We start from the raw sequence: 144,179 nt of genomic DNA on the forward strand, positions 1-144,179 counted from the left end.
AACTGCCTAGTGGCGAACTGCTTGGTGGCAAACTTCCTGGTGGCGAACTGCCTGGTGGCGAGCTCCCTGGTGGTGAACTGCCTGGTGGCAAACTGCCTGGTGGCGAGCTCCCTGGTGGAGAGCTACTTGGTGACGAATTGCTTGGTGGCGAACTCCCTCGTGGAGAACTACTTAGTGGCGAACTGCCTGGTGGCGAGCTCCCTGGTGGCGAACTGCCTGGTGGCGAGCTCCCTGGTGGACTCGTCATTTGACTTGCTCCTAGGCGGCCTGCAACTCAGAGGATGGTGGAGCTCCCTGGTGCAGCGCAACCCGACTACCCTCTGCATGAGGTGATTTCCTCTCCTTTGTAGGCGGCGGGAGCTAAGGGACCTGCGAGAACTGAATCATAGGACTCGGGGGTATTTTCCCGGCGGGGACTCTCCAATGCCTAAGTTAGCATTCTAATTACAGAGAGCTTGGAGAGAAATGAGAGAGCTAGAGAGCAGGGGTTACCACCGGGGGTATTTTCTCGGCGGGGACTCACAGATGCCTAAGTTAGCATTCTGATTACAGAGAGCTTGGAGAGAAATGAGAGAGCTAGAGAGCAGGGGTTACCATCCTTTTTTCCCTTCCTCTTGGCTTTGGGGGTCGGAGTCCTTATATAGTGGTGTCCTTGCGGGTTAGGTGGGTGAAAAGCCTTCAAACGGTAAGACTCGTCTTATCCCGTCAGAATCGGGGTACGGTGGTGAACTCCTCGAGGTTGTCAGGCTGGCGCTTGTGTCAGGCGGCCAGGTCGGCGCCTAGGCCAGGTTGTCAGGTCGGCGCCTAGGCCAGGTTGTCAGGTCGGCGCTTGTGTCAGTCGGCAGGTCGGTGTCTGGGCCTGGTTGTCAGGTCGGCGCCTGTGTGAGTCGGCGGGTCGGTGTCTGGGCCAGGTTGTCAGGTCGGCGCCTGTGTCAGTCTGCGGGTCGGTGTCTGGGCCAGGTTGTTAGGTCGGCACCTGTGTCAGTTGGCGAGTTGGTGTCTGGGCCAAGTTGTTAGGCAGGAGATCTTCCTACGATACGACAAACTACTCTTCTGTTCCGAGCTACCCTACAAGTGGCGAGCTGCCCGGGGGAGCTATGCCGAGCTTCTTGGCTATGTCGAGCTGCTTGTGGCGAGCTTTGCTGAGCTGCCTGGCTCCTTGGTGGCGAGCTCCTTGGAGAGCTGCCTAGCTCCTTGGCGAGCTCTTTGGTGAGCTACCGAGCTCCTTAGCGAGCTCCTTGGTGAGCTACCGAGCTCCTTAGCGAGCTCCTTGGTGAGCTACCGAGCTCGCGGGGTATGCCGTTATGGTTCATCGGTGGGCGTCTTATGGGTTGCCAGGTCAGCCAGGTCGCGCAGGTTGTGCGCCAGGCCGGCCAGGTCGGTGCCCCGGCGGGACACCAACTTGGTAAGTTGTTGCCTTGGTGTCGCCTAATTATCATGAGGTGCCACATGTCGCAATTTCACTAGAGGGCCAAATCTGCCCTCATCAATAATAATAATAATAATAATAATAATAATAATAATAATAACAATAACAATAATAATAATAATAATAATAATAATAATAATAATAATAATAATAATAGTAGTAGTAGTAGTAGTAGTAGTAGTAGTATAGTAGTAGTAGTAATAATATTTTAATATTACTGATTTTAAAATCAATACACACATAATAAGAATATATTATTAGTTAATAGTAATAATAATAATAATACACTTATTGTTATTACTGATTTCATAATTTTTAATATATTATTAATCTATTAATAATACAGATTATTATTAAAAAAAGTTAATAGCAAAATTTAATTAATTTTCAGCTATTAATTACTAATAATAGTTACTCACTGATAATAATTATTTACTGATAATAATTTCTTATAATAATTACCGTAAATACTTAATTACTGATATTAACTAATTACTAATAACTTATTACTGATAATATTTCTCATTATTAATTTGGAATGATAATTAATAATGATTTTCATAATGGTAATTAATAATTTGAAAATAATCATTTATATTTATATTAACTCATATTAATTATTTTGAAAATAAATATTTAATGTTAATTATTTATATAAGAATTATTATCATAAATTATAATTCATACATTTATATGAAATAATTCATTATATTATTATTATTATTATTTTTATTAATTATAATTAATACTTATATTAATTAATATACTTATATATTTATATTATTATTATTATTATCAATAATATAATTAATTATTACTAATAATAATGATTTTTGATAAAATTTATTTATTGATTATAATTACTTACTGATAATTAGTTCCTTAATTATAACAATGATAATTATTACATCAGAATGTTAATTAATTAATGATAGTTAATAAGTATTTTAATAATGTTAATTATTAATCGGGATTAAATAATTTTGTACTTATATTAATTCATATTAATTATTTTATAAATATATAATTAATGTTACTTATTTACATTATTATTATTATAAATAATTATAATTAACACTATTATTATTCTCCAATAAATATTTATTTGGTTAAAGTTAAATTATAAACTTTCAATTATCCACTATTGTTAAACTAAAAGAATTATAAAAGCAATTATTATTTTAGGAAATAACTAAAAATCATAATTATAACAAATTAGTTATTTCATATATACTAATACTAATACTAATACTAATACTAATACTAATACTAATACTAATACTAATACTAATACTAATACTAATACTAATACTAATACTAATACTAATAATAATAATAATAATAATAATAATAATAATAATAATAATAATAATAATAATTTAATATTACTGATTTCAAAATCAACACACACTTAATAAGAATATATTATTAGTAAATAATAGTAATAATATTATACTTATTATTATTATTGATTTCATAATTATTAATATATTATTAATCTATATTATGCAATAAAGACATGGAATAAAAAAAATATTCAAATTGCTACTAAATGAATGAACTAAAAAACTATGAGTATTCTAATTGACTTGAATTTGACACATCAACATGCCCAAAATTATAATTTCAACCTACGTTTAGACATACCATTATGTAGGTTTCCCTACCTTTTTCCTAAAGATAAATTCTAGCAAGTCTACGTGCACTGTGGGGACCTTAGACCTAAAATCCGTAATCATGATCGACCAAAAGAAGCGTTGCCACCTAACTCGGAGGTGACTTCCATACTTAAGTTGGTCCCGTTATTCTTCTTTCTTTCATGTTTTCTCTGTTGGATGGGCTTTGGAGTCCTGATTATATTATCAGTTGATTGTAGCCATACATGATTTAATTGTAGTCATATATTTTTCATCTCTTACTTTGAAGGATTGATGCATCTGCCATTGTTGTTTGGCATGGATTGTTTTTCTTAGCAACTTATTGAATGATTTTCTCCTTCTTTGCCTCTTTGAATGGATTTCATTTAAATGCTTTTTATCCATTCATATGTCCCTAAATATTAAGCAGTATTGGTGATATTGTTGTAAACATCCATTTAATTTTACTATTTTATAAATAGATTAACGATTTCAAAGTTATTGATACTTTTTTGGGGGTGGGTTGCTCAACAAGGCATTGATTTTTTATTGTTAAATAGTAAATTTCAAATTAAATGATGCTGTAATTGCCCCTTACTTAGTATGGGGTCATTGTCTAGATAAAACATGGTAAGTCTCTTAAATCAAATAAATAGACTACCCTAAATGTCTATTATAAATAATTAAAAAATGGAAAAATTCAAATTAAATCAAATAATTACTTGCTGAAAATTACTGAATTAAGTAGATAATAACAATCGATTATTTATAGAAATAATTAATAATAATAACAATCATCAAGTACTTAATTAAGTAAATAATAAAAAATAAAATAGCAATCATCAATTATCATTAATGTTTATTCAAAGCATGCCCCATAATAATTTCCGAATACAGTAATTAAACCTTAAGTAAGAATCAATTTTTATTAACAGTCATTAAAGTTATTAAGCCAAATCATTAATGTTTTTTCTTAAATGCAAAATATGAACTATTAATTAATAATTGTAGTCGGTTGAAAAAATTATTTTAAGTAAATATTTAAATAATTACAAATTTAGTTAATATTATTACTATATAACAAAAAATTAAATTAAATAATAAAATAAATTAATAATAATAATAATGATTTACTTTAAATAATAAATGGTTCAAGTTGAATTTAATGACCCATAGTTTGACATGTAAGGGTCGATTTATATGGCCACCCATAGACTGTATGAATGTCTTAAAAAATAACAGTTTATATGAATGTCTTAAAAAATAACAGTTTATAAACAATAATAATAAATGGTAATAAAAATCATTAATATATATATATATAATTAACTTCTCCGTAGTCATTCACTAATTCTATAAGGATGTTGATTGATCAAGAATTAAACACGTGTCCTTTTGTTGTTATGCCGACAGTCGTTGTCCTTGTGAGTGTCTTTTGCTTTTTGTTAGATTTGGTGACAGCGATTATGACCCGAGCCCGAACGCCCAGATCTGTTGGTAAGTGAAGTAAAAAGTGGGAAATTTGAACGTGGGTCAAAGTCTGACTGACATAAAGGAATTCGGTAGGTGAAAAAGCTTTTCCTGCCTTCTTATCCAAACCCATACGGCCCGACTTACCGATAAGTGAGAGCTGCTGCTTCTTCTTCACATGGGAAATCAAATCAGTCCCCCCACAAGATTGTCCCCTCGTCCCATACCACATTTTCGCCGTATATTTAACATCCCCATCAATATCATTATTTTTGATATTATCATCAAGAGATATAGTTGTGGGAGAATTCTTACATTTACATAGGTGGCTTAAATATAATCCATGATCCATACATTTTAATTTTCACCAGTGAGTATATTTTAGTTTTCAATCATCTTGTATTAAAATTTGATATATTACATGTATAACTTTGTAAGTATATATATGTATGGTTTATTAAAAAAATTATACATATACACATGTAAATATGTGTTTATATATGTATATAAATATATAAATAATTAGGTTATGCTTGAATTGGGATAAGGTCGAGTTAAGTTTAGGTTATCTAAGTACTAGGGCCCGAGCCCAATCTGAAAAGTTAAAAAGCCCAAGTTTTTGAGCCTAGGTCTAATTCGAGGACCAATAATCCAAGCTTAACCTAATAAAATTGAAGACTAAATCAATTCGGACTCTTATTGGGCCAACCCAAGTTGTTGTATCCCGATTGATTGCACCTATTGTCCCTAGTAGGGGTGGATTCGAGCCGAGCTGAGCTGAATAGTATCAGGCTCGAGCTCGGCTCGAGTCAAGATTTCATAAGCTTGAGTTCGGCTCGTTTTATATTTTATTATAAAAATATTTAGAAAAAATGTTTTATAAAAATAAAAATTATATATATATATATATATAGAGAGAGAGAGAGAGAGAGAGAGTGAGTGAGAGAGAGAACTCGGCTCGTTTAACAATCGAGCCACTGAATTAGGCTCGAGTTCGACTGAAACCGAGTTGAGCTCGAGCAGCTCGTGAAAAGCTCGGCTCATTGCCACCCCTAGTCTCTAGTATTTATTTGTCACTATGTGTTAAGGTGGAGAAAAATGTTTAGATGAATAAGCTTTAGGATTGAGTTTTGTAGTTGGTGAAGATAGTGATGATACCCAAGCTTTTGAATAATTCTTGGTATGGATTGCCAAAGGAAGAGTGTAGAGAGGCCAGATGTTGCTAGTTCAAGTGGATTTGAGCGGATGTGATGAGGATGCTGGTGAGGTATATCTATCAATTAGGAAACATTCCCCGCTATATAAAAAGCTTAAGGGGCATTCGATTGTTGCCGGTTTCAAAAACAAATAAAAACAATCTAATCTCTCAAAATAAAAATACAGAAACATGTTATGTTTTCAAAATTGAAACCAAAAACATATTCTTGAATTTGGTTTCAAAAACATGTTTTCATCTTATTATTCAACTTCATGTTCTATAAATCATATAATTTCTATACTAAAAATTTGTTTTTATTTTAAAAACCAATATTTTGTTGATTCTAAAAACATGTATTATTTTTTGAAACAAAACCAATAAAACAGAGTTTAAGAACATATTTTTTATTTTTTTTGTTGATGTAAAGGTTCCAAAAATATTCATGTTGTGAAACGCCCCTCTAAGAAACTGTGGGATTTTTTTTAATGTTTGTTTAGGGTCTGGTAAAAAGGGGCTTAAGAGTAAAAGCAATTTTTTGATAAATTATAATAAATCTATACTTCGCCTTGAATTCCGTGTATGTCAATATTTGTCCAAGTATATCACATATGGCTAATCTTAGAATAATATATAGTAATGCTAAAACTGAATTGACATTTGACTCTTGAGGCTAAGAATTGATAACATGTGGCAAGAGGAAGGAGAGGAATTGGGCCAACCCGAACCTAACCTCATGCGAGTTAGTGTTATAGTAAGGGTAATTAGGGGTTTAAGAGATCGGGTTGGGTTAGGGTTAACCACAATTCGACCTAACCCGGCATTCAATTGTCGCACCCTGACAACATTGATACAATACTTATAAAGAAAAAACGACAATGATATAATGTGCTATACTAAAATGCTTAAATTGAATAGAAAAGTATGGACAGGTTCATTGCAGATTTCTAAATCCCGGCTATTGTAAATCTATAGATATTTAAATTGTCAAATACCCATATTTTATGCATTAACGGCTGCTCGTAAATTAACATCAATTCCGAATTAACACCTACCCCAATAATACTTTAGGTCTAGAATCCTGTTCCTGGGCTGAACCATCATTCTCCGTAAATTGAAAGAAAGTTGCTCGTCTCTTATAAAATTGTTTTTTTTTTTTTTTTTTGTTCTGTCAAAATTAATAGTACAAGTAGTTTTGGAGGAAGAGGTTCAGAACAATCTAATCTATACCCGGGACCTTCTCGATATGGACACACTTGCATTCAATCTATGGACTGTTATAAGGCGCTCTCTATCTTTTTTTTTTTTTCCGCTCTCTATCATAACACAAAACATATAACTAAATTAAGCATTAGTTAATAATTTAGCATTCAGTGTATGGGTCCTACCAAAAGGCTTCCAAGATCAATGATGTATATAATTTTTGGACTTTTTCCTGATATTCTAAAGGGAATACTTCTATTGCTTAAATTAGTTTCTTTTTTAATTATAATTTTTTGGGTAGCAATGAATAGAGAAACTCTGAATGCTGCGATCATCCGATTCAATTATTATTTTTCCCATGTAAATATATATAAATCTCCAAAATGCCGTTTTTCTAATTACATTTTTTGTATTTCTTGTAGTTCGTCTTGGTAGGAAATCCAACACTTTTTTCTTATTTCAAAGAGCTTGGATTCTCCCAAGCCCATGTTTGGAATTATTTATTGGATAAGTTATCGGGTTGAACAGTCTGAATTGATCAGGGGTTCAGTTATCGGGTCGAACAGTCTGATCGTTCGAGCCGAATGATTGGCCCGTTCTAACAAAAAAATTAAAAAAAATAAAAAATGGTCAAAATCATTCAAACGGTTCGGATGATTCAAATGGTTAACCACCCGGGTCAGCGATTTACTGACCAAAATCAACAGTTTTGGGCAAATTTCTGGTTTTGGGAAAAACCGAAACTAGTCACCTGACCAGTTTCCGGTTTTTCCGGTCTGACCATCCGATCCGATCTGGTTTTGAAAACCATGTTATTTAAACAAGAATTGCTGGTGTTTGGTGGAAAATTATTTCTTTTAAATGGAACATTGGGACAATATAGATATTTTAAAAATTATATGGCAGGCCAAAAGATGTCAGAAAACAATACGTTGTTAAAAATAAGCCCAAAGGATTTATTTCCATGAATAAACACTTATTGAGGCATATTTACCAAACACCAATAAAAACTTATTGGTATAAATCCAGTCTGAAATATGTGCTTGTTCCAATAAGCACTCCCAAACATTGGAGAGGGAATTTGGTTATACATTCAATTTATATATATATATATATATATCGATTTTGTAATTCTAGTGGCTCTTTTTTTCTTTTTTCTTTTTCTTTTTAGATTGGGTGTTTTCTGGTTGCACTTGGCAACTTTGTATGACAAGTAGGTCGTGACAATGGCAGAACAAAGAGGGGAGAGGGAGCCTGACCTGGCTCAGTTTGAAAGGAGTAGAAATACAAATAAATAGAATGCAAATAAAACCTTAGCTTATAATTTGTATTATTTTATATATAAGCGTTTAATTTGGGGCCATTTAGTTTAATATTGCATTGGAGAATGCAAGAATTGAGAAAGTTGGAAAATTGCATCATCCTTTGAAACTGTGGCAATTGTCGCACTGGAATTCATATCATTGTCTGAAATTTGGTGGTTGTGTGTAGAGTACGGGAAAAATAGACCCCAATAATTCTATGCAAGGATATAGAGAGTACAGGCAATTCCAGCCAAGCTTCTCGATCACTATGTACAATAGAGTTAAACTTGGGGGTGGGTTGTTGTCTAATTCATTGTTAGTTTCTTTGAGATAGCATTGCACTCATTTTTGTCCAATTCTACTTTCTTTCTCTGGTTTGGAAATTCAACTGAAGAAATGAGCCCAAGTTCAAGCATCATCATCATGACACCAACTACATTGTGGGTTCTCTTAAGGGCGGTATGAATCCATTTCTTCTACAATTCTGCTATCTGGGTCCAATTGAAATTCTGAAATTCAGAAACAAGTGAATGTTAAGCCTAGAGTGCCATGTTTTGGCAGATTTTGAATTTCTTTGGAGGGAGGTATTATTTCAAATCTAGAGAAATAAGCCAGGAGCAGAAATCAATTCCATTTCCACTTTCTCTGGTCACCCAACAAATTAAAGTAGTATAGCTTTTCCACTTAGGGTTTTGATACATTAATTAAGTATAATTGTTGAATAATTAAGGAACTTTTTGGGTGTTTGGCCAAGCATATAATGATCATTTCCATTTAGGTATATGTAATTTATAATGGTGGCGAATCATAAGGCTCAGTTTGGGAAGAGTGCAAATATAAAAATGTACCTTGCAAAGAAAAGGAGGAAAAATGGGAGAGGTGATGCTTTTTTTTTCATTCTTTAAAGTATAAGCCCCCTTATTTTAATGCACAATTTGTCCTACATTTCTAATCATTTGAGAGAATTCCAGCTTTTTAATAGGTTTGAAACTTTGCACAATTCGTTGCATGCTCTCCTCTTTGAATTGAGAGAGAGAGAGAGATTTTGCACAGCTGATAGGCTGTATTTAGACCAATATCTGGCCATCCTCAGAAAATCATACAACTGTGGTTAGGTATAAAGAATTTAGTAGATTGGCAGATGTTAAATGTAAGGCGAAGTGGCAAAGAAAGAAAAACGATCTACTAGCTAGCTAGAGAGAGAGAGAGAGAGAGAGAGAGCGAGAAAAGTGGTAGGAGTGGAATTCTGCGTTGGCACTTTATAAACAATGGGCCCTAAGGGGGAGAAAAGTGAGTGCTTGGTACAAGGTTGTTACATCAGAAACAGATTCAAGGTTGAGTTGTGAGGGTGACATTCATCTCCCAATCACAATCGAAATTCCTGTCTGGAGCAGCCAATCAAAGTAATTAAGTGGTTAGGTATAAGATATAATAAATTCTGTGAAGAAAAAGAGACACTGTTACCTGCTGCGCTACTACCTATGCTGATGATCACCACCAATTATTAATACTTTGTGATTGCATGCTTGTTGCTTTAATTAATTTAATATAATCTGTGACTTGGTTCGTTCTCTTGGACTTGGTTTGAGATTATTTGAATTTTGAATTATGATGAGCCCCGGCCACCCACGTTATAAGGTTGCCCTGCCACTAAGAAATACATATAATGGTGCTGATGAATAAGCTGCTTTGGTCAGCTGTGTATGTATGAAGTATGGTTAGAAAACGAGGACGTAAGGGGTTGGCCTGGTTCAGTACAGTTCATTCTGGTTCATCCACGGTCCAACCCATGGATCAAACCTTATGATGTAAGGGTGTTCATTATTGCTGAATTGGCATCTGACATGGAGGTTCATATACTATATTCTCTTTTAATTTCTCTCATCTGATTGGATAAGCTCTCTCTATATTAATTGATATATAGGGCATGTACGTACGGGTTATGGGCTTTTTTTTTTTTTTTTATTATTTTATCAACTCTTAAGTTTTCTTCCTTTTTTTGTTTTTTGATTTTGCTTAGAGTCGTCTCTTTAGTTTTACGCAAACTTGAATTATGCAAATGGCCATTAATAGGAGTATATTTTGTAAGGCACCTTCCTTGCAAAACTGAAAACTGGAGTAATGAAGCTACGTGCTTGATTGCATTGTTGGTGTCGTGCTTTTTGATTATTTAATTTAGGATTGCGACCACACAGTAGTGTTCTTATTTTACACTAACGTAAGTTTTGCTCCACATCTCACCCCGATGCAAGTCTGCATGCTTACATTAATTTTGATCCATATTTTGGAACAAGGAAATTAAGTTGTTTAATTTCGCTCAAGCTTGTTGGAAAACCCAACAATTTGTGATAATCTAACCCCCTTAACATGTGTTACGTGGATGTGTTTGGTAAGCATGCAACGAATAAGCAAATTTGCACTCTGGTTCAATTATGTAGGTATTTGGGAGGAGGGTTTGATTATGATATCCGAAAAACCACTAAATGTACATAATAATCAATCTGGTGAAATTTATAAAAAAAATTACAGAAATAGAAATAGGTACATCTTCATTGCATTGGTCAAACCTCTTTCAATACCATATATTTCTGCCTGTATCATAGATTTTTCATGCCTTTTCTAATGAGAATTAAAACAAATTTGTTTTTTCAACATTGAATTGGTCAGTGTAAAGTAAAGTAAGTTGGTTCAGATTCCAGCCTTGAGAGATTCATGTTTACAATCATTACAATCAAACAACACTATAAAATTTACTGATGCAAATTTGCAAAACCAAATTAGGTTTCAATACTTCTATTTAAATAAATTGCATCTATGTCAGCACTTGCGTTTTGCACTCTTACTAAAAATAAAAATTGCTGCAGAGGTTATTTTGCTCCTTTGTGGAAGTAGGTATTCCCTATTTCTACCGTTCGACTTTTTCATGATGGATGTTAAGTCACCTCATCTAATATTCATTTTTGTTTTTTCAAAAAAAAAAAAAAAAAAAAACGCGTGGCCTGTTCATCCACCGTGAAAAAGCAAAGCAGAAATACCTACTTCATGGAAGGAGCGGAATTAATTCTTTTTCCATTTTAGACAATATGCTTGTGTTGCAGCAAGTTTATTTAATGACCAAAACACCCCTGTCACGAACTTATTGATTCAACGAAAAATGAGGGTTAACATGCACCCTTGGTATATTTCTTTTTTTTTAGTTCATTTGCTGGTATATAGAGCAATTTTTGCTTCTGATGTACTTTTTTGAGGGTTAGATCGAGATCTCTTGCCCACCCTTTTAATTATTTACATCAATAAAACTTTATTTTTCATCATAAAAAAATATCTGCTGCCCGGATCATTCAAGTTTTAGGTTCCCCTACATGAACAATTCAATTGTAAATGGATGTAGGGTTCATGTCCGATGACTAACTCTTCCATTTATCACAGTCTCTGTAATTAATCCAAGTTTTCTTATTTTTAACCAACTTCTGTCCTTTTCTCATTCTTCATAAAAACACGTTTTCCTTAACATCAAACAAATAGGAAAAAAAAAAAAGAGGAAGAAAAGACTTCAATGGTCAGCTTTCGACTTGTATTCCCTTGAATGCTTCGGATCAAGTGTCTTATTCTATAGAAAATATATAGATGTTGAGAATCCCCAGAGCTTAGAGAAACTTAAAAAGATACTATTAGAGTCTTAGTTTTTAATAGATTTTAATCCATCCAAGTTGATAATCAATTTAAGGGAGATCACGCCTAAAGAAATATAATTTCAACATTATGCTTGGTCATGCAAGAAATAGAATTTCTACACATTGTTTATTTCCATTCACATTGAAGGAGAGTGACACTTCTTCTATCCATCTGTTTCCAGACATGATTGATGAAAATAGGAACGGACCACATTCTGCCTTACACTAACCCTTTTTAGGGTTTAAGGTTTAGGGTTTAGGGTTAGGTTTATTTAAGTATAGGTAAATTTAGGATTTTGATTCTTCAACCAGAGTAGTTAGGTTAGAGTTTCATTATCCCATATATATTTTTGTAATTTGGTATGACTTCTAACCCAATAACTTTAAAATAGAGGACGCATAACACCTTGGAAACATAAACCAAAATCCAATTTAAATTTATGGCTCTTGGGTTTTCAAAATGTGTTATAAAAATACAATCTGTGAGTCAGGTTGGATATGTACTGGGTTCAACCTTATAAAGTCCGTCAGGTTTAGAAATTACACATGTTATTAATAAATTGGGTCGATCTGGATTCGAGTGGAAGCATTAGAGGGTCAGGTTGGATAGGTTTTATTTTTTCAAGAAAAGAATATTTGCATAATTTCCTAGTCTCTAGAAAAAGAAAAAAAGAAAGAAAGAAAGAATGCATCATATACTAGTTGGCAAACAAAAGTACAAAAAAGCATTACAATTAATGTCGTATTTAAGATGGAAATTCCCTCTTTTTTTATTATGGCTCAGTTTGGAAGAGGTACAAATACAAATTTATAGAGTATAAAACTTTATATTTTATATTATTTTGTATGTATATATCTGTATTTGTACTCCTTCCAAACTGAGCCTATTTTGCAAATTTTGTACTCCATAAGAACTTTTGTTTTGTATCAGTATTGCAAAATACACATTGGTGCTATAACGTTGCACCCTGTGTAGTAGTGTACAACATGAAGTGTTTCTCATGGTGCAATATTTACAACTCAAGATGCATTTCATGGTATTCGCAGTACCCAGAAAAAAAAAAAAAAAAAAAAAACATGAATAAACAATTAAAAATCCACATAGAGCAGTGAACATTTGGCTGGTATACAAGCAGTATTGTGCAGGGAATTGTTTGGTTCCAATCTCTGTGCAGGTCAAAACCAATTTTTTGATGACATCTACTGGCTATAGGGGCATGGGAGCTTAATTTCATTTAGAAATTAGAATTAGAAAGAGTCAGAGAGACATAGGTGGTGTTTGTCAAACACAAACACTACCATAGTTACGCGCTCTTTGCACTTGTAAAAATCAAACTTCAACGAAGAAACATTCAACACTTGTGTATGTTCACACAATAAGCTAAGTCAGAACTTCCTGAAGCCACAACTTCGTTGAAAGAGAATTTATATATTCTTAGAAAAATGCGTCAAGAGTCATAAATAAAGCTTTTGATTCAGTGCTTACGTTCATATCAAGTCGTGTGCATGAACATGGTCCATGGCATCATCATCAATGTATATATCGATCACTCCATTATTATCATCATCAACAATGTTTTTAATATCATTGACAGAAGAGAAAACAATGGTAATGGTTCCTTTGTTGATTGATCTCAGGATCATCAACCATCACAGCCATCCAATCAACAACATTCTTTCGAGGAATTTTAACAAAAGCTACGTACTGTACTACTGATGAAGAGTAGTTAAACCGAACGTTTTAAAAACGATTCAGAAATGGAACCGTTTTGGTTATTGGGTTTTGGGTTTGATGGTCTGATCGTTCGGTTCGAATGGATGGCTCATTTTAACAGTAAAATTTAAAAAAAATAAAAAAATAGTAAAAAATTATTGAACGAATTGACGGTTCGACTGTCCAAATCAATGGTTTATTGACTTTTTTAACGATTTTTGACCAGATTCTAGAATTCAAATAAAACGGAATCAATTATCTGAACAATTCATGGGCCAAACGGTCTGACCATCCGGATCAATGACAATTTAAAAATGTTGGTTAAAGCATATATTAAGAGGTAATAAAGAGCTCAAGTGTCAACGTGTTGATAAGACATATAACCTACTGGATGCCAAACAAAACGGTTCAGGGACATTTTATTAATATTACAAAACTAGAGGCCTTGATTCAACCTATAGTGATGAATTGGCAAAATAAAGTCTACTGTTGATTTAAAAAATTATTTACTAATAAAATAATGTTCTCTATATCAAAAGTAAAAGTAAAACTAAAGAGGTATTGGATATAGACGCGTTGTGTTGTCATTGCATTTTGGGTTGATTAATACAATTTTGCAAGTGAGAGATTTTTCTGCTAGAAATATTTTGAAAACGATTTGAGCTGATCAATATAAATTATTATTTTTAATTTATCTAAAATATCAAATTTAATGTTTCTCGCACACATGCATTTGATGTGATCAGATATATATATTTCTCACAAATTTGTATTAACCAACCCAAAATACAATGGCGTGCAATTTGTATAACCAATCCATGTAATTGGAATAAGGATTTGTTGAGTGGAATTGGTGAGTTTTGAAAAAAGAATATTTTACAGTCCTAAATTGGAATAAGGCTTAAGAAACTTCAACTGATTTCTTCTTCTCTTTGCAATCCTTAATTTGTTTATTTGGTGAAAAACTAGAGGAGGTTTACAGCCTTTGAGACAAAATGGAGCTTTTTCTTTTATTTTTTTTCTAGGGATGGAGTATATATTAAATAGTACTTGACTTTTTAAAGCTGATACATTATTTAAAGAAAACAGAAAAAAAAAGTCTAAAATTCAAGGTAGAGCACAAAGTTCTTTTCCATTAATCATCTCTCAAATGAGATCACCATAATACAGGTTATACAATAATTCTAATTCTATATATTGACATTCATATATAATAAAGTAGCTAGTTAAATCTGTTGAATCAATAATGAGAATAAAATAGAAAAATACTAATTAGATTCCACCAACATCTTCTATACCGCAACCTCAAATCAAAATATTCAAACTGAAGATCCCAATGGGTATTTTCTATTTCATTTACATTCATAACCAAACTGAAGATTCCACCAACATCCTCCAATACTGCAGGTTCTTGGTGGTATAATCTGTGAGTCTGTTCGGCAGTTTCCATCCTGTGCCCCTACTAACATCTGACCTATTAATCTGACAATTATATATATTTTAAAAAAAATCAAGAAAACTAGATTGAATGAGGAACTAGTATGGGACCGTTCATTGTTTGGTCAATCACTATAGTTCAATCAGTTTAGCTGCTTACATTATGAATACGTTTTTTTTTTTTTTTTTTTTTAATTTAACTATATAAATAGAAATTTTCGAAGATTCCCATTTCAATCCATTCAACTGTTTTAAAACTAGCCAACCAGAGTTTGATCAAAATCAACTGTTTCTGACAATAGTCCACCCGGTTCATATTGGGGGTTTGAACTGGTCACAAAGGGAAAAGATAGTATGCAATGGATGAGGTGTATGCATAGTCAGAAGAGAGTTGGATGTGAGAAGAAATTTTTTTGTTCCTTAATTAGAGTGGGGAAGCAAATCTTGTAAATGCTTTAAGCTGAGTTTGGAAGGAGTACAAATACAATGTATATAGAATATAAAATCTTGTATTTTGTATCTATTTGTATTTACACTCCTTTCAAATTGAACCGCAATGGTGTGGTGTTTAAGGTAACAAATTTTAAACTTAGTTATGATCAGGACGTATCTTTCTCAAAATATCGCAATGTACGTATCAGTGTGTGTGATACAATATGGATAGGTCGTATTCAATATATTCATGGAAAAATTATTTCCTGCAACTGTTGTGACATGAACATGGGACCCCAACGATTATATAAACATGATGACGTTTTAAACCAAACACGAATTGATGTGATATTTTGTCATTTTTCTTTTGAACATGGGCATGGGCATTGGCATGTTTGCGTTTTATAAAGGGGGTCTCTCCATTATTGTCCTTGAATATGATGACTATGCATCTCATGCTCTAAACAAACGTGAAATATTTTGATTCAATGTATGTAAATTCTTTTCCCTAAGCACACATACATACAAAAAAAATAAAAAAACACTTTCTTTTTACTTTTCTGGGACACCCCATGTACATAAACCAAATATAGAAAATGCGGTATTAGGTTAAACACCAAAAAAATGTGTTTAACTCAAACCACCCATTTGACATTTATCTGTTAAAATAGCTTATTTAATGCATCCAAACACAGCCCAACAAACTCTCGAATTAGTGCTAAAACAATTAAACAAGATGTAACTTATGGAAATAACTTCATTAATAGCAAATTAACAATTACAAAAAACATATAAGTTTGATAGTTTTCCTATCTGGATTTGATTTTCTATTTTAAAGAAGACAGAGGGAAACTAAAGTCGTTAATGGAGTAGGTCAATGGGTAACCCACCCACCCCTACTATTGAGAAATCTCATTTAATTTCAAGTTGCAGAAAGCAATTTTCCCAGTTGCCTGAACCTATACAGCTTACTAGCTAGCTACAACCGGTTAGCCAAAACAGCTTTTTATTTATTTATTTTTTCTATTGTTAATTTGTTTGTTGGGTTCTTAGAAATGTTGATCAGATTCATGACATGTGTTAACATGTATTATATATACTTTCCGATATATTTACTATTTTAAGTTTATTTTGATATAAAATAAACTTTTATTTTCTTTTTTTTCATATATTTATATATTGTCTGAACCTGACAAACATTGGTGGAAATCCAACCATGGCCGGTTCATCAGGTATACCATTATTAAAAATATAATTTCATTTGTAATTATCTCACCCACCTTGCCTCATGGCTCTCATGATGCTGAGCTTCACTGAAAGCAATTATTTTGAATGGAAAAACAATGTTTGAGTTATTGGATGAACTTCTAAAATACAAGGATTAAGAAACTGATACATCCGATATCCAGAATTGGGTATTGATGCATATCAACATCATTAATTTATACCCTCATTTTTCTTTTTTTTTTTTAATTTTTTTTCCATTATAATCATTAATGGATTGATACCCATATCTCTAAAAGTTCAAATCTTATGAAAAAATCATTTATATCGATGCATCCAAACATATCTAGGTACCTCAATATGAATATTTTCATCGTTTTCAAGAATAAGAAAATTTTAATTTATCATGACTCCGTTGATAAGTTCAGAATGGTAATGTGAATTGAACAAGCATGATGAGACGATGCAAATGTTATCAATACATAGAGTGACTCACTTTTCAGAAAAACTTCCCAACTGTTGAATTGTCCGTCATGCATCATATTCTGAAAACTCAACTAGTGCCAACAGCGGTTAATTCAAATAACTTAGTACTAATAAATTAATTTCAATTGAGGCCACATATAGCAACTGGTGTTCACAAAGTCTTTTAATAAGGTTGTAAGACCCCCACCCGAACCCACAGAACTAATAAGATATGACATTAATACAAGCTCCAGTCTACTGATATATCATTGTAGGGGATAAAGCTTGGAAGAGGCTAATAAATCCTTTAAATAGACAACAAGTTGTCGCCATTGGGTCCTATATATTGAGAATTGAGATTTTAGATATATATGTGTAATGCCTCAGTTCTTCAGTGATATGTAAACCCAACTAAGGTGTGCCCTTGAATTGATTGTTGTGGTTAGCTAGGACTAGGAGCCCAGGAATTCACTGAAATGCTCACAGTTTGCAAATATCGGCCTAACAGATAAAACAAATCGAACTTGGAAGATAAATGCACAACAGTCTGGTGTTTGTATTGCAGCAAACAAAGACAACAAGTTAGCTGTTTAGATAGTTTAGCTTTAATTATTTTGAGGGAAAGAGAAGGTGGCAGCATTGATTACTAGGGTATCTAGCATAGAGACTTGGGACTGAAGGTAAGATTTTAGATAATATCATAAACTACTAAATTTTGATGAACATATATTTTCACAAGTTTGATATGATTCTGCCACTTGGTGCCTCAATGTACACACATAATTTGTAAAGGAGAAAACTACTGCAAGAGTTTGAATGTGATCATTTAAGGGTTGCCCCACTGCCCATTGTGTACTAGAATGGGGCAAATGACAATTAATGAACCTTGAAAACAATGGAGAAGTCCTAATTCCTTCAGAATTGTTCAAATTATGATGAACCATCAAAATCACTTTCTATCTTTTTGTCTAGTCCACCACAAGGGGACCATGGAATGCTACATAGAGCCAAGCACTAAAGACGTGTCAAAGCCACTCGGGAGGGAGGGAAGAGAAATCCCTTCAAGATATGGAAATGTCCTTCCTCCCCATTAAAACACTTGTTACTTTGTCTCTTACATTATTAGAGTCCTTTTTTTCTAGTTACTTGGTATTAGAGTTTAATCATCCCAACCACCTCGCTTACTATATAGCGCATATGTGCATAGGAAAAGGAAAAAGGAAAAGTTTTAGGCTATCTTCTGTTAGTTGCATTGTGACCAAGGTTTTTAAATCGAACAGGACGATGAATCAGTTAGGGGTTCGATTTTCGAGTTGAATGATCCAATCGTTCGAACTGAACGGATGGTCCATTCTAACAAAAAATAAAAAACAGTCAAAATCGTTGGATGGTTCGACCACCCAGGCCAGTAGTTTGCTGACCAAATCTACAGTTTTTGGCGAAATAACGGTTCTGGGGTAAAATGAAACCGGACACTTGAACGGTTCCTGGTTTTTCTGGTCCGACCATCCGGTAGTGTCCAGTTTTGAAAACCATGGTTCTAACAGTCAAAAGACGCATTAAACTTTTGCATTAAGATCTGATCAGCTTGAAGCCCATTTGGTTAAGGCGTGTCTTTCCCACGTTTTTCCACACAAAGACAAATAGAAAAAAAAAACACAAATACTCCATTTGGAGCATCCCAAAAATTGGCCGATTTGGGATTCTCGCGTCTTTTTAGCACACCGACTTTTGCCAACTAGATCTGACGCAAACCAAACAGGAAAAGACATGCCAAACGGGGCCAAATGATCATGTAGTTGGGCTTAGAGGGGAGCATGTAACTTCATTTTCAAAGCTAAGGAGTAAAATTCTCTAATCACTAGCTTATAATTGAAAATAAAGATTTTCAGGAAGAGCAGTTGGGGTGAAAAGGTTTGTTTGTTTTTGAGCTTATTTCCACTGTCATCCTTTTTTTTTTTTTTTTTTTTGCTTTGGATTCTTAACAATTCTCTTGTTTGGATGTACCGTCCTCGACAAGTTTCTCGTCAATGTGATTGACTTTTCTTACAAGAGTAACCACACAATCAGAATCCATTGTTTGTTTCATACCAATCACACACGTTGTATTATATAATTTAATGAGATTTGCTAGTCTATATTAAAAAAAAAAGGAAGTTTAGAAATTTTCTCCTTTTTTGAAATTTTTAATTTTTTAATCCGTCATTTTCAAAACTACCAATTAATAACTCTACTTTTTCCCAAAAAAATCTTCCTAAAATATCTCTCTCTCCCCCACACATGTTCCAAAAACCTAAATAATCTAATATCCTAAAATTTCTCCTAAAGAACCTTCTCCATTATCCCCAACTTTCTCGTAAGTTATCTCTAATTTAGTAGAGAGTTTCCCTCCTAAATTATCTCTAATTCTTAATTATCTTCTCCCCCACTTTTTATCTACATCTATCCAAATAAAGTTTGAATTAAAAAAATTTAATAATTATTTAAATATTTTAATAAAATTATATAATAACTTTACAATATTTATTTAAAAGACAAAAAATAATTAGAATCGATTTAATAATATTTATATTATTAATAATTATATATTTTTACAAAATTCATCACAAAATTATGTATAAACAATATGATTTTCTGGATTATCCAATCTAAATGTTACTCAAATAATAAAAATCTAACATTAAAATGAAATATTATTTAAATATTTCAATAACTAAATATCTTAAATAACAAAATATTAAAAATAATATTTTAAGCCAGTTAATAATATATTTTAAATAGTTACTAAATAACTTTCAATTATAATAAATATATTAAGATTTTAAATATTTAGTTAAATAACAAAATATTTTAAATAATGAAATATTTATCATAACTAGATTTTAAATAGTTAAAATAACAAAATTATGTATAAATAGTACTATAATTTTATGGATTATTAAATTCAACAAGTAATTAATATTTTAAAATTTAAATGATTATATTATTTCAATAAATAAATAATATTGTAAATAACTAATTTCATTTATGCCAATTAATAATTCTAGAAAAATAACTTTTAAAAAAATTATTGTTTATTAATAATTATTTTAAAAACTTAATATTTATTTATTATATATTTATCTATACTAAAATTAATATTTATTGTATTTTAGTAATTATTTATTGTTTTTTGTGATAAATATATTTTCAATAATTATGTATAAATCTATTTTTGTTTTATTAATTAATAGAAAATTTTCAATAATTATTGGAGTTTAAGATATTGTTACTTAGCTTTTTAAATTTAATTTATTGTTCATTTTGTGCTATAAATTTTAATAATTATTGAAGATTGAACTATTCTTCACGGGTTGGTTTGGTTTAGTTGTAGGTTGTTTGGTCAACCAAATCAACCTGGTCATGTTGGGGAGTTGGTCACTCAAGTTATATCAATTTGGGTCAATTTTCGGTTTGGTCAATTGGTTCAAAAGATTTAAACTTAAAAAATTAAATTGAAAAATTAAGTTTAATTTTTTAAAAAAATTACAATGGCATTATTAAAAAATAAATTTATGAAATAAGCTATTTTAGCCTAAGAAATATTGAAAATTTCCCACTTTCCTGCATTAAAAATTTATATTTAAAATATAAAATATTAATATATACCTATTGGTGAGTCTTTCGATTTTAGTCAATTCACAAATGGCCAAAGTGAAACTGATCCAACCCAGTCGGGTTGAAAAATTGTTGAACCAAATTCGACTGGAAATACTAGAAATCAGGTTGGTTAGTTTCATTAGTTTGATTTGGAATGGCAATGGGGTGGGGCAGGGACGGGGAGCCTCTCCCCATCCCTGTCCCCATCCCTGCTAAGAGGGACAAAGTTATCCCCATCCCTGTCTCCATAGGGATCCCCACTCCCCGTGATTCTTTATAATGTCAATCATTATGTTTTTATTTTTTATTTTATTTAAAAATAAAAGTAAAATAATAAAAATTTACTGTCCTATTAGAAAAGATTCAAATATCTTCAACCATATTTTTAAAAATATTTACATAAAGACGTATGTATACATATATACATATATAAACGTATGCATATATACATATATATTAGCGGGGATCGGGGTCCACGTGGGGTAGGGAGTACTCTCCCTGTCCCTGCGCCGTCCCCACCAATAGGAATGAAAATTTCCCCATCTCCGTCCCTGTGGGAAAAATTATCCCCATCCCCGCCCTATTTGGGGCAGATCCCCACGGGGATCGGAGAAATGGGGAAAATTGCCATCCCTAAGTTTGATAAACAACCTTATCTAAAATTAATTATTATTATTTTTGTATTGTAAAAAAATTATTAAAAGTATTATATAAAATATATGATTATTAATTATTATATAAAACAATTGTATACTCTTACATGTTTCTATTGTTCTATTGTTTATCTTAACTTAAGAAATCATGTGCATCGCACGGGTCCCTCCCCTGGTAGTGAACCTTTGAAAAGGTTCTTTAACTCCGATCACCATAGCATCCCAGTAGATAACTAGTTCAATTTCCCATTGAAAAGTTTGTATTTTCATTTCACAATTAAAAGTTGTAGCGATCGCCTTATTTATTTATACAGTAAGCCAAATGATTGGGTTGTGGGAACACCTTCAATTTATCATTAATGGGTTCTATTTGGATAAGTTTTGTTTTTCAACTTTGGGCTGTAAAAAAACAAAATTGAGCCGAAAAGAAGCTGTCTTGAGCATTTGGTAAAAGCCCAAAGCTCCTTTCGGATAAGTTTTTGCTTTTTAGCTTTTGGGTTGTGGAAACGAACTTGATGAACTGAAAAGTGTTTTCAGCGCATGCATTTGATAAAAAATGCTGTAAAATATATTTCAATCTAATAAGAAAACACCTTTTAAGCCACAAAGTGCAAGCATAAAGACCCGTATGGGAGGATTGGACTCAAGATTCAATTAAGCTGGTTCAGCTACTTTGAAGTACCCTTAGAGAAGCTATTCAAAGAGGTTGAGGTGGACAGCCCTTCAAATGACCAACTCACAGCTGATTTGGGTTTTTGGGAACTGCAATTTTCACCAAACATATAACTTACAGGATGTTCATGTAGAGCCCCAGTCGCCCACTTTAAAAAGCCAGAAGCTACTAAGCTTCATCAGTCCCACTAATTTGGGGCTTTATGCTTTTCCACTTTGAAAGCATAAATCTGGAAAGCCCGAAGCTTATCCAAACGCTAACCTTAGTTTGGGGTTTTGCGTTTTGGGCATGTGAATCTCTGCGCAGAAGATGAGTTCTACTACTATTACTTATTCCCATTCCCTAGTTCCACAATCCACACGTGCAGCAGACTCAGACTAATCAACGCTGTAACAGTAATTAATAAATTAAGTTAAATTAAATAAACGGCATCTGTTTGATGGGCTTTCCCATACTTTGTTTATTTCCACTTCGGAAGAGTGATTTCCTCTGATTAAGCTGCGATAGCTGCAGGGTCGATTGGAAAACATGCTGCGTGGCAGACGGACGCAGATTCTAGCACGTGCTCAATAGTTTGGAATCGGAGATAATCTAAATTAAATACTAAATATTTTCTTAATCCCACTTGTGTATTTTAATTATGGAAAATGAATCTGTGGGAATGATTAGTTGATTGATTTGACGTGTTTTTTATTTTGTGTCATGATTTCAGAGGAAGCTGTTTTTATATTCTATAAAAAAATCTCATCTGTCTCTCAAAATAAGAGATCTGATCTGCACTTATGACGAGATTAATCTTTCACTAATTACGTGATCAACGTCCTTAGTCCTTAATTATAAATTGTAGAAACAGAACACGATCTCCCATTAGTCCTTAATAAACTAATAAGACATTATTTTTATGGGCCCAGTGACCCACCAAGTTTAGTGTAGACTAAATATAGATTTATAGGATGACCCGCCATGTTTCGCTAATCTCTATGTGAAGTTGACCTCATTAGTTTCTGATTTCTCTTGGGGTGTATTTGGTTGCAACTATATTTTTTATTAGAAAATGGTTTTGAATGGAGACATGAATTATTATATTTCTAAATTTTAAAATGACTTTAGAAGATTAGACGTTTACTCTAAAAATGGCTTTAGAAGAAATATCGGTTTTCTGCACTTAATTAATGCTTATTTCATTTCAAATTTTCGTTTTCTATTAAAATTTTAGATTCAACCAATTTCTAAGGCAATAAATAAAGAATTTGTAGGCTCAACTTTTTTATTTTCTTATTCCTTTTTGTGTATTACATATATAATACACATCATAGGGATACGGGGTGTGGACATGGGAGGGTACACATGATGTTCATTTAGGGATGGCAATTTTTCCCGTCCCCATTGGGTTATCTAGCTTTTCTCTGGCAGGGTCGGGGGTAAAGATTGACTTGGTAGGGACGGGGACAGGGATGGGGATTGATAGTGATACCCGATCCGGGATGGGGATGGACAGTGAATTCCCTGCCCTACTTCAACCTCAATTATATATATTAAATATATAATATTATTTTAAATAATTCTATTTTTTTAAATTTTGGCGATTCAAATCCTTTACAAAATTGGGGATGCAGGGCCATTCTTATCCTAGAAAAGGATTAAAATCAGAAATGAAGAATTGTTTCAAAATTGAGATCGGAGATGAGAAGTATGATCCTAGCCCCAAACCTTGCCTTGAGTGCCTTGTTGTCATGCATTACCAAGGTCCGTTGACGACGCTACCGTGATGGTCTGCAGTTTGATCCAGAGTGGGACGCCCGGTGCAATGAGCCAATGACCATCTCAGCTATTATTAGTCCAAGCTAAGGAAAGGTTTCCGTGTCTTTTATCATTTATTCACAAGCTCTGCGTACTTTAATTAAGACGCTATGAGACTCTATCATTCATATGCTTCAACTTCAACCACATTGTGATAACAATGGACGAGATAATTTTCAACTCTGTTAGAAAATAATTTTCTATGATGTAATGTTTATATTCTTTTTATATTTATTCCTTCTTTCTAGTGGGACATTGGTTTATTACTGCTGAAATATCATTTTCCTGTTTGAAGGAATGGAATCTGACTATGACTATTTGGTTGAACAGAATCGGAACTCTATTTTTATTTCTGCTGAAATGGCATTCCGGTGTTTGAGGGAATGGCCATTTCCCCTCTTTCGCCTCTTCCCTTGGGAATAAAGTCTCATTCCAGCTTGTTTCCGTTTCAATTTCAATTCCTGTGTCAACTCTGAACCAAACAAATTATAAGAATAAACCATTCCCATTCTCATTTCAAGAAATTTTGATTCTGATTCCCATTACAAATCAAATAGACTCTTATTAGGTTTTGTCTACAAAATTAGAATAGAATATATAAAATTGGCCACCCTCACTATCACTATAGGTGCAACTTGGCTTGTAGCCTGACATAGCAAAAGAATAATGCTTTAAATTGGTCATGAAACAGTTTGACACAAGTTGGGAATATCATAAAACTCCTGCTTTAATTTTCTTAACAAAATCCGTGCATTACATAGTGACCGACCGACTAGTACACAACATTGAAAACTCAGAGAAGGGGGTATACTACGTGGGGCCTCGAAGGGACGCCCAGTGACCATCTCAACTATTAGTCCAAAGACTTTCTCATGCAGGTTTCTGTCTTTTTTCACTTCTTTACAAGCTCGTGAATCTTATGTGTACTCAGCACAGCTTTTTGATCAAGTCCTCTTGGTGAGGGGTGGGGGCCCAAAAAAGAGGTTTAATAAATTTTTATATAAACGTACAATGTGCAAGGAAGAAATAGAACTAAATTCTATGATCAAGCTGATTTATGATGATTCATCCATCAAAAAGGTTGATTCATGATTCGGGTTGTCACCTATAGATGACGATTGATGATGAATATGAGGTGAGGGCTGTGGTGATCTATAATTTCAACAAATTCTATCATGATCCGAGGTGATTCGAGGTGTTAGTTCAGTTTTGCAAATTGGATAAAGTGGACGTGAAAGGATAAAGCCGTGCATCAAGATTTACAATCAAAGGAATGGTTAGAGGCCAGAGGAGTTGTTTCTCATGTAGGTACTCTGACGCTCAATTTAATAGGGTAAAAAAAGAAGTGGTTAGGCCGAACAGGTCAAAATAGTGCTGGTCCAAGCTAAGGAGATAGTGCAAAGAGGTATTCAAAGAGTGTATTTCCCCCAAGAAGGCCCCTTACCTCGAGTAGGGAATACCTACTTATAGTTGGGTGTCCATGTCCCATATGGGCAGGGCTTCTGGGGTTGTCGAGATGAGGGCGTCTGCTGAGGTCTTTGGAAGATTTCCTCTTCCCCGGCAGAGTCCGCTTCCTTGTCCGTGGAGGACACTCCTCATTAGTCGTGTTCTTCGGTTACCCATGGTGTCGATGTGGTTTGAGAAGGGGGTCGGCCATGGAGATTGCCACATGGTTTCCTTGACCAGCTCAACCATCACCCAAACACCATTCCCCCAATTTCGAAGTTGAGAAGTGTAGTGCTCATCTGCGGTCTTCAACTAAGGAACTTTGATTTTTTCAAGTTGCTTGACCCGGAGTAAGGCCGGTTTGTTGGAGTTCGGCTAACATCCCTTGCTTGATATCTCAAGTGTCCCGAACTTCTTTTTTCTTTGATAAGATGTCTTCTACCATGTCTTCCATATCTTCCCTTTTCACTTGGTATACTTCGGGGGATGAGAGTGAGGGTAGTCCTCAACACGAGGCAACCAATGCCAATGTGGTCGAGGTCGGTGACGAGGGCGATGTTGAAACCCGAGAGATTGGTGTCTGGGAGACCAGTGCCAATGTGGAGCGGTTTTCCATGGCTCCATGTAGTCTTTCTTCAACCAACTTGGCTTAGATCTGGGAGGTGTACCGCATTCTTGAGGAGTTTGAACTGAGGTGTCTTGGGATCGGGGAGAGGCCCACTTCGGCCCGTCCTAGGGATATTTGTGTGTCCATCCATAGTTTGATTGCCGACCTTAGGTTCCCTTTAGATCCCAGGGTAATGGTTGTCCTGAGGTGGTATCGGGTCCTACCTGTTCAATTGATGTCGAACTCATTTCGGTACTTGGACGGACTGCTTTGCTACTGCACTCTCAAGGATATTGAGATTACCCTGTTGATGTTTACATGTTTTCTCCACTTGAAGAAGCACAAAGCAAAGGTACTACAATTTGTCAGCCAGGCCGATCACCAAGGTGCTCATTGGGGCTCCCTCTTCCAATAAGAACTGGAAAGAGGTTTTCTTCTTTGTGAAGTGTTGAGAAGGTTGGTCGTTCTCACTCGCCCTGTCCTTTTTGAGGACCAAGGATAAGGGTCCTTCCCAGGCTAAGCTATCAAAGGAGGCGATAGTTTCTATGAGGAGGATAGTGCGCGTGCACATCAGGGAGTACACATCGTCCCGATTGTTGACCTTGGCTGGGATGATGTGACCTTCGGTCGATCAATCCTAGTCCGATCGGTGGGCTGCACTGTCTCCATTTTTTTGGTGATCTTGTCTCCACTTGGTTCTAACTTTGTGGTGAATTGTGCAGATTCAGACATAGTTGGTGTTGAGGAGAGAGCTCGACGTATGAAGGTTGCGGCCGCGAGGAAGGCATAGGTGGCTAGGACCTTGGGTGCATAGCCTGGGGCCATGGAGCTTCAGTGTCGTTCGACATAATGCACGGCTCGACAGGGGAAGAGGTTGAGGTCAATGGAGAAAGTTGTGGTAGTTGACTCCGAGAAAGCCACAACCTAGCTCGAGCAGTCATTGTTGTAGAGGGAGGACGCTTTGGAACACACTTCGGCTGAGGGCTCGACTGGTATATACGTGCCTCAATGGTCAGTTTGGGGGGAGGACACCCATGAGATGAAGGGGGTGGTCGAGTAGCTTGCCTGGGGTGTGATGCTCTCCGGTGTTAGGAAGGAAGCTAGTAGCCACACCAACAGCTTTCTAGAGAGCGCGACTCTTCATCAAATCATGGCGGTGAGTTCGACTTTACTTGTCCTTCCTTGTTTCTCTTCTTTTATACTAACTAGTTGGTGCCCTACAATCGGTTTGTTCGGTCGTCAGCCTTGCCAACCGCCTTCGCTAGTTGTGACAATTTTATGAGTCGCGAGAGATTGAGAATGCCCAACTGAAGGCGAAGTTGGCCAAGTTGAAGCGCGGCATCGTGGAGAGAGACGACACTGTCCGCAATCTAAAGGGCCGCGTCCATGATCTCAAGGAGGCATGGGACGTGCTGAGGAGGGGGCACGAGGAGGCTAAGGCAAAGATAGCTCAAGCGAAGGTGGAGGGCGTCTCCGAATAAAGAGCTTCAGAGGCTCACCAGAACTAGCTGGACGACTACGCCGCCAACTCTTAGCAGAAGGGATTCGCTCTTTGTTAGCGGAGGGTGATGCATCAGTTCCTAGAGGTGGCTAGTGTCATTTAGGGGTTCGACCCGTTCGATACCAAAGAGTTTGATAGTGGAGATGTTGTCATTGTCGACGCCTAGGAGTGTGTCAAGGACCCCCCAATGGACGATTGATGTGTTTTCTCTTTATCGAGTTTATAATCATTGTATCAACTTTTTCATTAATGGAAGTTTGGTCTTTTTGCTACGCACTTTCTGTGTTGTTTTTCCCTTCTTTTCCTAAGTTATTGTGTTACGGAATTAGGTTGGTTGGTAGGGACCATAGGCCATTCTTCTATGCTTGCTCTTAGGTAAATTGAAGTTTCAGACTTGACGTTGTGGTTGGGGTCTTTAGCCCTATGGCCTCGGTCTGATGTTGGATGAGGTCTTGGACTTGACACTAGATGGCCGGGGTTTTCGACTTCGTTGCCTTGGTCTTATACTGGCTGAGGTCTTCAATTTTGTGGCTTCAATCTTATGCTGGCCGAGGTCTTTGACTAATTCTCGCCGACTGAGGTCTTTGGCCTAGTGCCCTCAGCCTTATGCCGGCCAAGGTGCTTCCTAAGTTCTTAATGTTGTTGAAGAGCTTGGTGGCACCTGGTCTTGGAGAGTGTGAAGTTGTGGTCCTCGCTTAGCTTTGTTCCGATTGCAAGTCGGGAGGGTGTGCGGAGTTCAATGGCTGCCCTCTTGCCACTAACGGGGACATCGTTCCTATGGTGCCCGTCAAGGGCTTGTTCTGGCCTTGATTATCTGTGGTTGGTCGGGTCTTTCATGAGGTGGCCATTGCAATGCGACCATTGGTCTATGCGGAATTCGGCTGTTGGAATTTGGTCGGGCTGTGTGCGGGGATTTGGTCATTTGTGCTTGAAGAAAGTTCTTTATTTATTGAATTTGTGCAACCCGATCACCGTTTGTGCTTGGCGCTAATCATCGTCACTACATCTTAGTCTTGGCACTCGAGTTCCTCAAGGTAGGTCTTTCATGCCTAGTTTCCCCATTTAATGGACATCACACTCGGGACGACGGCGATGACCCCGACCGAGGGAGCTCGAGTTGGGGGCTCGTCGGAGCAATGTAGTTCTTCTCTATGTTTATGCTCTTTGATATCGATGAATCCTCGAAGGTATCTGCCTCGGACAAGGTCTTCCATGTGGTAATGAGGGTCATGGCAACTGTCGGTGTCGTGGTCGTGGTCTCAGTAGAAATCGCAATACTTGTCTCGATTTCTCTTGTTACCTTGGGTTTTCATTTTCTTGGGCCACTTGACAAAGCTGCAGTCGCAGATTTGCATCAGTATGTCGGTCCGCGGAGCGTTGAGTGGAGTGCTCCATCCTCCTTGTGCAACGTTTGGGTCTCTTTGGCGTTCATATACTTTTGTGTGTTCTTCATGAGCGCGGTCAGGTTGGGTGGTGGGTTCTTTTGTAAAGAGAAATTGAACATTGAGGTGCGCAGCCTGCTCATGATGGTATCACAACTACCAACTAGTCTAAAGTTTGGATTTGAAGGGCCTTAGTGTTGAATCTCGCAAAGTATTCTCTCAAGGTTTCTCCTTTCCTCTGTCGTACTTCCATGAGGCTACCCGACGTCTTCCAGTGCCTTTGGTTGGCGGTGAACTGTAGCAGGAACTATGTCTCCAACTGTTCCCAAGAAGATATGGACTACGGCGAAAGGGAGGCGTACCAGGTTCTAGTGACCCCATGGAGGGTGGGGATGAAGCCTTTGCACATGAGACCTTCAGAGGAGTTGTGCAGCATCATTATTGCCATGAACCCCTCAATGTGATCGTTAGGGTCTGAGGCTCCATCGTATTTCTTGAACTGAGTGGGTCGCCAACCGGCTAGGGGAAGCTTGTCAACGATCTCTTGGACGAAGATGGGTTCCTTCATGGGCTGGCTGGGTGCTACTTTGAGGGCTGAGCCGTTGGAGGAGTCATGCTTTTGTCTGCTTGGTTGCGTTCCAGTTCGGCTAGCTGCTCCCTCAGTTCTCTTATCTCGACGTTTTTGTTGGCTAGGACCACGTTTATGAACTTTTCCACTTTCAAGATCATAGGCCAGTTTTAGACAAAGCTGGATTCTACTATCGAGGTCAGTGGCTGTTGCAAATGTTGGCCAAGCCGTACTTTCACAGGCACTCGAACGGAGTGATGGGATCTACTATGGGCATCATGCATGCGAGGCTAAGCTAGGGAGTTATGTCTTCTGGGTGATTGCGGTCGTTTGTGGTCGGATTAGGCCCTGTGTGGACCAACGTGGAGCCTTTTGGGGACCTCAATGCGAGGATCTTCCATGGCAAGCCGAGTGGCTTGGGGGGCGTACACTGGTTGTCCCTGTCTCCATCATGGTGAGGATACGATCAACTTTCTGCTGCATGGTGAGGAATTGTGCAGGGTCGACTGATGCCTAGTGTTGGGGCTCCCAAAGCGAAGAGTTGCGAAGGGAACAGGATCCCCGAGATGGGGAACAAACTCCAGATCAGTCAGATGTGTTCTTAGGCATGGTTGCTTTTAGTGTGCAGAAAGGGGTTTGGGAAATGACTTTTTGTATGTTTTCTACAGACGATACCAATCTAATGTCCGATCCGAGGTGTTTCGAACCAATGGCACAATCAGTAGTCCTGCCAACTGGACGAAGTCGAGGTGAAAGGACAAAGCCGCACACTGAGATATGCAACCAAGGGAAAGGTCAGAGGCCCGAGGAATTGTTCCTTAGGTAGGTACTCCGACATCAAGTCAATAGGGTATAGAAAGATGTGGTCAGGTTGAGCAGGTCAAAATAGTGTTGGTCTGGGCTGAGTAGATAGTGCAAAGAGATATTCAAAGAATGCAGTTCCCCCAAAAAGGTCCCTTGCCTCGAGCGAGGAATACCTACTTATAATTATTGGGTGTCCGTGTCCTATATGAACAAGGCTTATAGGGTTATCGAAATGAGGGCTTCCACCGAGGTCTTTGGGGAGTTTCCTCATCCCCGATGGAATCTATTTCTTTATCCGTATAGGACACTTCTTTTTATTTGTATTCTTCCATTATGCATAACGTCAATATGGGATGAAAAGGGGATTGGTCACGGAAATTGCAACATGACTTCTTTTTTAACCTGCTCAACCATCACCTGAACACAAACTTTTGGGTTTACGGACATATATAGTACAATCCTATAATGCCTATCATTTACCTCCCAAGCTCCAAGTTTAACCCCATAAAGCATTACTTTTTATCCCATATAATGGCCGACCTGGTTTTTTGTTGACATTGTCAGCAACAAAGTTTATTTGTATTCCCAAAAGACAAAAGAAGCAGAAGTGATTTATATTTATTTTTGTGCACTTTGTGGAGGGATTGGAAGACTTTGTATTCATTTGTAGACAAAAGTATTAGTTTGTAATTCAATCCAGCCCACTTAATTATTTGGCTTGAACGGGTCCAAATCCGATGGGCCTAACCTAAGCATCAAGAACAAAACTACTTGGCAAATGAAAGCGCTTGCCCTAAACACATACATTTGATTAAAAATGTCACGATTTCAAATACTTATAAAGAAAGAAACAAATTCATAAAAGATTGGTGATTAATAAGAAGAAATATAATTTGGAGCTTAATTACATTTGATTTGTTTTGATAGTAGTTGCATGTTTCAATCAACTATATTAAAAATGTCATAACCAACAGTTTTTGTTGTATCGTAGCAGATGTCATAGATTTTGCCTAGAATTTCAAAATGGTAAGAGAACAGCTACCCTCATAAGTCAGAATTGCTTAATTAGCTCCCATGTGAAAGTGAAAGAAGACTAACGAGGTTAGAGAAAGGGTTATTGGTAATTGGTGTAATTAATAAGGTTGAAATCTTTGGTGACATTTAGGAGACAAAGGAAACATATCAGAATCAGACCGGAACATTTGATTGATTGATTGATTCTATTTTATTGGTTGGCCATCTACTCAATGAGGAATCTCTCCAATCCAAACAGCAAACAACAGCTATTCTAGTAAAAGCCGTCCAGCTTAACCCGGGTCTCTTTCTTAGCACGTTCTTGTTTAGTTAAAGCAGTCTAAACTGAACGGGATCAGTTTTGGCTTTTCAAAGTTCAAACCCAACTCACCTACCTACTCCTTCCTCCCAATGTCACGAGTTGAGAGCAAACCCTTTTCAACTGGGTTTCCACCTGGTCGTTTTTGGTACTTCTGCTCTTATAATAAAATCATATAAAAAAAAAAAAATCTACATCCAGATGCACTGTAGAAAAAAGAAAAAAAAAATGATGAAGAATGTGGTATTGAATATATAAGTGTTAGGTGCAGTGTTGTACATGTCTTGGCAGCTTTGAGCATTAAAAATTTTCATCCTCTTTTGTCTACTGCTGTGTTATACTTTTATATACAGAGAGAGAGGCTTACCCAAGGGAACGATGGGGTGAATACGCTGCCCTATAAGACCTCTTTAATTATGTTAAGAGGATAAAGGCCCCACGATTGGGTGATTATATATTACCAAAGAGGTCAAAAGTTTTAATTAATAATATTACTATTATAATGTATTTATTAATATTAGTTGTACATTGAATTGGGATTTAAAATAATCATGTTAAAATTTAGGGAGAAAGACGGTTCAGTCTAGGGTCAGAATTTATAAGTAGGAATAAGTGGCAGTTCAGAATTGAATTGATGCTAATTTAGGGGTGGGTATTAATGTATAAATGTGGATTGTTGCCATTTTGAATATTTATAACTCTGCAGTGAAAATCAGAAATCTGCGTTTAAACCTGTCTGTACTTCTCCATAAAATTTATTTACTTTTCATTGATTCATCAACTCAACCTAAATAAGGTGTACTTAGCTATCATGATTATTCAATCATGTCTTTTGCTGCACGATGCAACGAATGTAACATAGGTTTTGCCTAATGTCCCACATGAAATTATAGGCCCCGGTGCAATGCATATCAGCCTCGTGATATTTGTAGCCACGATTATCTGTACTCTATTTTAATATCCAAGTTTTCTTATAAGTACATAAATGAATTGTGACTAGGGGCGATTATGGAATTGCCACTACTAGTGATTCAAGATATCAAATGCTTGGCTTTGATGTACTGCTACACTAAATTGGGACATTATTTTTAGATACACATCTCAACGCTTCATGGTGTTATGGCTTCTGGATCTGCTGAAAATTAAACAATATATGTAAACACAGGCTACACTTTTTATATGTTCAATCCAAACAATTAATTGTTTTATTTTCATTTGGGTGGAATAGCAAGAAACAAATATGTAGCCAACCCATATAATTGGGACTAGATGCAGATGATGATAATGATTAAGGCAAAATAGTGAAGACAATAAAGCCAAACACCATCAAAGTTGTTACCCCCATATGATATATAGTGAGCTTATCACAATAACTAGCTTTTTGGGGGTGTGGGGCTACCTTGTTCAATGTTTTCTTTCTTTGACAATTAAGGACCTAGTAGTAGTGGTAGCATACCTTGATTTCATCCTTGCTGGAACCAAAATTTGACCAGTATAACTCTTGGACAAATGAGTTACTAATTGCTTTTTTGGACAAATTTACAGAGAATGAAGGAGGGTACTGTTGATGAGATGGTTGCATATGTCTAGACCCTGGGGAAGCAAATAAAATTGATAGGGTTGGTGGTGATTCAATCCTGCTAAATGTCATACACAGAACAGGTGGCTAAGAAGACAGTCAGAGAGAAGAAAGGAAGGAGGTCTGCTACAACCTAAAACAGTAAGGGACTATTGATTGATGAGTTGGGTTTTGAGGGTTACATTTGTAAAATTTGTTAGATACTAGTAGTACGTAGTCATTCAAACTTAGCTTGTAGCTACTCCATCTGGCTTTCATGATACAATAAAAGCATATAGAAAGCTCAGTGTGCAGATAGTACTCTTCAATTTCAGTAAATTCATGACTTCACGGTGACAAATGTAATGCCCCATTGTATAAGATGGGCTGATGTGTAATCTGTCTATGTTTCTGTCAATTTCTCACATCTACCTCTAACTTTTTAACTCTGCTTTCTCCTTCCATCTCCAGAAATTGCCCAACCCATCTTAGGTTTGATTCATACTGTTTCTTCATTTTACTCTCCCCCCCTCCAAAAAAAAAATAAAAAGTAAACACAGGATCATACTGGTGCTAGCGTAGCGCGTCATGACTCGTCCCAGAGCCCATCACTCACCATCACTAAGATTGTGATGTTATAAATATCACGAGAAGATGATGTTTATCAGTATATCACCCCAATTTCTCGACCTGGTTTCGCAATTTAAGACTATCGATCTTCAGAGCTGTCCATCGTCTCCGCATTTAATACGATGGAGTGAGTCTACCACCCACAAAACATCTGGTAATGAGCGATTCTTTCTTTTATTTTCTTTGATCACAGGTTCAGTGATAGAAGCAAAGAAAGAAACCCATTCGCCTCTGAAATTATAATGAACCAATTTTACTTCAAGTTAATCATCCAAGGATGAATTATCTCGAAAAATGAAAACCCGTTTACAAGAATTCCACATTGAATTCAAAGCTAAGAAAGACAAACACACACACACAGATGCTTTGATATGTTCAGCTGCTTATTATAATCTATGACAATTGAAATCTGAGTTCACACTTGAAGAAAAATAGAAAGCTGTGAATAAAGATAGAGGGCTTAGTGTGTGTTGTTATTGTAAATAAAAATCCGAGCTCAGAGAAGTTTCGGTTGTCTTATTGCTGAAGACATAAAATGGAGAAAGCCAGATAAGCTCAAAGAAAGAAATGCATGTACAGAAAAAGGAAGAGAAGGGGAAGGGGAGGAGGGCGTAAAAGCTTTAATGTGTTTACACCAACCATGGAGCTTACAACTTCCTCTTCCTGGCACTATACAGTTAAGATTCACTGAAGAGGAATACAGAAGAGTATCAGACCCAAAAAAAAAAAAACAGAGAGCGAGAGAGAGCGAGAACGAGAGAGAGAGAGAGAGAGAGAGAGAGAGAGAGAGAGATGCCTTCCAAAGAAAAATAAGAAGGGCAAAAAGCAGAAAAAGAACAGAAAGCCAAAAGAAGGAAGAAAAAAGCGGACAAAACACACATTAAACACTCACACGCCAATATAGCATTAATAATCCCAAAGTAAAGCATCAGAGCTGCTTGGAATCAGAGTCTCCGGCACCATCATCTGATCGAGAAAATACCCATAATCGTCATGGCTTGGCAACCACAGTGGAGGATAGACCCACCCATCAACCGAGTCAACGAAGATATAATCGTGCTGCGACTGGGGAGAATCAAAGCTCTCCCCTAGTCTCGGTAACTCCACGATCTCGGTCAGTTCATCGGGCGTCGACTCCATTGTCGACAAGGAAGATGAAGATGTGGAGGGTAACGATGACGATGACGACGACGAACAGGGCAAATTGAATTCCTCCATTGCAGCCGCTTTAGCTGCGGCGGCTTGAACGTCACGGGGTGAGAGTGATGCAGGCCGGGGCAACGACCCGACGAGCTCGGGGAAATTGAGAATCGCCGAGTTTCCTTTGATACTCAACGCGGCAACATCGTGGGCTCTGGCAGCCATTTCAGGGGTTGGGAATGTACCTAACCAAATCCTGGATTTTTTGCGAGGCTCGCGAATTTCGGAGACCCATTTGCCCCAATTGCGCATTCGAACACCTCTGTAAACTGGGTGCTTGCTGCAATCTCTCACCTTTTTGGTCTTTTTCTCATCGGGGTCTTGTAATTTAGCCTTTTTCGATGGGCCTGAGACAGATGAAGACGTAGAAGACGGAGACAATGGGAAAGAGTTGCTGCTGCTCTCTGCCTCTGAATTATTTGCTGGCTCTGTCATGGTTAGTGGTGACTAAACTGTGTGATCCGTAGGGAATAACGAACTCAATAACTGATTCGCTATTAATTTCCCAAAATAGGAACACTCTGCTCTTCCTTCACTATTATCTTCTACTGAAATACAGAGCCACACTCGCTTACAGTTGAGGTTCAGTATTTACTTGTACGACGCGCAAAACGGCAATTCTGTATTACAGGACATCACGCATACAAACACAATCTCAGAGAGAGAGAGAGAGAGAGAGAGAGAGAGAGAATGTTCATACAAATTCAGGATCAGGAATCACGGATCACCAGGGAGACGGAGAGACTCGAGGGAGTGTATGACAGAAATAAATGAACTTTCTTGTTTAACTTTGGGCAAAAGTGGACGGAAGAGGCCAATGAGAGTCACCCGTTTGTCAGTGGAGGTAGTGGGAACTCATCAACGTAGCCAAGAATTTAAAGTTCATCAGAACGAGAGCGAGAAGGGAGATAGAAAGAGAGAGACTGAGAAAGAGAGGAGACTGAGAAAGAGAGGAGACTGAGGGGGTTTTAGTAGAGAGAGGGAGGAGGACGTGCGCTTTCATAGCAACCCTCGACCGACCTGACCTTCTTCTCTCCATCACATTCACACGCATAATACTTGGAGAGAGAAAGGAGCGTATATGTGTACCTTAGGCTAGGGTAGACTGTAGAGAGAGAGAGAGGGTTCGGAGGACCCGGAAAAGAAATGGGTCTGTTACAGACTTACGGTACAATGGGCATGGGTCCCCGACTCCTATCCCTCTATAGTCTATTCCTATACCACGCAACCCCTCATTAAAATTTGCCTTTATTCGGTTTTACCTTACCCAAGTTTTCCTGTTCTTTTATCCTTTTCATCATCTTGTTTCAGGCTTCCACATTCCACGCTGACCATGTCTCCCCTCTTGCCTCCATCTACTCCCAAGTCTCTCTGTTTCCAGATTCTGCTTCTGGGTTTTAACCTCAACCTCATACTGAAATGAGGTTGAAATAGGACTCCCATCCCTCTGTTTTCCCATTTTAAGATCCCATTCATGGATGAAACTTTCAAGATTCAGAAATATTTTCTTTTCTTTGCTAAGGACTGCAGTAGAAATGGAATTCATTTCCATTCATCCAGCCCCCAATGATCCGAATAGTACTTACCCGGTTCATAAATTAATAAAATCCTATAATCCTTGGTACCAGAATGCAGTGGCAACTTGGCAAGATGTGGAATCAGCCCCTGATAACTGGGGTAAGACCTTTTTTTTTTTTTCTGTAGAATTCATGCCGCAATATCAAGTACGACATAGCTAAACTAGGGGAATTATATTAATCTTAGGCTTCAAAACCTGTGGCTTGTATAGAATTTTGTCCCCCTTCCCACCCCCACCCTCCCAACCAACACATTACACAACAACTAGTTGATTTCATGAATGAATCCATTCCCACATAACTTTCTTATACAACTTTTCAATTCATTTAATACATATACATGTATTTGTACTAGATATTTTATCTAGCCAACGTATGTTGGGTTTGTTTATTTCTTTCTTTTTTTTTTTTTTAATTCCCTTCTCATTTAACAGCAAGCAAATTGGGAAGCATGAAGAAATTTGTGCTTTTTTTTCTTTTTACTTGTTTGTGAAGAAGTCAAAATGTTTTTAAGAGGGGTACCTTTTCTTCTGTCTCACGAGGATCCCACGTTAGGGTTTCTTGAGCAGGGGATACCAGTTACTGGGTCAATTTGTCTAGTTACTAGCTGCATTGGCCCCAACCCATCCTTTGTGATGAGGGTGGGTAAAGGTTCTTCACATTAATTAACATTTGGGGGGTTTCGATTTGACACCCAAGAAAGAAAGAGTCACAATCTTAAGTGGTCCGAACTTGGTGAAATTGTGTCACACTTATGGTGTATGTCTATTGTTTACCACTGCCGCTGGGTTGGGTTCTTTTTTATTTTGGTAAAGCTTTGGATCAAATCAGTCCTCTGCATATATTGCACCCAAAATTGCCCATTTGTTTGGCTAAATCCTAAATATGATGTGGGAAATGTTAAATATATGATGAAGATTCAGTACTCATATCAAATGCAAATCCATTAGCTACGGTTGGATTCAAGGATTAAAATAACGAAACACTTGATACCCAATTTTAGGTATCGGTGCATATCGATATGATTGATACTTGCTTATATTGTTATTTGCAATTTTTAAGCATTAATAGGATGAGATTTATCACCCCACAGGTTTAAATACTTTTAAAGCATTTTATGTAACAGGTGTATTCAGAAAGTCACTTTTTAATCCAAATATTTCCTATTCTACCTAGAACCTGATCCAAAACTTTATGGGTCAACCCAAACCCGGGAGATGAATATGGAATTGAGTGGATGGAATCTGGGGTTGATCTAAGTTATGAGGGGCCCATGGAGATCCTTAGGCCTTAGGGAGGGATATGGTGATTAAAATTATCAAGATTTGTTTAACTGAAACAGTGCTAAACAAGCCATAACAGGATTTCATTGAGACAAAGATGGTAGTTCAATTTTCTCTCCATAAAGGGTGGTAGTTCAACGCTACTTTCACGAGAGAGTGCCACAATGTACCATCTTGGGCCGTAGCCCACCACGACTAGCGACGTGTACTTAAAAACTTAAAAGGCAGCTTCTTTTCACTTCCTTGTGTGAAATCGTTGATGGGCCCGGCCCCAATACAAGGATAATGTGAGGGCTCAGGTTTATAACGTGCAATATTTGGCTACTTTACATCGTTATCTATCACTACCCCTTTACCAGACCAGAGTGTAGAACTTTGGGAGAAAACTATTGATGGGCTATTTGGATATATTTAAATGGATCGAACTGGTTTCAGCCCACGTTATATTGTTCAGGTGTGAATATGCGTAATTGGGGTTAAGGGCCTGTTTGTGGCACATAGCTAAAGACATGGCAGGGGAACAGTGAGTGAAGCTTGAGCATACAACATTGATGGATTCAGTTAACCAGTTGGGCCCTAACCTCTAAGGCTCAGTTTGGAAGCAGTATAAATGCAAATAAGTACAGTCTAAATACATACAAAATATAAAGTTTTGCACTCTATATATTTGCATTTATACTCCTTCCAAACTCAGCCTAAGCGCTTGGAAGAAGCCAAACCCAATCCGGACCTACAATTCGGACGGTCTCTTCACTCTTGAACCAGAACTCCTTTTTTTTCTTACTGTTCATGGTACTGAGATTGTATTCTTATATACTAATAATAGTTGCAGAGTTTGGAGATGCAAGCCATGTCTTATGCACCTTCCTGGATGTTTCTCTTCAAATAGAACCTACATAGAATGCAAGGAAAACATTTGTTTTTTCCAAGTGCCCCAGGACAAACCCACCCATTTTCTTCTGGGCTCCATTTTCCTTCCCCATTCAAATTAAAATGGATGTAAAATTTTTCCCCTGTGGTTCAGTTTGGAAAGAGTATAGTGCAAAACCTTGTATTTTATATTGTTTTGTATGTATTTGTGCTGTACATATGTTTATTTGTACTCTTTCCAAACTGAGCCTATATTTATTTCCTCCCATCCCCTTTTACAACAAAAGTTTCTATTTTTACATCCCTTTTGATTTGTTTTGATGTAAATTAATGCCATGAAAAACAAAGTTTTCATTGTAAAAAAGTAAAACGTATAGGTCAGGTTTAGCCGTTTAGGTTGAGCAATATTAACCCAAATTTAGATTTTGGGTAGGGCTGGAAACAGGTCAGGTCTAGGTAGAATCAGTCCTGAAGGATAGACCCAATTATACTAAAAATTATATTTATTTATTTAAATAATAACTTAAAATTTAAATTTTGATAATATAACCTTGATAGAAAAATATTAAATTATTTATGTGTTAATAAATTAAACATTTTTAATTAATATTATTTATCAAATCTACCATTTGAAACATAAAATATGATAGAAATTATAAGATAATTAAGAAAATATTATATATTTAATAAAATAATTAATTTCGAATCTGAATTAGTTCAGAACAGGTAAGAACCAGAACCGATCCAATTATTAATCGAGACAAAATTATAGAGTTGATTGGTTGGTTCGGATCTGTCAGGTAGACCCGACCCATTGACAGCTAGCCTAATTTTGGGTCAATCCAACCCCATTTCACCTCCACAGACGGTGAGTATCTTAAACCAAGGTGGTGTGTTTGTTGGGCATTAATTATTCAGACTATTGTGGATTCAATTGGATGAGAATACAAAGTTGAGAGATGTACGAGTAACTAGTATACAGTGAACAAAGTTGACTGTATATATACACCAGTTATTCACACATGTTTGTAATAAGCCATTGATTTCATTAATTGTTGGTGGGATTAAATGAATCTGTACAAAAATACATCCTATCAGAAAAGTAGTGGTTATTTCATCGTTTCTCTACTTCAGTTTCTTCAATCCAGTTGATTTCCTTCACAAATTTGTCTTGGAATCCCTATAGCACATGAAATGCTGCTACTCTTGTAACTTTTTCTTCATTTCTGATTTCTGCTCCTAGCTAGTTAGTTAATAATTAATTCACAACTTCTTTTTATCATCTCTCTCTTAAGTCTTAACTGCAGGTCCTGCAGAGGCAGTGAACCACCACCTTGGGAATCGAAGTTGGGGTTGCTTTCCATCCCGGCCGGAAGAAACCCATGACCACCCAGCTCCACCGCTAAGACTCTCACCACTCACCACTGATCCGTCCTTCCTTTGCCACTCAGAACTCTTTTTATGCACGAGCCATTTTAATTAACAACATGCATGAAATCAGAATGGGTCAGTTGATTTTGCTATCGGATTCGGGTTAAAATGAAATCGCCTGTATGTGATCCATAAGTTACCATCTGTCCTACATTAGGATGACAAACGGGACCCACCTTGAAGAATCTTAACGGTTGGAAATTGAAAAATTGAGATCAGCTCAGAACTGGCCTTGTGTGTTTCCAGAGCAAATATTTTGATACTGTTGGAAAATTGTATTAAAAGTACTCTTTATTCAAAGCACTGATGAAAATGATGTATGTAGGTAGGAAGATTGTCTAGAGGAGACATGTAAACATCTGATCAATCTGATTTTCTATGCAGGCTTTTCTCTTGGGTGGGACCTAGAAGATGATGATGATGGTGGGCCCTGATCTCCCCAATATCATCAGCTGCCAGAAATCAGAATGGTTGCATTATTAATTTTTTCAGTCGTTTTATAATTCCATTTTAAATAATGAACTTGTCCTGTGTCAATTTCCATCTAACGCCCCTTTGGGGACACAAACACTACTCTCTTGTTACTATTGTTTCCAAATTCCAAATGAATTAAGCTAATTAACTAATTGGGTCACTACTTTGACCTTAAACCTCTAAAGCGCATGCATCAGCGTTGTCCACCGCTACGTTGCTAGCTAGAATTCCTGTATCACGAATAAGATTGATTGATGACCCAGATTAATCAATTAATTAATTAAATTCACATATACCCACAAATTAATTAATCATGTGCGACTTTCTAATTAGCTGGTTAATCAGTTTTATCCTGGACTAGCTTTTCCATTCAACAGACCACATGCATTCATGAATTGAATCATATGCAGTGCAACAAGGTAAAATTAGAACTAGATCCAAACCTCCAAGTGGGTACGTACGGTGACGACGTATTTCCTAATTAATTTGCTTGAAAAATCAGATTTCTTACTGTTGTTAATTTCCTTGCTTTAAGTTTCTCTTTGATTACATGCATGTTGATTCAAGTAAACTCAGAGTTACATTAATCTGACCAGCCCTCCTCACCTACACCTCTCTTCAACTGTCTATTTGCCCCGCCCCACCACACTCCTTCATATAAACCAGCCCCCATTTTCTACCTTCTGCTTCAAATTCTCTTATATATTATATATTATAAACTATATTACGCTGTTTTGGTAAGTTACAGGATTGAAACTTGGTCCCTTTTTTTTTATTTCTTACAAAAGTCCTAATATCTTAAAGGTAGGGTGGATAAATACCACCCCATTCCATCCCCAATCATCGGAATTTGGGTTTCTCAGAAATCAGGTTAATGGTCAAAAAACCCACCTGACCGACGTGAGATGGGTCAGATTGCCATCTCTAAAGAGACTGCCGTATTGTCTTTTCCCCACTCTCTGGCTTACTTTGGCATCTCCCCCACTCTACTTAAACTTGGCATCTCCATTCAATTGATTTAGTGGATTTCTACCCTTCCCTCACTTGTATGCATGCATAAGCTATTAGATTTTAGTATTAAATCCAATAGAGTTTGGTTGATCAATTACATGAAAAACATATTTGCATACATATCTTGAAAAATAGTTTTTTCTCTTAATAAAAAAGTGTTTAAATTAAAAATAAGTGTTTATTGAATAAATATTTATTCGAATAAGCACTTATTTGCATTTGGCACCCAACTTTTTCAAGTGTTTATTTTAAAAAATAAGCACTTATTTTATATTGGGCATTTAGTGGTCTTTTTCTCTAATAAGTACTTAAATAAGCATTTGTGATTATTTTGTCCTTCATTTTCTTTCAAATTTTCAAAATATACCCTTTGAAAGCACTTTTATTAAATTACTTTTATAAAAACACTTTTACGAAAGCACTTTTGTGAAAGTACTTTTACAAAAAAAAAAACACTTATAAAAGTACTTTTGTAAAAGTGCTTTCATAAAAGTGCTTTTGTGAAAATACTTTCATAAAATACTTTCTTAAAAGTGCTTTCGTAAAAGTACTTTTGTAAAAGCACTTCAACTAGGGATAATATTATAAGTGGTATTTTAAAATTCAACTAGGGATGATTTTGGAAGAAAAAATTGAATAAGTGCTTATCATATAAGCACTTAAAAAATAGCTGGAAATTTGGGCTTAAAAAATAAGCACTTGTTTCGGGCTTATTTCCCAAATACCAATAAGTGCTTAATAGTCCAAATAAGCACTTATTTTTAAGCACTCCCAAACATGGCCTAAAACCAGTTTTTGTCTTACAAAACTTGTTTCACTGTTCAAAGAGCCTTTTCTGAACTAGCACCTTCCTCTTCTCCATGACTCTTTAGAAGTTATTTAAAGAGTGTAAATCAAGCAAATAAACACAAGTTTTCAAAAATCACTCTTACCTCTCTTAGTTCGATCTACTACTGTCAAGGTTCAAAGTATCAATACGTATCGGCCGATACATATCGTGCCGATGGCTTTCCAATACGCCCCTCCAGGGATTGTATCGGGTCAAACCCTGGTTCAGAGGGTAGTCGGGCCTTAAACTGACCCCTCTGAACCAGTTTTGAAAAAAATAAATAAATAAAACCTAAAAAAAGTATCGATACAGATTTGATATTTTGTGTCGATAAAACCTACCAGCATATCGGCATATGTCGATAATTTGATCATTGGCTACTGTCTCAAAGAAGGTTTCTTCGGAGACTCTTCAACTTTACTAGTTGTAGATTCTCATAGAAGTCTACATTATATCTTAGGAACAAATTTGTCTATAACCCAATAGCAAATTCCGAAAAACTGAATAGGAACAAATAACATTCTAAAGACCGTTTTCAAACATCCCTCAAAGCTTCTCCTCCAAATTTCCATGACCCCAATTCCCAACATAAACCAAATGCCAATTAATATAAATTCATATATATATATATTATTCTGTTCTTCTTCTCTTTTCTCTATCTTCTCCATTCTCTGTCTTTTATATATGTGTGCTTCGTTTTGTGCCACTCAAACTAATTAGTTTGAGTTTGATTTTGAGTTGGGGTTGACACATCCATCCATCTCGCCAATAAAGATCACAAAAACATGATATGGACAGCTTTTATATGAACACGTGAATAATGTCTGTAGCAACTATCGAGTATGAATTAATTAATTAATTTGTACAAAGTTAGATAATTCCAGTAGGCTGATAAGGGATGTAGATGGTTGTTTAGTGGATGGCATTGATGAGCTTAATTAAGAGAGGTGGATGCTGTAGGAAGGTAGCTAGGTTTGGATTAATCTATACCTTTGTTTTTTTTTTGGGTTCTCTCAGAGGACTCTGTGGTCATTAAAAGCGCCTCATGTGTGTGTTCTTCTTTATGACACGTACATATGCTGCCTTAATTTGATTGCTGGTGTACGTAGTTGTTTTCTACTTAATTTAAAGAGTTTTGGTAGGGTTTTCCCCCATGACATCTCTGTTACATTGTGTTTGTTAATTAGGTATTAACCACCCATCGAACACAAAAAAACTACGATCCACACATTTTCATGCATCAAGATAGCTAGCTAGTTGCATTGACATACAAGGAATTGTTACTGTAGTGTGACTGTCATGCAAATATATATATATATATATATATAATTTTCTTTTGATTGATGTCATTTTATAAGTTCATTAAAGCAGAAACCAGACACCAATTACAAGAGGCAATTAAGCAGAAAAGATTGATAAGCAATAAACAAAGACTCCAGCAGTTGAAAATATCTATGTTGTGTTAGATAATAAAAGTCTAATTATCTCATTTAACAGCTTAATCAAGTTTTAGGTTGAATAATTTTGTGACATGGTATTAGAGCAAATGGTCTAGTCTTTGATCCTTATTACTAATTTATATTTAATTAAATTTCAGCATAAATTATAAAGGAGAGCCTATGCTTGTTTATGCTTCAAGCCTAATCAATAGGGTTTTGTATAAAACGATATGTTAGATACTAAAAATCTATTCAAGGACCTCACCTATCTAACAGCTTAAGATTTTAGGTTCAATAGTTCTTTAACAGATTGTTTGATAGCGGTTGAAATGCCCAAACCATTAAGGGCAAAGTAATCGATCTAACTTCGAGCTAGCTTCCGCCAAAGAGCTCGAAACCTCCTAATTAACATTCAGCTCAGATACTTTGGCTCTTTTATATTATCATATTCTGTATTTCATTAATTATATCCACCCGAATGGTAACTAAAAGTCTAAAACCACCAAACGTTCAGACCATGTTGAATAAGGCTCATTATACATCTCACGTTTCTAACTATAACTTCGATGTAGTCTCTTATAAAATTCAGCAACCCAAAATAAGAAAAACCAGCACAAAAACTCACACGCTTGAAAGATTAATAAAAAAATAATGTTCGTAATAACTACCATTCGTTCCTGGACATATATAATTAGTCTTAATTAATATAGTGTTATTACCTTGACCTGTCTGTATGTTATTTTATAATTAATATTTGTTAAAGCTTAAGACTGTTAAGATTTAAGAAGTTAATAAGATTGTTTTATATCTTCTAAATATACTTTTCTATTCCCTAACACTTCATTATTTAATATTACATTTCACATAACAATAAAGTTTAATAATAACACAAAAAATAATAAATATGTAGACAAAGAAGTTAATAGATTAGTGTTCCAACTGTTTCTCCTGTCCAAAAAATAAAATAAAATTTATTGAACAAATGGATAAATAATTAAAAGTGAGCTATTTTTTTTTCTTCAATAAATATTCCATACACGAGATGTAGTTGGATTCTCTAGATTGATGAGAATGCACATTAGTTATTGTAAATAATGGGAAAAAAATACTGATATGGATCGATTTTCAAAACATACTGCATGCCAGATAAAGGAGGCTGATCTAACGAGCTTTTTTTTCAAGTTAAAAGCTTGTGCCCATGGAGGTTGTGTTTATTGGGCTTGATCTGCTACCCACAATCTGTTTTCACATCTCTACCCGCAGTATTTTATAGCTGTGAATTGGAAATATTTCTTTTGTCATTTATGGGAGATGTTCCCAATACATAGCAGTGATGTTTTGTCGGTAACAACGTGGGAATAGACTGTGGGTAGCAGATTCAGAGTGGTGTTTATTAGTACCATTATTGTTTGTACCTAAAACTTTTTGGGTCATCCGCATATAACTGTGATTTGAGGCTGTTTATAATTGAAAGTTTGAAACGCGCATGCCTTAAAAATGCATGCGAGGTATTGGTTAGGTTGAAATGTTGAATTGATCATCTTTCTTGCTCTAGAGGGGTGAAGTCTAATCATTCTAACTGAAGTGACTCTCTTGTATATGCAGTGGGACACCACATAACTCTAGAGTTCAGATCTGTGCCCCACAGCACATCCCCACCGTGTATTTCAAACATCTCCCGATGATAGACCAAAATCATCGGAGATATTTCCCAATATACGGCGGGAATGTGCTGTGAGGCGCAGATGTGAACTCATAACTCTATATTGATCAACCCAAAATATTTCAAGTAGAAACAGCAATGATACCAAACAACCCAAATCATTACACCATAGTTATTGGTTCAAAAGAAATTAAACCAAGTGCCAGAGAAGCATTTTCAAAAAGAGCCCACTTGTATCTACAGGTTTGAAATCCATTATTTGAGCAAGTAGTAATCAATTACTTGGAATTAATAAATTGGAATGAATGCTTCAAGCACGTAACAGAGACCATTGATGCATCTCTCCTAAAGATTTTTTCTGAGTATTCCATATGAGATCTTAAATACTTGACAGATCAATATAACCAATATGTTCCAGAGTGAATCATTGCTCAAGAAATTTGGTTCTATATGGTCAAATGGATGAATTGTATTGTAGGTGTGATCAGTCCTGGACCGATGATGATGAATTGATGATGACTTAACAGTGAAATAATAATCACAGGTTTGGATTCTATATTTAAGATACACATTGGGGTACAATAACATAAATTTAGACATACAAGTTATCTCTTGAGATGAGACTATATCTGCAGGGCCACTATTGAATAAATGCACAAGTTCACCTACTTAGTTCAAATGGTTTTAAGTGTTTGCAAAATTTACTAAATAAGACTGAAACAAGTCGCTGGGAGATATGCAGCCATGTTGGTTCTGAGTCTCTAGCAAAGATGAATGATAACCATTAGCTATTAGGGTTATGAAATTCAGCCACATCTAATTAATCAATTAAGTAATGTTTGAACACCAGTCTGAGAGTTGTCAATAGGCTGGTGTCTTCTGTTCTGTCTTGAAACTCTTGTCTTTCAATTAAATTCTTCAAGGTAAAAAGGTGATCCTTCACTTTGCCCCTTTATTATATAATTATTGTGTGGCAGACTCTAAAACTGCTTTCCTACCTGGAGGTCAAAAATAGGAAATTTACCCCCCCCCCCCCCCCCCCCCAATAGCTACCCACTCTCTCATGCATTAATCAATGGCATTTTGAGCTCATTGCCTCATCCAGAATTCTGTTTGTCCTCTTCAAGTAATGGATGAGCCCATAACATTTGAAAGCAAATGAATGGTTTCAAATTGAATTTTAGAGCAAAACTTGATTTTGAATTTGATTACTTAAGGCTGTGTTTGGTTCAAGGGAAAAAGTAGGGAAAGGAAAGGAAAGATAGGGAAACATTTAGAAACCTTGTATGGGTTTTCCAACCTTTCCTTTCCTTTCCTTTCCCCACCTTTTCCCTCAAACCAACATAGCCTAATGGTTGCTACAATTGAAAAGAGGTGGCTTCAGGATTTCGATAAATTTATCCATTTAATATTACGTTCTTTCCTGATCAACCATGAGCCATACATCACAATAAACTCACTTCTTAAACCATGACAATGCACAGCGTAAAAGACCTTTATCCATCTCCAGTTTTCACTGGTTTATACACATTGTTTTCTGAAAACTCTTGTGTGTTGAGAGTTTTCAAAATTCATGGGGGTTTTTATTGGCCAAACTTTCAAACGTCAGTGGATGGGTATGATCAATCGGATTCCCCCCCCCCCCCTGAATTTTCATTGATTAGTGTGTGCCTTGGCATTAAGTGTAGGATATCCGTCCCCCTTGTTACTAGCTTTAAAGGATTAAAATTGAATTGGTGTAGTTTCCATGGATCCTTGGTGGGTTCTGGGCTTGAGTTATGAGGCTTTTGTACAGATTTGCTAATCCCACGCCCATTTATGATCATCAAGATTAATCCACATTGGAGCAATTGGAGGTCCAACCATATCTTGTATTTTATTTGGGCTTTGGAAACCCACTGGGTTGTCAAGATACTGATGCTCTAAATTCTAAAGCCCCTTAATAGTTCCAAACTCTTATTACTCCATATGCAAATTCAATCTAAGTTCCTCTTCTTTCCCCCTTCCCAGTGGGACTTCTAAATCACAGGAATTGTGACCATGCTTCTCTGTTATGCCTATTCTGAAATCTGAAAGGGAGAGAGGATGGTGCCTCCTAATTCCTATCTATATATAGTAGCATCATAAACATCCTCCCCCAAGATTCCAATTCCTATAAAATTGACTTCAGAATTTCTAGAGTGAGAGACTTTCAACTGTAGAGTTCAGAATATACTATTTAGGTCATACTTCGTTTCCGATGGGCAGCATTTTGGAATTATGAATACCCATTTTATTCACTTGCCTTACTCTATTGAAGTTATGTATGAATATTCTCTTGTTTGAACTACATTCATTGGTAGCAAAGCGTTGTAGTCCAAGAAAATGGAGGAATGGATGGCTTAATTTCTATGATGATTTTTTCATCAAAATAGAGCATATTATAAACCATTGGAGAACTCTTTGAACTTAGTTTTTCATGCAACAAACAATTCATGAAATAGAGCTCTCTAGAGAAATCTCCAAGTAAAATACTCATGGTCAATGAAGTTATCTGAAACCTTAAATTCTTATAGAAAGGTAAGATGCTGTGGGCTTTAGATTATATGGCTAACATAGAGGAATACAACGACAATCTAAGTGATCATTTTAATCGGCAATATCTCTTGAGAAAAGTGTGTTAATTGGGACAATCCCAATTATCTTTTATCTTTTTAATGAGTTTCAAAGCAATTGAGACAACACGTTTTTATTAGAGATTTTAGTTTTGATTTTTTTTTTATTCAAGTTCATGGGGATCCATATTTGCAGTTATTTTGAATAAAATTCAAAACATATTAACTTAACTGAAGGACAAGAAACATCTTTCAACGATCAATAAATGTAGTGAAAAATAATACTTTTGGTTGCTGTGCAATTTTATTTGCACTAGTTCAAATGCATGGGAATGCAAATGAAAAAATTGCAAATTCTGGTTTAACTTTGTTTTGGGTTTTATTTATTCTACTTCATTTCTTAATTTACTTCATTTGTACTGCAATCAAACAAAATAAGCTAAAATTTGAAAGAAAATTGGGTCAGGATTTACACTCAAATCATTTGCACTGCCACAATTTTGCATCAGTACAAATTTGTTTGCATTGCAACCAAACACGGCCTAATTTGCACAGTGTAGGTTTGCATCGTCAACTGTTAAATAAGTTAGTAACAAATAAAAATAGAAGTAAGGCACTAGATTATTTTATGGAGTCATTAGCAGTTTTTATTTATAAGTATATTTCATTAATATAAAACCACCACACTGCTTACCAAAACAAGCAGGTTAATAGGGTTTTTCAGGGTTACAGCTTACAGATTACAACACGACCCTGAACAATCCCATTCTAAGTTTTCCTTTAATATCCCTGCTCTTGCCAATGAATCTTCCATCATTAGCACTTCTAGCTTGAGCTATGATAGCATGACCATCCCAAAAATAGCAGTTACCTCCCTGGCCTTTATTCAATTTTCTTCCACATCTATCTCAAAGGAAGAACCTTGCTCTGAAATCATGTATGATAAGATAAAACACAAAATAAACAAGAATTCAGTTTTCTTATTTTTTTTCCTCACAAATTAGACATTACAAAGAATGTCTGAATCTATAATCCACCTGTAACATCAAAGAACATTTTGCCTTTGGGCTTCCAGATTATGTGAAAAGGCCAAACCAACTCAAAAGCAATAAAATAAGCTAAGGTTACAATGTTACAAAGGGACTCCAAGTGTGGAATTCAAAATTTTCCTTTCTTGAGCCGTACAAGATAATAATCCTCCTCTTCATCAACTATTCTCTTCTTTACTTTGGAGTCACTGTTCTTGGATACCTGCTGTTGCTTTTGTGAACTTTCAGGTTTATCCGAATTCAGTGACTTAACGGGAGTCCCCATCCTTAGTTGCTGTTGCCTCTTCTGCTTTTTCTCATATGCTTTCTTCGCTCTTTCGGGTGATAACAAGCCATGCTCCATCATCCTGCACATGGAAGTATGTAATCCTTTCTGTAATTAGATCCTTTTTGGTAAAATGTACTTAACTTATTTGTAGCATAAATAGTTCTTAAGATGCATGCCAGACATGCGAATTTTGAGACACACGAACATGCATACATTTGAGACTTGAGAGAGAGAGAGAGAGAGAGAGAGGCTTTTTAAGTCAAGTCAACAGAATCCAAAGTTTGATCAATGAGTTTGTGGATAAGAATACAGATAAAGTTAACTGGGATTTCAGAAACCAACTTTCTTTCTATATACAACTCAGATTTGAGGCTATCAATGACGAGAAATTTTAGGATTTCAACTAAAAAGCAAAAGCAAGTTTCTAATAAAATCTCAGTTCAATCTGCCTCCAACATTTGGAAAATATTATCAGCTGCCCCTTGCTCAAACAAAATCCTCAACGAGAAAATATAGTCTAAAATGAGTTTTTTTTTATTGTAATATAAAAAATGCTTACAAAGCGGTAAGCCATCCGACCCGACCCCATATAGTTGGGATAAGGCATGGATGATGATGATACAAGATGTTAGCCATAGCTTCCAAAATTAATGGGCCTATCCCATCTCCCCCTCCCCCCCAACTTTCTTTCACATTAAAAGTCCCCTTTCTTAAGGGTTCAACCCCCCCCCCCCCCCAAAAAAAAAAGCTGTTATCTACCCACTCTGTCTCCCAAGAGCATCTGCAGAACTGTTATCTGATCTTTGAGCCCACCCTATAAGTGAGTGCCAGCTCTCTCTAATTTCTTTATTTCTTGGACCCCGTTCCTTTAGGCTGTGTTTGGTTTGATAGAGAAGGTACGGAAAGATAGGGAGACTTTTCTTTCAAATCAAAGACAGCCTTGATGCCATGATCCCTACCTTACAAAGAGGCAAGCTTTTTATTCAAGACTTGAATAAAACAGATTCTGATTGTGCATAAGGATCTAAATATCTGCTGCAAAGACAACTTTTTTAGTCATATTCATGCAAATCATACCAATTGTAGTTCTTCCTATACCTTCTCAAACAAAGTGAAATTTTTTAGGAATACTTTGTAAAGAGTCTACTAATTATAGCATTGGTGTATGAAAAGCGTATACAAATGATTTCTCTCTTAAGACCCAAATAAAATTTGATGCTTGGTCCATCTTAAGGTGCTTGGCAAATGGCATTGCCCAACATAATCCAGAACTTTGTAAGGAGTTCCAAATCTTGAAAAGGAATTTTTGAAGTAGATGATGAGAACAACCAAGTAACTATTTATGATGCAAAAAGAAATTAGAATGATCGCCCCCCCTCCAAGCAGTCGCAGATTTTGTCTGAAGTTAATTCAAACTATGCAAAGATCCCTTCTAAACATATTCAGTGAGTAGGACACCCAATCTTCTTCAAGAAAAGCTGTATAAAATGATCAGATAAGAAGTAAAGAGGCAGATTTTGCATCTCCAAACATACTGAGTGAGTAGGGCACCAAATCCTCTTCAACAAAAAGTAATATAATTATTGACCAAGAATGCACCTTTGACATCCACTTTCAGTTGTACTTGGTCATACAACCAAAATATGTTATCTGATTTACCAAAATAAGCCACAGGTTTTTAAGGATTTTGTGCATTGTTGGATCCATGTTTCTGTCCTTCCATCTCTCAATTCTCAAAAGATCTCTCTACCTAGATCTCCACCTTAGCAAAAGAGATAGATTTAGGAGAATCAAACAAAAGGAAGAAAGATTGCATCATAAATTATTTATCAAAAAAATATTGCATCATAAATTTCTCCCAGATTTTTTTTTTTTTTTGATTGACACTAAAGCCTTGGCCAAATTATAAAAGCATGCTGTGTTTCTCCCAGAATCTATGTTGCCAATACCTACCAGAGTGAATGCATAATCCTTGTTCCTTCCAAATACTGCCTCCATATGAGATGTTAAACTCATAAAATCCCTTTCTTTTATGTTCCTTCATTTCTATCAATGACATTACTTAAGGTTGTTTAAGGCAATTAGGTTATTTAAATTGTGGCTTTATTAGGTGCTTGTATATTGAGCCAATACCTCAGTAGTCTAAATCAGTGTTTTCAACCTGTCGTTGACCTGTCAGACCAATGCTCCTAACATTATCCCAGTTCAGGTCAACCTCTAACCTGCTATATTACAAAAACTGTTGACTCAGTCAACAACCCATCAACCAGATGGTTGAACCATTGACCCATCTGGCCCATCAATGGGTTACTGGCTTTCTCTATTATTTTAAATTTTTTAAGTTTTATAAGGATGACATCACAGGTTGACCCGGAGGGAAAAGCTGTCCAACTTCTTGGCTGGTTTTAAAACTACTCTAAATTTTAATCATTTTGATACATGAATATATATTTGAAAAATAAATGGAAAATTTTGGTTTTAGCAAGGGCAAAAACCAAGATACTTGAAGGCAATGAGGTATTTAAAGCATAAGCAATCATTTTGTCCATATGAAAGCATATGCATAATGAAAGCATATGCATAAACAAGCATAATCCAACAAATAATTTCCAAAGATATGAAGCCATGAAAAGATTTTGGGTTGGAGATAAGACTGAACCATGTAAAAGATATCATATTTTAATAGCATACAGAAAATTGGTGTGTTCTCTTTTTTTCTTTTTTTTCACTATGGACAATGATAATATACATTATTTGGGATGTTTGCTCTTTTTTTTATCAGTAAAAAAGAAATTTCATTAGTGAAAAGAAATTACAGGGGTTACAGTTTATGAGTAGCCTTGGCTACCCCACTACAGTGTATCCACTATTAAATTGATTTCTCACTCTTACAGTTGAGCCCAGAAACAGTGATCCCTGTTCACCTCTTGTTTGGCTAGCTGGTCTGCAAATCCATTTACTGCTCTATGGGTCCACTTAATTGAAAGCTGCATATCCTTGGATAGACTTTTAATCTTCTTGATGTCATTTCTGAATATCCAGGGTGTGCTGTCATGTTGTTTTAGCCAACTGATGATAACTTTGGAATCCCCTTCCACAACCAACCTTTCCACCCCCATCTCCTTTGCTTTTTGTATCCCATATACCATTACCTTCAGTTCAGCTGTAATGAAATTTCCAATTCCAATGGGACCTGAATACAGCCCCAACACATTTCCTCTTTCATTTCTTATAAGCCCTTCAATTCCAAATCTTCCTGGGTTTCCAAAACTGCTGCCATCAAAGTTCAATTTGATAAAGCCTGGTTCAGGGGGCACCCACTTCTTCAGGATCTTCTTTTTTGCCAAGGAAGAGAAAGCAACTATCCTCCAATTCCTAATCATATCATCCACTGTAAAATCTGAAAATAAATTCAGTGTTTTCACCCATGAGATCACCTTCATCATAATACTTTCTATCAGTTCTGCCTTGCATCTTTCCGTATCTTCAAATATTCTCCAATTTCTTTCCTCCCATAGTACCCATAGCACTGCTGCCCTTGTGCATCTCCACATCATTCTCCCTCTCCGCTTTGGCCATCTAAAAGTAGATGGCTCAAACAATCTTTCCAAACTCATCGGGGTGTCCCACCTGCATCCAAATAGGTAGAAAAACCAATCCCAAATGCTACTAGCAAGAGGACAGGAAAAAAGAATGTGAAAGGCATTCTCACCATTTGACTTACATAAATAGCACCAATTTGGTGAAAGGCACCAACCAGGTTGTTTCCTCTGCATCAGATCACTAGTATTAATTGCACTATGATAAACTTCCCAACAAAAGGCACCCACTTTGTGAGGGATAGATCGACACCAAACTTCCTGTATAGGGAAGGGTTCCCCAAGTTGGGTAGAAGACAAAAACTTGAAAAAAGAGGCACAACTGAAAACACCTGAAGGATGGGGAGACCAAAGTCTAGTGTTTTGTTTAGAAGTGGCGAACCACACCCCATCAAGCACCTTAAGTAGAGAAGACAAAGAATCCAGTTCTGAGTCCCCTGACATTTCTGTGAAGTCCCAGGTTACAGGTCAGACCAGACAAGGGTGGGGAGGGGGCAAGAAAGTCAGCAATCGGTCTACCTTTGAGGGAGGAAAGAGCAAAAATTGAGGGGAAAAGGGTTTTTAAAGAAGATTCCCCCACCCAAATATCTTCCCAGAATTTGATTTTGTTATTGAGTTAAGATCAAATCTGATATGACTGAGAAGCGAAGGGAGAAGTTTGTGAATTGCCTTCCATGGTGAATAGCTCGATGCCCTGCTAGAAACTCCAGCATCCCAACCATTCTCTAAGAGCCCATGTATATTGGTTACCACTTTGTGCCAAAGCCTGCTTGTCTCACCTGGGAATCTCCATAACCACTTGCCCAAGAGAGCCTCATTCCTCTCCTTAAGTCTTCCAATGCCCAACCCTCCCAAATCCTTCCTTCTAGTCACTACTTCCCATCTAACTAGATGATCTCTCTTCTTCTCATCAAGTTCCCACAGAAAATCCCTCATTGTCTTCTCAAATTTCTATCCAATAGCTTGAGGTATACTAAACACCGAGAGATAGTAAACTGGGAGATTTGCTAAGGTGGTTCTAATAAGAGTGATCCTTCACCCCAGTGAGTGCCAACTTCTTTTCAAACCTCTCTAGTACTTGTTCCCAGAAACCTAAGTTTTTTGGGTTTGCACCTAGAGGGAGTCATAGATATTTCAAAGGCCACTCGCTCCACAAACAACCTAATTCCTCTGCCCAAATATTGACCTCTTCTTGGTTTAGGTTAATCCCGGCTATCACACTTTTGTTGAGATTCACTTTTAAATTTGTCACTTTTCAAAAAAGGTTAACCACCAACCTAAGGTTCCTTGCTGCCATCTCATCTCTATTTTCAAAAAAAATGATGATGTCATCTGCAAATTGAAGATGAGTTACCACCACACTCTCCCTTCCTACTCTCCAACCCTTTAAAATACCTGTCGCATCCGCCTTCGAAATCAGTCTGCTAAGCACTTCTGCTAAGATTGTGAAAAGGAAGGGGGAAAGAGGATCTCCTTGTCTAATTCCTCTCTTAGCATTAAAGAAGTCCTTTACTACTCCATTGACTAGTATTGAGAAATGACAGGACTGTAGACAGCCTTTAATCCACCTACACCATCTTGCTCCAAATCCACAATTCCTAAGAGCCTCCAACAAGAACTCCCAATCCACAAAGTCATAGGCTTTCTCTAAATCTAATTTGCATACAATGCCTTTCTTTCTAGACTTCCTAAAATTCTCCACACATTCACTAGCTATTAGGATTTGATCGGAGATTTGCCTTTCTTGGATGAAAGCCCCTTGAAACTGAGAGATAATTGCTAGGAGGCCTTTTCAGCCTTAGGGAGAGGACCTTGGCAAGGATCTTATATTGGCTTGTTATCAAACTGATTGGCCTGAAATCCTTGGGGTGGCTAGCTCCAGATTTCTTTGGGATCAATGCTATGAAGGTAGCATTAACACCCCAGCTTACAACCCCTCTATGATAAATATCCTTAAAGACTTTTGTTAGTGTAGGGGCATTTCTATCTTTATACTTATGATGAGGTTGCTGATCTGTAATATTATATTAGAACTAGTGTCTCTCACTTAAATAAGGGCACATGTGTCTTTTCCATTATATTAGTAATATAAAACATGTCTGGCCGAATGGGAGAAGTAATTTTTCCCTAATTCGAACCAGACTTTTCTTCTCTCTTTTTCTCCTCCTTTCTCTCTCTCTTTCTTTCTTCTTTCTTCTTCTCTCTTCTTGGCTGTTATTAGACTAACAAAACTCAAAGGCAGGCCGAATTATAATATGGTATCAGAGCTCAACTAAGCAACTCGGATCTGCCCAGATTTCTGTTTTCTACGCACTCAATCTAGGGTTTTCTCTTGATTTCTCTGCCATCGATTGGAGATAAGGGAAAGGGCTGAAAAGGAGTGGTCGCCCTCTTCCCTTGGAGGTTTCTATGCCTCCAGTTGTGCTGTCCGTGGTCGGTTGCTGTGGTCTCTAAGAAGCCCTCCCCTAATCGATGAAGAGAAGAGGGCTGATTCGTGTGGTGCAGTGGGTGTCTTGTGTGGACTGATTTTCTTCTTGTGTGGTTTGTTTTTCGGGTGATGAGGTAAGAGTTTTCTATGCATATTTTTTTGTTATGAATCAAATAGGAAGAATGTTTCAGATCGTATGATGGGATTTCAAACTGTATGTGCTAGGGTTTATGTTGTTTTTTTGTGTGATTCGAAGGGGGAGTGGTTCTCATATAGTGGTGAGATTTCAGGTAGTCATAGGGTAGGGTTTGTGGTGTAAGGAGTGCAACCTTCAGCAATAACAAGTGCTGAAACCAGTGTGATTAGTGTGATCAAGTAGTGTGCAGTGTGCCGAATTCAGTAGTAACAGAATTCAGCAATGGGAGATAACAGTGATAGCAAATCTAATGTGATGATACTTGTTGACTACCTGAATGTTCAAATGACCTCTATTAAACTGAATGGAGAGAATTATGTACCTTGGGCTAAATTTGTAGAAGTTTTTCTGAAGGCAAAGAAGAAGGTGAAACACATAAGGGAGGAGAAACCCTCAACTGATTCTCATGAGTATGAAGACTCGGAACAAGAGGATGCATAGATTATCACGTGGTTATGGAACAGTATGGAACCCAAGATTAATGTAAATTTCATGTTTCTTGACACTACCAAAGATGTGTGGGACCATGCTAAGAAGTTGTATTCTGGTCAAGACATACAACCAGAGTATATCAGCTGTATCAGGAATACTTTAATCTGCAACAGGGCAATCAGAGTCTTGAGGAGTATTATGCTAGTATGAGAAACATTCGTAATGAGTTGAATGTTTATCACCCCCTCACTTCTGATGTCAAAATTCAGCAACAACAGAGAGAATAACTTGATGTGACTCGATTTTTGGTGGGGCTGAAATCTGAGTATGAACCAGTGCAGGCTTAGATATTAGGAGGGTCAGCTCTCCCTTCCTTAGAAGAGGTGTTTGCTCGACTTCGGAGGACTTCCATTGGATCTACTGAGAACTCTAATGTCTCAGATAGATCAGCCTTTGTAGTGTCAAGGGGCCGTGGTGTTAGAGGTGGAGCTCGAGGAGCTCAATCTGGCCGTGGTGGTAGCTGTGGTCCGGTATATGGCCAGAGTGGTGGTGGTGGACCTACATATAACCGTGGTGGTGGTCGTACTGGAGGTAGAGATTCAGGGGGAGCCCGTGGCAGAGGACGTGGCTTGGGTCCGAGGAGATGTACTCATTGTGGTATGGATGGACATACCATTAATTATTGCTATGACTTGCATGGTGCACCCTCAACCTGGGCCAATCATGCCATGACTAGTGACACCAGTTTCAGACAAGAAAATCGTTCAACTGATCAGATGCCTCCGACATCCACAGATGTTACCGGGAAGGAGATGGTGAGTGTTCCCCGTGATGAGTATGAGAGGTTTGTCCAATCCACATCTCAGCAGAACACGGCTACTTTCGCACATTCAGGTATGGCTTGTTTGGCATCCACACCCAATCACTGGATTATTGACTCTGGAGCCTCCGATCACATGACTGGGACTCCAGGTGTGTTTTCTTCCCTCTCTCATTGTTCAACATCACAATTTGTTACTCTTGCTAATGGTTCTACATCCTCGATTTGTGGTGTTGGCAATGTTCACTTGACCCCCTTATCTTTATCCTCAGTTTTGTATGTCCCTAAATTTCCGTTTAACCTTATGTTTGTTAGTAAGCTGACCAAGTCACTTAATTGCTCTATTACTTTTTACCCTTCTATGTGTGTTTTTCAGGATCTCAAGACGGGGATGAAGATTGGTGGAGGGCATGAAGCTGGTGGATTGTATTATCTTGACGGTGGTGGAAGAACATCAATAGCTCTCCAGTCATCTCTCTCTCCTCTCTAGTGGCACTGTCGATTTGATCATCCTTCATTGAAAGTTTTGAAATCTTTGGTTCCTTCGTTGAGTCAACTTTCTGTTTTAGATTGTGAGTCGTGTCAGTTGGGGAAACATCATCGTGTTCCCTTTAGTTCTAGGGTTGATAAACGTGTGTCGAGTCCTTTTTCTTTGGTTCATTCAGATGTTTGAGGTCCTTATAAAGTGATGTCATACAATGGATATAGATATTTTGTCATTTTTGTTGATGATTTTTCAAGGATGACGTGGCTCTATTTAATGAAAGAAAGAAATGAATTGTTTACCATCTTCCAGAAATTTTATGCTGAGATTCGCAATCAATTTGGTGTTCACATTAAAATTTTTCGTTCTGATAATGGCCGTGAATATTTATCTTCATCATTTCAAGAATACTTGGACCAACATGGCATTATACATCAAACCTCATGTACCTACACCCCACAACAAAATGGGGTGGCTGAGAAAAAGAATCGTCATCTTTTGGAAACAGCACGATCCATCATGCATCACATGAATGTTCCCAAACCCTTTTGGAGTGATGCGGTGCTTACTTCTTGCTTCTTGATTAATCGGATGCCCATGTCTATCATTGATGGTCATTCCCCATTCACTACCTTGTTTCCCACCTTGTCTCTGTTTCCTCTTTCTCCTCGGGTTTTTGGGTGTGTCTGCTTCGTCCATAATCTGGGCCCCGGGAAGGACAAGTTGGATGCACGATCCACTAAGTGCATCTTCCTTGGCTATTCTCGGACCCAGAAAGGGTATAAGTGTTACCATCCTAGTTCTCGACGTTCCTTTGTGTGTACTGATGTTACCTTCTTTGAGTCTACTCCATTTTTCTTGGGGTCCGGTGATGCTTCTTCCTCCTCATCACCTCCCCCTCTTCCACTTCCAGTTGCTGATTCTGTTCCCCTTGTTCCAGCCGTGACCAAGTCCTTGCCTCCAGTGCCACCACCTGTTGAACGCCCACCTATCCGTCAAGTGTATACACATCGCCCACATGTACCGTCTGCTACTCCTCCGGCTCCATCACCGTCAACAGATCTGGCAGTTGTCTCCACACCAGCCCTAGACCCAGTATCTGATCTTGATCTTCCCATTGCCTTGCGGAAAGGTAAACGCACTTGTACCCTTCATCATATTTCTAATTATGTTTCACTCACTCACCTTTCTGCTTCCCATTGCCAGTTTATCTCTTTGTTATCCTCAGTTGTTGTCCCTAAGGATGTCCATGAAGCCCTTGCCTCTCCAGGGTGGTGTCGTGCAATGGAAGAAGAACTCTCAGCTCTACTTCATAATCATACTTGGGACCTCACCGCTCTTCCTCCTGGGAAGCAGGCTGTCAGTTGTAAGTGGGTTTATACTGTTAAGTATTTGCTTGATGGTAGTGTTGAGCGCCTAAAAGCTCGATTGGTTGCAAAAGGGTACTCCCAAACCTATGGTATTGATTACACAAAGACTTTCTCCCCAGTTGCTAAGATAGGTTCGGTTCGTGTTGTGATCTCTCTTGCAGCTATGTATGATTGGCCCCTCTATCAGCTTGATATCAAGAATGCTTTTTTGCATGGTGATTTGCTCGAGGAGGTCTACATGGAGCAACCATCAGGGTTTGTTGCTCAGGGGGAGGATGGTAAGGTATGCAGACTAAAGAAGGCTATATATGGGCTTAAACAGTCTCCTCGAGCATGGTTTGGTAGGTTCAGTGAGGTGGTAAAGAAGTTTGGTATGAAACAGTGTCAAGTTGATCATTTCGTCTCCAGTCATGACTCTCAGGCAGGAAAAATCCTATTGGTGGTGTATGCAGATGATATTGTTATTACAGGGAATGATAAAATGGGCATTGACAGGTTGAAGACTTTTCTACAGGAACATTTTCAAACAAAGGATCTTGGTAAATTGAAATATTTCTTGGGGATAGAAGTAGCAAGATCTAAGCATGGTATTAATTTGTGTCAGACGAAATATGTGCTTGATTTGCTGGAGGAAACAAGTTTGTTAGGTGCTAAACCAACTGAAACACCTATGGAAACAAATACTAGGTTGAGCAGTGATATGGGTGAAGTGTTTGAAGACCCTGGCAGATACCGGCGACTTGAAGGTAAACTGAACTACCTAACCATTACTCGGCCAGATATTTCATTTGCGGTTAGTGTGATAAGTCAGTTCATGCAGAAACCTCCAGTTCCTCATTGGAATGCAGTTCTAAGAATTGGGAGGTATTTAAAAGGGGTCCCTGGTCGTGGTTTGATATACAAAAGTGGTGGAAAACTTGAAATAGAAGGGTATACTGATGCTGACTGGGCCGGTTCTATGTCTGATAGGAGGTCTACCACAGGCTATTGCACTTTTCTTGGGGGTAATCTGGTGACATGAAAAAGTAAGAAGCAGACGGTCATGGCGAGAAACAGTGCAGAGGCAAAATATAGAGCTATGGCACATACTGCTTGTGAATTAGTGTGGCTAAGGAACCTTCTACAGGAGATAGGATACAATATTAACACTCCAATGAAACTCTATTGTGACAATCAGGCAAAAGTTCATATTTCTTCTAATCCGGTGTTTCATGAAAGAACCAAGCACATAGAGGTTGACTGTCACTTTGTGAGAGAGAAGGTGCTGAATGGAGTGATAGACACTGCATATGTTAACACAGGGAACCAGTGGGCAGACTTATTTACAAAGGGTTGAGTCGGGGAAGAGTGGACTACATATGTAACAAGCTGGGATTATATGATATATACTCACCAGCTTGAGGGGGAGTGTTAGTGTAGGGGTATTTCTGTCTGTCTTTATACTTATGTTGAGGTTGTTGATCTGTAATATTATATTAGAACTAGTGTCCCTCACTTAAATAAGGGCACATGTGTCTTTCCCATTATATTAGTAATATAAAACATGTCTGGCCGAATGGGAGAAGTAATTTTTCCCTAATTCGAACCAGACTTTTCTTCTCTCTTTTTCTCCTCCTTTCTCTCTCTCTTTCTTTCTTCTTTCTTCTTCTCTCTTCTTGGTTGTTATCAGACTAACAAAACTCAAAGGCAAGCCGAATTATAATAACTTCCAATACATCCTCTTTTAGCCACTCCCAACAATCTTGATAAAAAGCCATCGTGAATCCATCAGGCCCAGGCGCCTTAGATCGATCCATTGAGAAAATTGCTTCTTTCACTTCACTCTCCTCAAAGTCTTTCTCTAGATTTCTGCTCATCACCTCTTCTAGAACTGGCCATTCCAATCCTTCCAACTCCCATCTTCCTAACGTAGGCCTTATAAAAATTGATTTAAAGTGATCCACCAAGGCCTTAGCAATCTCATCCTGATTTGTTAAAGTTCCATTTTCCAGTTCTAGCATAGAGATCTGAAAAGTGTAGTTTCAGTTCCATTTTCCATTTTCCAATTCTCCCATTTGCTATCATGTGGAAGAATTTGGTGTTCCCATCCCCTTCTTTAATCCATCGCACCCGTGATTTCTGCTTCCAAGATATTTCCTCTCTCAAAAGTGTAGTTTCTAATTCTCCTTTCAAATTTAGTCTTTCCTCCTTCTCCCCTATCTCTAACGCCCCTCCCTCCTTTCTATTTATTTCTTCAATTCTACTTATCAACTTTGCCTTTCTTTCTTCTAACCTCCCAAATTTATTCAAATTCCACTCCTTTATTTTTTCTTTTAAATTCTTGAGTTTCCTGTGGAATCTAATCCCTTCCCAACCAGCTTGGGGGTTGTCTTCCTCCCACCACTCCTTGATTTTTTGCATAAACTCTAGGATTGTAAGCCACATGTTCTCGAATCTAAATGGCTTCGGCCCCTCTCCCCCCACTCCTTGTTGAATGCAAATCGGCCAATGATCCGAAGTGATTCTAGGTAATATTCTGCTCACCATATTATTCCAAAGTTCCTCCCAATCCATAGAAACAAGGAATCTGTCCAATTTTGAGCATAAAGGATTTTCTTGACAATTAGTCCACGTGAATCTTTGTTGACCACTTTCAATCTCCTTTGGCTCAAAGGTTTCTATAAATCTATTGAATCTCCTCATGCTAGTGGATACCCTCTGTCTCGGCTTGTTAGATTCATCAAGATGTCTAATCATGTTAAAATCACCCCCCGAACACCACGGTCCCTGCCGCAGTCCTCTCACATCAGCCAGCTCTTCCCATAAGCTCATTTCTTTCCCTGTACGAATTAGGTCCGTAGATGTTTGTGAGTACCCATGTGCAACTATCATCTACCTTCCTCAATTTTGCCAACACTGAGAATCTTCCTATTAATTCCTCTACGCACTCTATTGTCTCCCCATTCCATAGGGTGACTATCCCTCCCAATGCCCCACAAGATGGGGCCATAGCCCATCCAATCCCTTTGTCTCTCTAGATACTTCTCACCCACTTTCTATCTATAATCATAGCCTTTGATTCTTGTAACATTACAACGTTTGGCTTTTCTCTCTTCAATAATTCCTTTACAAGCATTCTTTTTGTTGCTCTCCCCAATCTTCTGACATTCCAACTCACAATCTTCATTTCACCTTGGTTCTGGTTCCCTTTTACCCTTCCTACTCTCTTCACCTTCCGTTTCTCCTTCCCCCACTTTCGTTCTCCTTTACGAGCCTTCTTTTTGTTGCTCTCCCTAATCCTCTAACATTCCAACTCACTATCTTCATTTCACCTTGGTCCTAGTTCCCTTTTACCCTTCCCACTCTCTTCACCTTCCATTTCTCCTTCCCCTACTTTTGTTCTCCTTAGCTCTCTTGCCCCATCCACTCCTTAGTTTTTCCACCTCCCTCGATTTCCTCTTCCCTGTTTTACCCCAATTGGCCTTCAACTTCATTTGGGTCTTGGCTGGAGCTAACTTAGAAATTTTCAACCCCATTCTTTCTGCCCATTTCATTAACAGGATCTCCTCATCTGATTGGCCTTCTCCTGGGCTTTTCGCCTCTGCTTCTGCTTCCTTCTCCCCACCTTCACTTCCCCCTTTCTCCAATGCTGAATTCTCTATACTTTCCACTATTACCCTTTCCTCACCTTTCCCCCTAGAGCCTAGAATCCCCAAGTCTCCATCCTTGGCTCTTTCAGTATAATGGGTTTCTCTTAGGTCATGGTTTGCAGCTGAAGAATCTGTAGAGGCACCACTAGCACCATTAGTAACCAAAAGCAAATTCACATCGTTACCTGACAAGCCTTGTACCTCTAGGTGGCTAAGAGGGATGGGTTCGATGGGTGATTTCTGACCATCTGAATCAATTGGATTTGACCTGGTCCTGGTGCTTTATTCTTGCTTGGTACTATTATGTTTGTATCCTGGTTCGAATCTTTCGTTATTGCTAAATTCCCCCGAGTCTGTTGTTGAATCTGGTAAGGTTCTTCTCCCTTGAATGCAGATCGTCCATTTTACCCAACCAAACTTGAGTTGGAGTAGGTTCGAGGCTCAATTGAACTGGAGAATAAGAACAGTCTAGTCAGAGGTTGAAGAAAGCTTCTAGGTTGAGGTTTTCAACACCCTGATTAGTAGCTCTGTTTTGGTCTTGATCGCTCTCACAGCAAAAGTTTTCATCCGAGCTAGAGGGGTCGAACTCTTCTTCTGAAATACTCTCTTCAGAATCACTTTTGTAGAACTAACTGCTCCTGGCTTTTCCTTGAGAATCTTGGGTTGGGGCGTTCATTCTCTTGTCTCTATCGCATCCTCCATATCAAGCTGCCTCCATTCTGCTTTCTGGATGAGTTCAAATGGGCTGAAAAAGATAGACCAGGTCTATTGTCTATCGTCTCTTTGGTCGACTTGCTCAAGTGACTACTAAAACTTGCCTATGCCAGCTCGCCCATCTCCCTACTAACCAAGTGTTCAGTTCTTCTTCCGGTTCACTCCAACGGGTCAATTACATTTGAAAATTTTTGTCTTTTCTTATTAAAGTTACAACCTGCTTTTTTTGCCCCATAACTTGAATTACTTTCTTTTTCTGGACACTGGTCTGCCCACGAACCTGATGCTTTGTCTTCTGCCTTGTCATTCCTCTCTAGCTGTCTACTTATATGGACGGTTGCCTCCTTCCTCTCTTTTACTTCCACATGTCACCTACCCAACCACATCATCTTCGTCTTCAACCTTCGAGATTCCCCTCCATAGCGTCACTTCCAATTCCAATGCAACCCAGACTCTGCTCCACAAACCTTCAGCAAGCAGATCGAAAGAACAAGGGATGTCTTTGGGCTTGGTCCCTACTATTCTTAGCTCAACTGCCTTCAGGTTCAGCTTTTTGTAGGAGATCAACACCCCACCAAAGGCATTACTATCTTTTCCAAAAGAGATTTACGCCAGAGGTTAAACGGTAATCCTATCAGTTTCAGCCGGAAGCTTCCGTCATTGAAACTCTTCGAATTACAGGAAGGACACCACTTTTCGATCGTTATAGTGCCCTCCCAAGTTTCAATGATATTAAATTCTACCTCCTCAAAGCCCGCATCCAGCACCGCCTTATTCTCTGCAAACGGCATGAGAATGGTCATTTGCTTCAATCCTAGTTTGCTTGACACTTCTTCCAGTACATACTTCCAGTCTTTTACCCTGTTTTTTGCACTGAGCACTACTTTTTTCTTCCAATATTCACTTTTCCCTTCTACCAGTATCTTGGGTACTGTAGTTGAGAGAGCCACTGATACAATATTTGCTTCATCTAACTCTTCCTCTGTCCCCAGCTTTTCTAGTGTCTTCTCTCCTTCATCTCCTCCTTCGATACCACCTTATTTTCCTTCAATCTTTCTTCAGTTCGTTTCTGAATCTCCTGTTGTTTCTTCTACTCTATCGTCCAGATCTTGGTTACCATTTGATACAGTTCATTGGCTATCCCAATCCACCCTTCTAGGTTTTTACCTTCTGGTATAATAACTATCTGTTTTCTCCCTTTCTCAAAACTCTCTTCCAATGTTACAAACCATCCTTTTGGGTTTCTTCTTCTATTTGCCATGTAAGTTTTGTTTATAGTCTTAGGGTGCACTTCCATTCTGCTAGCCAACTTACATTAGCTGCTCCATCAAGAAAGCATTGAAACCAAGCGATCGCTGCCCCTACAAGATAAACTGTTCCTTTTCTACCTTCCCTGATCTTCACTGCTATTTCTTTTTGGTGGAATACCCCTTCCATCAGAAGTTCTTTCGACTCCACCTTGATAAATCTTCTCCATCTACCGACCTCTGCGAAATCCCCTGACTCTTCGTGTACCGACCTCTGCGAAATCCCCCGACTCTTCTCCATTGAGTTGTTGGGGATGTTTGCTCAATTATTCAAGAAACCTTCAAATGCAACCTAAACAAGAAGGAAACCATCTCAAAAACTTGGAATAAACAATGATGCAATGTTGCACATTGTAAAGCACCAACACATGCATCATCTTGCCTTCATAAGCAAGTTTAAATGCCACAGGGAAAACACTTCTATTTTGTGTTTTCTTTCCCCTTCTATGGTAGTGGGGGAACACAAGTACTATAGTTTTTTTTTTTTTTTTTTTTTTTTTGTAATGTGGTAATTCTGTTAGTATTAGCCGCAAGGTTTTTTTTTCTTTTTTTCATTCTTTTTATTGTAAGTTGTCACCCCAAGTATAAATAACAACTAAGGCGCTGCCAGCTATAGTTTTTTGGTGTCTTTTCTCAATTCTCCTCTCTTCCCTCTTCTTCCTTCCTTCTTCTTTCTTCTTTTTCTCCTTTATTTCTTGGACTACATGGTACCAAAGAGGTGATTTTGGGATCAGAAACTTTCAGATCAAGTTTTCTCAACTTGAACTTGCCTTTTTTGACTGGAAAGAGAGACAAAACCCAATCAGAATGGTCTAGACACCTTTTTTCTCTCTTTTTTCTTCACCGTTGCACCAAGAAGAGCTACTGTGGTACTTGAGGGGACAGTCGAATGCAGTGAACAGCAATCTTTGTGGTGTGCACCTTCCCTTTTTGGACTGTGGATCATGGGATCCTTTTTCTACTCCAGATATGGACCATTTCATTCAAGCTGTAGATGTGCAATAGGCTGTGAATGTCACAGTTTGGAATTTGTGGGACTATGTCTCTTTTTTATGAAGATTAAGGGCCAGGTGCCTATTCAACTAAGGTTTTCAGACCTCTAGTATCTCTGCTTCTGAGCATGCTGTTTTGGAGTATTATTTGATGAAGTCTAACTAAAACATTGTCTTTCTCTCAGTGAGTGTGTTGTCTTAACCTTCGGTTCGATCATATTGGCCTGTTACAGCTTAGTAACTGTAGTCTGAGGTGTGGAACCCTATTTTCTCTTGAGAAACTAGCAGTAAGGTTGATTGCATGATGGCTACTGAAGACTCAGCATCTTCTGGTATTACTTCATCTCAAGGAAATCTTAATGGAGGGATGGACAGCATGAATTTTTCTATGACTATAACTCCTTTTGATGGCTGAACTATTTGGAAAGGTCCAAGGGCACTAAATTGTATGTCACAGATACAGGAAAGGCTGGTTACATGAATGAGAAGATTAAAAAACCAAAATCTGGAACAGCCAAACATGATAGGCAAGATTAAGAGAACAGTATGGTGATGTCTTGGCTACTGGGTTCTATGTTACCTCATGTAAGGAAAAGTTTCATGTGGGCTGATACCGCTTGCAAGATCTGGGAACAAGCTAATTCAACCTACTCGGAACAGAGACACAGTGCTAAGATCTAAGATCTACCAACTTCAAGTAGAGTCATCTACCTGTAAGCAAGGGGACTGTAGTTTATTTACATACTATTCAGCCCTTACTCTGTCTGGAAGCATGATGAGAATGCCAAGGCTTACAAAAAACTTGTATCTCAGCAGTGAGTGGTCTACTTTCTTGTTAGGGCTGAATCCCACTTATGAGCCACTCTGGGAGCAGATTCTAGGAAGTAGTGAACTTCCCTCAATTCAGGAGGTTTATGCTTTGGTTCAATCTGAGGAAAGCAAAAGGAATCCAATGAATGTGTAGAGAGACTGAGCCGAATGGGCTCTAGTACTTGTTTATGTTTTAAGTAGCATCGTGTTTACATTTTGTGTGTTAATGGGCCTTTTCATTATGGGTCTGTTAACTTGTATTGTGTTTCTTTTAAGTTATTTAAGTGCTGACCGCCCACTTAAGGGCAAAGATGTAATTAGACATAGTTAAGTGAGTTTAACAGAAGATTAAAAGAGAGAGGAGGAAACTATCGAACTCTCTTCTCCTTTCTCTTCTTCTCCATCTTCTTCTTCCTTCTGCTGTAATCACCTCTTTTTCTTTTTCTTTTATTGCTATAATCAGGTTTAATTAGCAGATTTGAAGGACAGTTTTACATCTGAATGCTTCTAAGGGAGACAACCAATTTGTGTTAGTAGCTAGGGGGGCAACTCTGGAGTGAAGATAAATGACTCCAAGAAAGGTGACGACAAGGACAAACTTACTGCATTATTTCATCCATTTTTCATAAAAGTTTTTCCTTCTAAAACACAGAGATGTGTACATGCAAACCCTCGCATGCATACATACCATCCATACATCCCCCCCCCTTTCTACAGATTGCTTTTATGGGTAGCAGCTCCGCCTCATGTTAAGGAACCTAAAGAAGCATGATCATGGTTGGCAAAGTGGTAGCATAAACAGTAACAGAAGCACCCAATGTGGCAGAATAAACAGTAGCACCCAATGAATCAATCTATTTTGATAATTCAATGCAAACAATTGATACGTGCATACACATGGACATACAAATACAAGTTACATGAGTTTATCCTTTCCTATATCACTTCTGCATAAAACTTAAAGTCCACTCAAAGAAGTTTAGAATATAAAAGTTCATTGGAAATCAATATTCCATCTAATATAAACTTGGAAAATGCCCATTGATATGGAGAGATGATTGATCCAAAGAATTTTAATCTTGACGCAAGCATTTTAGCATAATAAAACCTAGGAAACCTTGGAATACCTTGTTAAACTCATGTGTACACCCTTTCCCAATCCCAAGACTTAGATCATTAACAAGTAAGAACTTGTGGTGGTTGACAGTGTAAGAGCAGATTCCATGACAGTAGCCTATCCAACTATTGCATGAATTGTCACATGCCCATTTCAATTGAAGTTTCAACCATGTATTATAGAAGTGATGCAAACAAAAGTCCTTTTATGTATAGCAAGCCATTGATTTTACATCCAACAGACTGTTAAGGACTATTTACTATCATTTCTCAAGGACTTTTATCAACTGCTAACTCTCATGTAGTTACAAGGTTTCCAGCATATCACACAAATAACTCTTTGCATCTTAGTAAGTTTGGGGCACCATAAAAGGATTGTCAGTGGACAATGTAAATGGGCTAATTGACATATAGCAAAAAAAAAATACAAGGTTGTAATCAAATCCAGCCACCCAACTTAAATAATAATAATAACAACAACAACAACAATAATAGTTGGCCTACCAACAACTCCAAATAAATTAAACAATAAATCCAGATAGTGCAATTTAAAACAAAAAGACCACCTCCTTCAAAGTGAAAAAAGACAATGGTACAAACATTACAAGTAACCTCCCTGCTTGCCTCTCATTCTCTGTTCACCAATTATAAGGGTGGTCATAGTCAGGTTGTAATTGTATAACAATCTCAAAGTGCAATGAAAATGAATGAAATGGCAATATGGGAAAAATCATAGCAAAAATATTTACATGAATAATTAAAACAATAAAACCTAAGGGCCATAGAGAAGGCAGAACTGGGAACCTGGTATGACATCCCAAGCTAACCACCTAAAGATTTAGGAGTTTGACAAGTTTTTTGTTTGAACTTTCAAGTGCTGCTCTGGTAATTAGACGTCTTACTCAACTAGTAAAAGTCACTTTCTGCTTCCCTTCTTTCATTCAACTGATACCAGACTTCAACAGAGAAATAACATGCAACACCATTTCTATATCACTTATGATACAGATTACAGAGGATTAACCTATGCTGCCCCAAAATAATCAATTGTAGCCCATGCAACCTCCATCAGATCCTGAGAAAGGCACAAGTCAATTCTTAAAACAGTGGGGCCACGTCAAGGTGGTTAAGGTATATTCTCAAAGAGAGCAATACCAGTCTTAAGGGAGTTAACTTTGGCTGTTGGGGGGCCAACAGCCTATGCTGTTGAGAGTGTTTTTTGGCCGGACATGTTCACCAATTCACGCCCATGTCTATGTCTATCATAGTTTTCAAGGCGCCAAGGCGAGGCTAGTCGCCTAGGCGATGGATTTTTTTTAAGTAAAACCATATATCCTAGGGTAGTTCCCTAGGTTCCATAACCATCTTTCCTTAATAATTATTCATAATTTTCATAAGAGAAGTATAAATTTAATGTTTAAGTCTAGAAAGTCAACATTTTATGAGAAGAAAAAGAACAAAGGAAAGAAAATTCAAAAAATATAGGGGCAGAACCCCTACGTTTGTTATAGGAAAGAAGAAAAGAAAAGGTGGAAGAAGAAGAAGAAGAAGAAGAAGATGTGGAAGAAGAAAATGTGTTGATTAGACAAAATTTTAAGTTCTTCCCTTGCTTATTGGTTAAGGTTTTGAAATTTTTGAGATTCAATCAAGGGTCAAAATTTTGATACGATACGCCTTGTATTGGGTGTATTGTATTGTATCTTTGGGGTCTTGATACACCTGTTTATAGGTTTTTTCGGGGATCCATTTTTTTAAATTATATATATATATTTAAAAATGAAATTGAAAACCAAAGAAATAAAAAAAAAAATAGGGGGAGTATCGTTACAAGTACTAATACACCTCTACCCATATATATATATATATTTAAAAATGAAATTGAAAACCAAAGATATAAAAAAAATAGGGGGAGTATTGTTACAAGTACTAATACACCTCTACCCATCTACCGATACACAAGGGTGTATCGATACTTTGAACCATGAGTTCAATACAGCAGTTAGCAATGTTTTCATTGATTAAACCCTAACAAATAAGAAAATAATAAAAAGAAATTAGTATATAAACACATAAAATGAATATTCTAGTTTAATAATGTCTATTTTATAATTATAATGTCAAAAAATTAAAAATATAAAAGTATTTTATAACCCAGTGCACAAAACTGCTAGGCGACTGGGCAAGGCGAGCCTCCAAGGGCGCCTTGTCGCTTAGGTGTCGCCTTGACAACTATGATGTCTATGGTTAAAAAGAAATAGGGGGCAATTACTATTTTACCCCACTCTATGGTAATGTGGCATTCCCAAAAATGTTCTCAATAGCATAGGTTGTTGGCCCCCAACAGCCAAAGTTTTCCTGTCCTAAGGTATCCCTTTTAGTTCAGCAAAGTGGGTGTTATGGGCCCGCGCGTAGGATCTCGTCACGGGTCGGTCCACCAAAAGAGACTCCTGTCTTCCCTTGCCCTTGCCCTTGCCCTTGCATACAGACCCTATTGTGGCAATCGCGTGGGTGATTTGTCCAAGAGATCACCCGAACTCTCCTAATGGGTGATTTGTCCAAGAGACCACCCGAACTCTCCTCACTCTCTTTCTTGACTGCAAAACTGAATGCTTTACTTCAACTCGTAGCTCCTTAAATAGGAGATTATAGAAGGGAATTCCTTGTTGGATTCGGCTAGGCTAGGGTAATCCAACTCAAACTAAAACTCCTAATTTCCTACTCAAACTAAAACTCATAACTCTTACTTAATAAGATAAGGATAAGATAAGATAAGATAAGATAAGGGATAAGGGATAAGGTAAGATAAGCTAGTGGCGAGTTGGTGAGCCGAGTGTGGACCCACCCCGATGAGCTGTCATGTGGGCCCCGCCCTACTGCTACTGTCGGGCGATGCGCGCGTCTCGCGGTGCTGCTGCCGTGCGGTGCGTGCTGCTGCCGTGAGGTGCGTGCTGCTGCCGTGCGGTGCGTGCTGCTGCCTAGTGTTGCTATCGTGCGGTGCGTGCTGCGTGCTGCGTGCTGCCAGGCGGTGTGTGCTGCGCGCTGCTGGGCGGTGCGTGCTGCGCGCTGTCGGGCGGTGCGTGCCATGTGCTGCCAGGCGGTGTGTGTTGCGCGCTGTCGGGCGGTGCGTGCTGCTGCCTATGACTGCGCCGCAGTGTGCTGCCGGTTGGTGTGACCATAACATTACACCTCTCCTAGACAACGAGCTTGTCCTCAAGCTCGAATTCCGGATACGGGGCTTGGACTCTGCCAATGGATCAAACGGCTGCACACTATCTCTCAATCCACCAACAGCATGAACACAGGGACTGCCCCGTAGCTCAGTGCATAAAGCTGGATTATTTGATGCGGACCCCAGCCACCTTCTTTAGTTTCCAGCTCCCAGGCGTAACCATGGCTTACAGTGACTACACGATCTGCTGCACTCAGGCCAGCCGCAAGGACATTGAAGTGTTCCCCACCTCCTCGGTCATATGGTTTGAAGTAGTTTTGTTGAAGATCCACATAACGAAAATCGCATATTGGACCACGGCCCCGGTGTGCTTTGTTGTGGATCACAGGAACGCACCGGGTATACTTACAGAAGGGAACCTCAAGAGCAGCCTTACCGAAGAGAACCATGCGTTTTAAAATACCCTCTCGGCCTCCCCCATATATATTTCCCTCAATATTGCGAAACATAAGGTTGTCCATGAACACAAAATCCATGCCATCAATATAAGCTTGGAAGAAAGTTACCTCCATATCCTGCCCGTCCACCTTATATCTCTTGCGCACTCCTGTTTCTTGGGCTTCTGCATAGTTACCATGCCGTGGTGCCACCACAACCATAACTCTATGTCCACACCAAGCCAAAGCCTTCGATAAAGCCCCAGCAACATCGCCAAGCCCACCTGTCTTCGACCAAGGAGCGCATTCTACAGGTACCAATATAATGTTCGTGACATTGTCCCCGGCCAAAGGAGACTTTACAGTTTCATCCTCCGCGCGCTGATCCTTGGGAATAACTGCGGCTGTAGGGGCAGCGATCTGTTGTTCGCTGGATGCCTCTGCCCAGTCCGGACAGCGACTGTTTGTGTTGGCGATTCCCACAGAACTCCTTTCCTTGTTGGAGAGGAATGCTTCCAGCAGGCGTCGCATCTCCCGGACATCTTCCTTGACTTCATGAACCTCCGTGCTGGTTTCTGCTAGCCTATGTTCCAGTTCGTTGACCTTGAATGATAGCTGCTCCATATCGCCCCTGACGTTTGCCTCTGATACCAAAATGTTATGGGCCCGCGCGTAGAATCTCGTCACGGGTCGGTCCACCGGAAGAGACTCATGTCTTCCCTTGCCCTTGCCCTTGCGTACAGACCCTATTGTGGCAATCGCGTGGGTGATTTGTCCAAGAAATCACCCGAACTCTCCTAATGGGTAATTTGTCCAAGAGACCACCCGAACTCTCCTCACTCTCTTTCTTGACTACAAAACTGAATGCTTTACTTCAACTCGTAGCTCCTTAAATAGGAGATTACAGAAGGGAATTCCTTGTTGGATTCGGCTAGGCTAGGGTAATCCAACTCAAACTAAAACTCCTAATTTCCTACTCAAACTAAAACTCATAACTCTTACTTAATAAGATAAGGATAAGATAAGATAAGGGATAAGGGATAAGGGATAAGGTAAGATAAGCTGGCGGCGAGTTGGTGAGCAGAGTGTGGACCCACCCTGATGAGCTGTCATGTGGGCCCCGCCCTACTGCTGCTGCCGGGCGGTGCACGCGTCTCGCGGTGCTGCTGCCGTGCGGTGCGTGCTGCTGCCGTGAGGTGCGTGCTGCTGCCTAGTGCTGCTGCCGTGCGGTGCGTGCTGCGAGGCGGTGCGTGCTGCGCGCTGTCGGGCGGTGCGTGCTGCGCGCTGCCGGGCGGTGCATGCCGTGTGCTGCCAGGCGGTGCGTGCTGCGCGCTGTCGGGCGGTGCGTGCTGCTGTGCGGCCTGCTATGCGTGCTGCTGCCTATGACTGCGCCGCAGTGCGCTGCCGGTTGGTGTGACCATAACAGTGGGCCCCATGTTACCTTTGGCTTTTAATTTTAAATAGCTCCTCTTGGGTGTCAACTTAGAACATCCACAAGAAAGAGTATAACTCAAAGGACATAGGAGACACCAACAAGGGGGTATATAAAGCTTTGCTCAACTTTGATGGTAGTAGTATGGGAAATCCGGGACCATCTAGAATTGGAGGTGTGTTTAGGAATGAAGGTGAAGGTCACATCATTGCTTTCGGGCTCTATTAGAGTAGGAAAATCTTTTCAGAGCAGAATTGCTAGCAGTATCACAGGGAGAGCATCAAGCAAATGAAATGCAAATGGAAAAGTAAATCATTAAGGGAGATTCCAAGGTGATAATTAATTGGCTACTTAAGAACCATGCAATGCCATGGAGATACAGAAGTGAAATCAGGAAATTTAAGTGGCTGACAAGGAATTGCAGTTGTAAGTCCATTGGATGAAAAGATCTTTAAGTGAAATGGCAGGTAGATTATCTAAACAGGAAGTGGATCAGGAACAATTTTTTCAAGCACAATTGTAAGAAATTTATAAGAATATATGGGAGAGATGATTTTTTCCATGCTCTCTGACCTTTGATTGTATAATTTGTATATATTTCTTCCATCTAATGAAGTAAAGTTTTATTGATGAAAAAAAAATCTTATTATAGGAGTTATTTCATCAGTTTAGGATTCTTATTATGAGAGTTTTTTTTTAAGAAAAAATATTGGTTTATTCTTATTTAAGAGTTATTTTTAGTTTAGGAGTTTGGAAACAGCCTCTCTGTACGTGCAGAGATAAGGCTGCGTACATTTGTCCTCCCCCAGAACCCACATTGGCGGGAGCATCGTGCACTGGGCTGCCCTTCCAGTTTAGGAGTCTTTCTAGTATTGGTTTCTTAGTTGTTTTCCAACTCTAAGTATTGTAAGGTCCATTTAAAACAGCTATAACAGATTATAAGGCAGTTTTTTTTCTGGAAGGAATAAAAACAGTTTCTGTTAGATTCTTCAGACCCTAGTGGCTTCAATACATCTAGACCTCAGCCCCTTCTTCCCTAGGCATAACAAGTAGTTCAGGGACTGCTTGGTGGACTGTACAGCAGGGCTACTCAACGGCCCTGATTGTTACACCTTAAAACAGTAGCTACATCTTGGTAGTTGCATTAACTTAGAACATCATATTCAAATCACATCATCCACAAAATGGAAACAGTGACAAGCCACAAATCTAGCATAAAACCACTTTTCTTAAAGGCAACAATTTAACAAGATTCATAATTTCACAGATAAACAATTGCAAGATGGATGACTTGATAAGATCCCAGTATTATAAAGGCTCTAAAATGGATATAAAATCTATCAGATGAAATATTTTAACCATAATTTCCACCGAACTTATAGATTAAAAAAAAATTTGCCCCTTCTTGTTTGTTTTGATATAAATGGCGAAGAAAACAAACTTCTCGTTGTGAAAGGAATGAAATATAGTTCAGACATTTCAGCAGGAAAAACATTCCGGCCAGACGTTGAAACATAATTATCCAAAAGGAAAATAGAAGTACTGTAATAGATATCATAATGATACTCACCAAAATTCTGCCATTTCACTTGATGGTATCTGTTTTGACAACGATTCATAGAATATCCTCAGTGGTTCTCTCTGCAAAAAAAAAAAAAACAGCGGCAAAAATAAATAAAAAAACTAAAAAAAAAAAAAAAAAACTAGAAAGATCGATACTTAATCATGGAAAGCAATCTCTCAGTACAGCACAAAAGGTATGGATCTAGTACCTCTTCAGGAGGATCATATTTCTGACCGGGCAAATTGTAAACCTTCTTCTCTGATTTCACTTTAACAGTCGTTGTTTTGGTGACAGTTTTGGACGAATTTGATGTTGTTGATGTTGTCTTGACCTTCACCTCCATTGCAAAAATAAAGTGATTATCAGAAAGAACCCAATCAACTTAACAAAATTTAAGAGGAAAATCGAAAATGGAAAGCTCAAATACCCTGAACACCTATAAATCGGAGACGCATAAATAAAATTAAGTAAAAAAAAACAATGTAAAACAATAAGCCAAGAACCACTAGATCCTCATAAGGATAAATCGGACAATTAACAAATAAATAAGCAAAAATAAACAAACATTGAAACCAAAGTTGACACCTGTTAGATACAAAGCGCGATAAATGGAAACCGAAAAAATCTCAAAGGGGTACCTCTGATTTTGAAACTGTGGAGACAGGTTTCTGCTTTGAATCCACAATCTGTTTGCTTGAACTGCCCACCTTCTTGTTTAGTACAATCCTAGGAATCTCAACAGAGTCATCTTGATTCGGCTTAACCTCTGATTTTGAAACTGTGGAGACAGGTTTCTGCTTTGAATCCACAATCTGTTTGCTTGAACTGCCCACCTTCTTGTTAGTAAGTACAATCCTAGGAATCTTAGCAGAGTCACCTTGATTCGGCTTAACCTCTGATTTTGAAACTGTGGAGACAGGCTTCTGCTTTGAATCCACAATCTGTTTGCTTGAACTGCCCACCTTGTTAGTAAGTACAATCCTAGGAATCCCAGCAGAGTCATCTTGATTCGGCTTAACCTCTGATTTTGAAACTGTGGAGATAGGCTTCTGCTTTGAATCCACAATCTGTTTGCTTGAACTGCCCACCTTCTTGTTTAGTACAATCCTAGGAATCTCAACAGAGTCATCTTGATTCGGCTTAACCTTCACAAAACTACCTTTGATATTTGTAGCCATGTCAACTCCTATCGGTCGAATGAATCTCTTATCTTCTCATCATTCGACTCCTTAAATCTTGTCATTAGGATCATCAACTCTCTCTCTCTCTCTCTCTCTCTCTCTCTCTCTCTCTGTAATCTGAGCTATTTATTTGTGAAAATTCAGATGAAAAGAAGAGGAAAACCTTCAATTTAACTTATTTAACTGCTTTTGGGGCGTAACGTATAACGGACCAAACGGCGTTTGCTGTGTTGCTCAGCTCGATAGCTCCTCTGCCCGCTTTTGCAAAGACCACTTTTGCCCTACTAGCCTTACTGATTCTATTTTGGAGACGGAGGAGGGCTACGGGGATAAAATGGTCATGTTGTCAATCGTGAATCGTACGAGAGACGATAATGATGCGTGTCTAACTCGTAGAAAAAGAGTCGAAAACCTTAATCGCATCTAATGGTCAAAGCGGGTTATCCTGATCCAATGGTTGTAATCATCCCATAGTTGTACTATTGTTTACAATCTTCCAGTACTCAGACAAGCATCTTGGGAAATCGAACGGTTGTCTAAGTTGTAGGATGTCTTCATTAAGCTACAACCGTTCGGTTTAGGATTCGCCAGATCGCCGTAGGTGGATATGTATGGCTTGAATATATGTTTATAGAGTTCGCATCTAAGGGTGTCAATGAACGAGTTTTGGATTGGACCCCGTCCAGTCCAAAATCAATTTTAACGGATTGGACGGATCAGTAACATATATTGGATTGGATCAATCTGGTTCAAAATATTTATTAGATTGGATTGGACCTGGTCCTTATCTAACAAATTTATCTTTGGATTGGGTTGGATTAAGTCAATATCTTATCCAAATTGATATAAGATAAGAATGTATGTGTCAATGGATTGGGTTTGGGTTGAAATCAATTTAAATCAAAATAAATTTTAACAGGTGGTCCAAACATTGAATTGGACCAGTCTAAATTGGTCCAAAATATTCATTGGATTGGATTGGACCTGGTCCATTTATAATGGACTCACATTGGACTGGATTGGATTGGACCAAATCAAATCCAATTGACACCCCTATTCACATCTACCACCCACAGAACGTGCCCCGAAAACGCTCCACATGCACATTTCAAGTGCATTGAGATTTGAAAACACCTCCTATACTTGTTATTGAGAGATATTCTCAATACATGGTTGAGATGTGTTGTGGGACATTTTTGAGCACATTCTATGGGGCAGATGTGATTTTGTGAGGAGAAATCTGGAAGTTGGTGTATTTGAGAACCTAATTGGAATTGATTTTGTGATTATATTCGATAAGGGCAACTTTTGGATCTTATTATTAATAAAAATATTTTTTTTAAAATATTTCTAGAATAGAATAACTTTTTTATAAAAAATATAAAAAAAATGATAGAAACATTATTTATCTTCTTCCTACTTAAGTAGTTACTGCACATTCTTGCATGCATTGGTGAATATAAGAACAAAATACAGATCAATCTCAAGAACATAGAAGTCACAATCAATATATTGAAGAAAAGGAAGACCATATTCACAAACCAAATAATTCGACTATATAAAATAAAGAACGAGACTACTATCTTTGCAGGAAGATATGCAAGGGAAACAATAGCCCAATAGGAACTATAGTATTTGAAACAATATATACATATATACATTAATTCAAGAATTTTCATTCTCCTCGATATCTAATTAACAATATGTGAAGCGAAACCTTGACCGCTTCAGCAGACCGAAACTACTCTCATCGAGACCTTCTCCCTAGAAGGATCTCCAATGCCATCTGATGAGGGGTAATTTGGCCCGACCTAGCAGTCGAGGTACACGTGGATGCGATCAACTAGTAGGGTGACAACTCAGCAAGAGAGCCTCGCCAGCAGCTCGAGAGCTTGGGACCTTGAGCACCTCGGCATGAAGGCACCTTGGCACCTAATTCAGTTCAGGGCCAAAGGAACGAAGTGCCAATTCAGAGCCAAAGAACCGAGGTGCCAGTTTGGGACTAAAGAACCGAATCGCCACACGTAAGCGACTCCAGAAGCTTCCCCAACGGACTCCGAATCTCCCGGGACCACGACGTCTAGTAACAGGGCTCATCCTCACCCCGTTCGAATCGGAGGAAAGTGATAAACCTTATCAACTAGCGCATTGCTCTCCTTTGGAAACAGAACAGTTCTTATCTCTGCAGCCTGGGGATCCCGGAGTCTTTACGTAAGGTTCACAGCTACTCAACTATATAAGGGCATCGATCCTCAAGGCGAAGGTACACGCGATTACTCACATTCAAGCTCTCTAGCATTCATACTTAGCTCGTAAACACACAGAATACTGACTTAAGCATTGGAGCGACCTCATCGGGTCTTCCACCCCCACTCCCTCTGAGCACTGTTTTGCAAATTGATCCAACTCGCCACGTGAGTACGTCCAGGCAGTTCTCCAGCTAGGAGCTTCCAGATCGCGCATCATTAATTGGCATTGTCTATGGGAAACGATCAAAAGGCTATCCCGATCCCAGTTGCAGTTCTAGTTTTCGCTCCGGCCTCAATGGATTCTTCCAACAACACCGGATAAGCATCGAGTTGAATGTCACCGGGGGACAAGATCAGCGATCAACCATCCCCCAAGGCCCCACGGTATGTATTGGCCATTTTACTATTCCCCTTACAGCTTCAGTGGTCCCGTCATTGTCTGTACCACAGGGCACCACGCAAGTGAGCGTCCCGCTCCCCCCCAGTGGGCGCGACTTTCTCTGAGCCATCCGTGGTCCCCCTAGAATCGAGCACTCCCAATTTCATGACCTTGTTCAGTGCGTCCGGATGATACAAATCCAGATGCAGCAGGTCCAATTGTTTCAACAATATCAGCAGTACTACCTGTACCAGCAATATCAGCAGTAGTTCCCACCACTGCAGCCGAACCAGCAGCCAATTTTACCCTGACACCCAGGGTTGCACAAGGGCTAGAACCAAAACCGGCCCGAAACCAGCCAAAACGTCCGCCAATCCCCCCATCGGGGTGAGGGGACCTTGTAGGTGTCAGTCCCTCCTAGGGGTTAGACTCCACCTCGTGGGAGGAGGGACAGTCAACACACTCCCCCAGTATCACAAGGAAACCTTAGAAATAGGCCTGAGGATAGCCAACTTAACAAGGCCAACCCGCCACGGCACTCCCAACAAGAGAACAATGGATCGTGGGGAGATAATAACCAGCCCGGAGCTAGAGGCGCGAACTCAAGGCTAGTCCCTTTCGTGCCTCGTGATAGGCGGTGCGAACTCCACAACCAGGAGAACTCGACGAGAAAGAACCAAGACCCACCTAGCGACAATGTTCGTGACAATGCCGAGATACCAGACTAGACCGAGGTCAGCAGCACCAACGCCGAGCCAAAGAAGAAGCAACAACGGTGATGCCACAAGACTTGTCGCTCCTCAACTAGAAACAGTACGCCAGCGAAGCCAAGCCAACAAGCAAAGCGAGTTAAGGAAAGGAAAGAAGTGAGCTCGGTGGCAATTAAGACTGTGCTTCCCTTGCTTAGCCGGTCATCTCCTCTGTCTCCCGAGCTCCTAGCAACCCCAATGCTGAAAGACTTCAAGGTTCCACCACTGGACAAGTATGATGGGTTGTTCGACCCCAATGATCACGTGATTCTTTCTAATATCAGATGCACCTAGCCAGGGCTAACGAAGCCTGCATGTGTGTGGCCTTCTCCACCACATTCAGGGGGGTAGTTCGAACCTGATATAGGAACCTCGCACTGGGCTCCATTAAGAGATGGGTGCAGTTTGCCGAGCTGTTCACTACGCATTTCATTACCAGCAAGAAATGCCCAAATTCACAAGAGAGCCTCCTGAATGTGGTTCAGAGGGAAGGGGAGTCAATCAAAAGTTACATCAAAGCGCTTCAACGAGACTTGCCTACAGATATCGGACCTCAATCCAACGGTGTGTCTCACAACAACGAAGAAGGGAATCACCCATAGAAAGTTCAAGTGGCATGTGGTAGCCAACAAACCAAAAAATATCACCGAATTTCTTAAATTGGTAGACTAGTTCATCGGTACCGAGGAGGAGATTAACCAGAAGACTGATAATCCACCGGCTAAAAAGAGGAAGAGGGAGAATGAAGGGACGAGCAATAGAAGGCAAAAAAGGAAGAAGAGTAAGTCCTTGAGTAGGGGAAGAAGCAAGTCAAGTAGCAGATCCCCCTCGTGCGACCACAAGTTAGGTCGGCATTCTAGGACTTTACCAGTAGAGAGAACAAACTACACACCTCTGAATGCTAAGCAAGGAGAGATCTTAATGGCCATTAAGGATTCCTTCTTTGTCAGATGGCCACCCAGGCTAAGGGGAGACCCGGCAACAAGAAACCCGAATATCTACTACCATTTCCACTGAGATCATGGACACAGCACGGAAAATTGCAAGAATCTTCGCGATGAGATCGAAGAGCTTATCCGTTGCAGGTACCAGAAAAATTACATCCTACGAGAGGAGAGAGGGCAGGTAGACCGACAGGGGGATCGTCAGGGGGACCAAAGGAGGAATGCCCCCGAGACTAGCAGGCAGAATGAGTAGCCGCCTCGATAGCTACCAAAGGAGAGGCCAGTTCGCGGAGTGATCAATTTGATCATCGACGGGTCCATCATCGCGGGATGTACATTAGCAGCTGTGAGAACTTCAGTCTGCGAATTGGTGAATGAAAGTGAAAACCCGCCAAAGCGAACTCAACTCAAAGAACCTATCTACTTCACTGAGGACGACGCACACGGGATCCAATACCCACATGATGGTGCTTTAGTAGTGAAGCTAAGGATCAACAACTTCGAGGTGAAACGCATTTTGGTGGACTCAGGCAACTCAGCAGACATACTCTTCAAGCAGGCCTTCGATAAATTGCAGCTGCAGTAAAGCGACCTGAAGATGACAGATACACCCTTGATAGGGTTCAACGGTGAAGAGGTCAGGCCTCTTGGTTGAATCACAGTACCCGTGGAGGCAGACACGTAACCAAACATTGTACGATTTGAGCATACATTCCTGGTGGTCGCGACTTCGTCCCCCTATAATGCAATAGTAGGTTGGCCTATCATAGACGTTTTACATGCGATAGTGTCCACTTACTACTTAGCGATGAAGTTTCCAACTGACTACGGCGTGGGGGTCGTGCGAGGTGACCAGCTCGAATCCCATAAATGTTATGTGACCACTCTGAAAGAGAAATGGTCATGCGGAAGACGTCGAGCTCGAGCAACCAGTGGAGTACATCAAAGAGCGAGTTGCCCCGAAAGAAGAAATGGCCCACATACTGGTCTCTGACGCCCAACCAACCAGAACTCTCCAGATCGGTGCCTCGATCAACGAGCCACTTCAAACTCAACTAGTAAGTTTTTTACTTAAAAATTTAGATATTTTTGCTTGGTTCGCAACAGAGATGCCTGAGATTGACCCAAAAATAATAACTCACAAGCTTAATGCCGACCCTTTAGTCAGACCAGTAAGACAAAAGAAACGCAATCTCGCCCCGGAACGATGGAGGGTAGTTGATGAGGAGGTTGGGAAGCTCCTCGCGGCAGACTTCATCAGGGAAGTCCATTTCCCGAGCTGGGTGGCCAACCCGGTTCTGGTGAAGAAAGCCAACGGCAAGTGGCACATGTGTGTCGACTACACCAACCTGAACAGAGCCTGCCCGAAAGACTGTTTTCCACTGCCCAAGATTGACCGCCTAGTGGATGTGACCTCAAGGCACGAGTTCCTAAGTTTTTGGTCGCCTATTCCGGTTACAACCAGATTAGGATGGATCCTGCTGACCAGGACAAGACCGCATTTGTAACTGAGCTCGAGTTATACTGTTATATGGTTATGCCCTTTGGATTGAAAAACGCCGAGGCAACATTCCAACGCCTTGTAAATAAAGTTTTTGAGCCATTGATCGGCAATAAAGTAGAACGTTATGTTGATGACATGGTCATGAAGACCCAGTTTTTGAACTCTTTGTTAATTGATTTAAATGATGTTTTTCAAATTTTAAGAAGATATAGTATGAAATTAAATCTGAATAAGTGTGTCTTCGGAGTCATTTCGAGTAAATTCCTAGGCTACATAGTCAATCAACGTGGCATCAAAGCCAACCCAAAAAAAATAAAGGCAATGCTAGATATGAGGCCACCTCGAAAAATAAAAAAAGTCCAAAGGTTGACTGGTCGGGTAGCAGCCCTAAGCCGCTTCATGTCTAAATCGACGGACCGATGCCTCCCCTTTTTTAAAGCAATAAAAAAGATCAAGAATTTCGAATGGACCGAAGAGTGCCAGCTTGCCTTTGACAAGCTAAAAAGGTACCTAAGTACCGCACCGGTTTTAACTCTGAAGAAGGGGACGAGTTAAAACTATACCTCTCCGCGAGTGACGAAGTAGTTAGTTCGGTACTGATCAAAGAAGTAGATCAGATCTAACGACCCATCTACTATGTTATTAAAGTTTTGCAGGATGCAGAGACTAGGTATCCGGAGATCGGGAAACTAGCATACGCGTTGGTCGTAAAAGCCCGGAAACCACACCCATACTTCTAGGCCCACACTATCGTTGTTTTCACCAACAGACCCCTGAGGCAAATTTTGCTTAAGCTCGAGGTATCTAGAAGATTAACGAAGTGGTCCATTGAGCTAAGTGAATATGACATCTAGTTCGAGCCACGACCAACAATTAAAGCCCAAGTCTTGACAGACTTCGTAGTAGAGTGCATGTTCAACGCACCAACCCTTGAATTGACCGAGCCTGCTTACACGTCGGAGGCGTCAACCAGTGCGGCACCGAACCCGGTCAAAGTAGTACTGACTTGGGACGAGGAGCGTTGGATCCTCCACGTTGATGGCTCGTCCAATCAGTGAGGAAGCGGTGCGGGACTGCTACTGTACAGCCCAAGCAAGGTGAAGCTGGAGTATGCTCTCCGATTCGGATTCAAGGCGTCGAACAATGAGGCAGAGTATGAAGCTCTGATTTTCGGGCTGAACTTAGCAAAGGAGATGAGAGCAAAGCATCTTATCGTATGCAATGATTCACAAGTGGTAATCAACCAAGTTATTGGCGACAATGAAGCCCGCAACCCAATTATGGCAGCTTACTTGGCCAAAGTCAAAGAGATCCTGCATAGCTTCAGCTCCTGTTTCATAAGACAAATTCCAAGGTCCGAGAACACTAAGGCCAACGCCTTATTACGCCTAGCGAGCACGAGTGACAATTATGCGAACTGTGTACATAGAGGACCTACCTCAGCCTAGCATTCTCGGGGGGGGGGCAAAAGAGGTCGCCCACGTGTTGCAAGCGGAACCGAGCTGGATCGACCCGCTCGCCGATTACCTGCTCCACGAGACCTTACCTGTAGAACGCAATGCAGCTCAGAGAGTAGAGCGTCAATCAGCCAAGTACATCCTCATAGACAGACGACTGTACAGGAGATCCTTCACGCTCCCCTACCTGTGCTGCCTGTGACCCTCAGAAGTTGAGCTCGTACTTTGTAAAACCCATGAAGGCTTGTGCGGTGGACACTTAGGGGGCAGAGCCCTCGCATAGAAAGTGTTAAGGCAGGGCTACTATTGGCCCACAATTAGGGCAGACGCACTTGAGCTCGTCAAGAAGTGTGATAGATGTCAGAGGCATGCCAATATTCACCATCAACTTGCTGCCAATTTGAAGTACCTTACCAACCCATGGCCCTTTGCGTAGTGGGGAATCGACATCCTTGATCCTTTCCCGTCGGCAACCGAGCAAAGGAGGTTCTTGGTTGTGGTAGTGGATTACTTTACGAAGTGGGTGGAAGCCGAGCCCCTAGTAACCATCACAGCTCGCAACATACGGAATTTCTTCTGGAGGAGCATAGTATGCCACTTCGGACTACCCCGGCTGCTGATATCCGACAATGGGAAGCAGTTCAAAGATATTAAGTTCCAAAGCTGGTGTGCCGAGATGGGGATTCAGCAAAATTTCACCTCGGTAGCACACCTTCAAGCGAACGGACAAACAGAAGTAACTAACAGGGTGATACTTCGCGGATTGAAAGCTCGCCTAGCCCGAGCAAAGGAATTGTGGGTGGATGAACTTCCTAGTGTCCTTTGGGCCTACCGAACTACTGTCAAGACCGCGACGGGTGACCCCCTTCAACCTCATGTATGATACAGAGGTGGTGATCCCGGTAGAGATCGAGGTACCCACATTGTGACTTGAGGCCTATGATGAGGAAGCAAATGATGACGAGCCCCGTACCAACCTGGACCTGGTAGAGGAGGTGCGAGACCTAGCCTACATCCAGACTACGACATACCAGTAAAGAGTTGCTCGGTACTATAACGCCCGGGTTAAGAAGCAGCAGTTTCGTGTCGGCGACCTAGTTCTCCGGAAAGTTATGGTACTTGAACCCGGCGTAGGTAAACTCGGACCGAACTGGGAAGGTCCGTACCGTATAAGACGGGTGTTTGGGGAAGGCACGCATGAGCTCGAGACTTTGGAAGGGAAGCAGGTACCTCGAGCATGGAACATCGAAAACCTAAGAAGGTACTTATGAGTCCACGACTCCAAGGTAAAATTCCCCTAAGTCCATGGGACCACCGAACTGGTAAAAAAGATAGCGAGTTGGAGAGAGAACTATGAGTCACTCCCAGAAGCCTAAGGGCCACGGTGCCGATCTGACAGATCTCGGCACTACAATAAGTCGTAGTCACCTCTTTGGCACAGGCAGACAAGTCCCAATCACCTCTTCGACATGGGCAAATAAGTCCTAGTCGCCTCCTCGGCATTGGCACGACAAGTCCCAATCGCCTCTTCAGCTTGGGCAAGAGAGTAGCCCGTGCATAGATAGGTCAGGTACATACCCTACAGTGTCCATCCACCTCGGTGTACAACAATACCGGGTTATTCCTACCTGGAGTCCAGGTCGTTAGCTTGGCACTTCAGGATAACCAACACTTAGAAAAAAATTTGGGATAACGAACACTTAGAAAAATTTGTTGCACACAAAAGGTTCTTTGAATCACTATGCTTCATTAACAAAAAGTTTCAAGTACATGGCAAAAATAAATAAAAACAAACTACAACCGAGCTCGGAGGCTCGGGACATCCACTATATACGGGGGGTCCAAGAAAAGAGGCAAGAGGTATCAATCAATCCGGAGCCCTTCGTCCCCAGTAGTAGCATCGGTAAGCTGATCGGTCTTCATGTGATAGTCGGCGGCGTCACCTCCCTGTTCCCCTTCCACAGTCTCTTTGCCGAGGAGGTTGTCGCTCTCCTCCTCCTCGAAGTCAGGGTCCTTAGTTGCCTCGAGGGCCATCTCCTCGGTGATCTTTGATGTTGTGATGGCATTGAGGTCGAGGTGAGGAAATTCACGTCAGGTCAAACCACTTACTGAGCTTGAAGCCTTTGCGGTAGCCCGCCGTTCCGGTCTCGAAGAGTGGCTCGCGTTGTTCTACCGAAGACTTATACTCCTCGACAGCCTTGATCTTCGCCTCCTCCATCGAATGAACTGGGATGTCAGTCCGCTCCTTCACCAACTCCTCGAGGTTCTGGACTTCTCTCTTGAGGGCCGCCTCGTGCTTTTTCAGCTCATCCTTCTCTACCATAAGAACAGTTGATAATTCTTTCTAAGCTCGCGCATCCCTAAAAAATTTGTTGTTCTCGCTGCGAGCCAAGTTCAGGTCGGAGTGAGCCTTGCGAGATGACTCCTCGGCCACGAGAGCCCATTTCAAGTTCATCTCGGACTGGTAGACCAGGGCGTGGATCGAAGAGTTCACCTGACAAGAGAAGAAACGAGACATAAGTATCGAGGAAAAAAATCTAAGTATAGAAGGATTGAAGGTTGGGTACATACCACCATGCAGTGTGTCGCCGCTCTTCCCCCGAGCTGAGCGGCCAGTAGTTCGGCCCACTGAGTAACCTCTTCAGGGAAGACCGCGTCTTTGCTCTTGAGGAGACCAAGCTTCGGGCTCAAGACGCTCCGAGCTGGATATCGCTGCCCGATGGGGTAGCCTCCTGAGCTTGCTGGGCCTTGGAAGATGCAGTTTCCTCGGGAAATTGGCGTGGGGAAGCCCTATCCTGGTCCTCCTCGACCAAGTCGATTACCGGGGGTTGTTCGGTCTCGACTGGGGGTTTGGAGGTGGTGACACCAACGCCCGAAGTGGGAACATCCTCTTGAATGCGGGCCTTCTTGGAGGCCCTCTTCTTCTTCTTGCCCTTCTACATGCCTTTGAAGAGCTCGTTGGTAGAGAAGTTGGCCATGATGACTGCAAGAAAGCAACGAACAGAGTCAGATGCAACATCAAAGTAAAACAAAATAAGAAAAATAGTATAACAGTTAGCAACCTACTGGGAGGACTTAGGCTGGCCTGCGTGAGCTTCTCTTCGGTCACGAAGTTCTCGAACTTCAAGCCTACCTTTGCCCAAGCCCGTACTTCCTCCCACACTTTTTTATCCAGCCTAACACCGGGGTCCTGGATGACAGGTCTCCAGTGGGTTGGAAAAGGCCACCCTTCCGCGTTACGGACTACGAAGTAACGCCTCTTCTAGGTCGAGACTTTGTTGGGGAGCTCGTGTAACAGCTTGCATCCGGGGTGAGGAGACATGTAGTAACTATGCATGTGCTTGGGTAGAACACATGCAGAATTCTTCTTGATAGAAAGGATTGAGGAAAAAATGTCGAGGTCAAGAGGTTGGTTATAGTCGTGAAAAAGGGAGATGGTACCTACAATATTGCAAATGGAGTTCGGGTGGAGCTGGTCTATGGTGATGTCAAAAAATTTGACGATCTCAATTATGAAAGGATGGAGTGGAAAATGAAGGCCAACTACGAGCTGTTCCTCGAAGACCACGATCTCATCGTGACCGTGATCCCAAGGAAAATTGCCTAAGGGGATACTATAAACGAGGTCGGTAGGAAGTCTATAGCGATCAACTAAGGAGAGGAGCCTGTCCACTGTCATTATAGACGAACCGAAGCTGTCTGGCAGGCGACCTCGGTGTGAGGAGGAGGCTGATTTGCCAGAAGCTTCTCGCTCTCGCCGAGGTGAGTCTACCTCGGACAGATTGGGGTCCTCATCCTGTGTCGAAGTGCCCACCTCAGCAAGAGAGGCTCCGCAGTTTGTACCGAGGTACCCACCTCGGCCCCAGCGGACTCACTGCTCCCATCTAGAAGGCTATCTATACTAAGGTCAGATATAATGAATAAAAAGGAAACAAATGAACTCACCGAAAGACGAAAGAGGAAGCGAACTGCCCCAAATACAAAACACGAGCTGAAGAATGGATGCGCGACCTCAATTCTCGGATGCACTTCGAAAGACGAAGGAAAGGGGAATTGGGTCCCCCTATTTATAGCCACCATATCCGGGAATTGACAGTTCAGATCGACGCGATCCTACGGCTCTCGTGAAAACCGACCGCATTCTCTTCGAGGAAAGATTTCAGTTGAGCGCGATTTTTGGCGTCCGCAGAGTTTATAAACCGTGTCGCGTCCGCGCGCCCCCGACACGCGACTTGGTTTTTCCATTGAGCCACATGGATTACATTGGTCCGACCATAAAACCGGGAGGTGAGCCAAGAAGAAATTGGGCCAACCTGCTTGCGCTGACTGTAAACTCCCCGCACTGGGGTTGCGACCCCTGGCACGGGGAGTGGGGGGCAATTAATGAAGGGTAATTTGGCCCAACCTAGCGATCGAGGTACACGTGGATGCGATCAGCCAGTAGGGTGACAACTTAGCAAGGGAGCCTCGCCAGCGGCTCGGGAGCTCGGGACCTTGAACACCTCGGCACTTAATTCAGTTCGGGGCCAAAGGACCGAAGTGCAAGTTCGGAGCCAAAGAACTGAGGTGCCAGTTCGGGACTAAAGAACCGAAGCGCCACGTAAGCAACTCCAAAAGCTTCACCAACGGACTCCGAATCTCCCGAGATCACAACGTCTAGTAACTGGGCTCATCCTCACCCCATCCGAATCAGAGGAACGTGATAAACCTTATCAATTGGCGCATTGCTCTCCATCGGAAACGGAACGGTTCTTATCTATGCAGCCCGGGGATCCCGGAGCCTTTATGTAAGGTTCACGGCTACTCAACTATATAAGGGCATTGATCCTCAAGGCAAAGGTACGCGCAATTACTCACATTCAAGCTCTTTAGCATTCATACTTAGCTCGTAAACACACAGAATACTGACTTAAGCATCAGAGCGACCTCACCGGGTCTTCCACCCCGGTCCCTCTAAACATTGTTTTGCAGATTAATCCAGCTCGCCACTCGAGTACGTCTAAATAATTCTCCGGCTAGGAGCTTCCAGATCGTGCATCATCACCACCTGCCAAGAGTCCTAACCATCCTCTTGAAGGCAAAATGCATGCAATTAGAAAGAACGATCCAACAAAGTACCTCGCATAAGAAATCGAACCTAGGATAAGAAGATGAAGATGATGACGATGACGATGACGATGACGACTCCTCCCAATCGGATCCTCCGAATCTGTCGAAATTCCACCCTCTACCACCATTGTCGCCGCCACTGCCTCCGCCAAACGGACCATCATCGCTGTCACCGAAGAACCAATCCTTCTCGCCGCTGTCAGAATCCCCCGTCAGAGATCTCCTCGTACGTCTCTTTTGCCTAGTGAGTGTCCGGGGAGCTGTTCTGTAAGAATTCGATCTGACTGTCGGCGAAGCCATGACATCCACGGGAGAAAATCCAGCAGAGATTGACAGAGCGCCAGCGAGGGAGGAAGCATCATAAGAGGAAGCGTCGCATAGCGCAGAGAGATAGTTGTTGGAAGTACAATAATGGTGACACAAATGAAAATTGGCAACCCCTAGACCTTGCGTTGCGGCTACTATAACAGCGTCTGCAAAGGCGGAGATCTCTATGATTTCAAATGGATATTGCAGAAATTCGACTGATTTCGGATATTTTAGAAGAAGAAGCAGCAGCTCTGCTCCAAACTCAGATGCAGAGAAGAACAAACAGATGAAGAAAGAAGAGGAAAGAGAAAGAGGGTAGACGTGGGGAGATTTATTCGATCGGTTGAAGGAGGAATAATATGGACAGTGTTTCTATTTTTTTTTCATATTTTTTTGAAAAAGTTATTTTATTCCAAAAATTATTTTTTTTTGAAAAAGTTATTTTTTTGAAAAAGATTAATTTTATTACTAATAAGACCCAAAATTGTCTTTATCAACTATAATCCTATTAATTTTTGGGTAATCTCCGCTGTCACTAAATGGAGCAAAGACTTCCCCTCACCTTTGGTGTAAAATATCTTATATACTTTGGTGTAAAATCTGCTTATTAACCCCTTCCGTTAATTGTATATTAAAATTTTAATAAAAACATAAGTCTATTGCTCTAATTATTTTAAATATTGAAATTATCGATGAACCATGCTGTTTGCTTTTTTGATCGAAATATCCTTATAATAAGTTGTTTCAATCTTTTATGCCAATGGACCCTGGTTAGGGACCATCATCAAACACCTATCGTTTGGGGGAGCATTGAGCTGAATATATTAAAGGTGTTCACCGTTGATGCCAATAAAACAATATCTCTTACAATACAAGCATTGTAACACTAAAATAAATAGATGAATAAAGTGCAGGAGAAGAAAAGACTCATGTACGATCGGACCTAAGTATTAAACAAATAGTGAAGTTGCCTATACCTCTTGCTTTAAATCCTTAGATCAATTAAGGTACGATTTATTCTAGACTTTTAACTCGTCGTGTTTGTTGTATAAATAATAAAAAAATAAGAAAAAACAATTTTTTTTTTCTTCATGGGGCTACACAATAGGGGGTAGCTCATCCCTTTTCCCTTAACCCTCCAATCCCTAGTGGCAACGGGATTTGATCCCAGGTCTCTACTCCGATGAATCAGAGAACCTACCAATTGAGCCACCATTAGTTGGTTCTAAGCAAGAAAAAACAATAAACGATACAAAAGATGCCTCTAAAAGAGCATAAAAAATATAAACAAAAATAAAAAAACTTAAAATATTGCATGAAATCACCTTTCAACAGCTAGATTTTCTTTATTGTTTGCACATAGGGTTTTTGGCAAAATCCTTGAAAAGAATGAATTGGGCGGAACTTGGAGAATAGGAACTAGGTGGGAATGGTTTCAGACGTGATGGCAAAATAATCATAGAAGGGTAATTTCGACATTAAAAACTTTAACTTTTTTAGTAGACAAACAAAGGTAAATTGGGAAATATTCACTCTCCATCCACTAATTAATGGAAGGGATTAATAAGCATATTTTACACCAAAGGTTAGGGAAAGCCTTTACAACGTTTATAGGCAAGGGAATGTTTAAGTATTTATTAGAAACGACAAGTCGACAAGGGAGGTACAAGTATTTTACCTTTGATTTTTTTTTTTTTTTTTTTTTTTTTTTTACTTTTGGAATTTCGAGTTTTTTATGACAAATTATTATAATGTCATTAATATTTTTATACTTTCTAAAACCTTTTAGATTTACATCATTTATATTATTACTAATGTGTATGCAAAATCCCGAAATAAATGATGAAATCTAAAAATTACAGAAATAATGAAATTTCAAGTTTCAACCAAAATAAATGCACTGGCCACTGGAAAATGTATTGATACTGGCAATTAAACCCATGCAATACATGGGGTTGAATAAAAAATTGGTTAGGCAAATATGGGTTAATGACATCATTCTAGATCTAGGCTGAAGTGATACTTAGAGTGGTCTTGGCTTGGATTTAACAAATCTAATCCATCTTATTTATATTCCTGTTTTATTAGATAAAGTCAAAAGGGGTTCAAATACATTTAAGAGGATTTAATGGGGAATAAAGATGTTACAGACATTGGGGGAGAGAGAGGCTGAGCGGGTGAATTTGAGCTGAGCCAAAAATTAGACTATTTGAGCTCGGCTCAATAAAAAAAATATAGGTCTCGAGTTTAGGGTCAAGCTTGATTCGAGCTAAAAACTGTTAGTTTAAATTCAGCTTGACTCAAAAGCTCATAAATTCAATCTTGGTTCAGCTCAATCTCAAAGGTGAGCAAAACCTATTGAGCTTGAATTTGAGCACAAATCCACAAATAAAAATTAAATATATATAATCTCTATTAGGCTCACAAACTTTACGAGCTGAGTTTCATTTAGGCCCAAAGCTCAAATTGAGATTTTCTTAAGTCAAACTCGAATAGTTTGAGAAAAGTTTGATTCGTGTCCACTCTAAAGAGAGAGATTATTATTATTATTAAAGAGTAAAGATGGGTGGGTTTTATGAGATCGCATTTATACAGAAACAATTCAGCGATCCCCTATGGAAAATAAACACGTCACCATTTAAAATAAATTCAACACATCACATCATTTTTTTTTTATTTCAAATAGTCGTGTGTTCACATTTCACTGGAGGGTCATTGAGATGTTCTGTAACAGTTGATAATGTTTTCTCGGGTTTTGTTGTGATTTCTTATATTTGTAATAATTGAATTTAAAAATATATAACAACATGTGTGAGAAATGAGAGAAAAGGGAAATCTATGATTCCATGTGAGCATTGAGGTGATCAGCTGAGAAGACTCTTGGACCTCCCTCCTTCTTTATAATATAATATATATTTGGTTAAGTTATTTAAAGATGACCAAGCCAGGCCCTGGCCTGGTTTTTTTAGGGTAGTAACAGGCCAGGCCCACACCCCAGGCTCGAACTTAGGCCCAGGGTGTGAGCCAGGCTAGGGCTAGCATCCAGGATCGCCTATAAATTAATAAAATTATATTTCTTAAATGTGATCTAAGTTTATATTTAAAATTACAAAAAATATTTATGAAATTTATTGCACATATTAATATACACTATATATATATTATTTATGTAATACATAAATATCACATACACAAATTAATATATATATGTAAATTTCATTTACATTACTTTGAACATAGAGTGCAATTGAGGTGAGTACAAATTTTAATTTACTTTTTATTTCAGCTTTTATTCTTTTTTTGGAAGCAATATAATGTTTACGTGAGAGAAATGAAAGTAGGAGTAGGTTATTTGTTTGTTAGGCTCAGTTTGGAAGGAGTACAAATACAAATATGTAGAGTGCAAAAACATGTATTTTGTATTATTTTGTATGTATTTATACTCCTCCCAAACTGAGCTTTAGCAGTAAAATGGGATTTTTTTCTAAAAATGGGAAGTAAAATGAATGCCTCGTTTGCTGTTCAAAGACCATTTCATCCCAAAAACCATCAAATTCTAGCTACAAGAAACACATTTTACATACAGCATCCAACTGTTCTAAGAGCATTTCAAAGACCATTCCACCATTATTTTTCAATATTCAAATTTCCACTTTAACTTTCAGACATGATCAGAGAAGGGGGCGGGGGGACGGGGGGTTGGTTATTCAAGGAAGACCACCAACCTGTAATGATGCATTCACCCATTCTGTTCATTACCTTCTCGTTTTCTTTCTCCCTTTCTTTGGTCTGTTCTTTACAAAGAAGGATTATTTCTGAGATGTTCTAATCTTGTTGCTCTCATCTGGGTTTTAACTGAAAAACTCTATTGAACCAGATTGAATGGAGGGTCATATAAAAAAGATCATATTTCATGGGCTTACTGTGCCAAAGAAAATGTTTCTGCACCTTCCTTACACCTAGCTGCATTGCAAGATACTTCTCCTCTGGTATTGAACGGAGTATGTCTTTCAAATTGGGTATGTCTTTCTCAGGGAGGATTACTGAGAATGCATCCCAATCTAAAACCTCAAAAAAAGGAGGTATAAAGTTATCAGATATAATCACAGGGACACACTCATAGAATATGGCTTCAACAATCCTTGGACTATTGACCTCGTAACCCTTGGCACAGATACAGTACTTGCTACTCTTCATGTGCTGGATATAGTTCATTTTTCTTGCAACACCATGAGGCAATGGACCAAAAATCTTCATGTCTGGATCCTTCTCCCAGTACTGCAGCAGGATTGGTCGTAAATACCCATGCATGTTGCCAGCAAAGAAGGCAAGAATTGTCCTCTCAGAAGGAGGTTTTCCACCGACATCTCTGAGAGGATTCCTTGCAAAACGGACATACGTTTCTGGAAGAGATACATCCCTCCCTATTTTGAAGCCACCAGCGACATCAGCATTGCAGAGGGCTTTAATGCAACGTTCCATGTGGTGCCTAGTTTCATATGGAGCCTGAGAAAGTTTAGTTCATCAGTAGGACTGCACAACATGCACAAATAGATTCTAAGGTAATAATACAAATAACCTGTTACATTGAAGTTCAAGCTTAGTAGTGATTAAAAGGTATAGAGCACAAGTTTTAACATAGAGAAGCATACCCAATCATGGCAAGCAACAAGAAAGTGATCTGCTCCTCCAGTTCTATTCCAGAAGGGATATTTTGCAGCAATCATGTCAACATAGCTTTTCAAGTATTGTCTTAGGTTCATCCGATTGTGTGAATTATGCACATACAATGTGTACTCTAGCATTCTTGTGCTAAAAGGCATGTAAAATAGGTGAGCTTTTTTAGGATCCTTCACAGAAAAGTGTCTGTTTCCCTCCATTAGTTTCATAAACCATCCCTCAGAAGCATATATTCCCTTGAGTATTGGCTGATGAAATATGGGTTTTCTTCCTTCCCTATAGACATAGACTTTGAGCATGCCTTCCATCAGTTCATAGCTCCTGCAATGTGACCATATAGAAGTTCTAAATTAAATAGCTCTCCACAAGTGCAACATCAACAATTTTAAGCTTTCCTACTCATGATTACTAGAATGCATATCCATTTACATTTGTTAAAACATTAACAAAATATGCCAGTATTACTAAAACTCATCCGAAGCTTAACCCCAAAACTAATGTAGAAGAAAGACCTTTTAAACATGGATACATTCCGAAAAAGCGGAGCATAAAGCTCACGATCATTCCTTACAACAGGAGCATTCTGGATCTGTTCTTTTGCGGACAAAAGTTCCTGATCATGCACTGAAGACCACCGTGGCTTCTACATTCAAGAAAAATTAAAAGATCATTCTACAAAGAAATCAATCATCCATAAATCAATCCAACTTTCATTGGTAGCAAAAACATACCAGCGAACGGGGAGATGCACGGCTACGAATCAATAAATTGTTCATCTCAGCAATTGAAGTTACAGATGTTGGTGGCATCTCACACTTCATTTTCTTCCTTGCAGGATCATCATTCGTTTTGTTAGATTGAAAAGTTAATGATATAATGGACTCATTGGAACTTATACCTAAATTACTAAGATGTGTTATGCTAGTTGAAGAAACAGGTGATAATGTCAGGAGAGAAGATGCAGCATGAGTATCTGGACTTTCAGTTTTCTCTCGTGTCAAACCTGTATCTGGTTTCTGCCTGCTGCCAAATAAAAAATCAGTATCTGGTGTAATAATCTGCTTATGGGTAAGATTTTGTTGAGATTCTCTAGATTTGTCCAGCAAAGGATCAGTATGTGGATCTTTAAAATCATCCAATGTAGAATTTTTATTTATAACTTCCTCAAATAAAGATTCATTATCAGGCTCTATACCCTCATCTAGTTCAAAGTCATTATCTGGACCTCTGTCCTCTAATACGAAATCATCCTCCCGGTCAATGGCCTCTACATTTGTTTCATTGTCATGCTCAGTTTCTTCTATCACATTGGAAAGATTGGTATTTTTCACCATCTCAAGAGTTTCAAATGAACCAGTAGAGTTCGAAGTATTAACAAGCAGGAAGTTATCAACCTTGACAGATTTAGGGGGAGAATTGCTTTTCCCAAATTTGGTAAGCTTGCTAACTAGAGATTTAGACAGAAGAGCATTTCCATAGGGAAGCATCAAGGACTGAAGCAGTAAGATAATAATAGTTGCTATCCCCAAGACAAAAAGCAATCTCCTGGTTTCAAACTGGCATAGCTTTTGAAATTGAAGCACATACTCCATGTCATTAATAATGCACTAACTATCCAATGATCTTTGTTCTGCTTTAGATCTCAGGCTTATACTACTTCATGCAACCCTGAAAATTTAACAAGAGTAATAAAGTGAGTCCAGAGAAAAAAAAATCAAGTGAGCACTGAAGCAAACTCCAGCAATTGTTTTAATTTTTAAGAACTCTTCTCATGGAGAAGACAAATTCGACATATTTTAACTGAACAATGGGAAAAAGAAATGAACAGAGATACACCAAAATAGAACAAAATCAGTAGTAATCCAGACTATTGGTAAGCATGTCAGTAACACAATTTCCAACAGAATCTGATAATAGAACTAAGATAATCATACATCAATTAGAAATTTAGAATAACACTTAATGAAAGTTGTCCTAGCAGAAACCTAAGGAATTCTTCATTGTTTCAAAGAATAGAGAAGGAATGAAAAGCAAAGTGATGGGACTAAAACCCAAGGATAAAACTAAAAGAGAGGAACCCCACCTTCATTATGACTATATAATAGTTTTATGAACAAACTAGTACCTAAGATACATAACTCTCCACAGAGAACGTAACATTTAGTACAAGAGAAACTCACTTATCTTCTCAGCAGCAGAATTAAAAACTGAAGTACTATTCCTTTCCAATGCAGAAAAAGAACTGAAGCAATGGCAGCCGGGGAGTGGAACCATAAGAATGACAACAGGTACAGACAATTATTCGTCTATATCAGTACATAAAAACCTCAAACGAAGATTTTATATCAGAAGCCTTACAATCCCAAGGATGCAATGAGCCCTAGAAGACTACTTCTCGAACAGAGGACTTGTAAAGCTAAAAAGGAAAGCAAGTAGAGCAAAACCGACGATAGCAAGTAAAATTAGTAAACCAGAGCACTAATCGTAGAAAGTAGGAACTTCAGTAACTAGGAACATACAGCAAACCACAGAGATCTGAACAAAACCCAAACCGCACCGATCTGCAACTTGGCAGTAATGGGACTGAGAGCTCGAGCTACGGCAAGGGAAGAAGAAAATGTCCTTCAACTTGCTTTCAAGACCTCAGGAAGATAACTCTTGTTCAATGGACTTGTGAAGATATTTAGCATTTGAGAAACCCTAAGAGTTTCAGTTTGCTTGAGTAGGACTGTAGGAGCTGAACTTACTGAGCTTACAGGTAAAGATTAAAGAAGAAGAAGAAAAGGGAATCTTCTACCAAACAATTAAAATAGTCATTTTATTTAGTAAATTCCATAATTAATAATTAGGAAGAGAAAATGATTGTTTATTTGATTCATGCTTTGGATAAATATTTCACAGCGGTCGTTGGTAGTTACTGCTCGGAAGTCGGAACCACCAACTTTCTTCATTCAGAGTTAGGGTCGGACCAACCGCCGCTCTCGACAGACAGAACCGATTGAGCACTTAATTTAATAATTTTTTTTTTTCGCTTAATGGGGCTACACAACAGGGGTAGCCCATCCCCTTTCCCTTAACCCCTCAACCCCTAGTGGCAGCGGGATTTGATCCCAGGTTTCTATTCCGACGAATCAGACAACCTACCAATTGAGCCATCATCAATTGGCTTAATTTAATAAATTTTTATCAAGACAAATGTGATCCGCAGTCCGCTTCTGCTTGGGGCTTTGTTGAGACCAAATCAGCCTCTCACAAGATTGCCCCTCACAACGTCCCACAGCACATCCCTGTCATGTATAGGAAATATCTCCCAATGATAATCTCAGAAATGATAATATCATCATCGGGAGATGTTTTCTATACACGATAGGGATGTGCTGTGGGACGTTGTGAGGGACAATCTTGTGGGGGCCTGATTTGAACTTGGCTTTGTTGCCTTTTCCGTTTGAAATTTTACATGGTAGAATTGGGATCTGCTCCTCACATAACACTTGATTGCGGGTGCCCCACTCCAAATCATGCATTGTGAACATTTCCCATATTTGTTATTCAGAGATGTTCCCAATGCACAGTTTCGATGTACTGTGAGGTGCCAGTGGGGCACGCTTTAGCGCAGTTGTGATCTCGTTCAGGGAGATGTTCTCAATGCACACTCAGATCTGCACATGGGGTGTAAATGTGAATTTAACTCTAGCACACTTAAAATAAATACTTATTTATATTTAATAAAAATATAAACACTTAAAATAAGTGATAGGGACCACATAATGAAAAGTAAGTACTTACAAAAAAGTCGAGAATAAGTGTTTACATTAAAAAATAAATCAGAATTGGATGGCATTTTTCAAGTTCTTATTTCGTGATTTTCAAAATAGGACCGAATCGATTATTTTGCCAAAAATCGTTGATTTGATCAGCAAACTGCTGACTCAGACATTTTACCATTTGAACCATTCAACGATTTGGCCATTTTTTATATTTTATATTTTTTATTTTTCTATCAGAACAGGCCATTCATACAATTTGAACAGTTGGACCGTTTGACCTGGGAACCGAACCCCTGACCAGTTCGTTGTCCAGTTAGGTTTTAAAAACCTTGGCTTATTCAATCCTCTGTCTTTTGTTCATTTTCCAGGATTTGCCCCACCTGAACCATTGTCATCGCCTCTCTCTGTGCTGCCGTGAATGTGGAATAAGCATTTGTTTATTTATTTACTTTTTTACTTTTCTTTGTATTAAACCAATAGATGGATATATGTTAAATTAGGGCTATAATTATCATTTGACAACAGACCTCCCAAACACTAACAAATATTTATAAACACTTATTTTCTCACATTCCTAAAAATGTACTTACAAATAAATCACTCTTAAGACTTCAACAACATTAAAAATATAATTTGCAAGGCTTTTAAAATTAAACGGACAACAAACTGGTCAGTGGTCCGACTATTTGAACTAAATGGACGGTCCATTCTTACAAAAAATAAAAAATAAAAATTTAAAAAATAAAAACCACCAAAAACATTAGACGGTTCAAATGGCTCGACCACTCAAGTCAGCAGTGCAGACCAAATCAATGGTTTTTGGCAAAATAACAGTTTTGAGGTAAAATGGAACTGGTCACCTGACCGGTTCCCGATTTTTCGGTCCGACCGTTCGGTCCAGTTTTGAAAACCACGATAATTTGTGATGTTTCACTTTATCACGGGTTGAATCCAGGTTTGAGTTTTTTTCCGAAATTATCAAGGCCATATAAAAGCTGAATATGCTGCATTCATAGATTTTGCCTCTCAAGTCTCAAGTATGTTACCTTATTTTCTTTTTCCTGTTGATCTGAAAAGAAAAAAAAAAGTATTAAATTACAGTGATATATATACAAATACCATCTAATGGCACACCACAACATCCATAAAAAAATGACGCACTACAACCTCAGACCATCATCTACAAGAAATTGTTCCATCTCCTGTATTTTTTAATGCCACATTTCACATCAAATATCTGCTTTGTATCCACATCTTCCTGAATCCTGAATCATGATCAAAAGAAATGGCTGATTAGACATGAATGCCAAATTCCTCTTTGCTCCATTCTCCCTCTTCTGGCCTTAAGCTCTTTCTAATTTCTACTTCAGAAAGAAGAGGTACTTTAAATGTGTGATCCGTCAATACCTTATATCTCTCCTGGTTCTCATGTTCCAATCTGAAAAACTCTATTGTACCAAACAGAGTGAAGGATCATGTGAAAGATATCATACTTGACAGGCGTTGTGTGCCAAAGAAAATGCCGTTGCGCCTTCTTTACCCCCAGCTGCAACCTGCGGTACTTCTCCTCTGGGATTGAAAGCAGTATATTCTTCAAATTGGGAATATCTTTCTCCAGGACAAATACGGAAAATGCTTCCCAGTCTAGAACCTCAAAGAAAGGAGGAACAAAATTGTCTGATATGATCACAGGGACGCATTCATAGAAGATAGCCTCAACCACCCGGGGGCTGTTGACCTCGTAACCTTTCGCACAAATACAGTATTTGCTGCTCTTCATGTGTTGAATGTAATTCATTTTGCTCTTTCCGCTGCGACCCATCCGCCCAAAGATCTTCATATCAGGATCTTTGTTCTCCCAATATTTCAATAGGATGGGACGAACATATCCATGCATGCTCCCTGCAAAGAAGGCAAGAATTGATCTCTTGGAAAGAGGCTTGCCCCCAAGATCTCTGAGAGGGTCCCTTGGAACACGCACATATGTCTCTGGAAGAGAAACATCCTTCCCTATTTTGAAGTCTCCACTTACATCTGCATTGCAAAGAGCTTTGATGCAGAGAGCCATATGCTGCCTTGTCTCAGATGGGGCCTGAGAAATTACAGCTTGTCAGGAACAGTCTATATCAATACTTTGAATTAAATGCTGCAGCATGCCTGAAATTATTTATACCCAGTCATGACAAGCAACAAGAAAATGATCTGATCCACCAGTTCTGTTCCAGAAAGGATATTTTGCAGCAATCATGTCGATGTAATTCTTCAAATGCTTGATCAGGTTCTTTTGATTGTGTGAATTGGGCACATACAAGGTCTCCTCTAGCATTCGTGAACTAAAAGGTAAGTAAAACAGGTGAGCTTTTCTAGGGTCCTTCACCACAAAATGTTTGTTTGCCTCCATCAGTTTCATAAACCATCCTTCAGAAGCATATATTCCTTTGAGTGGTGGCTGATGAAAGATAGGCCTTTCTCCTTCTTTGTAGATGTAGACTTTGAGCATGCGTTCCATCAGTTCATAACTCCTGCAAGAATGAAAGCTCTATTGGCAATTTTGAAAGTTCTGTACAAAAAAGGTTGACTAAAATAAGTAAGAAGATAGTTTTGTATATTGGGATACTAGATGCAATGACATCAGAAGATAATAAATCAGTAAGAACTCCTGAAATTAGAGGGTCAAACAAAGTGTGGCACCTTGAGCCACACCAAAAGCCTAGTACCTATACTCAATAGGTAAGTTACATATTTTCAGGTTCAAGCCAAAGATCAAGGACCAAAGGTGAGCTACGAAGGTTTCCCAAAAACAAGTCTATAAAATTTTGCAAACAGTGTTCTTATTGCATATAATGAACCACTAAATGCAACATATTTACCTTTGTTGAGCATACACATGAAACAGAGCAAGTACACAGTATGAATTCAAATTCCTCCAATAATAAAACTTTGCACAGGTTAAAACAAATATGGCATGGGATAATTACATATGATAGAGAATATTGGCATATCTACCTTATGTTTGAACAGACTTACATTTTAAATTTGGAAACATTTCGAAATAGAGGTGCATAAAGTTCTATATCCTTCTTTACTATAGGAGAGTTCTCAATTTGTGATCTTGCAAGTAGAAGTTCCTGATCTCGTGCAGAAGAACCCTGCAGAGTCTAAAGAAAAATTTAGAAAGAAAAAAAAATGGTTAAACTAGCTCTTTGTACAAAACTGAACCCTTGCTAGTAAATTAGTTTACAAGTTCAAGACCAACATACCTTGGGCTGAGAAGCAGCACGGCTTTGAGATAATAAATGGTTCATGTCAGATAGAGACATTATTGATGATGACAGCACATCACTCTTTGGTGTGTTTGTTACAGGGTTATTAGTGATTGTAGAGTTACCAACTGGCATTGATGGACCACTTAGCAATGCCTGAGATTTTTCATCATTAGGAATTGCTTCTACTGATTGCTTGATCACAGAAGATGTATTAGAGTTGACAGATGGGATTGAAGTATTTGAATTTGCATCCAAATTTCTTAGAAAAGTTCCACTACTTGAATCTTCTGGTGGTAATGCAAATGGAGGTGATGTACCCAGAGCTGTGGTTCCAATTTTCTCTGGCACCACACTGTTATTTTCTTTCTGAACATTGTCTAGTGGAAAGTTACCATCCAATTTTGTGAAATTGCCTTTATCCTGTGTTTCCCCAGCCTTTGCCTGTGCAGAACTGTTGTCTCTATCCTTAGCATCCCCCATAGTTGAATTTTTATCCAAATCTAAAATTCTCACTGATGAAGATTCTTTAGACAGATCTTTATTCCTGTATAGTTCAGTAGCATTCTCTGGGCCTACGTCCTCTGATTTCAGTCCATTCTGATGGTCTTCATCCTTTCTCTTCGTTTCATTTCCATCCTTAATTTCTTCCCCCGTATGGGAAGCCCCAAAATTTGTCACCACCCCTGGAGGCATGGTTGAATTATTTGAGTTTGAATCATTTAGGAGGGATGAGTTATGAACCATTTCAGATTCAGGGATTGAATCATCATGTGCAAGGCCACTTTTTCCAAGTCCCAGAGTTCTACTAGTAGGAAATAAAGACAATAAGACATTTCTGTATGGAAGTGAAACGGATTGAACTAGTATTATAGTAAAAGCTATTATCCCCATCACCAAAAGCAATCTTTTGGTTTCAACCTGACATAGCTTCTGTAATTGATGCAGATGCTCCATATTCATAGAAATAGCATAGGTTACCAAAGTAGAAAAGAAATCACTATCAGCTGGGAGCAATTATATTAGCCCTGCAAAATTATCCAAATTTCTAAGTTCAACCATAAAATTTAGAATTTGCTTCATTCAATAATTAGAACTGATCTAGGGAGGACAAAGCATATAGAGCAATAAGGTTAAGAGACCACAACATGCAGAGAACCTAGACATTCACATTTATTAAAACAGGCAGAGACAACTAAATGTAGTGAAGTAGAGTAAATTCAACTTCAAGAAAATCAACCTTTCCATCCAATAGAATACCAAAATACAGAAAGTCTTCTAGTGATACAGATTCCTAGGAAAAGCAAAGAAACACACCACATCTTATTGGACAGAAAAGGACAAATCTATGTCTAGTAGATAAAAGTCTTGAAATTACATGTTTGGGGGATAATTCACTGCTATTGACATGCCATAACTCGAGAGAGGTGTATAAAGAAAAATAGATAAGCCAATAATGTACAACAAAGAACATACAAGTATAAGCTATTTGTAGAGAGGAAATACATGTTAAAACAGGTCAATACAAGGAATAATATCTTCCATTAACAAATTAAATTCCCTTGTCTTTTTGAACCAAAAGGCTGCTGCAGCTATGGAGTATGGACATACAATATATTTGGAACATCAAAAACTATGAACACATGCCATGCAAGCATAAAAAATTATCTAATAAAATAGCTAATTGTCTACATAAAACCTACCATAAAGTATTTGAAGAAGAAATGTGTCACTCTGAATATGAATTGAACTTCGAAAGATTTAAATCTTCTGATTAGAGTACCTTGACAACTAAAAATGTGGAAAATGACAGAATGTGCATTTGGGAGGGCTTTCATGTAGCAGCTTCTGGCTTTACAAGGTGGACCCCACCTGGACAGCCAATAATCAATATTAGGTGAAAATCATGAAAGCCCAAGTGCCCATTTTGGAGGGATGAAGTGCAGTGGCTTCTGGATTACTGAGGTGGGTCGCACGTGGACAGCCTATAAGCTATGTTTGGTGAAAAATCTGGAGAGCCCAAATCAGCTGTGAAACAGTTACACGAAGGGCAGTCAGCTTCAACCTCTTTTTTTCTTTTTTTTTTTTTGGGAAAATTCCCGATAGCACCCTGTACTTTGTGCCACTTTGGTCCCCAAACTTTAAAATGCGACAATTCAGTACCCGAACTTTCAAAATGTGACAATCCAGTACCTGTCATTAATCAGCAGTTAACCTACCGTTGACATTTGAAAATGACACAAATGCCCTTCAAGTGTCATTTAATTTTCTTTATCAACCATCTAAACGTTGGCAAAAAATTAACAGTTCCAAATCCTTGCTTCTTCCATTCAAGAAAGTTGGGGTTAAGTTTGAGTGGGCATTCAGATGGCTCCAACTTTCTTGAATAGAAGAGGCAAGGATTTGGGACTATTAATTTTTTTGACAATGTTTGGATAGTTGATAAAGAAAATTAGATGACACTCAAAAGGGCATTTGTGTCTTTTTAAAATGCCACTTAACGGCTGATTAACAGTTAGTTAATGCCAGGTACTGGATTGCCACATTTTGAAAGTTCGGGTACTGAATTGTCACATTTTAAAGTTTGGGGACCAAAGTGACACTAGACCCAAAGTACAGGGTATTAATCGGGAATTTCCCTTTTTTTTTTTAACCACAAACTTTACTCAAGTGGAGGGGGGGCCAGCCGGCCACCTCCCAATTTTATCAATCAACCAGTATCAAAGGGAAAATAATATACCACCTTGCCCCATAACCCATAGTACAAAACAACTCCTTGACACACTCCACCCAACGAGCGCTTCAAAGCAGCTGAACCAACCTAAACGGACCACAAAATAGTTATGTTACAGCCAAAAAATGTGGCTTTCCGCTCAAGCTTTTTTAGTGGCTTCTCCAAAGCAGCTCAATTAAACCAGCTCAGTCAAAACTTCAGCCCTCTAGAACGGGCCCAGAATCATAGAATTAAAGCTTCACACCGATATTTTCGTACCTACTTGATAAAACTCAGAATGCACCTTCAAATCATTATCATTAATATCATAATCCTTAACCTTATATGCGATACATTTCAATTAACACTCACCCCGGGAAAGAAAAAAGGGAAAAAAAAGAAAGAGAGAACGAGTGACAGAAAATGGCTACCAAAAATCGAAATAAAGAAAAAAAAAATTTACTAGTGTCGTCGAATTTAGCCAAAATAAGCAAGGAAAACGGCATGCAAGTTTGGAACAGAATGATCCGAGTATCATACAGGAAAAGATTGAACAATAAGAGTGTGATTTCAAAAGACAAGTCCTCAATCTAATAACCAGGACCTAAACCACCACATTCCGAGAAAACTGATTCAGGAGATCTAAACATGCAATAAACCCTAACCATCAAATCCTCTTATCACTATTTACCCGAGAAACTAAAAGGTCTAACAACAGAAGTAGAAGAAGAGAGAGTCAATTCGAACAAAATCAACTTCCAATCTTCTTGTGCAAGCAAAAAGAAAAATCATTTACTACAAAAACATATTATTCTTTCTGCAATCATAAAACTTCAAACTTACAGCAACAAAAGAAACGAAACTACACCAGTAAAGAATTTAAAAGAAAATACTAAAAAATGAACCGAAATCAAAGAAAGAAAATCCTGCAAAGATCATAATGGCGACATTCGTGTCAGATTAGAAATATTAGATCGCAAACAAAAACGACTTTACCAAGTTGACTTCAATTGAATTTACCCGCGTGTCCGTTTCGCAAATGGACATGCTTGAGAACAGAGAAACCTCAACTTGAGCTAACGAGCTTCAACTTCAAGCCTGATGAAAAGCATTTCCTGTTCAACGTTCATCGGTTCTTAACATTTTCCTTCCAGCTCGACGATGTTGCTTAGGTGGCAATCGAGCTTTGTAAGAACAATGGCTGATGGTTCAGAAGTACCACTGCTCTTGCCTGAGTATTACAAGCATGCCACTTTGACTTTCTGACTTCTGGTAAATAAATACGAGTGTGGGAGAAGAGACGCGTTGAGGAGAGACGTGCGCCATGCGGCAAGGGCAGCTCGTCTCTCAAGAATCGGGAGCATGTGCTCCTTAGATTTGACCACGTTCCGTTGGATTGTACTAATCAGATGACCGAGTAGGTAGGTTGGGGCCTACCTAGCATTATGTACTTTCGCTCGTTCAATTGGCATAAAAAAAAAACCGAAAATTTGAACGGCAACACAGCCAATACTAAGATAAGACCATGTGAAGTGAGTGATATTAGCATACGTGGACCAACAAAAGAGAGATAGAAAAACGCCACGTGTTTGATATGTGAAGCGACCAAAGCTTGGCCTGAGGACTGAGGACAACGGTACCCACCATCAAATGTCTGATGTCTGAGCATCAATAATTCAGAACCAACGGTACCCACCATCAGTTTCAAGCAATAAAGCTAGGGGTGCAAGTTGGGTGTATCCAATTCAGTTAAAGTTTTTGCACAAATTGATTTGAGTTTTTAACTTTAAGATGAGCTTGAGAAGAAAAAAACTCGGGCATAAACTAAACTCAGATTGGGATTGGGCTTAGCTTGAGGCCTTGGTATTGATTCGATGTAATTTAAATTTGTCCAACATTTTATGATGTATATTATCAACTTATTCTATCGGAAAATTGAGCTACAAAGCTCAATCTGCCCAAGTCCAAACCTAGCTCAAGTAGAGATGGCAATAGAGTGGGTTCAATGAGAGTTTTGAAAATTCTAGATTTTACTCGCCTAGCAGGTTGGATTTTGAGAATCCAAACCCTCCTTGAACATAAAAATGCAAAACCCTCCCCGTATTCAAAGGTAAGGGTGGGTTGGGTTTAAAATTCGCATCTAATTTCTTATTATTTTTTGTTATACAAAAGCAATAAATAAGTAAAATAACATAAAAAACAACAAAATTCTCAATTATTTGATTAAGATGTAAAAGAATACATAAACCATAAATTATCCCTTACATCTAATTCAAAATATTATTAAATTCAACACCTAGTACATAAAGTTTATATGCTTTTTGACAATATGCAAGTTGAGGGGGTCAGGTTTAGCTTAATACCATACCCTACCAGTAACATATGGCTTGTAGAATCCCAAAACCCGACTTGCCCCAAAACCCATCCTTCAAACAAAAAAAACCTACCTCGTCAAAGTGGGTAGGGGTGGACACCCACCAGGTAGGGTAGAAATTGACATCCTTAAGCCCGAGATGCTTAGTTAAGGTTGAGTTGGGCCTAGGTTGAAAAAATGGTAAAGTCAAGCTTAACCTTGAATTGGACCAAGCTTGAGCTTGAGGTTTGAGGCTTAGGATTGGATTGACCCTCAACCCGACCCAACCCACTCAAGTTGCACCTACTAGGGACCCGTGCGATGTACAAGCTTTGTTAAGCAAAAGCTGAACAATAAAAGCACATATGAGTAGACAATTGTTTTATATTTTGACCTTTTAAATAATTAATAATTAGTTATATTTTATATACTACTTTTAATATTTTTTTACAATACAAAAATAATAATAATTAATTTAAGCTAGGTTGTTCATCAAACTGTTGAGACTAACCAACACGACACGAGTTGGTTGATTTTCTAGCATTTCTAGTTGATTCTGGTTCAACAATTTCCCAACCTAACCAGGTCAAGTGAATTTTGGTTTTTCCATTTGCAAATCGGCAAAAAAAATATTACTTATCACTTATTCATCTATTTAAATAATATCACTATTTAGTTATTTCAATATTGCTTATTTATTGAATTTCATAATCCATAAAATTATAAGTTATACTACTATTACATAATTTTGTTATTAATTTTGTATAACATAAATTCATTATTAATTCAAATATTATAAATCTATTATAATGATTTTCTACTTCTAATAAATTTTTTAAGTTTATTCCATAATTTTGTTATTTAATATTTTTCATTATTTAAATTTTATTTATTTTAAAGTTATTAGATACTATTAAATATTTTTATATATAATATTTTTAATATTTTGTTATTTATAATATTTAGTTATTGAAAATTTTAAATACTACTTTTTAATTTTAAATTTTATTATTTGAGTAATATTTAAATTGAATAATTTATATTGTTAGTACACAATTTCATTATAAAATTCATAAAAGTATAAAATTACTAATAATATTTATATTATTAAATCTATGATATTTTTTGTGTTTTTAATAAATATTTTAAAGTTATTACATAATTTTATTATAATTTTTAAAATTTTTAATTCAAACTTTCTTTTGATAGATATAGATGAAATGTGGGCGAGAGGATAAATAGGAACTATAGATAATTTAGGAGAGAAACTCTATTAAATTAGAGATAATTTAAGAGATAAATAAGAATTATAAAAAATTTAGGAGAAAGTGGGGGATAGTGGTGCCACTTGGCTAAATTAGATTAGAATTTGGTAGAAAGAGATTTTAGGAATAGTTTTATGAAGGATATCCAACGGGAAAAACATAGAGGAAAGAGGGGGTGGGCCAGGCATGATGAGGTGTGATCATGAGAGAGGGAGAAGGGAGTGATGAGGTGGCTTCATGAGGGAGCAAGGAAGGCTAAAATGAGAGGGGCTAAGAGTTCTCCGTTGGGGTAGTAATGGAGAAAGCTTAGGCCATGATGTGACATCATTCTATTTTATTATGTGTGTGTGTGTGTGTTTTGATATGACCACACCATTGATGATTTAATTTGATATCTTAATAAGGGTGATTTAATTTGATATGGTCACACCATATTTTGTATCTTTCGGTATTGAGGAAAATATGACTAACATTTTATTATTTGGGGTAAACTTCAGACAAATAAAGACTTTATTGTATAGGTAGATTCAAATTTGATTCGTCAATATTTGAAATTAAGGTTGCATTTGTTTGCAGTGTAAAATTATTATTTTATACTCCGGTTTAGTTTTGTATCCATTTGGATGGAGTGTAATTGAATACCGAAAATCGATATAAAACTCATGCATATCAAGTTTTACATCAACTAGTAAAGGTGTACGCACGTTGCACGTGGAAATATCAAATGATGATGATGATGATAGTCAACAACCAAATAGACTATGATTAAGACATTGATTCATTTTTTTATTTTTATTTTAGCCATTTCTATCTTTACTAACAATAATTCTTATTTTTTAAACATATTTTTGTTTAATATGAAAAATATATAATATTAATGCATGTTCAAATTTTTCTATAAAATTTATAAAAAAATCTATATTTTTATTTTTTATTATTTAATTTATGATATAATAAAAATTACTTATTTATCAAGAGGAAATGCAATTCTAATATATTGTTTGAATATTGGTTTTTAATATTGTGGTCAAATCAATTATATATATATATATATCGTTTATATAAAATATATATGTTATTTATTATAAATATATTATTTATATTGCATTTTTATAAACTTCTTATATGATGAAAATAGTTGATAAACTACTTATATTTTTTGTTTTTCTTTGTTTTAATTACTATATTTTCTTTTCCTTTTAATAATTTATTATTTTTTAAATTAAATTGGGTCGTATTAGATTCATATATACAACATATTGTTCAGATTCAGATTTGAATCAATATTTATGAGATCTGATCAGATCTTTGGATCGAATCGAATTCAAATATATATACCCCGATTCAAATCCGATTCAATCTATTTGCATCCCTACCAAACCACTTGCCTATAATGACCTAGCTAATTAAATCATTGAACCATTTGACATGGTTAGTGGGGTCATGTGTTAGACGTTGATGCTCTTTATTTTTTATCCTAATTTTTATCCCATTTCTATCATTAATGAAAATAATTCTCATTAATCACACTTTTTTATATGATTAGTATATAATATTACAGAATGAACCCAAAATTATCTACACATTTTTACATTTTCTAGAATTTTATTTATTTTATTATTTAATAATAACATCATGTGTTGATCCATTTGACATGGATAGTTGAACCACTTACCCACCACTTGGATGGAAAAACCATTTTTTTTATTTTTCTGCTGATTTTAAATCACGTATTACATTTTCATCATTAATAAAAGTAATTCTTATTTCTGTATTTATTTTTGCACGTGGTAGTACCAAGTGATGATGATGATAATAATCAGTAACCAAAGGACCTTATTTAACTAGGAAAATAGATTATGATTAAAACATTATTTTTTTTTGTATTTTAACCATTTTTATCTTTACTAACAATAATTCTCATTTTTTTCAAACATATTTTTGTTTAATATGAAGAATATATAATATTAATGTATGTTCAAATTTTTTTATAAAATTTATAAAAAGTTCTATATTTTTATTTTTATTATTTAATTTATGAGATAATAAAAATTATTTATTTACCAAGAGGAAATACAATTCCAATATATTGTTTGAACATTGGTTTTTAATATTGTGGTCAAATCAATTATATATATATATAGTATATATATTATTTATATATAATATATAATATATATGTTATTTATTATTTATTTATAAATATGTTATTTATATTGCATTTTTGTAAACTTTTTATATGATGGAAATAGTTAAAAGAATTCTTATATTTTTTGTTTTTTATTTCAATTGTTATATTTTTCTTTTTCTTTTAATAATTTATTACTTTTTAAAAAATTAAATTGGATCGTATCAGATTCGAATATCTAACATCTTGATCGGATTTGGAATCAAATCGATATTTATGAGATCCAGTCGAATCTTTGGATAAGATAAGATTTGAATATACCTTAATTCAAATCTAATCTGATCTGTTTGCATCCCTACCAAAATACTTGCGTATGATGACCTAGCTAATTAAATTATTGAACCATTTGACATGGTTAGTCGGGTCATGTGTTAAACTTTAATGCTCTTTATTTTTTGTCCTAAATTTTATCCCATTTATATCATTAATGAAAATAATTCTCATTAGTCACACTTTTTTATATGTTGAATATATAATATTATAGAATGTACACAAAATTATTGACAAATTTCTATATTTCTAGAATTTTATGTATTTTATTATTTAATAATAACATCCATTTGACATGTAGACATGTTCATGGGTCGGGCTGGGCCAGGCTTTTACTCTTCATAAACAAGATTTTGTTAGGCCCGAGCCCGAACCTTGACCTAACAGATGAAAGGACTCACCACCGGTGATTGTGTTCGCCAATGCTGAGTTCGCGTCTATGAGAGAGAGAGAGAGAGGACTCACCGTCGCCACCGGTGCCTGTGCCTGTGTTCGCCGCCTCGCTAGTGCCTGAGTTCGCATATGAAATTTGAGAGAGAAGAAGTGGGAACTGGGAAGAGGAACGAGAGAGAGAGAGAGGGAGAGGACTCACGTCGATCTACCTGAGTTTACTGGTTGCGCCAGTTCTGTGTTTTCCTAAGAGTGTGAGGTTGTGAATCAGTATGAAAACTGAGAAGAGGTCCAACTAACTGGCTTAGACAAGAAAGAGATGAATGAGAATAGGGGTTAGGATATTAGGGCTTTTTTATTTAACCTATAGGTCGGGCTAGGCCAGGCTTTTTTAACAAATCCCGAGCTTGGCCCGCAACATATTCGGGCTCGGGCTTTTAGGCCAGAGGTTAAGCCCGCGGGCTCAAATGTGTGTTCAAGCCCCCTGGCCCGGGCCAGCCCATGAACAGGTCTATTGACATGGATAGTTTAACCACTAACCCATCACTTGGATGGAAAAACCATTTTGCTTTTCCGATTGATTTTAAATCATGTATTCCATTTTCATCATCGATAAAAGTAATTCTTATTTTCAGATTTATTTTTGTTTAATATGGCGAATATATAACAATAGAATTGTACCGAAATGCTTTATAGAAGGCTTATACTTTTCGTTAAGTTTATGTATGTATGTGTGTATGTATGTATGTATGTATTTAATATTCATTACTTAGTTATGACATCATAGATTGACCCATTTGACCCGAAATGTTAGATCATTGACTACCTACCATGTAGATATGAAAATTGTTTCATTTTCAAACTGGTTTTAAATTTTGCATTTCATTTATATCATTGATAAAATAATTAGTATTTATTATACTTATTTTTGTTTATATTATTAGTATATAATATTATAGATGTGCCCAAAATTGTTTCATATTTTTTGTACTATTCTATTTTAAACATTTTATTTTTAATCAAGGTTCAAAGTATTGATACATATCGGCCCGTATCGATTGATATGTATTGTGACGATGGCTTCCCGACACACCCCTACAGGAGATGTATCGGGGTTCTGACTGGTTCAGTGGGTGGAGGAGCCTTTAAACCGGCCCCCTGAACTGATTTTGAAAAAAAAATAAAAAAAGGCAAAAAAAAAAAACACTATCGATATCGCCTGATACACCCCTACCGGCGTATCGGGCGTATCGATATATGAACATTGTTTTTAATTATACATCATGGTTGAAGTACTAATCCACCCCTTAGATAGGAAGATCGTTTAATTTTCCACCGGTTTTAAGTTGTATATTTGATGTCCATCATTAATAAAATTATGTTTATTTTATCATAGTTATTTTTTAATATGACAAATATATAATAATAGAAATGTGTCCATTTTTTTCAAAATTTCATTTTTTTTATATTTTTTGTTTCTTATTTTTCTAAATTTGTATTATTTATTTATGACACCATAAAATTATCCATTTGACCCAAATGATTGAAATACTTACTCATGACCTAGATGGAAAATATGATTTTATTTCTAGGTTTATTTTAAAACTATAAAATTTCATTCTATTAATAATTATTGTGTATGGATTATTTAGTGGAATTTAATGATGATAAACAAAAGTATAAATGTTGGATTAAATGAGAGAGAATGTGATTTATTTAATGATTTAAATGTGAGGCTTAATGAGAGGTAATTGAATGTAGTTAAATGTACTCTTTTAATTACATTTTATGCCATTTCAATGGAGATGAACTAAATTCAAGAAGAGGAATATTTCAGTAAAGAAAAATTCCAAATGCCAATATCTCATCATTCACACTTTTATAAATAGTATAAATAGATAGATAATGAATGTAAATGTAACTTTGATAAAACGATGTAAAAGTTTACATCGATAATAATGCTTCGCATTTAAACTTTTAAACCAAACGATGTATAACTCCACAAGTACATTTACACCGCTTTTAAATGCCACCTGGTAGTTATCCGATATTTAAAACATTCGACTAGAATCTGGTGGAGGTTGACTGTGCGGGAAATTTTTTAGTAAAAAATTATGCAAATTTGGTGGATTTATTGATAAAAAGGAAGAATTATAATAGGAAAACTATAAGTTCACTTCTAAATCCTAGTCCACACTTATATATGGAAATGCCCGAACCCATGTTAGTGGTTTTACATGTAGAGTAATCACATAAGTCATGACACATGGAAGGTCTATAATTGGGTAACCAACAGTTGGCCTAGCTAAAATTTTGAGCTTTTTTGTTTTGGGCATGAATGCTTTGCCTCAACTTCTAATAGAATTCATTTTTCAATTAAGATTTGCATTCCTACACTTTTTTCCCAATTAAGTTATTGATGGATCCTCAATTCAAATAATATTCAATTAACTAACATTTGAACCGTTGATAAGGTATATTTGTTGCAGAAGTTTTCAGCTATTTTTCTTCACCATACAAAACCATATTGATGTAGGCATATTTACTCGTTCTATCATACCCTAACCCTAACACGTGGCATCGGCTAGGGTACTTTCGTCAGTTGACAATTCCCCAAAGGGCAATGGGTTAACTCCCGCCCTGAACGGTTGCAGAGCATTTAATACAGATGCACGATCCTAGTGCATTTGCTCCTGGGTTGCTGATAAAGGGGTCGTGGTCGGCTATGGATGCTTCTCTAACTACCCTTACATGCCTCTCTAACTCCTCTTTTGGGTGATTCCAACTATAAAAAGAACACTCCAGCTAAAGGTAGAACATACATACTTGAATTATCACTTACTCTCTTGTGATGACTTTAACTTACTCTAAGCCCTTAGCTAACTTGATCGTCGGAGTTCTTGCTCCTGAGAACACTCCCGGGGGCCTTTGATATCTTTTTACTCTCAACAGGTGGAATCCACAGCCCTCGGACCTTGAAAATTACCTCACTGCCCTGGGCTCCAAATTTGGCAGCAACACATATAATATTGCAATGAGGTGCCCTCCCTCCAATTAGTATTTGCCCCACTTGAATCTTAACTGGACGTCTCGGCTTCCTCCTTCGATCCGTCTTGCAAGTGCAGGGTCACCCTGGGCCGGATCTACTTCATCGACTGTGTGCTTGCCGCCCAATCCTTCCCAACTCTGGCCGCCTGTAGCTAATGTTTTCCCAGTAGCGTCTCGTAAACACCTTCGTGCTGAGCCGTCAGAGCACAAAAGTGGATGCTAAACTTCTCGAATTTCATGGATTAAATAAAATGTAGCTTCCTGAATGGACAGAGACTCCACTTCTCGTTGTTTCAATTAATACTCTACATTTCATTTTCTCGAATTTCATGTTGTGTTTGCTTGTGAAGTTTCTGGATACTTTCCCTCAAATTTTTGTTTCTTTAATTTTTTATCAAACCAAATACAGACCGGTTAGGGGTGTAAGTCAGGTTGGCCCAAGTTAATTAATGTTTTATACTGCTTAGGGATTTGGATTTCCCCCGGGCCATTCAAATTTTGACAAAAGCCCAACCCAAGCATACTCAAGTTCCACTCTTACTTAAGGTTCAATATAACACCGTGGAGGCGTTGGCCCTAGCATACATCAACCACTCTTCTTAGCACCTCACCTCTAACTCTATACCACCTAAAAGGCTAAAACAACTCAAATTAGAAGATTGACAACTATCAAATAATTAGAAAGTAAAATTTGACCCAGAACATGAAACTACTCAAATTTATGAAATTGCCCCTCCATATTAGGAAAAAACTAGGGCATTATATATTCTTCAAATGTATAATATAGTAATGAAGTTATCAACTAACCAATAAATAAATATTGTTCAAACTACTGACCCTATCAATATCCCAAGACCATCTGACTTAGTTAAGGTATAGCAGGAAGGCCTCTTTTCTTCTTCACTAGCAATACTTATTCACTACCTTAAAATAAGGGAAGTCCTTGCATCTGAGAGACAAAGGAAATTCATTGGCAAACAACTTATCAAGATCTGTTGTGAGGAAGGATCTTTTATGTAGTGAGTTTTCAAAGAACTCAGTCATGATTATAATCAATTTTACCAGGATCCTGTAAGAGTTCTGAGAAAAATGATCAAGTACAGACCTAGATTGTGGTCAAATTGATTAGAATTGCATAAACCATAGTATTTAAGATTTTATTAGAAAAAACTTTTCAACATAAACACTAGCTAAAATTTTATTAAAAAAATGTGTTGTGTCAAACAGACAGTCTGAATTGAACAGAGGATCTTTCCATGTGGCAAACTGAACTATATATAGCCTATTTGCAAACAATCTTAATAACCTGACAAAAAGCATCAAACTGAACCTGTCAATTTTGACCTACTCTTAGAAAAAAGAATCAGAGAAATCAGGTGGTGCTTCTAAAGAGCTGCTACTGGGATTTTTCCTTCATGGAGCTTGATGGGGCTTCTCATCTAGTGTGTACTAACAATGTTTTTCTAGAACCAATGCTCTTGGAACAGAAAGCTTATCTCCTCTATAGGCACCCGCTTCATTTCTGGTAGGAGGAAGTAAATGAAGCAACTCATGATGATGATCAAACAAACAGAGCAGGAATATACCATAACAGAGGTGTGTCTGTGAGAGAGAGAGAGAGAGAGACAAGGAAACACTAAGCAACCAGATCCGTGAGAAGATATTGGCACAGACCACCACACTCTGCCCAGCTGACCTTATGTCCAAGGGGAAGAGCTCACTTGGGACTAGCCAACCTAGAGGACCCAATGACCACCCATAACCTAATACAAAAAAGCAAATCATGACCACAAGAAGGATCGAATCTCCCTTTGGAAGAGTCATTCCACGTCCCAACTTCAGTGCTAGAACAATGGCCACCACCAATTGTAGCAGACAAAGAAATGACCAATCAGATTAAACAGTTTTCCATTTTATTTGCAACAACAACAAATGGCTTGAAAATATACAAAACATATAAACAAAGACAGAAGAAGTGGAATCACCATGGAGAATATCAACTAGGCACTAGCTTGAAGGAAGAAAGCCCTCCTTCCCCACCCATCTAACAGAAAATTCTATAACAAATAAACAGATAATCCAAGATTAGTTACACAACTAAGAGGATGATATAGCTAGCACTAGGCAAGGTCATGAAAACTTACAGTTGCTAATTTGTCCGGCCAAATCTCTCGACTGTTAAAGAAAACTCAGATCAAAACTTATTAAAAAGCGGAAAACAAACGGATATCATACCAAAAACACAGAGATCATATCCAAAAAGAGACCCTCCAAGTCCAAGGGCTGCAACTAAACAAGCAAAAATAAAAAGCCCTAGTGACTCGATCAGTACACGTACGTATAAGTAAGTCCTCTTAATTAGCACCCTCTACTCTACATCAACAAATCCCGTTCCTGCCATCTTTGTTCTGGAGTGGTAGAATCTCTGGTTTTGGAATGGTGGAATGCTCGGTGTTTGATGGTTTACTTTTAAATCAACAAAAACGTGATGAATATCTAAATGGACTGATAGACTGATAAGGATAGTCTTAAAAACAAAGAGAGATAGATGTATAGAAGAGTTCTTACCATTCAGGGAATTGATAATAGTCGATGAGCCTAATATCCATCAACCACTACCCAACCAGCCGGCCAATAACAACTTCACTCAGGTGAGTTAAACGTTTGCTTCTTTTTGTTTTCTAACTACAACATAGATACGAATTCTATTAGTGGCATCCAATCGAGACTAGGTTTGAATATAGGCAATGTTTTCTTTAAAAAAAATTTGAAGAGAAGAAATCATCGTTTTTCGGAGACCTTGACGTAGAAGGGTTGATCTCTGGATACTCTCGACTTGACTCCATCGGTCAACGAGCATTGTATCTTAACCTTCTGAACACTTGAAATCACTGTTATAATGGCCCGCATGAAATATCCGGGCGAAGAAGAAACCTTTTGGACCCGAATTCGGCCATGCACGAGAGTCGGCCCGAATCCCGATCCATCATGCTGACTGCGGTTTGTGAACCGTGTTTGACCGGACCGAATCTACAGTCCCAGAGACGGTTCCAATTTAATTCAATGATCTTTCACCTGTGTTACCCTTAACTATGCCAATTTCGCTTCGATTTTACTTGATTTGATTCTGACGCTCCTAGACCCAAACCGCTTCATCATATGAGATCAATTCAGATTGACCAAATCTGATCAAGCCGAATCAAATAGAATGATCCGATCCTATCAGAGGTCATCCAGACAGGATGACAACAAACCGAACCGGTCTGAGCTTGATCTATATAAAAACTAGTTCAGCTTAGATTTGCCCAGATTCTGAGCCAATTATAAAATCCTAGGCCCACTTGAAGGAAGTCCAACCCAGCTTAGATCATGACCGGACCCAATCCAGAGACCCATTCCAGTCAATTGTGGGTCTAGTTTAAGCCATTTCTGGGGGCATTTATTTTGGGTCAATTTTAATTTTAATGTTTTGGGCATTTTTTTGGACAGAATTTAAGGCAGAATTTCAAACTTTTCTTAGTTAAATCTAAACCAATTTTGGACTGCTCGAGGGGATGGCTTTGGGGCCAATATCAAACTAGATTGGGAGCAGTTTTTAAACCATATTTTCAGTCAACTTAACTTTAGAAGCATTTTAAGGCAAATTTAGGCTTATTTTTGGTTGATTTTAAGAACAATTTCCGAATTATTTAAAAGATGTTTTTGGCAAATTTGGACAATTTTAAGGACTAACAGAAGAAACAACTGTCTTGAATGTATTTCCATATGGCTGTACCGTGGTTGCATTTCTGTAGATAAATGGACCCAGATCAAACCTGACCCATTTGCAATAGACAAAGATTTCTTAGATTTTTTGTGTTCAATTTTTTTTTTTTAAATTTATGCCCATGTCCTTGTACAACTCTACGAGTCCTTGGAGAACTATTTTATTGGAGCCTAATTCAAACAACGACGACTTTGAACGAATCATGACCAAGACTGAATTTTCCGCTCAGGAAGAGGAAGAAAGTAGAGGCAGTGGCTCGGATTCTTTGTGATATGAAGCACCAAAAATTGGATAAAGCAACAAGAGCCCGTTTGGAGGAGATGAAAACGGACAAATTTCCCAGAGTTGTTCTCACTGATATCAGCGCCTCTGCTACCATCAAAAAAACGGGTTCTAGTCATTGCCAACACCAAAAATCTACCAGAAGAACCACCATTGATCGACAAGTTGAAGAATGTGCTGGAAAGGTATAGTGGACCTTTTGAGAAAAAGTTGACGAGAACCAATACAAAGGTTGACCAGTGTTGGCTTACCATACACAAATCAGATGCAAAAAGATTTATCACTCTTCTATGCATGAGAAGGAGAAGCCAGAAGAGGGGATATGGAAACCACTTATGACTCGGAAGGCATAGAGTTCGACATGAAGTTTAAGCTCTTTACAGCTTCACAATCATACGCCTTTATCTGCGGCTGGAAGAAATTTTGTCAAGCACATCAGTTGAGAGGTGATTTAGATCACATAATATTATGGACATTCCGCCATGCTCAAACTGGGAAGCTATGTTTCATCATGACTTCAAGACAGATGCACCTAAACTCGAAAAAACAAAAGGAAGACATTCAAAAGCTTAACTGCAAATCTGCAATGGTTTGAGTCTAAGGAGTATAGCCAAAAATTAGGTAGTCTCTTGTATCCCAACTCCTTGTAAGATATCTGCTTTCTTGCTAGTCTCTTGGATTTTTTTCATACATCTTATGTCTTGTTCCATACCATGAAATTCACAGTGAAACAAAAACGGAGAACTTTGTTCATGTACAGGGCTGTCAATCGATGGAATTGCATCTGAGTTCAATTTCAATCCAATCTCACAAAGTCGGATTCAGTTTTATCACAAAAAGAAACTTATTTCAATATAAAACCATAAAAGAAATTTATAACTTAAGTATTTCAGATTGAATAAAATCCTAACAAAAAGAATCCTTAGAATGGCTCTGTAAGGAAAGCTCGTGTTTACAATAGAACCCAAAGATGCCATTACCCATATACCACCTGGTGAGGAGTGAGGACACATACTTCCACTTCAGATTTTCATCTCTTTTCTGGTTATGAGATGACTGCAACTCCATCAATAATTGACAAGATGATGGTTTAAATCCTACATTACAATAGTTGAGGCATCAAAACTAATTATTGCAAAAAGAATATTTTCACCTTTGATTGAACAACTCACTTGAATCTGCATATACAAGATAAAGTATCCCATCATGTAGTAGAAAAGCTCTGCATTCAAGCACCGATTGCATATAGTTTCAAATAACCTTCTTCGCATTACGAGCTGCAGATAAATGATCCTGCAAAACAAATGAAGGGTTCTGTAAAATAGCATGTCCATCTGTAGATCTTTTTTGATACTGCACACAAAAGGTACTCGGTGACTCTCCCAGTGCAATAACTTTAGTCATTTAGGTAGCAAGTAGGGGTAACAAAAATATGACTAGTTGCTGATTCACTAAAGTTTTTGGTGAACATGGATCAGAGACATGCCCTTTTTCCCAGAAAAGAACATTGAAAACTTCAAAAATATGGGGAATTATTCAATTATGAAAAGAAATATGGGATAAGAGCAAATTGAGATAAGATGGCCTAAATCATCATCGTCATCCAAGCTTTATCCCAACTATATGGGGTCGGCCACATGAATCCTGTTTTGCCATTTGGATGAATCAGTTTATGGCAAGGATTAAAATATCAATATGATTGTATTGAATGTATCGTATCCATATTGGTGCATGTGCATCTAGATACACTTGGATAGACCAATACAGAAAACTTATTAAAAACATTATAACTTTAAAATAGCAAGTGGGACCCTCTAATACCTATAAAATTTTAAAAAGTAGAAAAAAATTATAAAAAAAGAGGGTATTGGTCACGGATATCCACTTGAAGGTATCAGGCATACTGATATTTTGGTGTGTAAAATGTGGATACTCGTTATAAATTAGTATTTCTGTTATAATTTTTAAAAGATTTTCAGCAAAAAAAAATCACGTTAGGGTAGTCCAAGTGTAAAACAGTTCTAAGTCTTAGATCTTTTGATGATATTTTGTTAACCAAAGATGATATCAAGACTTCCTTTAAGATAGAAAATTCAGTCCAGACATAAGATCTTAATCTTACCGAGATAAAATCAAAGGCTTTTGTCTCCTCTCTCTTTGAGCTGTTCATCACTGTACTGGAAGCTTGAGTTGGAATACTTGGATGGAAAATATCAGGAAGTGGGGATGAGTATCCTCCTTCCCTACTATTACCAGAAGAATGTTCTAGACCAGCATTTCCTTGAGCATTTAAATTTCCAAGGTGTTGGAAATTAGACATTGTTGCTAGCAGCTGTTGTTGAGCAAGATAATTTCCCATAGCAGCATAGTTCATTGGCTGTGAAGCAAAAGCTGGGTTGAACATCATGTTAGGAGATGCGTTGTGCATGGGACCTAAAAACATAGCACTTTGATTCATTCCAGCCATTTGAGAATTAAATATGCTATTCAAAGAATCATTTGATGCCGAATGACTTGGTTGAATGCTTGGGTTTGAGAGGGTAGCTTCTGAAAACAACCCAGAGAAGCTTCCTTGTTGCTTGGTCTCTGAGCTCTTGTCAGCTACAGATAAACCAGCCATTAAATTATCCATACTCCCTTTATCGCCTGATTGTTCTGAATCAGAAATGGAACAAAAAATATCCAATAATTGTGCTCCATTTTTATTTGCTTGCATGTGGGTTTCATTAGCAACCTTCTTATCAGCAACCGCCAACCCTGAAAATAGGTCATTGACAGGTTCTCTATCCTCAGTCGTATGAAATGAGACATCTGCAAATGGGTCCTCTTCAGTCTTATGTCCATTGGTGCTCAAGCCAGTAGCTGAACTATCTCCAAACAGATCATCAATTGTAGGAGTGGATGATTTCATCAGATCTGCAATATTTTGATCACTGTGCTTCTGGGCTGAATCCTCCTTTCCATAATAATCATCTGAGTCACCAGTATCTATTAAATCAGGCATCTGAACAGTAGGGGGTTTTGCTCCCACACTAGATGACTTTTCTGGAAGACTATGTGTTTCAATTGTCTGGTCTCCATTCAGAAGGCTTAAGACCTGTCAATTAAAAGTAATGCTAAAGTTAACTACAACTAATACACTATAATCTTGCATGCCTCTCAATATAGGAGATTACTCATACGAATGATTTGAAAAGGAAGTCAAGAACTAGATCACCATCATCTAAGCCTTGTCACAACTATATGGGGTTGGCTATATGAATCGATTAGGGAGATGAAGTTGTGCTTTTTTTATCAATGGAGAAGAAGTTTGTTAGCTCAAAGGTGGTGCTTAATGGCACTTTCCCAAAGTCCTCACCATTGCATCATAGGACCCTATTGTATGTCTGCCCAGGTAAAGGAAGGCAGTCCCATACTCTAATTGGCAAACAGTGATACTTTTTCAGTGTTAACTACATAATCATGGAATTAGAAAAGTGCAAAACATGAATTTTCTAATATCAACAAGAAAACAAAATTTGAAGATAAAAAGCAATATACAACATGATTAATTATGTAAACCCTAAGCTCATGTACTCGTACACATGGCAGTTGCCTCACTCCTAGCTAGGACTGTCAATGGGTTGGTTCTGCCCAACTACCCGACCCGAACTGAACCGATTATGTCGGCTCTGGTTCCATGATTTTGTCCTGATTAAAATAATTGGGTTGGTTCTGGTTCTTTCTTGTTCCAAACCGATTATTTTATTAAACATATACAAGGTTTTCCTAATTTTCTTATAATTTTTATCATATTTTATGTTTGAAATGGTAAACTTGAGAGATAATATATAATATAATATTAGTTAAAAGTGTTTAACTTATTAACATATAAATGATTTAGTATTTTACTATTATTTTTATATTATCAAAATTTAAGTTTTAAGTTATTATTTAAATAAATAAGTATGATTTTCAGTATAATTGGGTCTATCAGGTCAGGCATTATCCCGATTATTAACCAGGACGTTTCTTGGGCTGTGATTTTGTCTCAATTAATAATTGTTTCGGGACTGGGACCACCATGTCAGCCTGTCCTGATCCAAATCTGACCTGTTGACAGCCCTACTACCAGCTGGGTATAGTTAAAACTAAGTATATGTATCCAGATATGAGAAAATATTGATCAAGCTCAAAAATCTTGGACAGGGCATATCATAGCCATTTATCTTGGTTGATCTATGTTGCAGTGAATCCACTATCCAAAGGTACCTAATCTTGTCCAATATGTTCACAAGCCTCGACAGAAATATTCTTGACAAGAAACACACTCAAATATCCGAAGGAGTAGGGTTCCGTTTTGGAAGCCCAATATAATGGAGTTTCATCTAATAGAGTCCACAATTTCATCCACCCTTGCATTTTCGATATAAGCAGATCCTGCAAGTAAAATGCTCAAGATTTCATGGTAAATGGACCCCTTAAACCTACCAAAACTAGATAATTACAATGTCAAACAAGCTAGTTTACACAATTGCATTGCAATGGCTTGGAGTGTGAAATGTAGAAACTCATTATTGTGGTCATTATGAATGCATTTAGATTCTGAAGTTGAGATAGTCAGAAGTGAACAAAGAAAACCATGATCAAATTAAGTAAAACAATTTTGTGAAGAATATAAATAAACAAATTAGGGGCCACGGTATGGTGCAATTGTAAAATTTTTGGCTGACAAACCTGAGAATGTGGATTTGGGTTTCAAGAGACCACTTTGTATAAATAAATATGAAAGGTTAGGTCTGTATCCAGTCTACCCCTCTGAAAACCCTGAATAGCTAGGACCAACATTGGGTAATGACCCTTTATGAACAAATAGGTTCTGCTTTGAAATAGAACCCAAAATCCGAATGTATCTAAGATTGCAAGACATTTACCTTGTTTGCCTTTTCCCTCAGAGAAGCTTGGGGAGACTCTGAACATCTTATAATAGCATCTTTATTTTCACTAAAATAGATAGCTATGGTTGAAAAATTCGCATCATCCTTTTTCCTCAAAATTGAGTCAAGGACACAGATAGCTTTCATGCGGACCTGACAAGGAGTATAAATCCAATGACCTTTAGTGTTAGTAAGTTCTAGAAAGAAAAATATGTCATCCACATGACTTTTTTTCATAAAAAAGATCAAACAAATTTGCTGACTGCTGCAGCCCAGTGCCCCCATAGAAAGTAGCTACTTTTAAGCCATGTGCACCTATCTGCTCATATCATGCATGCATGCATAAGTACGTATTGTTATTCAAAATAGAAACATACCTGCCATAAATGAGATTGCAGCTTTGATTCAAGGGCATAGCTCAAAGACATTACGTCCAGCTTTGAGGCCTCCACAAGGAAAGCCTGAATGGCGTCACGAGTGGGTTGTAGACGAACACCACCAGATGTAACAATCGTCTCCAACAGCTTTTCTTCACGGCTCTTGCTCCCCGTATAACTTGAGCTGGAGTCTCCATTTGTTGATATTGACATGTTCTGTCTTGAATCCTGGCCCCAGGTTCCAGCACCATCACTCCTAGAGGTTCCAGAAGAACCCTGAGTTTCACCATGAGGTTCAAATCTTTCATATCTATCAGGGCTCTCAATTTCTGTTGTCAACGACCTCCTCAAGGTTGGGCTTTTGTAACTCCCACTGTCATTCTTCCGCAGGGAATGAGCTGCGGTGATACTACTAATCCCTTGTATGATAGAAGCGCTTCCAAGACCAACCACCTCGCTGAGAAATGACTTCTTATCTTCTGATGGCATGTCAAAATTTGTGTTCCCAAATCCTTGTATTCTTTTAGAAAGATCTTCGGATGGTGCAGGCTTGTTTTCCTCTGCAGCAAAGATGGCCGAGATCGCCTCATGGGCTGTGTCACGAACAGCCTTATTAAGTGCATCTCCCTTCAAAGGATCCAATTGACCCTTGTAATGAAACAACTGGCGCACTGCCACTGAATGACGTTGCATCTCCCTCCGGAATTCCACACCAGATTTTCCCACGGCATATTTGATCAGCCTTAGAGCCTACACGACCAAAAACAAAACTATTATCAGCATTTCCCATAATTCAAGGTGAAAATTACTTTATAATATTAATAAAAAAATTTATGCTCCTTATAAATGCTTCACTGCTAACTCAATTTTCATCTGTAAGTGATGTGTTTTCCATTCGAATGAAAACTGAAAACAAATGTACCAAGTGAATGGGGATTTTATTAATAGCCCCTTAAAATCTTCCTAAATTATGCCATCAAGACCTATGCATTCAGCCAATAAGACCTCCGGCACTAAAATTACCATAAGAAGAAGCACAAAAAAAAATGTATTAGGTACCTTCTGTTTGACTATCGGGCTCTTGTGTTCTAGCCGTTTGAAGATAAATTCGGAAACTTCTTTCACGATACTGACATGAGAAGATCGAAGAAGCTCGCAAACTTCCTCCAATTTATAGACAGGAGTGACCTTATCCTCATCAGAAGTGGCTCCATCAATCATGCGGGATCTCCAGTAAGATTCGACAGCTCTTCTGCTCGAATCCATTTCGCGCTAAACCACCAAATAAGCGTATTCCTTGAATCTCCCAGCCGAATCACACCAAGTTCTAAATCAGCTGGACAACTTGGAAACTAGCAATTAACATAAGCAATACGCAGATCGATTCGAAATCAGGGTCTTAGGGCGCAATTTAAATAGCAGCCCCAGTTCCCCCGATCAGAAAATCCAATCACCCCAAGTCAAAGCTTTTGATCGGGAAGAAAACACACAAGGAAGAATATAACCATGAAATGAAACCCTAATTCCTTTGATCTTAGGAGGATTATTGAACACCATGAACGATCAAAGAAACACTATGAATGGGAAATAATCAAAACCGGTGCAGGCAATGAATCAGAGATTCAACTCCATAATTACTGAATTGGGATATTTCCTGGGTCTGATTATGACGAAATTCGAAGGGAAATAAGGGAGAGAGGCGGAGGAATGGAGGAGAGACACTACAGAGACGACGAAAGCCACGAAACGAAGGTTCGGTGGGACATAGAGGCTTTGAGTGCAGCCAGCTCCTCCCGAAGGACAAGAATGATCGATTTCGCTGGCGGCCGATTTTATGGCGCCGCGTGCCATAAAAGAAACGAAGAAATTGAGAAAAATTTTTATTTTCATCGCAGCCGTTATGGCCCGTTTGGTTGTCGAGAAATAATGGGATGAAAAGGGACGGATGAGAAAGGATGGAATGAGAAAGTAAAATTTAAGTTTTCATTTTTGGTCACTACATTTGTTTGTTGTGACACACTATCCTATAGAATCTGCTTCCAACATTTGGTTGGTGAGAGTTGGCGGATCCAAGAGCATATCTACAAGAGAAGTTTATGTTGTTAGGACAAATAAACCATGAAAAAACTAACCTTTAAATTCATGTTAGATCTATAACAAAACACTTTGGGTTTAGCAGATCCATACAATGAATAGGGGTTTATAGCAACAAAAAAATAAAAGGGTTTTAGATCTGGCAACCCAATAGCAAAGGGTTTAGCAAATGGAGAAAATATGGGAAGAAGATGAAGATGAAAACTAACCTTCATAGAAGATGAGGATGAGAACTCTAGTCTCCATAGACGAATCCGTGCTCCTTGTCCGCTAAGCACCTAAAACACATAGAAGGAAAAACGTTATTGGTAAAAAATGCAAAAAAAAAAGATGTCAATGATGCGTAAAACGGAATCCTGTTTCCTTGCCATATGAGAAGACGAAGACAAAGTTACCTTTGCCGAAGAAGATAGGCAATATCCTATTTCCTTGTCGTCTGAGATTTGAGATCAAAGTTGATGGAGGAAGAGAAAGGTATTTATTGGTGGAATAAAACACCAAATAGCGTGAAAGGAGATGTTAGTACTTACCAGAGGCCGTAAACCTTGCCGGAGATGAAAGATAAGGTGGTCGGAGTTCGGACCACTGTAGAGATGGGAGATGAGAACAATCCACCCTCGACAATTTTCTCACATTCATCACACAACTTTCGTTTCTTACTAGGGCCGCACCTATTTGGTGAGACCCCGCACCCCTTATTTTGAGAATACTAATCCCATCTCATCGCATCATATCTCTCAAAACAAACATGAGAAAATAGAAATATTTGCATCCATGTCACGCAAACCAAACAGACTGTTAGATTTTGTTTGTTTGATAGAAAATAAAAGATAAATAAAAAGCTCTTAAGGTTGTATTTAGTTTGAAACTAATTACATCAAATTTCAAGAAAACAATTTGCAAAAGGTAAATTTTCTAATTAAAAGTTTATTGGAAAAAGACCGGTTTAAAATAAATAAAAAATTATGGATAATAATATATTTAATTTAATAAAATAAAACAATAAGTAATCACAACCATCGAGCAATAGAGTGAAAGAGGGAGATATGACTTTAGTCATTGTATTTTTGTTTTATATAGTGGAATAATTATAAATAATTAAATAATAATTAATTTAATTAATAAATAAATAAATTTATAAAATATATGAGATAGGTAGACAATCAAGTGAGAGAGTAAATATATATAATTATATACACGATTTTATGTCTTACTTTACTAGCAATTATAATTTGTTACATTACTAAATTATTAACTAATTAAACAATTTAGTAAAATAAGTAAATAAATAAATAAAACTTTATGTATTATCAACACAAGATTAGTAAATGATATCTCAAATTATTTAATTAATTAATTTAGCATTGTTAATGGGTTGGGCTGAACTACTAGGCTATCAATCCCATGAATAGGCTTAGCTTGGTTCGTGGCCCAACTTGGCCTAAGACTTGGCTTGCGGAGCAACCTAGCCCATGGCACGACACGGGCCTGTGTAGGTTCGGACTAAAATAAAATTTTAAGATCTTTATTTTTTTAATTTATGTTAAAATTTTCATTATTTTCTTTCAAAATTTTTAGAAAACATGGCTTAGCCCGATTCATGGATCGGCCTGGCCTAAGGGCCTGTTCGTTTCCTCTTAACTATCTTTTAAGAGGAATCCTTTAACTTTAAGAGAAAAATGGTTGTTCGTTTCCTCTTATCTCTTATCTCTTAAAATGCAATTATACAACTTTTTATTTTTCAATGATACCCTCAAAAAGACAAACAAAAACTCTAATATATGGGGTCAAAATGGATATTTGATAATTTTCAGAATTCATAATTCAAAGTTCAAAACAACATTCTCTGCATTCGGAGTTCAAAGGAAATAAAAGTTCACCAATACCAATATACCTCTTAATGTAATTATTGCACACGGCACGACACGGGCCTGCGTGGGCTCAGGCTGTATATTATATACAATAATTATATAAGATATAATTTTATTTTCAATTTTATTATATTATTTCATTTTATTATTACGCATATAAATAATTATATACATCAAAATTCATATAAAATAAAATTTTAAGATCTTTTTTAATTTTTATCTATTTTTTTATTTTATATTAACTTTTTCATTATTTTTTTTTCAAAATCTTTTAAAAAACATGGATTAGCCCAGTTTGTGGCCCTACTTGGCCTAAGACTTGACCTGCAGCATGATACAAGCTTGCGCAAGCTTGAGCCAACCCTCTAAAGTATCCTAGGGGAAGGAAGTATAACTCGCATGGCATAGCCCAACATGGCCCGATTGTAAATAAAATAAGAGATAAAAGACAATTTTTAACAAATATGAAAAGGGTAGAAGTTTAGTGGCATCATTGTAAATAGTTAGCAATGACACCACCGTAAACAATTATATGTCAAATATGAAAGAGGAAAAGTAGAAAGGATAAGTAATGATTGCTTATTTTGTTTTATTCAATGGCATCATTGTAATTAAATTTATAATGGTAATGGCAAAAGCATGAAAAGGAAAAACTTATAAGATTTTATTTAGGTTATATAAAAAATATTCCATTTGGAAAATGCATAGCAATCACTATTTAAATGTTTAGCAAATTTCTTAAACTACCCTTACGGGTTGTCTTAAACCATAAATCCAATATTACCCTCCGTCTCTCTCTTCTCTCCTTCAATTTTCTCGTAAAGAGATGGAACCACCAGCTTTAGATGTATTTTCCAAGAATGGCATTTAGAGGTGTCTTCGACAACAATAGAGTAAAATCTCTCATCGATTGCGCTCATGGGATTCACCGAAAGATCCAATGTCAAGCTATTGTTTCAAATAGATAGAGGGAGATCGATCTGAACTTTTTTGTTTGTCAATGTGCCAAACACATTAGAACAAACCTTTCTAGATCTTCTTCATTTTGGCCCCATTTAGCGTGTCTTTTCATGCGAGCTGTCGGCTTTTTAGAAGCTTGGCAGCCCACATTTTAGTCTTTTCCCGTTTGGTTGGGAAAAGATCTAGCCACTGAAAGCCACAGCCCTGAAAAGACGTGGAAAGCCCATTTTGGGAAGGTCCAAATGAAGCTTTTCGCCTTTTTTTTAACTCATCTTCGTTCGAAAAGACGCGTAGACAGATGCGCCTTAACCAAACGGTCTTCAAGCTGTTAAGATATTGATGCAAAATCTCACATCGTCTTTTGACTGTCAAAGCTTCCAAAAGATCTTTTAAAAAAGACTTGCCAAACGACCCCTTTGTCATCCAAAACACATACTCTATCTTTGGTAGGAGGTCGCATTTTGTGCACTCACGGGTGCACTCATCCGGTGCACCCACAAATGAGAGGCGAACATGTGTTAACCACGAATTAACGGAAGTTTTCTCCGTTATTAATAATTTGGCTAGTTGAACCGGCTATTGTTGACTCTCATCCGGTTGAACCACCCATAAAGGGATTTCGTTCGAACTCCCTCAGTCCCTCCCATTTCCTCCACTTCTCCGGTTCTCCCAGTCCCAGTCCTAACCCATAAAATCATCCCATCAGCCACTCACATACACCGGTGTCCATAAACGTGGTCCACCGGTGGCGGCAAGAATTTCGACGATAAATATAGAAAAGTTCTCTCTAGTCTCCTAATGACTCTTATTTCTTCTTCATCCTCTTCTTTCCATCTTCTTCTTCCGAGAACCATTATTCCTCACATTGGCAGTCATCAGTCATCAGAACAAAGCTAATCTCCTCAAGCCCTAACCCCTGTTTCATTAGTCGTTGTTTTTCATTCAAAACTGAGAAACAATGGTGAGATGTAGGATGTGAGATGTTTCTGGTCGACGTGTCCTACCTGTTCGTCCTTCAAATCAGACCTACCACCGGAGAAGACGAAGAAGAGTCGAATAAGAAGAAGAATGGAGAGTCGAAGAAGAAGATAAGAAGGATATGTCGTTGTTGCCGATGGACAAAGGTTACTTTGTTGTATGGGTAGGGATCGGTGGAGAGAAATAAAAGAAAGAACTGAAAGAAGAAACGAAGAAACTGGAAAAAGGGGCTTTTTGATTGGGTACTCGACCGATTCGTGTTTACGCGATCTGGTTCGTTTCCGCATGAATCGACGAGACCACGTTAACACTCAAACGCACGTTAACATTGGCCTGGTCGACGTATCGATCAGCCATTCGCGGGTGCAGTCGTCCAGTGCACCCACGGGCGCACAGAATGCGAGCTCCGTCGGTAGTCTTGTTGTAGGAAGCAACTCGGATACATAGACTCCTCTTGGAAAGCGACTTCGCCTACGACAGAGATTTCTTCGCCACCCGATAGGGCACCAGGCTTCTCAACTTGTTGGACTTCCGGGATGACTGTTGGTCCAACTCCTATATGCGCTATACCTTGAGCAACGGCTCGAATTTCGAATACAAAGTAAGCACTGCAACGTAAGGCAATTAGACGCGAGTCCGCGTTCTGTTCACCCATGGGTGCACTGTATGCGTGAACCCAACAATGAGAGTTGACCACGTCGTCTAGGCCAATCTTTCTAATGTTAACGGGCCTTTGGCCGTTAACTGGAGTATTCAGTTGAACCGGACACAAAAAGACAAAATCAAATAAAAAATCCCTCAACCGAATCCTACCTCTCATTTTGTTGCTTCTCCTCCATTGAATCCTACCCCACGCACTAGCGTGCATACCTAGGAGAAGGTGATCCAAACCATCGGCAATGATAGCTCCGGTGGTACGTTCTCTGGCCTCCTCCTTTTCTTCTTCTTCTTACAAATGGATTTCTGTTTTCTTTTTTCAGCAGATCGAAGCCTTCTTTTTTCAACACCGGTGGGATTCTTCCGGCAAACGATGGTGGGTGGAATTCCGATATATGGAAAGTGGGTGAAACCTTCAACAGATCGAAGGTTTGGGATTCATTCCTGTCCAGATGGTTTTAGAAGAGGGCAACCATCTTGATGAGTATTCAAATTTCAATAAGATTGCTCCTTCATCGTTGACACTTGATGAATCGATTTTTGGTTGATGGCCAACTTTTTGGGCCCTCGTCATTTGGTTTGCTTCCAAGTGGCCGATGATTTAGGCCGAAGTGGAGAACTTTGGCTGCCTAGTTGCCTGTGAGGTGCCGAGCTGCCTGTGAGGTGCTGGGCTGTCGAGCTGTCTGGTGGCGAGCTGAATTAATGAGCTTCGTTGCTCTTTAGAGACCTGTAAGGAACCAATGTCAGAGGACCCGAGGTGGCTAACCCGACGAGGTCGCTCCGATGCTTAAGTTAGTACTCTCATAGTAGACTGCGAGCTAAAAATCACAAAGTATGAGAGCTAGAATATGCTTACTTGCCCCCCCCCCCCATGTCATTGGGGTTGGTGCCTTTATATAGGCATTGTTTGGCGTGGGCTTCACGCACCATATCTGAGATTTCTAAGAAGTCTAAGTGGTCCGAGATTCCCTGAGGTAACCGCCATGCACGTTGACCACCCTTCGGATCGTTCGGCACGTGGGCCAACTTCCAAGGATCATGGGAGTGTTAGGATATGCATGCCGAATTTGTCGCCGAGCATGTCTCGCAAGTCGCTAGGTCGACGCCTGGGCCAGGTCGTCAAGTTGCGTCTATGCCAGGTGCCAGGTCGCGCATGTGCCAGGCTGCCAGGTCAGCGCCTGGGTCAGGTCGCGCTTGTGCCAGGCTGCTAGGTCATGCCAGGGCCGCCAAGTAGGACACCATCAACTTGACTAAGGTAAGTTGTTGCCAAAGTGGTTCCGGGTGTCACCTAGTTGATCCGAGATGCCATATGTCACAATATCATTGGAGGGCCAAATCCGGCCTCATCAACTCTAATATTACAGAATTGCAAAGAATATTTTATCTTATTTAACTAATAATTATAGAGAAGATCAAGTTGATCAACAATGTAAACTGCAAAGTATCGAGACAACAGATTGGCTGATAACTAGAAATAGAAACGCAAAGAAAGCAGGTGCAAAGTCTCTTTCCTAGAACCCTTTTCTATTTGCTTTCTTTTCCCTATATAAACCCGATAGCATGAAGATCCCAAATAGAATTAATGCAGGAATACAACACTAAAAATCCTTGCTGAAAATGGCTAAGTCATGGATTAAATGCCAAATAAGCTGAAAGATGATTGATGAGTGTTAAAGACCCACTAAAAATTCAAAGAGATAACTCTCAACCAAGAAAAGATAATTCTCATAATCATTTAACCAAGAGAAAAATTACAACTTAAATAGACTCTTGAATATTTATCCCTTATAATCCACTATCGTACTCAATGCAATCACTCTCTACCTAACTACCAAAATTGACCCATAAAACCCAACGGGAGCACAATACATGGATTTACAGGACTTTAACCACTCAATTAGATGACTCCCGATCCCACGACACACTATCCCCGTGAATTGAGAACATCTCTCTCTACATAATATTATGCTAGAGGATGAAATATTCTCTATGTGTGGCTGCGATAAACGTAGGCAGTAGATCCGGACTCAAATTAGATACTTGCGCCTAAAACTTTCAACTAACAACCTTTTTAATTATTCTCCCCCTAATTCCTTAGATAGGTGGGCCAACTAATGGGTATGTGACCACACTGGATCATTCCGTGTGGTGGTGTATAGACCATTAGAAGTCTCGAGTGTCAACCAATTGGGAAGAAACATGAATCGCAAAATTAGGTGCGTCAATTACTGTCAGTCGGTTAGTATATGCTTTAATGGTGTTATATACACAGAAATAGCCATTGGTATGTGGGTTCGAAGAAGTGGGGCGGTTCGGTGGGCCTCCTTCGAGAAAGAGAATAATGTATATATAGCTGCAGAGCCAATTCTGTTTTTGCTCAGAACAAACCATTAAGAGAAGAAAAGAAAAAACTTCTACTTGGTCTCCTTATTCATCCTCTTTCTCTTTGATCGGAGGCTTAAAGCTTGTTTACATGAGTGTAGACGTTTTGGATGGGCAACCATTCGCAGCTTTGTGTAGGACGAGCAAGCTTTTGAAGACAGTGTTCACGACCAATTCACTCAGCTCGACACCAATCAGGACGGCCGCTCTCTCGTATGCAGAAATGGTGAAGGAAGAATAGCCGCTGAATGAAAGTCCTCTCGCCGCCGGTGACTTCCGAGTTGACTGACGCCGGTATGGATTGAGATCGTGGGTGCTTGTGGGGTAGGGTTCGGTGGAAGAGAAACAAAAAATGAGAGGGAGGAGTGAGAGTTTGAACTAAGAGACGATTCAACATTTTTTGTCATTTTGTGTCCGATTCAACCGGCCACTTTAGTTAACGGCCAACCCATTAACGTTACCTTCACTGTCGCCCAACAGACGTGCTTGCCTCTCATTGGTGGGTTCACGCATCCAGTGCATCCATGGGTTCCCAGAATGTGGATTCACTAGAAGCGAAATTGCTTGTTATTCTTTTCACCAATTCAGATTCGGTTCCCTCTCTTTTAAGTTGACGCATTTTTTCAAACATTTGTTAGACTATACATTTGAATGATAGGTTCAAACATTTTTAAGTTGACGCAACCTGCTCTCAGATAGGTTCATGAACTCTTTACTTGTTTGAAGAAGTCTTTTTCTATTTTTTACTCACCACGAGTAAGTCATCTTTTTCTATTTTTCACGATAACAGGTGTTTCAAAGAAAATACAAATGTACTAGAGTGAAAATTGCAGAAACCACTAATATTGAATTCTCTAAGATATACAAGATAGTATTGAATAATTGTTTGCTTGTAGGGATCAAATCCTACTGCCACTGAGGTGGGGGGTAAGCGAAGTCGATGGCAAAGAGTCCAGGGAATCTACGTCCCTGCGCTCCACTCCGGTCCATGAGATGAAGATCGAGTGCACGGTCGCATCTTTAACAGGATTCAACACCTGCAACGGGCATGGCCAGGACTAACCGGATAGTGATTGTCGCTCCGTATCTAGTTGCAAAAGAGAGCTTCCAGATATACTATGACATAGCAGAGGTAGTGGCTATCTTGGTAGACTGGTTTATGGAACTTGAAGTCCCGAGCTACGCGAAGGTGCATGAGATCTTCACCCAGCTATCAAAACAGTTCGAATCCTCTGAATCAACGGAACTAGCAAATCCATTCATACTGGTTTTGGCTTTTTTACCTGTAACGACAGGTGCGGATGCGCTACTCCTTGCCCCAGTAGTCAAACTTACAGGTGTAGCTACAGTGCTAGTGCGGGTGAGCGGGAGACACAACGTATGAATACTACGGTTGCAACCGGCAACCCCTTACTCATGTTCCAAAGTTGACGTCTTAAGAAGTTCATACAGAAAACTAAAAGTGAGCTTGTAGGTATTAGATTCTCAATGACCCATGCGAGCACCTTCTTTTGGTTAGTCCTTGCTCCGAGGTCAGGTTAAGACCCTTCAGAAGAAGCCCAACTGTTGAAGTTTTATTTCAAAAATCACCTGCTCCTAAGAAGTTTTGAGTGTTTGGATGTACTACGAGAGCTTTATAACTCTCTGGTATACACATAAGACTGATGATGAAGCATTGCAAAAATTTTGAAGGAAAATAATTAGTAAAATAGTCTTTTTTGTTTTTCCATAAATGGCATTAATGTCAAAGAGGTTTTAGACAGTCGTGGGAAAACTTATTTAGGGTTACTCTAAGACTATTTAAACAGTAAGAGTAGAGTTAGTCAATTAACTAAACCATAAGTATAGTTTAAGAAATTTTCCCTAAATTATTTAAAATTAAGTAAGATTTAAAATTTAAATAAGCATTTTAATTTATTATATATCTTTTTGTGTTATCTTTAGTTTTGTAAATTGATGTCAGTTTTACACAGTTGATACATGTGTAAAATCTAAAATCAATCAATTTGCATCCAATTCTTAGGGTATGTTTTGGTTGTGGTTGGAATTGAAATTGAAATCCCCTGGAATCAGAATTTGAATTATGTAGGTATTTGGCATAAGAGTGTTTCACAAGTGGCCCAGATTTACAAGTGATTCGTTTCACCTTTTTTTTTTTTGAAAAACACAAAATAAAAATTGGGATGTAGGGTGAATGGGCATTTAAAGTGATTTGGCTTAATATTAAAATATATTTATAACGAGAACTGTGTGACATCATAGAAAAGTAGTCAGCTTTTTCAAATTTTAATGTGCCATTTCACCAGGGTGATTCAGGATCATCAACACAATTCAAGAAACGAAAATTTGACATTTTAAGAAACCCCTCCTTTACCAAAAACGTTTCTTTGAGAAACAAGTCAACCAATGCGATTTTTTTCCATTTCCGTTTAATTGCTGATGTGGCATGCATGACACATCAGCAGAAACAAAATGCTTGTGAAATGCTTTGATGCCAAACACCTAACTATTTTGCTGCATGTTTGATTCAAAGGATGACCAAAATTAGATACCATAAGATACGCATGATTCCCAAGAAGGTTGGCGTTGGGTAAAGAGAAATAGGGTTTTTTGGTATTAAGGGAGTGTTCATTTTTTGGATTTTGAAGGGGAAAAGTTGGTCAAATTGTGAATCCCATTGACCAGAAAACCCATGCTCTTTTTTCATATTTGTGTGGGGGGACCAAGGAAAATTTATTTTCTTGGGTATTCTCGTAGGGAAAATTTACTTTCCCACCTGGGGGAAAGTTGCCAATACTTGAATGGGACAAAAATGTCCCTTTTAATAATGTATTTTAATGGATAAAATGGTTATTGTTTTATTTACCTAGAAATAAAAGAACATTGGTAAATGCATTTACCCGGGTAAATGTTTACTTACTCGGGCATGTGCATTTACTTGGGTAAACAACTTATCGAAAAGCGAACAGGGCCTAAGAAAAATAAGGTTTGAGGGGTTTTTAAGTCACTTATCTTTTCTTTAAGCATGCTAGAATGAGATTCTTATTTCCAAAGGAGGTTAAAATGACAATTCCCTCAAATGGGGATTGTTGTTCCACCAAGGAATGGGAATCAGAATCCTATTTTGCCCAACCAAATGGCTAGAATCAGAATGGACCATTCTAGTTCTGATTTCAGACCCTTATTCCTGTGAACCAAATGAACCTTTAAATTTATTAACAAGCTGCTTCGTTAGGGGTGTAACTAATTTGGGCTGATTTTGAGGTCAGTCCATGCCCAATCCAACATTTGGACCCCCGAATTCAAGCCGAGCCTGATATGGTGCCAAATATGTCCAATCCAAGCCCAACTCAAATTAAAATTCGGCATGCTCGGATTGGGCGCAGGCCTGAGTTGGGCCTGGGTTGATCATTTGGGCTCATCTTGAGCCTATCTAACTGGGGCACGTTTAGGTTGAGTTAGGGTTGGGACAGCTTAGGGCTGGTCCCAGCCCAAAAATGAAAAACCCGAGATTTTAAGCCTGGGCTCAACTCAAGACTGAAAAATCAAATCATACATACTGTGTAAAATTTTGGGTTGGATTGATCCAAGCTCAGATTGGACCAACCAAGCCACACCCCAACAAAGTGGGATCATGAAATTCTTAACCTGATCGGTCCTGATTTAGTGGGTTTGTTTGGATGCATATCCTTGATTTACAAGTAGGGGTGTCAATTGGATCAGACTTGGTTCAATCCAATCCGGTCTAACATGAATCCATCACAGATGGACCAGGTTCAATCCAATCCAATAAATACTCTAGACCATTTTGAACCAGTCCAGTTCAATATTTGGATGGTCCAATCTGTTCAAATTGGTCTTAATTTAGATTAATTCCAATTAAAACCCAGTCCATTGACACCTCTATTCTTATCTTCTATCGATAGACTAGATATTGGTTCAAACCAACCCAATCCAATATAAATCCATTATAGATTGACCAGGTCCAATCCAATACAATAAATCCTTTGGAGCATTAAGCCTAAATTGGTTCAATCCAAAACCGGTCCATTGACACTCCTATCTACAACATAGTCTATCACGCATAGGCAATGTTGGAAATTTTTTCTGCTTGTTGGGTGACATTGAACCACACATAGAGGCGATGTTAGTGGGAATATAAGCTATCACACTACTCAAGAAAAAAAGATATTCATTCCCATTTTTAAAGAGGAGTTTTTGAACATTGTTTTCATGCTTCTGAACCAATGACTTCATCAGATTCATCAGCCATTATTTGATTTTTAAAGAGGAGTTTCAGATATGGAAGAACACTTGGAAGCACAGGTAAATCTGCTAAGTTCACACTCATCATGTCAAAAGCAATACATGTTTTATGCATGTGTTTCTCATCAAAAACTGGGATTTTCGGGTATCTCTGGCTGAAATGTGTAAGAATGATGCGGTATACATCTGCCGAGGCCCCCACTTCAATGGCTTCTTTTGTTGTGGTGCGATTCCTTGCAATAGCTTCTTCTGCCCATCCTCAAATGTTGCCTGCAATAATGACAAACATAAACCATTTAATCACCAATGCTTCCTTAACATTCTTTCCACATGATTCATAAAATAACTAGCAGATGGAATGAGTATTTACAAACTTAATTTTTCTTTTTCACATGGTGAAATGTATTAACATACATGGAAACACTGGAGAAAGGTACAAACACTCCAAAACCGAGGCACCGAACATGGTTGTCAATAGGGGTGGCCATAAGTCGAGCTTCTCACAAGCTATTCGAGCTCGGCTTGTGAAAAGCTCAGCTCGATTTAAACCGAGCTTCAAGTCAAGCTCGCAAGTCTAATCGAGCCTAGTATAATAAATAAATATTTTTTATTATACATAATACATGCATACGTACATATACATATAAATATATAAATATATACATAATAAATATTTTTTATAATTTTTAATTTTTTGTATGTAAAATAAAAAAATATTGTTATATGTATACTTTTTTATTTTTTTAGAAAAAAACTTAGCTTGCAGTCAAGCTCGAGTCAAGCTGATCTCAAACTTGTGATCTTTGAATCGAGTCGAGCTCAAATAGCCAAGTATTTGGCTCGGCTCGGCTTGAATCCACCCCTAGTTGTCAACATGGCAGGCAACAAGGCACCCAATACCCAAGGAGGGTTGCCTTACCCAAATGCCTAGTTTTTGTACAAGACACCATAAAACTTTCATATTTTTTGTCTCATGAGATTATAATATTGAAACAAATTTTACTACACTAAATTATTCGTTTGGTGGCATGAGCTTGTTTTTGGAGTTTAACTGTTGGTTTTCTTTTGCATAAAATATATAGTGGTTGTTGATATTATTTTTTGATGAATGGTTGTTGATATTATTATATGTGGATTTTGTACAATGGCTGAGGGACCCTCTCCCTTATCAGTAAATACAATTTCTTTTTTTTTAGGGTAAATTCCACTTTAGTACTCTGAGGTTTGAACTTTGGGGGTAGTGTCAAGTTAGTACCTGAACCTTCAAACGTGTCACTGCAGTACCCAAACTTTCAAAAAGTGTCAACTTAGTCCCTATCGTTAACAGTACTTTAGTTATATTATCACGTGATGACATGTGCAACTTAAAATTTTCCAAAATGTCAAAACTACCCTTGAAAACAATACACTATTCATTGTCTTCTACGTTAAGACTGAACCATAGTAACACTGAGCCATCACATGATATTCTCAAGACCATATTGAAGGATATTCTCCATTTCAGATAGCAACTAGAGACTACTACTATGGGGAAGAAAGAGAAAGGTACTTTGAATCGAAGAGGGTCTTTGTACAAGGCATTCAGTGGGTTAACTCGGCATTACAAGTCTGGCGCTTCCAGTGACGAGGATGACCAAGTGATACTGGTGAATGCAGTGCATGGGGAGGGGTCAGATGAGCGCTATGAGGGACGTGCAGCTGCATTGGTGCTCACCCTTACATTGTTTAATTATTACAGGTGAAAGTTACAAAAGGCTTTAGTAGTGGCTCCAATGGCGGAAGCAACAGAAAAAGGAACAAAGCTAGAAGCTAAATTTGTAGGATGGTTAGATACGGCTTATTTGTTCATAGCTCTTGTTCATCATCACAAATTCCCTTGGTTGGAAGAGAAAGCAATGCCTTTGATTTCGTGATGGCTTTGGATGGTTTGAAAGTCATGGTGAGATGGGTTTCCATTGCTATTATGTACAAGTCATCCCCAAGCATGGATTTGAACATAAACAGAGAGCCCATCTCGTCTTTATTGTCTGCTCCTCCTTCGACGTTGTTCCTAGTCCATGAAACATCATCTTTTTCTCTCCTGGTTCCTCCATCCCAACGACGCGATTAACCCTTGATAGCATTTCTCCTCTGCTTTTCTTCTTTGGCTGGGTTCACCAACAAATTTAAAAGCCTTCGAAAGAGACAGAGAAGGGAATCCTCGGAGAGAGATAGAGATAGATGTGGACCGAGATGCGAAGAGATAATTTGAAGGTGATTGAAAGGTTTTAGGAGAAAAAATGGTGGGAGAATGAGAAGGGCTTCTGTTGATTCGATATTGAACTGGTTGGTAGATTAGGAAGTGTAACAAGTTTGACTATTAATCCTTGTGCTGGCTTGAACATTTGGCATCCGATTGAAACAAATAAATTTGATAAAAATAGAGAATGACGGTAGTATTTGGCTACTACTACCTCAACTGATTACCGATGGTGAAATGGTGGAAAGAAATGGAAGATAAAGGGGGTCCGGTGTAAGGTGAATTGACAATGAAAGAATGGCTGGTCATTGTTATTCTATGGAGAACAGCTGGTGCTGCAAACAATGATGTGAAATGGGGTGTTTAGAATATCATCAACGAGCTCTGATGACTCTAAATCGTAGGACCAGATTTCCATTGGCTATAGGATGTCGGAATGTAGACCGATTAGGGATTGCAGAGCAAGACTGTCTCACTGCTGCTTTAGTAGCGTTTTCACGGCTGAGGATAAAGCTTGGTGGTGGAGAGACCTGAACAGGGATTCAAAAATGGAGGCTGTGAGATTACTTGGTTCAGTTATAATAAAGAGGGAGAGGGCAAAAAAATAGGGGGAAAAGATGATGTGAGTGAGACAGAGGGAAAGAGATGAAGAGGAGAGGGAGAAGAAAGAGAATAGGAAGAGACAGAGGGAGGAGTGGGTGGTACACCGTACATGTTAGATGAACAGGGGAATCACAGCCTAGAGTAGCAAAGAATCAAAAGCATGTTAGAAATCTCAAGACCATAGGTGAAGGGCATTATTGTCCTTTTATATGATACTTAACGTCGGTTAACGGTTTTGGAGCAACTTGACACTTTTTGAAAGCTTGGGTACTGCAGTGACATGTTTAAAAGTTCAGGGTACTAAAGTGGAATTTTCCCAAAGCCAAAAAAAGTTTTTTATTGTATACTAGTTTCTTTCAATTTGATCAACACACTAGTTACTAGACATTGTGTTGAATCCTTGAAGGTGTCAAAACCTGAACTGATAAGCAAGGAAGAACTTGAAAATCTTATTCAATCAACACACAAGAGCAAGTGAGGTATGCCTTCTTCCGCCCCTTTCATTTTTCGTTCTCTGCAAAAGAAACATGGGTACCGCCCCTTTCTTTCTCTAGGACAATCTTCTTCTCTTCAATATCCTGATTTTCTATATTTTGATACAAAGTTTGAAGATTATTGGTAATTATTAGTTGTGAGCACCGGAAGGTGGCCCACTTCATGGCAGATTGCTGGAGCCGCCACCCATCATTGGATAGAAAAAGGAGTGATGTAATGACTCCAATGCCGAGGAAAAGACTATCCAGGTAAGTTGGGAAGAGAGGGAAGGGGTTCGGCACCCCTCTCTCTTTTCAATGTGGATGCCACTCTCGCGATGATGAAGAGGGTAAATGGCTGATTAGTGGAGCTCGTATTTTAACATGAAAAAGGGCAAGGGACTAAAAAAACAAATTATGATAAAACATTATATACAAGAGTATGGGCTAGAAACATGTTGGGATTAACTACCAAAAAAAGGAGAAGAAAAAGGTACTAGTCAATTTTTACATGAGAGTGGAAATTGATCCCATTCGATACAACAGTTGAAAGCCATTAACAGTTCTTATATATATATATATATATATATATATATATATTTCTTATTCTTTTAAGGCACATGATTCATTCCCAAAGCTAACAACCTAGCCACTGACAGAATCTGAATATTCAAGAATGTTTTGTAATCTGAAAATTGTTCTAAGGTAGTGTATTGATAATCTGGAAAAAAAACAATTACTTATCATAACGGTTGAGAACCACAAACAGTCCAGGTAAGAAATGATATCAAGAATAAATAAGATAGTTGGCCATTGAATTAGATATTTATTTCACTACAAGATAATGGGAGGTCCAAAAGAAGTTTAGAAAATGTAAAAGGTATCCTCTGGTTCCCATTGAGTCATTTAATTCATTTCACCAGATCCAGAGAATTGTTTTGAAAACACACATCAATTATATACTTGTTGGGCCACTTAGGGATTTACACGAACACTTGGCCGGCAGCCAAGGAAAATGATTAGAAGCCATTCCAATATGCCATATTCAGCAACTAAAATCAATATTTTTGAGGGACTTCTAATTCAAAGGTCAACCCAATTGATTATTGGCACTCTTCTTGCAATGACAGCTCAAGCTTGTTTTATAAAACAACAAACACGTGAGTAGAACCCTGTACCATGAAACTCATCCAAATTTAATGTCTAATAACCAAAACATAATTGTAATAAGACAAAAACAATTGTAGGATAGAATAGGGGTAAGCATTATTCGATTAAAACCAAAAACCGAATTGAAATTTTTGGTTTCGGTTTTTGGTTATTTCGGTTTTGTAAAATTTCGGTTTCAGTTTTCAGGTTTAGAAATTTGGCTAACCGAAAAAGTAGTCGAATTAACCAAACTTTATTGTCTATAATATATTTTATTATATTATATATTACAACATATAATTTATTATATATATTATATATTAAAATATACACTATAGTAAATATTAAAATATATAATACAGTGTTGAAATTCGGTTTTAACCGAAATAACCGAAAACTGAACCGAAAATTTCGATTTCGGTTATTTTGGTTCGGTTTTCATTTAAAATTTTGATTTATTTGATTCGATTTTTAACCAAATAAACCGTTTGCTCACCCTAGGATAGAAAGTGAAGAACGAAGTCTAAGAATTAAGCTACCAATGTTATCTACAAGATGCCAAGAAAAATAGAGAGGGCTCGAATTCACCAATCTGCTCAGCCTGTCTCAAACTAGGAGTGTTCCCCACTCCCTCCTATGCTTAGACGCATGCTTGGCGAGACACGAAGCATAAAACCAAAGCCCAATGAGTGGGGGTGGTACTGGGGATCAGATGCCTACTTAGGAAGGCAAGAGTACAGACGTGAAAAGCCAATCTGTAGTGGGAACTGGGAAGTTCAATCAAAACTGGCCAACGCTTAGGAAAATGAAGAACACCGATTTTACTTGAGAGGGTTTACCTATTTCTTGATGCAAAAGGTAGTTGCCACCTCCGGTAGAACCTAGAATCGCTATTGCTATTTGAGGGAAATGAAAATTGGGTATCACCTGACTCGGGGGATTCCAACTTTGGTCTTGGCACCTCCAACGCCGAACAATAAACGAATAAACCCAGTAAGAAGAGAGATGTGCTGCTTCCAATTCAGATGAGAGAAGGTCTTCAATCAACTTGCTCAAACTCAATGTTTTGGGCTGTTTTGTAATTGTTTCATGAGTTCAGGTTTATAGGGTATCAGGGGGTTAAGATTTTTTAGCTAATTTAGCTTTTCCTTCTTATTAATAAAATTCACTGTTACTGATAAAAAAAAAAAAAACTTGCTCAAACGTCCGAGGGTCCTCAGAAAGTGTTGGCGGGAGGAGAAATGCACAGTGGTGGTGGGGTTTGATGGCGGTGGATGATGACGGTGCTTCCTCCCTTTGACATTCAAAATCCCCTTCCCCTTTTTCCAAGATGAAGAGAAAATTAAAAATAAAAAAAAAGTGAAAAAAAGAAAGAGGGTTAAATGAGGTGGAGAGTTTTGCTGACGTGGCAAGGGGAATCTTGAGAGGAGTTGAATATCTTGATGTCATGCCCCTTTGGGCTCCTTTTCACAGTTTCACCCCCTATTTATAGGCCTAGGGTAGGGGTAGTTTGGGAATTTTGAAAAGGTTTAAGGGTAGGAGGGTCCAAAAGTGGTAAAAGTAAGAGTATTCTAGTAAGAGGAAGGTTGAGGGGGTATTTTGAAAAAGGTCAAAGGTAGGAGGGTCCAAAAGTGGTAAAAGTAAGGGTATTCTAGTAAGAAGATTAAGGGGTATTTTTGGTATTTTAAAAAGGTTTAAGGTAGGAGGGTCCAAAAGTGGTAAAAGCAAGGGTATTCTAGTAAGAGTCAAATTGAGGGTAATTCAGGCATTTTGGATTTTTTGAGGGCAAAAGTGTCTAAATACAGTAAGAACATGGGTATTTTGGAGAGAGGGAGAATGAAGGGCATTTTGGGTATTTCAAGTTTCTTAGGGGGTGAAATAGTCCAAGTGTGATGAATATGGGGTCTTCTTTGGTAAGAGGAAAGGTGGGGGCATTTTTAGGTATTTTGTGGGTTTTCAGGGGCAAAATGGTCTAAACGAAGTGAGTTTGGGGTATTCTAGAATGAAGGGTGAAGGGGTATTTTGGACATTTTGAGGTTTTTAGGGATATTCTTGTAAAAGTTGTAAGAATGGAATATTCTCATCCCTGTTAGCAGATTTGGGTGGCCAAGATTACTTCCAGAGAGGTTATTGTGTTACTACTATACGTCAAGGAAGTTGTGCAAGCAAATGACAGCTTGCGAAATAGAATCTTGCTTGTTTTGAAGTTTAGGGATGGATTAGGTGAATTTTGGTAGAGTGGGGTCTATGGCCGGTTTATGGTTTAAGGGGATGGGATGTTCAATTTTAGGTGCTGACATTAGGCTATGTTTGGTTTGAAGGAAAAGGTAGGGAAAGGAAGGGAAAGGTATCAAAACCTATACAAGGTTTGTAAATGTTTCCTTACCTTTCCATCCCTTTCCCTACCTTTTCTTTCAAACCAAACATAGCCTTAATGAAAGATGATTGCTGGTTGCTATGGAACATAGGGAATTACCAGATGATACATATAAGAAAATAATGAAGGACTTTCTTTGGGAGCTTGGGGAAGAGAAGAAAGATCACTTAATTAGATGGGAGGTGGTATATAGGAAAGAGTGTGGTAGGTTGGGTTTGGGAAGACTGAAGGAAAAGAACTAGGCTCTATTAGAATGGCTTTGGAGATTTCCAAGTGAAACAGACAAGCTATGGCATAGAGTGGTAGCGAGAATTCATGGGCTTTCAGAGAACGGTTGAGATGCTGGAATATCTAATAGAGCTTTTAGTGCTTCTCCTTAGAAGGCTATCCACACTTTTTGCCTCATACCAGGTATGATACCAACTCTGGAAACAAAATCAGATTTTGGGAGGATCTATGAGTAGGAGAAGCTCCTTTAATGGAGTATTTCCCTTCTCTGTTTGCTATTTCATCTTCCAAAGGTAGACCCATTTCTGAGTTCTTGGTCCATTCCCCGTCTCAGTCTGGAACTGGTTGGAATTTGGGTTTCCGTAGGAATGTGAGGGATTCAGAATTGGATCTTGTGTCACAATTGCTTATATTGTTGGATGGTGTTTTTATCAATAATAGCAGAATGGATAGCCAATTATGGATGGGTAACTCCTCAGGAATTTTCACTTGTGCTTCGTTCTTTAAATTGCTGGTTCACTCTCCACTTCCTATGTCTTTCCCTATTAAGGAAGTGCGGTATCATCCAATCCCCCTAGGTGAGGTGCTTTTTGTTGAGAGGTTTACCATCATGCAATTAATACTCATGATTTTTTACAGAGGAGACCTGGATGGTGTCTATCTCCAAACTGGTGTGTCCTATGTGAATCAAATGGTGAATCTGCTCATCACTTATTCATTTCCTGTCCTTTTGCTTGTTGTATTTAGGATTGGTTTTTTTCCTTGTTTGGTTGCAGGTGGAACACTCCACTTAGCTTGGATAAATATCATAAATTGTTTGATCCCTCAACTTTCAGCTTGCCAAGAAAGAGGGGAAGATTACTTTGGAAGTGCACAAAAGCTGCAGTGATCTGGACATTGTGGGAAGAAAAGAATAAGAGAATTTTTGAGCAAGAGAAAAGAAGTAAACAGGCTCTGATTGAAAGTATAATGGTAAAGGTGACACATTGGGTGAAGACAACTAAATTGTTTCTAGACTTCACATTTGATGATATTTTAAGACAATGGGGTACAATTGCTGCATCATCCTCAGCTACGAAGAAACAAATGGTAATCTGGAAACCTCCAAGTGATGATTTTTTTCAAGTTGAATTTTGACAGGAGATGTTTTGGTAATCTGGGTGCTGCTGGAATGGGAGGGGTGATAAGAAATAGTGAAGGAAAATTGGTGTTCTTGTTTTCTGGGCCCATAGGGCAAGGGGACTCAATGGGCGCAGAACTAAAGTCTGCTGTTTTTGGAGTCCCAAAGGCATGGGAAATAGGGATCAGGAAGTTGTTGATTGAAGGAGATTCGAAGGTGATTATCAGCTGGCTAAAAGATAACAATAAAATTCCATGGTATTTCAGAAATGAGATTAAAAAGTTTAAAAGTTTCTAAAAAGACATGCAGGTGAATGTGCAGTGGGTACCTAGATCAGCAAACAGTATAGCTGATCATTTTGCTAAGGGGTCAATAGAGGGAATTGTTTTTGGGCTCAGCTGTAACTGTAAGAATATGGTTATGCTATTGTCCTAGAAGTTTGGGGTAGCTGAGGCTACTCATATTGTAAATTTTCTTCCTAAATAAAAGAAGTTTTCTGTTGTTGATCTATATATATATATATATATTAAGTTGAAATATGTATGTAAGAAGGCCTGAGGATGAGGGAAATGGAATCTAACAGCATTTTTTGCCTTTTTTTCATAGAAATTACAAGAATTCCACTCTCTCCTACCAACTCTCTCTCTCTCTCTTTCTTTCAAATTACAAGAATGCCATCTCTCTCTCCTTATAAATTACATGAATACCACTCTCTTTCCAACTGATGGAGACCTCAGCTCAGCATCTCAGCTGCTAGGGGGCCTGTAATCAAAGGTAGTCGAGTTCGAGCCGAGCCGAGCCTGAACTTCTGAGCTCAAGCTCAAGTCTCTAATTCGAATCAAGCTCAAGCTAGACGATACCTTGACCACTGAGGGAGACCTTGGCTCGGCACCTCAATCACTGAGGGAGATCTCGGCTTAGCACCTCGACAACTGAGGGAGACCTCAGCTCGGCACCTTGTCAACTATAGGAGACCTTAGCTCGACGCCTCACCTGCTAGGGAAACCTCAGCTCGACACTTCAGCAGCTGAGGGAGACCTCGGTTTGGCACCTCGGCAATTGAGGGAGACCTCAACTCGACACCTCACCTGCTTGAGAGACATGCAATCAAAGGTAGTCAAGCTCGAACTTCCAAGCTTTTGACTCGAGCCGAGAGCTCGAGCTCAAGTCTCTTATTTGAATCGAGCTTGAGCCTGATAGTTTATGAGCGAGCCCCTGCAATGCAGGGCCCACTCCACTAGTATATATATAAAAGAAAAGTCAAATCCATCACCTAGGCAGGCACCTAGACAACAACAAAGCACTTCGTTGTTTGCCTAGCTCTTTGATTTTCTATTTTAATCCAGTATAGTTTCAGTTGAGTAGCATTACTCGGAATTGTGGATATCCATTAGAAATTTTCCCAGTTGAAGAAAATTTGCAGTTATTTGTTACATTCTGTGTCTATCTTGATCAAGTCAAGTTTGAAAATTCTCAATCAATGCATTTTTTTCTTCCTACTAATCAAAAAAAAAAAAAAAAAAAAAAACAAGCGTTTTTTCTTCCTTCTCAATCAGTTTTCATTAAATTTGAAGTGCTGATCTTAGAACTTAATTGTCTTCAGATGAATCCACAGACTTTATGACATGGTACCATGTTATTTCTAGTGAGGCTGATAA

General features: G+C 38.3%; 7 protein-coding genes and 1 pseudogene across 20 annotated transcripts in view; 1 reads left to right on the forward strand and 7 right to left on the reverse strand.

Moving 5' to 3' along the window:
* Positions 1-34,274: 34,274 nt before the first annotated feature.
* On the reverse strand, positions 34,275-36,006 carry LOC104595123 (ethylene-responsive transcription factor TINY-like). Its single transcript, XM_010255710.2, has one exon. It carries the CDS (start codon positions 35,411-35,413, stop codon positions 34,685-34,687), a length of 729 nt encoding a protein of 242 aa, XP_010254012.1. The 5' UTR covers positions 35,414-36,006; the 3' UTR covers positions 34,275-34,684.
* Positions 36,007-49,109: 13,103 nt separating this feature from the next.
* On the reverse strand, positions 49,110-75,301 carry LOC104595423 (uncharacterized). Of its 2 annotated transcripts, none has more exons than XM_088898067.1 (4): positions 74,604-75,301; positions 74,174-74,302; positions 73,972-74,042; positions 49,110-49,545 (listed from the first exon to the last, which is right to left on the reverse strand). In XM_088898067.1, the coding sequence occupies exons 1-4, from the start codon at positions 75,141-75,143 to the stop codon at positions 49,308-49,310; spliced, it is 978 nt and encodes a 325-aa protein (XP_088754193.1). In that variant the 5' UTR covers positions 75,144-75,301; the 3' UTR covers positions 49,110-49,307. The 2 variants fall into 2 exon arrangements, with proteins under 2 accessions (XP_088754193.1, XP_088754194.1); XM_088898068.1 differs by having other exon boundaries at positions 74,174-74,296; positions 74,604-75,292.
* A 1,378-nt stretch (positions 75,302-76,679) lies between these two features.
* Positions 76,680-91,466, reverse strand: LOC109114528 (uncharacterized). Its single transcript, XM_019197363.2, has 3 exons — positions 91,431-91,466; positions 85,000-88,218; positions 76,680-84,922 (listed from the first exon to the last, which is right to left on the reverse strand). Exons 1-2 carry the CDS (start codon positions 91,464-91,466, stop codon positions 87,469-87,471), a joined length of 786 nt encoding a protein of 261 aa, XP_019052908.1. The 3' UTR covers positions 76,680-84,922; positions 85,000-87,468.
* Positions 91,467-91,728: 262 nt separating this feature from the next.
* On the forward strand, positions 91,729-91,969 carry LOC148801979 (uncharacterized). The gene is given in 2 exon segments (XM_088896914.1): positions 91,729-91,824; positions 91,826-91,969. Coding segments are annotated over 2 exon segments (240 nt in total).
* Positions 91,970-92,170: 201 nt separating this feature from the next.
* Positions 92,171-95,680, reverse strand: LOC104595125 (uncharacterized). Its single transcript, XM_088896913.1, has 4 exons — positions 93,258-95,680; positions 93,039-93,169; positions 92,499-92,847; positions 92,171-92,335 (listed from the first exon to the last, which is right to left on the reverse strand). The coding sequence occupies exons 1-4, from the start codon at positions 94,116-94,118 to the stop codon at positions 92,312-92,314; spliced, it is 1,365 nt and encodes a 454-aa protein (XP_088753039.1). The 5' UTR covers positions 94,119-95,680; the 3' UTR covers positions 92,171-92,311.
* A 1,604-nt stretch (positions 95,681-97,284) lies between these two features.
* On the reverse strand, positions 97,285-103,465 carry LOC104595126 (putative glycosyltransferase At3g07620). 11 transcript variants are annotated; one of them, XM_088898887.1, is made up of 6 exons: positions 103,290-103,463; positions 102,300-102,377; positions 99,554-101,584; positions 99,321-99,451; positions 98,467-98,815; positions 97,285-98,385 (listed from the first exon to the last, which is right to left on the reverse strand). In XM_088898887.1, exons 3-6 carry the CDS (start codon positions 100,517-100,519, stop codon positions 97,720-97,722), a joined length of 2,112 nt encoding a protein of 703 aa, XP_088755013.1. In that variant the 5' UTR covers positions 100,520-101,584; positions 102,300-102,377; positions 103,290-103,463; the 3' UTR covers positions 97,285-97,719. The 11 variants fall into 11 exon arrangements, with proteins under 11 accessions (XP_088755013.1, XP_088755014.1, XP_088755017.1 ...); XM_088898888.1 differs by having other exon boundaries at positions 103,266-103,463; XM_088898891.1 differs by lacking the exon at positions 102,300-102,377 and having other exon boundaries at positions 97,285-97,558; positions 97,701-98,385; positions 99,554-100,584; positions 103,290-103,460.
* A 13,191-nt stretch (positions 103,466-116,656) lies between these two features.
* On the reverse strand, positions 116,657-122,940 carry LOC104595127 (protein MODIFIED TRANSPORT TO THE VACUOLE 1-like). Of its 2 annotated transcripts, XR_002022577.2 has the most exons (6): positions 122,184-122,940; positions 121,125-121,874; positions 120,745-120,900; positions 117,954-118,928; positions 117,004-117,124; positions 116,657-116,928 (listed from the first exon to the last, which is right to left on the reverse strand). XR_002022577.2 is itself a non-coding variant. In XM_019197408.2 (5 exons), exons 1-5 carry the CDS (start codon positions 122,388-122,390, stop codon positions 117,083-117,085), a joined length of 2,130 nt encoding a protein of 709 aa, XP_019052953.1. In that variant the 5' UTR covers positions 122,391-122,940; the 3' UTR covers positions 116,657-117,082. The 2 variants fall into 2 exon arrangements, 1 of the variants encoding a protein (XP_019052953.1); XM_019197408.2 differs by having other exon boundaries at positions 116,657-117,124.
* A 20,144-nt stretch (positions 122,941-143,084) lies between these two features.
* Positions 143,085-144,179, reverse strand: part of LOC104595129 (tRNAse Z TRZ4, mitochondrial-like) — an 8,099-nt pseudogene continuing 7,004 nt past the window's right edge. The window contains exon 11 of the transcript XR_016082897.1: positions 143,085-143,609. The product of XR_016082897.1 is annotated as a tRNAse Z TRZ4, mitochondrial-like (transcript). The remainder of the gene's footprint in view (positions 143,610-144,179) is intronic.

The sequence above is a fragment of the Nelumbo nucifera genome, chromosome 2 (assembly GCF_055504915.1).
Source record: "Nelumbo nucifera cultivar China Antique chromosome 2, China Antique-T2T, whole genome shotgun sequence".
NCBI lineage: Eukaryota > Viridiplantae > Streptophyta > Magnoliopsida > Proteales > Nelumbonaceae > Nelumbo > Nelumbo nucifera.

Bases quoted from the DNA above. Each gene is read 5' to 3' on its own strand.
- LOC104595125 (XM_088896913.1), bottom strand. From the start codon at position 94,118: ATGGAGTATGTGCTTCAATTTCAAAAGCTATGCCAGTTTGAAACCAGG. The intron at 92,848-93,038 runs GTCTTTCTTCTA...GTCACATTGCAG, and splicing joins AATGTATCCATGTTTAAAAG to GAGCTATGAACTGATGGAAG. The intron at 92,336-92,498 runs GTATGCTTCTCT...ATATGAAACTAG, and splicing joins TTGTTGCTTGCCATGATTGG to GCACCACATGGAACGTTGCA.
- LOC104595126 (XM_088898889.1), bottom strand. From the start codon at position 100,519: ATGAATATGGAGCATCTGCATCAATTACAGAAGCTATGTCAGGTTGAA. The intron at 99,452-99,553 runs GTATGTTGGTCT...ATTTTTCTTTAG, and splicing joins GTGCTGCTTCTCAGCCCAAG to ACTCTGCAGGGTTCTTCTGC. The intron at 98,816-99,320 runs GTAAGTCTGTTC...TCATTCTTGCAG, and splicing joins AATGTTTCCAAATTTAAAAT to GAGTTATGAACTGATGGAAC.
- LOC104595123 (XM_010255710.2), bottom strand. From the start codon at position 35,413: ATGACAGAGCCAGCAAATAATTCAGAGGCAGAGAGCAGCAGCAACTCT.
- LOC104595423 (XM_088898067.1), bottom strand. From the start codon at position 75,143: ATGGCTACAAATATCAAAGGTAGTTTTGTGAAGGTTAAGCCGAATCAA. The intron at 74,043-74,173 runs GTACTAGATCCA...TTTTTTTTGCAG, and splicing joins AATATGATCCTCCTGAAGAG to AGAGAACCACTGAGGATATT. The intron at 49,546-73,971 runs GTGAGTATCATT...TTCCATGTGCAG, and splicing joins AGTGAAATGGCAGAATTTTG to GATGATGGAGCATGGCTTGT.
- LOC104595127 (XM_019197408.2), bottom strand. From the start codon at position 122,390: ATGGATTCGAGCAGAAGAGCTGTCGAATCTTACTGGAGATCCCGCATG. The intron at 120,901-121,124 runs GTATGTTTCTAT...ACTCCTTGTCAG, and splicing joins TGCAATCTCATTTATGGCAG to GTCCGCATGAAAGCTATCTG. The intron at 118,929-120,744 runs GTAAATGTCTTG...TTTAATTGACAG, and splicing joins TGAGGGAAAAGGCAAACAAG to GTCTTAAGCCTTCTGAATGG.
- LOC109114528 (XM_019197363.2), bottom strand. From the start codon at position 91,466: ATGGTCTTTGAAATGCTCTTAGAACAGTTGGATGCT. The intron at 88,219-91,430 runs GTATGTAAAATG...AAAAAAAAATAG, and splicing joins TCTTAGAACAGTTGGATGCT to AAACACTGTCCATATTATTC.